The 144,179-nt window shown below is 45.2% G+C and overlaps 1 protein-coding gene across 2 annotated transcripts; it reads left to right on the top strand.

The window, feature by feature from the left end:
* The first annotated feature begins 3,459 nt into the window (after positions 1–3,459).
* On the top strand, positions 3,460–121,636 carry RBM42 (RNA binding motif protein 42). Of its 2 annotated transcripts, none has more exons than XM_069201149.1 (10): positions 3,460–3,625; positions 16,785–17,151; positions 17,557–17,638; positions 54,317–54,442; positions 54,968–55,431; positions 56,020–56,163; positions 56,285–56,392; positions 110,898–111,018; positions 119,621–119,815; positions 119,989–121,636. In XM_069201149.1, exons 1-10 carry the CDS (start codon positions 3,570–3,572, stop codon positions 120,099–120,101), a joined length of 1,776 nt encoding a protein of 591 aa, XP_069057250.1. In that variant the 5' UTR covers positions 3,460–3,569; the 3' UTR covers positions 120,102–121,636. The 2 variants fall into 2 exon arrangements, with proteins under 2 accessions (XP_069057250.1, XP_069057251.1); XM_069201150.1 differs by having other exon boundaries at positions 54,320–54,442.
* The last annotated feature ends 22,543 nt before the right edge of the window (positions 121,637–144,179 follow it).

Here is a 144,179-nt window from a genome sequence, read left to right on the forward strand (position 1 = left end):
TCAGGATGATATTTTAGTATTTTCAAAAAATGAAAATCGGCATGTACAACACATAACTGCAGTATGTAACAGGTTAGAGAGATATGGTTTGACTCTGAAAGCAACTAAATGTAAAATATTTAAAAAATCTGTAGAATATCTAGGGCACATTTTGTCAGGTGATGGTGTTATTCCTAAAATCTCAAATGTTGAAGCTATTATGAAAGCACCAGCACCTGTCAACAAAGAGCAATTACTATCATTTGCTGGCATGTGTGAGTACTACAGTAAATTTGTTTGAAATTTTGCTACAAAAATTGAACCTTTAAGAGAACTTTTGAGACAGAAAGCTGAATTTGTGTGGCTGGAAAAGCAACAGTCAGCTTTTGAAAACATAAAGAAAGAAATTGTAGATGCCCCTGCAGTCAAGCCATTTTGCATTGGTAAAGAATGCGTAATTACTGTAGATGCTAGCATGTATGGAGTACTGGGTGTATTATCACAGAGGTGTGGTAAAGAAGAATGGAATGTGGCATTTGCATGGCCAGAAAGAAGGTATGCAGTTATTGAAAAGATATTAGTGGCATGTGTTTGGACGATTGAACATTTTAGGAATTTTTTTGGGGTAGCAAATTTATTCTTAGGACAGACCACAAACCATTAGTCAATATTTTATCTCCAGGTGGGGGATGGATTTCCACAGCACGTATTGCTAGACGTACTTCGAGATTACAAGAATACACTTTCAATATTGAATTTGTACCAGGAAAGAAAAATATGACTGCTGATTTTTTATCCAGGTTACCTTGCCAATATAATGAGGAAAACTCAGTGAGAGAAGATGATGTGGGGGTCACCATCAAAGATTTAGGGCCGGATTACAACTTTGGAGGAGGTGTTAATCCGTCCCAAAAGTGACGGTAAAGTGACGGATATACCACCAGCCGTATTACGAGTCCATTATATCCTATGGAACTCGTAATACGGCTGGTGGTATATCCGTCACATTTGGGACGGATTAACACCTCCTCCAAAGTTGTAATCAGGCCCTTAGTGTCTGGCGTATTTGATGATATTTCAGAAAAATGTGGTTGAGGGGTGGCCTAAACGTAAGGAAATTGAGGCAGAATGTTCACATATGTTCAAAGTGGCAGGGGAGTTAGTTGTTGAAGGGGATTTGTTATGGAAGAGTGGGAAGTGTTTTCCTCCCAATGATGTACAAGAGAGGATTCTCAAATTGGCTCATAAGGAGCATCCAGGGATGTCAGCTATGAAGCGGTTAATTCGTAATTATTTTTGGTGGCCTGGAATGGACAGGATGATTGATAGGACTGTTAGGGAATGTGAAGTATGTGGTAGCAGCGAGAAGATGCTGAAAGTTTACACTCCTCCTCTTAGTCAGTGGAGTGGCCGGAGTTTCCTTGGCAAAAGGTGGCATCTTATATTTGTGGTCCACTTAACAATCTTCCAGTTGATTCTAGGTTTGCGTTGGTACTTATTGATTATCGATCGAAATGGGTGGAAGTGAAATTGGTCTCCCAAACATCAACTAACGTTATGATTGATTTTTTCAAAGAAATATTTACCAGAGAAGGTTGCCCCTGCATATTAATAACTGATAATGAGGTACAATTGAAATCTTCAGAGATGGAATCATTTCTTAAACATTGTGGAATCAAGCATGTGACCACAACGGTTTATGAACCACATGAGAATGGTCAGGTTGAGAGATGTAATCGTGTATTAAAAGGTTACATCACTGAGGCATGCAAGGAAGTGGGTGATTGGAAGAATTCCTTGAGGAAAAAACTATGGATGTACCGTATAAGTCCGCATATCACCACAGAAGTTAGTCCATTTAAATTGTTTAAGGGTAGGGATGTAGCTTCGCAGTTATGCCCTTGGTGGTTCTAAATTAAGTCTAATAAGAGGGAAAGGAAACCTAATGCACATGAAATAGCAGAAAGGGTGAGAAGGAGGCAAAGTAAAATCAAAGAATGGTATGATGCCAAATGGAAGGCTAAAAGTCATCAGATTAAAGTAGGGGATTGGGTTAGAAGTTGTAAACCAGGGCTGATAAAGAAGTGCTCATCTAAGTTTGGCAAAGCCATGAAAGTAGTAAAAAAATGTACAAATATTGTGGTGACACAGGATGGTAAAATTTTGAATGTAGGAAAAGTTGCCAACTAAACAGGACCTTTGCATGCAAATGTTGGAAATCAGGAAGAAAATGAAAATGGGGAAGGTGTTGTGAGGATTAATAAAAAAAAAAACGAATCCAGAAGTTCTGACCAGAATAAATAATGATATAGAAGATTTGCAAAATATCTCAAGAAATCTGTCAAAAGAGAATGAAATAACAGAAGAGACTGTAGCGTCTAGAGTTAAAGGTTCAGGCAGGTTCAGACAGCCTTCCACAAGATTTCTTAGAATTAGTAAAATGATCCTTTTTGCTTTTTATTTGTTCCTTAATATTCTATGTTTTGATATATTATTTTACATAGTTTTTATTATATTTTCTATTATTGTTTTCTTTTCATTTACGGGGAAAAGATGTGATATATTTGTTTTCTATTTCCATACTGGCCCATGCCTTTGTAATGTTTTGACTGTGTATACAATTCTGCATTCCATGGAATGTCCTGAAAGGAATTCTATAGTCGGTTGATGGCCTGTTATGCAAGTGGTCGTGCTGTGCTGTTGAGAATAAACTTATATGATTACAAATTGGAAGTCACTCTTTTCTACACCTGACCATACAAGATATTATTATATAATGCAACACGGACGAAGCTAATGATGAAAATCAACCCCATCCTTGTAATCAATTTGTAAAGATGAGACGTTCAATGAGGTTAGTCAAAACTTTTGTGGAGAGCAAGCCTGTGGCACCCTTCCACCACAGGTAACTCTTCCAACTCTCACCCCTCCGCTCCCTTCTTTCCCGTCAAATTCTGGAACTCCAGAACTTGGGGCATCTTGTTACCTAGACACAGGTAACCAGGGTACCTCACATAATAGCTCCTAAAACGTCACATAATAGTACCTCCTCAAACGTCGAACTCGTGCTAATCAGCTATCTGTGCTCCGATTCTGAAGAACTGATTGCCAACTCCAGCACTGCCACAAGGTAAGGTAAGTTGTTTACGCAATTTTTTGTCTTATATATAGATAAACAGATAGATATCTATATATTTAAATATATAGATATATATCTATATGCGCTTCAACGCCTCGTCAGTAGTAGTCAAAGCTATATATATGCAAATGAAACACAATTGGACTCTAAAACTTAGCAGTTGTATTCAGGCGTCTACTCTGCTACAAATGGCAATAAAACCGTCACCAATGAGTAACACACTTTAGAACGCCTCGCGTGCTCCTCCCGACTCTAATGTTTTGTCCCTCTTCTATGTCGTTGCCCTCTCACCAGCTTCCGGTTTGATCGTTGTGTCAACGCAGGGACCGGTATACGTCATCATTGTGCGGCGTAGAGCGGTGACGTGCGGCTCTGCGCCTGGTGTTGGTACCTGTCTGTGACCGGTGGTTTCGGTAAGGGTTCGGCTGCGGCCCTCGGTCCAGGAGCAGCCATGGCGACCAAAAGCGGCGAGGAGAAGCTCAAGGAGATGGAGGCTGAGATGGCGCTGTGAGTATGGAAGCAGCACTCTAATTACAACTCCCAGACCGCAGGCAAGAGAGGTCCAACCACCAGGGTTGCCACCTTTCCAAAAGTAAAATATCGACATTTGTTCATGTTTTGAGAGTCTACACAGGCACGGACGTGATACTTAAAGAGAACACGAAATAAAATATTTTAAATTAATTCAAAACATCACATTTATTTTTTTGTTTACTTGTCAGGGATCATTACTGAAGCTCTAGACATGTTTCAAAGTATTTTTTTTTCACATGCTGTTTGAAGTATGTGCTGGTGATGGGGAAAATGCAGGCTATTTGTGATTTTTTTTTTTTCTTCCCTCCATTAAAGTGCTGGTCATGCCGGTAGAAAACAGGCACAACTCTAGCTTCCAGTCCCACTGGACAACCTTCATTTAGAGACCGCTCCATATGCACAGCAAGGACGGAACACTCACTGAAAGTTTCCAAGAAACGCCCAAATTGTCCCTATTAATACTCATCCCCCTCACGAATCGCAAGACTCCCCAGATATACGATCTACTCTTGGCTTTACACCTGTACAGGGGAGTTCACTTATATCAGGACCGCTGCAATTAGGACCGGTGGACCAAATTATGTGGCAAGGTTGCCAAGCGGTAACAAAGACAAATTATGTAGTACATTTAGCGTTAGTATTATCTTATTATTTTGGAATTTTTGCACTTTAACACTATCTGGGCAAAGGTTCTACTTTATCAGTACCGCGTTGACATCCATATACAGAAATAAGCAAGTGAAAGGTGACCCATTAATCTTCTCCTAGGGTCTCCCCCCCCCGCCCCCCCCCCCGCAGCAATGTGTTTCAGATAATTTAATAACTTTTGATCCTTGTCAGCTAGAATTTTTGTTGGTGAACTTTACAGTAGAGGCTGCATTATGGGACAGATGCGGCAAATCCAGATGTATATTGAAAACGTAGCAGCCGCAAAATCACATTATTTCAGTATCCCCGCTTTTTATTGACTTCTTGCTCTACTTCTGTCTGCAGATCTCTGATGGCGTGGCCATTTAAAATATAGCACTCCTTCCATTTGATGCATTCATTTATAACTTAGGGTGGGCCAGGGATAGTTCCCTGGTCGTAAAGGCAAATTGGTATGGCTTCAGTTGAATGTGAAAGAAAGTTTTCTGGCTCCTGAAGTGTGCATGACTCTCCCTTAGAGTGACATCAGGTTGCTAGATGGCCCTTGAGTAAGCTGTGCAGCTCCAGATGGCCGCTTTTGGATGAGTGTTGGGTTTGCTGCCTTGGTCTCAGTGCCATGGTGTAGTAGTTTGGGGTAGTGTGGTGGACTGGGCACTGGTTAGTCAAGTGCAAACGTTTTTGTCCATAAAGTAGATATGCCTCTAAAGGTTCAGCTGGATATTGATAATAAAACCAAGAGATGCAGAGGACTCCACAATAGCTGATTTACAATCCAGTGGAGAGAAGGCTTTCATATACTATTGGAGCGGTACATTATAATTCTCCTGTGAGATTAGCAAAACTTTTTTTTATTTTTTAGTTGTGATAATTTTGTGATTGTGGTTTTCCAACCAATTGTGAACTTTGGCCAAAGTATTGAAGAATAATAGGAGGATGCCGTTCTGGTGAATCTAGGCATTATGTGCATACTGATAGTACTGATAGTTGCCAAGCATCTCTGAGTGATTTCAGGTAAATGTTGAGGGCACCCCTAGGCATAGGCGGACTTTGCTGGCAAAAGAGCTACGAAATCTAACTACTGGAGAGAGATTTGGCTGGCATGAGGAGATCTAGTGAAGGACGACCCCCTCAATGTCTATTCGTTCCTTCAAGATGTTATTCAAGACAAGGTAGTGGACTGTATCAGATGGAGATGGAGTAGTGGAAATAGGCATGAGTTTCAAGGATGTGAAGTTAATTTTAGCAGTGCTGTTTACACACAATGAGCTTAACCGAGTCACAGTTGAAAGGTATTAGGAGGTGGTTTGAATGTGAAGAAAGAGACATTTTAAGGCATGGGCAAACTGGGCTCTGTCCCAGGGCCCTAGACTTTCAGGGAACCACAAATAGATTCAGCTCTGTTCTCCACACAGTTCTGATGACCTTTAATGATTTTTAAATACAGATTTTTTTTCTCCATTCCATTTTCCTTTAATTTATGTTTCATAGGGGTAATGTGTGGGAGTCTATTACATACTTTTTGCAGAGAAATGTTGTGTCTGTTTTCCAACACCACACAATTTCTGAAAAACTGTTCATTTTAGATCAAAACAGGACCCCACATATAAGAAATGACAATGGGTCGAAGGGATTATTTGCAATAGTATTAATTAGCTGCTGCTACATTACAATATTTAAACTGCACATCAGCATCCTTGAATATTAGATGGAACACATTTGAAATTTGAAGAAGTCTGCCTGTGTAGTTTTAGTGCCCTGGCCAAAGAGGGCATGACAAAACTGATCATTGCATCATAAATTCAAAGCTGCTCGGAATAGGGGCCCAGAAAATATGTTTGGCCCAGGGCTCCCAATATCAGTAAGATGTCACTGCGTGAGAAGAAGGATAAGCAGCTACAAAGCTATTACCTTCCCTAAATTATTCAGATTGTGTTTTTTTTTTTTTAAGGAGTGGAGAGCCTTGACTGATTTTAAAATTTGTAAATTGTCGGGGGAAACACCTCGTTTAAGCGAGGAGTTCACAAGATTAGTCCATTAGATTAGACGTTGTTAAGCTATTTGCTAATAAATCTAGATATTGTGTCCGAGAGGTAATTGGATGACTTAACCTTAGTTGTAGCATCTAGGAGCACTTCCTCTGCGTTTGTGTCAAAGTGGATCGAGAACCCCTGAGCTTTGCTGATCAGCTGGAGGTCGTCTTAGTTGTAAAATATTTGAGTCCTGGCAACTAGATTTCCTAAAATTATATTAACAAAAAAATCCTTTTGGCTGGCAAAATCAAATTGCTGCACCCCATGCTTAGCTAAGTTACAAACCTGCTCATTCGTTTCACACCACGCTTAAGATGAGTAGCTGCCCAAAGCAACTCTGCAGGGATGTAAATCCAAATCACCACATTCTAATTGCCAGTGGTGCGAGGCCATGTAAGCAGCAATCATGCTAGGCTTTTAGTATTGCAGCAGGCTTTGTACTCGAATTGCACAACAGTAAATAGCAAATGAAGTGATCATACTTTGCCTACTCCAAAGTAAAAAAAAGGCTTGCTGGAGTAAGAAAGAGTGCATTGTATAATACTTTGTCTGACGCCCAAACTGACTCAGATTACAATTTCCACCTGCTTGCCCATGCACTAAACTCTGCAGTTTGAAAGTGACTTGTGTTGCATGACCTAGAAGAGATGGTGGTGGAGGAACACACGAATAGTTCACAGTAGTCCATGACTAATCTGTTCTACTAGATTTAGATACTAAAAATGTGCCCCTCTCTCATCCAGTTATTGTTGTGAATAATAACGACCTCAATTCACTTGGGGAGTGATTTAATACATTAGGGCAGCCTGTTGAGATTTGCTTTTTATCAGCCCCAAAAACGGAATGAACCAAAAATTGCAATAATGTTAGCCCGAAGATTCCCCCCAGTTGTCAGTAATTACAGACTCCTCTATGTCTGCAGCAGAAGTGAGATACTTGTGCTTTCCATTGTCAAATCATACAAGCCACTTTGGGGTCTCCTTCCAACAGGTAAAGTTAGTACCTGTAAAAAAAGACAAAAATAAACACTGGTAATTCAGGCGTTGCATTACTCCTTGATATTTCCTGTGCTTGTGAAATACTAAAGACCAAGTTACAGTTTAGATGCACTGAACATTCTGCAGCAGATTCTGGAGGTGTTGTCTAGGGAGGTCAAGTTATATACTTCTTTCCATTTCTTCTTTTCACAGCAAGGTATGTTTCCAGCCATAGCCTTGTAAAGTGCAACCCCTCAGCAGCAATCAAGCAAATTATATCGGAAATCACTATCTGCAGTGTTGGCATTGTGCCAAACACTATATACTAGAAAGATGTAAAAACAATCATCATACAAGATATTGAGTCCTGTACCCCTTTTCATTAACATTGGTTAGAATACAAGTTACTAATTGAGCCTGCACACTTTCAAAGCAAGTAGGAATTTTGATGAATAACTCTCATGGTATTACACTTACTTTGGTTCTTGTAGGCAATCGGGGTGATCCCTGTATAGTATACCTAAGTTCCCTAAAAAACACTTCAAAATGTAGTCAGTCATTTAATATTTTACCACACAGGGTACTCTCTCACAACATGGCATATGTTCTGTCCACCATTATGTGTAGCGTGGGGACTTTAATGTGCTTATCAATCAGCGAACAGAACACATACGACGTTCTGACGGCAGATAAGTGTTGAGCAGGCCATTAAGGAAGTCCATGCTTTCCTCAAGTAAAGGAACAAAAATTCAGCGGCTGCTCACCTAGTTAAGTAGTGGCCTATGGAAGATAGGTACCCATGCATAACCATTAAAAGGTTTACCTAACAGCAGCTTCACATCAGTACATTTTCCAGTACTTCACTTTTATATGATACAACGTAAAGCAAGTAGGAAAACACATGGCTGGCTGAAATCTGCACCGGGGACAGTAAACATGATTCTCCTGCCTCTTTCTCTGCTTAGAGCAGACTTTACAACAACATGGTCTAGCCTTTTTAAGTGTTTCAGGAATGCGGTCAGCAAAGTGTTGCTCCTGCCGCCTTGCCATGTCCCCCAGAAGTGTAGTCTGCTGCCTCTGCAGTAGTAAGACTTTCAATGACAGACAACTGAAAGTCAAGGAAAGACACGCGTCTTCTTGAGGTTTTCGTACGATAAACAACATGCACATTGTATGTTGCCATCTGGGTCAGGTGGGTAAACAGTTTCTTATACCAGGTGCAAATTTTAAGACTCTTCTCATCCACTCCGCTCATGTTATCAGGTATACATGAGGGATTGTGAAGTTCTGCCATCTAACACCACACCCTGATGGGGTAAGTGCTCTCATCATGAATTGTAGTGGGCACGTAAATCATGCCTACCCAAGAGCTTGACTGCATGCTGTTTGTGGGAATGCAACACAGTGCTCTGGGATTTCTGGAGCTTCATACAAACAAGCCTCTGCAGGAATCCTTTGCAGTGACAGCAAACTCTACCGTAAGCCACAGGGCCAGCTTTGTACAGCTCACTGAACAGCTCTACCACGTATAGAAATTGTACACATAAAGGTTATACAACCTTTATGAAGGAGTGGTTGGACAAACTCCTATACAGTCTTTCCTGTGACTCCTAGCGTTGGAGGGCAACCTACAGGGTTTTGAGTTGAGTCCTTCCCTGTATACACTCTCAAACTGTACATGCAGCCAGTAGAGCTTGTACAGCTTGATGCTGTAGCAAGCTCTTTTGCTCACAATGTACTGCCTGATAAGCAGACACCCTTTCTTACAGCTTCAAGGAATCATCAATGGCTGTATGCTTTCGAGGAGTATAACTCTCTGGAAACCTGACAGACAAATATTTCACGACAGGCCAAATTTTGAACATCCTGTCATGGTCTGGATGGTCCTGGGGCAAAGCAGGAGAATTGTCATTGAAATGCAGCTTGCGCTGCAATAGCAAAAAACAATCCCTGCTCATGCACAGTGCGAAGATGGGCATTACCCAGACTGTGCAAGTTGACCAGTAGGACTGCAGGGTTGGTTACTGCACTGACCCCATTTTGAGCAGGTGGCCTAAAAATATCTTTAACTTTTTAAGCGAAGTGGAAGTCACATGGTATGCCCTAAAACGAGGCCCCAGAGTGCCTCCATTCTCCCTCAGAAATTGTTCTTTCTCAAATTTATTTGCTGCACAGCTTGCTCAAGGAAGTCAGCATCCAAAATGAGACGGACATAGTCAATTGGCAAAAAGTTGGCCGTATCAACTTTGCATCCACTGTCCCCAGTGAAAGGTGGAATTTGGGGCAAAACTAAATTGGGAACTCCCAAGTGAGCACTCCATCTGTGCTTGCCGCTGCATGTACCTGCTCTCTTGTTTGGTGTAACCTGCTACGGTCACCCTGCTGCATAGATTGCGAAGGGACAGCACGGCTGCCCTCATTGTGTCCCTAAGAATCGCTGAAAGATTAGTCGTCTAATGGGGCTCAGCATACTGACCGAAAACTTCCAGAGTCTGCTCAATTTTCCTCTCAGATGCTGTCTCAGTCTCTGATCCTGCCTCACAGCTGTCCTATGTAACCTGAGTTAGGGCCTGGGCAGCAGTCATCCACTGAGATGTCGTCTCTGCTACTGGCTAAAACCGTCCTTCTAAAACACTGTTCTACGTAGAAGGCAGATTTGTTGTTTTAAAACAGTCTGTGGGTGTATGCATGTGTGATGTGTGCAACCTTAAATAAAGAGAAAGTGACCATGCCATATCTTTTTTTAGTAAATAAGCAGCTTCCCTAAAGACCTTAAAAAAGCAACAAAAAAAAGAACACAGTGTTATTTCACCTGGCCACATACCTGATATCACTGCAAACTTATCATTACTTACACAAAACTTTATTGTTGGGGGACCTGCTGGGCATTTGGCAATATAAAAGTAATTCCCTAAAGCCACAAATCTACCTTTGATGTCAAGATCAATATATATGCCCCCTTCCTTTATAGGGGGTCGACCCCCCTCCCTACATTCAGGGTCGGGTTTAGGGCAGTGTGACCGGTGCAGCTGCACTGGGTGCTTATCTGGAGGGGAGCACTGACCCCAGGTGGTAGACAGTGTTTAGCATAACTTACGATTTAAAAGCACCTGTTTCAGAGTTCCATGTGCATTCAACTTTTAGGCAGCAATAAAAATTTCAAGATCTCTCTTGTGATTAATGTTCCTGAGAGAGAGAATTTGTCTAGTGGCAGTTTTGACTTCACATAAAGTAGCACAGAGGGTTACTATGTCTGCATAGAACAGATCTGTATTTTATGTGGATAGCTGGGTGGATTTGTAAAGCCGTCCTTTACCAACACTTTCAAACAGATGAATTGAATGTGAGAGAAGGGCTATGGCGGGATCAGTGGCCCTTTGCTGGGTGCTAGTGAGGGAATCCAAAAAGTAGGTCAGGGGAAGAGAAAACTAAAAAGACTGTTGCACTAGGCGTTAAAACCAGCCTTTTACTTTGTGTTTTTTTTTTCTTCCTTTTGAAAATGTGTAGTTTCCCTTTCGGAAGGTCTAGGATGAGTCTGGCAGCTAGTTTTGGATGATTTGTAGATTTTTTAGTGCTTTGGTGAGTCCAGCATAGAGTGCATTGTCGTAGTCTAGGTGACTGGTTATAAGAGCTTGTGTGACAGAGCATCTTGTTTAGTGAGCCATTTGAAGTTTTTGCGGATCATGTAGAGGGTGAGGAAACAAGTGGAGATCGCATTGACCTGGCGATTCATGTTGAATTTGTTGTCTGTGATGATACCTAGGTTTCTGGTGTGGTTTGTGGGGGTGGGAGAGGGTCACAGCTCTGCTGCCCACCAAAAGTTGTCCCAAAGTGAGGTGATGTTACCGAACAATAGTACTTCCGACTTGTCGGTTCTGAATTTGAGGCATCTGACCTTCATCTATTTTGCGATGCTGTTAATGCAGTTGTGATTGTCAGATTTTGTCGTGGAGGTATTTTTTTTAGAGAGGATGAGCTGTATGTTGTCTGCATAGGCGATTATATTGAGTCCATGGTTTCTGATGACATTGGCCAGAGGGGTCATGGAGGTGTTGAAGAGGGTGGGGCTGAGTGATGATCCTTGGGGGAACGCCACAGTTGGGACCCTTGGGTTTCAAAGTGAAGGGCGGGAGGTGGACACTCTGAGGTTGTCCTGAGAGAAAAGAGGTGATCCATTTCACGGCTTTTCCCCTGATTCTGATTGGGTGAGGACCTTGTGAGCAGTGTGTGATGGAAGACTTTGTCAGAGGCTGCAGAGAGGTCGAGTAGGATGAGGGCAGCCGAGTTTACTTGGTTTTTGAAGAGTCTGATGACATCCATGGCTACGACAAGAGCAGATTCTGTGCTGTATTTAAAGCAGAAGCCATATTGTGAAGTATCCAGGAGATCATTGTTTTCTAGATAGGCTGTTGGTTTATAGTTTTCTCTAGTACTTTTTCTGGGAATGGGAGCATTGAGATCGCCTGGTAGTTTTTGGGTTGGTTGGGATCAGCAGCTGTTTTTTTGAGTAGTGGTTTGACTCTTGTATGTTTCCAGCCTTCCTGGTAGGTGGCTGAGCTTATAGAGGAATTGAGAATGTTGGTGAGTATGCTGGCGATGATGCTAAGGCCTAGGTTGAACATGTTGTAAGGGGAGGGGTCCATGGGTGATCCAGAGTGGATGGCTGTCATTAGGTCGCAGTGTCCTGCCTGGTAATAGGTTTCCAGTTGGTGGAGGTGATTGGGGGACCCAGGGAGTTGTTGGTGTCTGAGGGGCAGAGAAAATTGATGGTGTCTGCGGCGGGTGTATGAGGAGCAACGTTTGTATAGAAACTGGCTATTTTAACGTGTTTGAAGTTGGTGAGGGAGTTACATAGGTTCTGTGTATGGGTGGTGCAGTTCTCTGATGTTGATGGGTTGGAAAATTCTTGATCTTGAAAAGCTTTTTGCTGTGGTTGGAACTGGCTTTGAATGCGGATGGCTAGGGCTTATTTCCTGGCGTTACTGATGCATTTGTTGAGTTTGTTTTTGAAAGCAGATCGGTTGTTGGTGTCCTTTGAGGAGCCCCATCTTTTTTCGAGATGCTTGCACTTACATTTGGCAGTTTTAAATCCTTGTGAATACCGGCTGGTTTGCTTGCCATGGTTGTTGGGCTTGCCCGGTTTGGTGGGGGCGACAGTGTCTACACTGTTTGAGATCCATGTTGTGAAGTTTCTGGTAGCTGTGTCCATGTCTGTTGTAATGTCTGTGCGGTGGGTGTTGAGAGCATCACACCATTGGGTTTCGGAAACTTTGCCTCAGCTTCGATGGGAAGTGCAGGTCTGTCCTGGCTGGGTTGTGGTGGACTGATGCGGCGGTGAAGTGTACCATGGAGTGGTCATTCCAAGTAACCATTTTCAACAAGATTATGGGAAGCATGAAATTAAACAAGCACTGGCAAAGTCAACCGATTTAAAAAAAAAAAAATAAATAAAAAAAAAAAATGTGTCTCTTTTGGTTTTGTCAATGCGTGCCTTGTTTTGACATTGCTTTTGAAACACTTTATTGTTGTGGGAGCTGCCTGGCTCTCACAATTGTAACAAACACTGGCAAAGGGGGGAAGAAAAAAGATTTTGGTCTCAAAAAGCACACATTACAACCAGTGCTGTAAGAAAGGCCCAGCGGGCTCCCTCAGCACAGCACCTGCCCTGAGTGAGTCCTGATTGGGAGGTGGGGGGCCTCCATGTTCTTTGCAGGGGACCCCCTCCAGTTTTGTTACACCACTGATTGCCACAGTAGTTCCTCGCACAGAACAAAATGACTGTGTGCGCCAATATGCTCCTTGTTTAAGAGCAGAATGAGATCACTCACAGTAAAGCCAGCCGATGGAGAGAAAAATAGAAGTGTAATAAAAACAAAAATGTCTTTGTTAATGCCAGATCTAATCAGGGACCCAATTCTTAAAGAAAGTCACAAAAGTGCACCCATGGTATATGTCTTTGAGTTAGTGGCTTTCTTGAATTCACAAGAACTTACAGAAGTTGACCAGGAAACCATATTCCTAGAAAATATTTGTGAACTGTATTTTAACACGAGCAAATATGCATGTGTAGATTTGCTCATGTGAAAATCTATTGAGCGTTTACTAGTTCACTTTCCCTCCAACCACTTTTTTCCCCAAACCTGGAAGAACTTGTGCTTCTGCCACTGTCAGGAGTACATTTCCATCCTTTCTCGTTATGGGAAAAGGTTAGAGAAAAGCTGGTGGAAATCCTTAAAAGATGCAGGTTAGTAGGTTTGCAGACTCAAACGCATTCCAGCCCTGGAACCATTGCTTACTGCTTCCTCCAGGCCCAGTATGTAGATCTGCGGAAAGGTGGCCAAATAAGGAAATTGCTATACTAGGAATTGAAATTGCATGTATTCAAGCCCTACTATAGTAGTAGCCCTGGCATAATCAAAGAGGCTATTATCAGAGCTCGTACATAATGAGATTGCGGCCATAATTTGTCGCCACACTACATGGCACCAAAGGGACAAGTAGATTTTTTTCACAGTACAGGTAGATTTAAGAAGCAACCTGTCTCATGGACAAGTAGATATTTTGTTAAATTCCACACCCCTGGTGGAGGGCGGAGAGGAGTGTCAGCACAAATTGTTGGATGTTGAGCATGAGGATCTCACCTCTGGAGTAACGACAGTAGAGCCAGGGTTCTTAACGCTGGGGCGATGCAGGTGCTGATGGGCACAGACAGGCTTGCCTTTAACGCTGCCGCGCAGCAGCCTCCATGAATAGCGCTGGGAGGGTGGAGCGGCTGACAGGGATGCGGGCAGGCTGGGAGCGAGGAGTGCAGGTGAGAAAAACAGTGGAAGTGGGCAGGGGGAGGGATGGGAACCGACCTGAAAATAAACTGGACAGAAAATAAAGGTAAGTGTAAAAAAATACAATAAATCAAGACACAGTACCGGAGGCAAAAGAATGAAATAATCCAAATGCAGAGAAGCCCAAGTGAGAACTGCAGGATCAAACCTGTAGTCTCACAGTTCTTAGACGAGTGAAGACTCCTGAGCTTTGTGCTTTGTAATTCACATTGACACACAATTCCTCTTACTTTGAAGTTGGAGAAAGAAAATTAAACAAGCACCCTCTGAAGATAGTGCCTGGTATTTGGCCTCGGTCTTTGAATGTACAGCAAATGTGAAATTATAAGAACAAGATTACAGAAAGGGAGCAGTTGAAAAGATTCTGTAGATAAGATTTTGGCAAGGGCAGGATCGAATTCAAGCTGGCCAGCCTAAAACAGATAAAACCAACAAATGTAAATCAAGAAAAAGTGAGTTACAAAGCAAATGGCAAGCAATGGCAGAATGCATTCCAAGGTCAACTTTCTGAATGTCCCCAAAATGCCTTTGGCAAACAGATATCTGCGCTGTCAGGTAGGCTTCAGCCTAAAAATGAGTTGAAACCGCTGCCCAGTGCTTTCAAGCTTTGCTGTCTGCGGTGCAAGCTCTAACTTTGAGAAATGCCTGCACTTAAGAAAGAAATATTAAAAAGAAGTACAGCTGAACTCTGTGTGTGCAAGCTGGGAAAGGGGGGCTGGATATTCTCTAAAGCTATCCTCTGAAGACAGTGTTTTTTTGTTGTTGCTTACAAAGCGCCTCAAAAACGTTGAGGCTAAATCTTTCAGCGTTACAAAATCATTTCAAAATGATTTTATATGGTATGAAACAGAAAATCATTAAAAAGACACACCAATTCCGGGATTGAAACACATACAGGGAAGCTAACGGTTTAAAAGACAAACTGAGTAACAGCTACATCATAACTGCTTTTCAAACAAGAAGAGCATTACCATTTATATGACATCAGTTGCCATCTGTAATGAGAGAAAAAGATCTAAAGTAAGCAGCCAGTAGCAGCGTTTAGAGGAGCTGATGAGGTTCGCACCAAATACAAAAAACAGTTTTTCTCGTCTCTGTAGCAATTTGAACATGCCCATGCAACAAGCTATAATTTCCAAGCCAAATGAATAATGTGTGCAATTGCTCTTTCTTGTGCAAATGTGGTCAAGCTGATACTATTTATTAGAAGAAATACCAGCAGGTCGTATTTAGGTCGCAAAGCAGTCCGAAGTGAATAGCAGGAAGCAGCCTGTCTGCACCTACCAAGCTTTGCGCATAAAATACATTGGCAAAGTTAAAAATAGTAAAGAAAAACATAAATGAAAGGAGGCATTGTCTGAGGAGCCCTTCCTCGAAAGTTCACTACATTGCAGGTGAGTAAGCATATGTGCAGAGACAAAATTATATCACTAGCAGTGAGAAGATCCAATGGCCAAAGTAGACTGACCGATTGCCCATGCTATATTCTGCAGTGGGCAGAAGCAAAATGTGACTCCTAGGTGAACAGACCAATGGATAAGATCACTGACTGTCCCACACATACACGAGGATTAGGATGGCTCAGGGTTGTAAATACAATATTATTAAAGAGTAGGGGCGAAAGTTGGGAGCTGTATCCTTGAACTAAAATGTCCAGCTTAATTGCTTGTACCCTATTCTTTAGGTTGGAATTAAACCATCTCGGGACCTTTCCTCAATGCAGTGTTTAGTACACAAATATTTTTTAGGTTTCTCCCTAGTCAAAATGCAATCCATACATTTAGTGATAGAAACAGCCTAAGCCCATTTACCTAGGCAACAAGATGGCTCGAAGGGCAAAGCATCGCCTAGAAAATGGGCACGTTTTGACCCATTAGAGGCAGCCATGTGCTTGATTAAATTGGGATTGTTATATTGCTGCCCAGAATGAATTTTAAACAAAATCTTGAACTCCAATATAAATACTGTGCTCGGTAATCTATCCACTGTGTACTCATGGCTATACCTACTGTTTTTATTTTATTTTTGTTTCCATATTTCCGGACCTGCCGACTTTTGAAAAATATACATAGTGTGAGAAGGAGGAAGGGGGGTCTTGAAGGGAGTGGGGTTTAGTACAACTCACAGACCAAAGCACTTTAAATTCACTGCCCCCTTCATCGAACGCCAAAAAGCAAAATCTCTGAGGTTGCCACTGATGTCTGAGGACATCAACTATGCTGAACATCCAAGAAGTTATCTGGAACTTCCTGTCTGCAGGGCCTTTCAGTTGATTGTTTTCACAATATGTGATATCAGCACCTCACTTAGTGACTGTGTGATGAGAGCAGAGTTAAAATTGCTGCAAATGGAAACCCCTGTTTCTGTGCTCTTGTTGACTTGGCCATCTTCGTGGTCTGTTGGAATCCCATCTCCATGGTGGTTTTAGGCCACTACGATTAATGTGATGATGCTAAGCATTCTGGTTGCAGGTTTGCATCAGTCAGAAACTGTTTTTTCTTTTTGGTCGATTTTTTTTCTTTTTCTTTTTTTAAAATCTACTGGCACATATTTTCTTCTTGCTTTCTGTGACTGCTTTGGAATGTTGGTCTTTATTTCTGTAGTGTATTTTCATTTCTTTCATTTGCTCTTTCTACAGGTTCGAGCAGGAGGTATTGGGTGCTCCAGTTACTGCACCTCCGGCAGCACCAGCACTAGCAACTCCAGTGACACCCCCAACTGTAACTCCAGTTACAGAGGCAATTGCGCCTCAGGCTGCAGCTTCTGTAGCACCTCCGGTGGAAGCAACAGCGGCACCACCGGCTGCGACTCCAGTGGCACCGCAAGCAGAAGATGAAGTGGCACAACAGGACACTGCTCCGTCAGCTTCTACAACATCAATTGAAGGCGACGAGCCAGCAAGTGAATTGGCAGCTTCCCCACCAGAGGAGCCATTGCCAGTGGATCTTCCCGTGCCAGCTGTGCCAGTCAATAGGCCAATCATTTCAACCAACACCTATCAACAGGTAGGTTGGGCTTTGTTCCATCCCTGTTAATTGTGACTTTATGGTTATAGGGCCAAACGGTAGATGAAGCTTTTGTCAAAGGGCTTATCGATGTAAAACTTGAGTAATGTTTATAGACCTCTCCACCAAAGATATAGAAATGTACTCCAAGGAAACATAGCTGGAAGACTCTAGCCCTATTTTTAGGGTCTGCACACACTGTAGATATTCTTACAGAACTGACAGTGAGAAAGTGACCTTGTATGGTAAGGCATATGCCATCTTTGTGGAGCTCTCGCAGTGAATCTGATCAGAGTGGATCAGAAATGCGTTGTGACATCTGTGTGAATTTCCTCAGTTATGCAGTGTTTTTTTCTTTTCTCTACCAGTCTGGTGCGTGTTACATACCCTGACTTTGCGTTTTAGGTTCAACAGACTCTGGAGGCGAGGGCTGCAGCAGCAGTTGTGGGCCAGATTGTGGCTCCTCCCATACCATTTGTTGGCCCAGGTACAGTACATTAACCTAAATCATGAATTAATTGAGTTTTTATAAAAGTAGAACTTAATAGTGGTATCAAGATTGGTGGCCTGTGGGTAGTTGTGCTTTAGGATCAGTACTGGTCAAATGACATCATATGCTGTGTTGTTAATACACCTCGGTTTGCAGTGTCTACTTTTTTCAGAAGTAAAATATTTTTTTGCAGTGTCCAGCTAATTGTTATCTGCGCCTCTGTAAATGGACACTTTTTCTGCTGGTATCAGGTGTGGAATTTTGACATTCATGTGTAACAAAGACCCCTTAAATACAATTCACTGACATATTTGATTAAAAAGGATTGCTTGTTTTGACCAGAGAATTATTTTATACAGACATTTCTTTCAACAGTAGACCCTCTGTTGTTTCATAGAATGCAGCAGTTGTGTTTTTTTTGTGTTGATCGTTGTTGTGTACTGCTTAAGCGGTTTTGTCCAGGGGATTTAATACTAGCAGAATCTGGGTCAGAATGCTGGATTCTGCCTTGTCTAACTGTAGAATTGATCCTCCTTTTGCTGCTGCTCTGTGTGCTATATCTGTTTTGCGTGTGAAGGAAGCTTGCTCTACTGTTTATATCTGTACCTTGTTTGTGTGTAAAGGAAAGTGCAAAGACAGCATTGCTCAGTGGCATCTTACTATCATACCAGTACCCAATACACTCCCATGGCCTTGTAGGAGGCTGGACAGGCTTGTAGTGGGTACCAAGAGGTACTTACACCTTGCACCAGGCCCAGGTATCCCTTATTAGTGTAGAGGGGTGTCTAGCAGCATAGACTGATAGAAATGGTAGCTTAGCAGAGCAGCTTAGGCTGAACTAGGAGACGAGTGAAGCTCCTACAGTACCACTAGTGTCATATGCACAATATCATAAGAAAACACAATACACCGATATACTAAAAATAAAGGTACTTTATTTTTATGACAATATGCCAAAAGTATCTCAGTGAGTACCCTCAGTATGAGGATAGCAAATATACACAAGATATACGTACACAATACCAAAATATGCAGTAATAGTCTTAGAAAACAGTGCAAACAATGTATAGTTACAATAGTATGCAATGGGGACACATAGGGATAGGGGCAACACAAACCATATACTCCAAAAGTGGAATGCGACCCACGAATGGACCCCAAACCTATGTGACCTTGTAGAGGGTCGCTGGGACTGTAAGAAAACAGTTAGGGTTAGAAAAATAGCCCACCCCAAGACCCTGAAAAGTAAGTGCAAAGTGCACTAAAGTTCCCCAAAGGACATAGAAGTTGTGATAGGGGAATTCTGCAGGAAAGACCCAAATCAGCAATGCAACAACAATGGATTTCCAAACGAGGGTACCTGTGGAACAAGGGGACCAAGTCCAAATGTCACAAGCAAGTCGGAGATGGGCAGATGCCCAGGAAATGCCAGCTGTGGGTGCAAAGAAGCTGCTACTGGACAGTAGAAGCTGAAGATTCTGCAGGAACGACAAGGGCTAGGAACTTCCTCTTTGGAGGACGGATCCCTCACGCCGTGGAGAGTCGTGCAGAAGTGTTTTCCTGAAGAAAGACCGCCAACAAGCCTTGCTAGCTGCAAATCGTGCGGTTAGGGTTTTTGGATGCTGCTGTGGCCCAGGAGGGACCAGGATGTCGCCAATTGCGTCTGGGGACAGAAGGCGTGTCGAGCAAGACAAGAAGCCCTCTCAGAAGCAGGCAGCACCCGCAGAAGTGCCGGAACAGGCACTACAAAGTGGAGTGAAACGGTGCTCACCCGAAGTCGCACAAAGGAGTCCCACGTCGCCGGAGGACAACTTAGGAGGTCGTGCAATGCAGGTTAGAGTGCCGTGAACCCAGGCTGCACTGTGCACAAAGGATTTCCGCCGGAAGTGCACAGATGCCGGAGTAGCTGCAAAAGTCGCGGTTCCCAGCAATGCAGTCTGGCGTGGGGAGGCAAGGACTTACCTCCACCAAACTTGGACTGAAGAGTCACTGGACTGTGGGAGTCACTTGGACAGAGTTGCTGGATTCAAGGGACCTCGCTCGTCGTGCTGAGAGGAGACCCAGGGTACCAGTGATGCAGTTCTTTGGTGCCTGCGGTTTGCAGGGGGACGATTCCGTCGACCCACGGGAGATTTCTTCTGAGCTTCTAGTGCAGAGAGGAGGCAGACTACCCCCACAGCATGCACCACCAGGAAAGCAGTCGAGAAGGCGGCAGGATCAGCGTTACAAGGTCGCAGTAGTCGTCTTTGCTACTTTGTTGCAGTTTTGCAGGCTTCCTGTGCGGTCAGCAGTCGATTCCTTGGCAGAAGGTGAAGAGAGAGATGCAGAGGAACTCTGATGAGCTCTTGCATTCGTTATCTAAAGAATTCCCCAAAGCAGAGACCCTAAATAGCCAGAAAAGGAGGTTTGGCTACCTAGGAGAGAGGATAGGCTAGCAACACCTGGAGGAGCCTATCAGAAGGAGTCTCTGACGTCACCTGCTGGCACTGGCCACTCAGAGCAGTCCAGTGTGCCAGCAGCACCTCTGTTTCCAAGATGGCAGAGGTCTGGAGCACACTGGAGGAGCTCTGGGCACCTCCCAGGGGAGGTGCAGGTCAGGGGAGAGGTCACTCCCCTTTCCTTTGTCCAGTTTCGCGCCAGAGCAGGGCTGAGGGATCCCTGAACCGGTGTAGACAGGCTTATGCAGAGATGGGCACCATCTGTGCCCATCAAAGCATTTCCAGAGGCTGGGGGAGGCTACTCCTCCCCAGCCCTGACACCTTTTTCCAAAGGGAGAGGGTGTAACACCCTCTCTCTGAGGAATTCCTTTGTTCTGCCTTCCTGGGCCAAGCCTGGCTGGACCCCAGGAGGGCAGAAACCTGCCTGAGGGGTTGGCAGCAGCAGCAGCTGCAGTGAAACCCCGGGAAAGGTAGTTTGGCAGTACCCGGGTCTGAGCTAGAGACTCTGGGATCATTGGGGTGTAAATTCCATGATCTTAGACATGTTACATGGCCATGTTCGAAGTTATCATTGTGACGCTATACATATGTTGTGACATATGTATAGTGCACGCGTGTGATGGTGTCCCCGCACTCACAAAGTCCGGGGAATTTGCCCTGAACAATGTGGGAGCACCTTGGCTAGTGCCAGGGTGCCCACACACTAAGTAACTTAGCACCCAACCTTTACCAGGTAAAGGTTAGACATATAGGTGACTTATAAGTTACTTAAGTGCAATGGTAAATGGCTGTGAAATAACGTGGACGTTATTTCACTCAGGCTGCACTGGCAGGCCTGTGTAAGAATTGTCAGATCTCCCTATGGGTGGCACAAGAACTGCTGCAGCCCATAGGGATCTCCTGGAACCCCAATACCCTGGGTACCTCAGTACCATATACTAGGGAATTATAAGGGTGTTCCAGTATGCCAATGTAAATTGGTGAAATTGGTCACTAGCCTGTTAGTGACTATTTGGAAAGAAAATGAGAGAGCATAACCACTGAGGTTCTGGATAGCAGAGCCTCAGTGAGACAGTTAGTCATAACACAGGTAACACATACAGGGCACACTTATGAGCACTGGGGCCCTGGCTGGCAGGGTCCCAGTGACACATACCCCCATATTTCACTGTATATATGTTGTTTTAGTTGTAACATGCCAGGCAAGATGGTACTTTCCTACAGGCCTTATATATGAAGTAAAAAAAGTGTCTATATTTTGAGTATTTTTTTTCTGATGATAGAGAAACGTTGGTTCATGGTGTATCTGAATACCTCAGTTACCTACTGCATTAAAGCACATTTTTATTGAATACCTATTTTAAACGTTCTGTATATTTGGTGCATAGTATTTACATTTATTTCCAAGTAAATATTGTGTGCCATATCCACAACTGATCACAGCACCATAAGAATCAAAAAGTCACATTGTATATCCTAGTACTAATCGCTTTCCCGATGTATGTCTTGCAGTTTGATAAGACCAGATTGATATTAGGACAAGTACAGAAAAGTTATCATATTATTCAGCTTGCCTGGTTTTAACAGTAGATTGCTACATTAATCTATAATAAGATACACATCTTTTAGGACATCCCAAAGCTGGTTGATGTGTTAACTTGATGAAACACTTTTTAAACAGTTGAAGTTGTACGCCTTATGAATTCTGGCATCCTTGTGTGCCTCCAGTGGGAACTTGCGACTGTGTTGGGCTTAGGCCCAAATGTACGTTGATTTCAGAGGTTCTATCTTGTTGGGGAGTCTCACAATATCTTTTGAGAGTGGTTCTTTCCTTTTGTTTTGCGTGCAGAGGCTGCATGCGACTTCAGGGAGTCCAGGAGGGGGTGAAACAACAATGGACTACTCTGGACAGATTGGGGGCCTCGTTTGCACTGGTGGTCCACTCCCCCTCGGGTTGGTGATGGTGGGTGCAGTGGTGTCTTCAGGTGTCGGGTCTTTGCTATCCTGGAGGCTGCAGAGTCTTTTCTGTAAAGTTGGTTGGGGAGCAAGTCCACTGCTCACAGGAGAGACTTGAGTTTTTTTCAAAAGCCGGCAGTCCTTCCAGGTTTCTGGAGCTTGAGCTGCAGGACAAGGCGTCTTCTGGTGCAGAGTCTGTCGAGGAGTGCATGCAGGGTTGGTACCAGGTCAGCTGCTTCTTCTTCTCCTCTTCTGCGGGTGCGTCTCTTCTTTGTCCTTTTCGTCTTAGGTCATCAGGCTCAAAGTTCTTTAGGATGACTACACCCTTATGACCTTTTACGTTGGGAAGTGGCATAACCCTGGCTCTAGTGGCCTAATTCCTTCCAAACCAAGATGGAGGAATTAAAAAGTGTCCACTTCAGCTCACCCACCTTAGGGGTGGGACTGGCATGAAGTGGGCCCACCTACTAATTTGACCAATTTTCCCGCCTGTCTTTCCACCGAAAGTGGGGTCAGGACAAGGGGGGGTTGGTCATCTATGCCATTTGGAGAGACCTTGATTGCATTACAAAGGCAGCTAGGCCTTTGAAGCTTCCAGCCCTGGAATGTCCATCCTGTATAGGTGAGGTGTCAATAACCCCCTCCCAGTGCAGGCTTTTGTCTCTGAACCCCAAGAGCGCTGGCTGTCATATTAGGGGGTGAGAAATATGGCTAAGGTGGCTGAACTGGGCAGGACTAGTTGGGTAATACACTATTAGCTGGTAGGTTTTCAGAGGGCACCTCTAAGGTGCCCCACAGGTGCAGGTATTGGTAAATCCAACACTGGCATCGGTGTGTGGGTTTCACCAATTCGAGATGTTTGATACCAAACATCCCTATCTTCAGTGAAGTCATCATGTAGCAGGGAAACTCATGGCTTCCCTGGTCGCTTACTTTGTCTGAGAATCGACAGAGTCATAGCAGGGGCATATCCGCTTGTGCAAATATGCCCTCACATGTAATTTAATGCACCCAGCCATAGGGCTGTAAGGCCTTCTAGAGGGGTGACTTGCATATATTATATGTTGTGTTATGGGACATGGCACACAACCTGTGTCATGTTGTGTTTTCACTTTTATCTGCACCTAGACACCCAGCCTGCAATGGCCGCAAGCTTGGTGAAGAGTTCCTTAAGGTGGCACAATTTGCTCTGTAGCTCTTAGGGACCCTCTTTAGTACCCCAGACCATAGGTACCAGAGGCACCATTTACTATGGGCTTACACAGGGGGCTAAAGGTTTTGCCAGTTGTGAAAACGACTGTGGAGTTTTAGGGGGAAAAGATCTGGCACTGAGGACCTGGTTAGCAGTAACCCAGTGCACTTTCAGTCGAAATCACATCAGATAGGCAAAAAGTGGGGGCTAACCATGCCAAAAAGGCTATTTTCTTACACCCTCACACATAGATAAAAAAAGAATGACTTAGATGTTGGTGAGGGTAATAAGTGGTTTGAGAAAAGCAGCGGGAGTGGGTGGGGGTGTGCAGGAGAGAGCAACAAGAGGTGAGGGAGAAGTGTACAAGGGGGACAGCAATACGAAGATGTGGGACAAGCACATTAGGGAAACAGTGCAGAGTACAGGTTGTATGTGGATGGTAGTACATAAGCGAGAGAGAGCAGCCACCAGAGTGAGAAAGGCCAAACACAGAGCAAGGTGGGGAATATATGGGGAGAATGTGAAATATGTGGGAGAAAGCTTGAAAACACTTGCATTTTATTTACCAAAAAAAAGTAATTCTTTAAAAGTGGGAAGTGGAAAGACAGGAGTCAGTGAGTGACCATGATATAAAAGAGGCAAAGCTCCAGGAGAGAGCAAACGCAAGCACAAGAGAAGCCATTGAATAAAAAGCAGACCAATGAGAGTGACAATAAAGCCAGCCAGTGGTAAGCATTAGGGGCTCTGTAAGTTCTTGATAAGCCCAAAATAGAACTTTCACAACTAGACAGATTTTGCTGTTTTGAAGATGCGACCTAAAAGACAGCCAAGACTGAAAGAAGACTGAAAGAAGACTCTGAGGCAAGGCAACACAGAGAGAAAAAGAGATGAGGAAAAGTGAAATGCAGATTGCCTAGAACATCATTTTATAAATAACTTCAAAACAAAATTTGTATGTAACACACAAACATTTCTTTACATTATTTCACACCATAAAATAATAAAATTGCCAATCCTTGAACACTGCATACCATATTCCTGGTATAATCCAGTCAGACTGCTTGAGTAGTTTTCTCATGTTGGTACAGTAGTCCATCTTCAAGGACTGTGCACCAGCAGTAGCCAAATACCGTGAACAATTTGGGATTAAAAGAGAAAAATGAGAATGGTTGAGTGAGAAATATACTATGGAAGAGGCAATCCCATACATTGGAAGTCATCTAAAACAGTGTGGTAAATTGCACAACATTTGAACTGCAAAGCCAATTTAAAATAGACTCAGATGGGTAGTGGGAGTGAAAGTGCTTATGCCGCTGGGTATTTCCACACTGCTGGCCTCCTTTCCCTGTGTGCATTCAAATGGATAACTTATTCCTCCTGGTTATTTTTTTAATATTGCTACAATTATTCATAAACTTTCTGCACTCCTGCCATGCAGTCACTTGTTACCAATTTATTTTTGAAGATTAGTGAAAAATACAGTGATCATCAACAGCCCCTATTAATTGTCTGTATTAAATGCAGACTCCCACTGCTTCACCACCCCCTCCCCCTCCCCCACCCCGCCCCCTATCCCAAATTAAACATTATTTTGAGATTTCTTTGTGTGGTGACACCTGCACCATTTTTTTTTCTTTTTTACTTTCAACAAGAATTTAACTTTGAAAAAAAGTTTTATATTCCATCACATCTCGGCATTACTGCCAGGAACATATGGTATAATTTGTTGTCGATTTTGTTTTCTTTCAGAGGCCCACAGGGTCATTGGCATGGAATGGTCACACTTCAAGCTTTGCTGTCTGATCTCATGGAGAATGACAATTTCAGACCACATAATGTGCCACTAATTGCCTTTGAATAATGAGCCTGTTTATTGCAACATTTTCCGAAAATCCTAACTGAACTCCTGTGACCCATCCAATGTTAGGACTGCCAAGAGTGTACTTGGGATGTGTCCCGTAGTAAATGCGAGCCTCTTCTTTGGAAGACTTCAGTATTGTACCAAGTGTTTTGCCCGCCTGTCCTGTATCTTTCATATTTGGGCAACATGCATCAGCTCTGAGATGAAGATCCTAGCACTTGCAAAAATTGCCATTCTGCATGGGCAAGAGTTTTGGATCGAAAGTTATCTTCTGCATAGTGAAGCAGTAAAATGTATGTCACCAATTGCAGTGTCTGACAATTGCACCCGCATTTCGGTCGAAATTGAAGGACAGGACCTTGAAGAGTTTCCTGCGTGCAGAATACTTTGGTGTCAAGATTGCAAAGTTGAAAAACGTTGCAAAACCAGGTGTTGCGGCGGCCTCAATTACAGGATCAGTACAGTTCTTCTAGTCTGTGTGCCTTCTGGACGCAACATGATTCTTGGACTTTTTCACCTGGACTATTTTGATGGTGCTAGGAAAGAAGCAATGCAAGACTTGCTTTACTATTATAGAGCTGATTCACACAGGCCATAGGATGAGGATGGTTCCATAATTATATCACCTTTCGGTGGAGGACATATTGTGAAGAAGCTCTCTAAACAAGGCTGCTGGTATAACTCCCCCAGTGGGCTGAAGCTGAGCAAGAACAACAGGATGACAGTGGAAAGTGTACCTTTTGCGCAGAGCTTGCATTTGAGACATCCTTGAAAATTGGAGCCCAGTCGTATGCGACAGCCCAATATTCAGTTAAGGAGCATTTATGAGCCACAGTTTGTGTTCTGTCTGGAAGCTAGGTAGAATATGTTACCCTTAAACATAATGCGAAGTCTGCATGTAAATAATGTTGCTGAAGATGTTTGTGTTGATGTGTCTGTAGATATTAGTATGGTTGTAAGTAAGAGAATTCTTTTAAAGTTTTATATGTTTACAACTGACTACATTTCCCCATTGGAGCGATATAAGGGTTTTCACCTTAGCTAATTTTCATTTTTGGTGCAAGGCTAAGGATGCCCATTGGTCTGTTTATAAAAATTTTAAAAAAAATACTTGGAATAAGAATGTACTAATCAGCAACAAACTTGAATTTTATATGAGAGTGATGCTTTACACAGCATCTATCTAGTGATGCTTTAGACAAGGTAATAGTCGAAGGAAGATATGATGCTATGGTAAGAATTTGAGCTTAATGAGTAAAAACTATGGCTTATCTATATCTATATGCCGATGCCTTTTCAAAAGAGTCGAAATTTGAGGCAAACAAAAGTCCACAATTTCACTCTTCATTTTTTAAATGGGAATTAAATTGTTTCTTAGGGAATAAAATAGTATTTTGCATTTCTGACTACAGTTAAAACCCCCAAATTATATCTTTATTTTCATAAATGGCTATTTTTGTTGTACTTTTATTTGTAAGACTCCTCTTCAAATCTGCAGTACAGCAACTACTTGTGGCATCTCAGTGATCATGCAGGGTTCTAAAAATCCACTCGATCACTCGCATAGGCGAGTCTTATTTGATCAAGTCGAGCTATTTTCATTCCTTGTCCCTTCTGGCGAGTTGACTCTGAGCAGGTGATCTGTTCAGTTGAATAGTGGAGGGGCAATAAAAGATGCCTTTAAATCTTGTTCTTATGTCACATTTGCTCTGTGTTCAGACAGAGGTCAAAAGTCAGTTTTTGTTTCACTTAATTCTCATTCTGACTGCAGAGTTCCAGGGCTTTGTAAGGTGAACTGTGTGACCTGCTGCTTAGAATGTAAAATAAAAGGATATAGGTTGTCCGGTTTTTCCTAACACACCTCATTTAAATGACTAAGTCAACTGTGCAAACATTTCGAAATATATTTCAGTAATTGTGAAAGCCCTTTCTTATATTTGTGTGATGAAAAAATATTTTAATAGGATGAAAACAAACCAGAATACTTTACATGTTGATGTACAAAAGATATGTTTTCTGAAACCCAATTTTCATTGATAAAACTATATAATGCATTAATTAGTGAAGCTGCAAGTTAGTGGAAAGTTTTGGGACATTTCTTGGAAAGTTTCTGTGTGTAGATGACAATATGTTACAACATCATGGTTTAGTAATATATTTATTAAAATTGAGTGTTTAAACAAACTGAGAAACACTTCTGCCCTGATGGCAATGTTTTTAGTAAACTAAAAGAATTCCTAGGTTTTGTGGGCTAGACCTCATGGGTATGTGGGCTAGATTCTTGTGATGCATGCAGCAAACTTTAGTCTACTCAATGTAACAAAAGAGTTTGTTTGTAGTGCAGAAATGCCGAGCTCACATATTTGAAGGTGCAATCATATGTGAGAATTAAGAAAAAGGTGACACTGTAAACTATTTGCTGAGGATCACACAATTTGAGACCCGTTTATGGGTCAAGTACATTACTGTTGGGTCGAGTAGATTATTTAAGTTACTGGACCTGCAGGTCTAGTAACATTTTAATGATTTTTCGAGCCCTGCTAAGGTCAGTGTGAGAGAGGGCTGTGTATTCATTACCCTGCATTTCTTTCTGTTTGAAGTATTGGCGTAGTCTTTTGTAGTCTTTGTTAGGATGTTACCCATAAAGCCCTACTATATTTTGGTTTGCTTGTAATATTTTATATTTCACATGTTATTAGGTCCAACTGCATTCCGATCGTGTCTGTATTTCTGTGGAAGCTTTATGCTATAATGCCAGCACAGCCAAGTTAAGATTGTCTGCTTGCTATTTTGGATCAAAATATTTTATGTTTTAATATAGCTTTAGTTTGCCCCTTTTTTTTTTTTTAAACTGTTTAAACCGTGGTTTGACGGAGGAATCCGTAAACAGGGAAGCAAACCTCTGGGAAACTAAAAAAAAGGAATATATTGGTTTATACACTGAGTCACAAAGTCACTGAACTAATTCTTTTAATTGCTGAAATGGGTATGGCACATGAATGGTTGCAGGTTCCAATCCACCGTTCATGTTTCAACCTTTCATGTTTCAGAGGTCACTATGAGTGTTATTGATGGATAATCAGGATGCCTATTATTTTGATTCTTTGAAACGTATGTTAAATACTGCATAGACAGTACGTTATTTTTTAGATGATTATTTTATTATTCTTAATACTACTCATGACAGTCACCTACATTCCATACCTGTGTTGTGTGACTTTGTGCTTGGGATTTGTGTGCTAACATGCCTTTATCAGTGAACGTTCGCTGTTTCAGAATAATCATTTTCAGACTTTATTGACGGATTTAATTGTTACTTTTGATAGCTATCTCTGGTTCTTCTATCCCCAGCTTATTGTGTTTTGGAAGGTTACCAAGCACGTACATTTGCTTGAAGTAAGCACAAACAGCCCGGACCTTATTTGTTTTTGCCTAAAGAGTCAGAATTCCTGCGGGTGGGTCATTCTAACATTTTACCTTTGCTTTCACCTGACCAGACAAATAGGTTTATCGCTTATACCGTTTCAAAAGATTCACTGTCTTGGGGTCATCTTTATCAGTGTCACCTTATATAAACTAATTTACTAAATATTCCTTATATTATATGTGATTGGTTTTGGTTATAACCCTTTAACCAGTTCCCTCAAAATAGTGTGGTGGCTCCTACTGTTGTTATTCCATCTGGATTACTATAACCACATTTTCACTGTCCTCCTTAAGTTACAGCTAGACAAACTACAAGAGTTGACATACAGATACCAGTAAGCGTTGCTGCGGATTAATGGAGCTCCCATCTCTCTGAAGTGAGAACCCTAAAATACTTCTGAAATAAAATTAAGCAGTGCACAGGGTAACCGCTTTGCTATTGGGAGTGCTTCAGGTTGAGACTTGTAAGAGTCATGGTGCAGCTGATAAGTCTCCTGGTCCATATTCAATATGAGACTAGAGACTAGTCCATTGGAATGAACCTGCACAACTTGATATCCTGGAAAAACGTATGAACTTACCTGGTAACCCCAAGTTATGGGGCTGGCTGAGTCACGTCCCCAAATCTAAGAAGTCTCTATCTGAGCTTGCTGTAATGAGGAACATCTCAGCTGAAGTGCCACCTGAGCGGGGCAAAACTTGATGTGTCTGAGGACTGGGAGAAGTCAGGATGCAGGGTCTCGCGACAAGGGCTAGAAGTGGCTAATGCTGATCGGACAACAAGTGTGTGGGATGTATTGAGCACACCCACTTCCAGTCAGGCACTATTGATACTCTGGTGTGTGTGTGCATCGACGTACTGCCTTTATCATTACCATTGTACACATAGTGCCTCTCAGAATGTTAAGTACTGCCAGTTTAGAAAGGATAGTGAACTCCAAGTGAGACTTGAGACACACGAGTGTGTGAAGCTGCACAGTTCTTTTAAAGTTCTTTTAAGTTCTAGATTGAGGAGTCCAAGAAGTAGAACATAGTTGAGAAATGAGTATGGGCCTCCCCAGCAGTACTATCTAGACAAATACAACCCTTTAATAAATGAGCACAGTGAAGTTCCAGAAGATCCCTTGTGATAGGACATAATACATATTCTACCTCCTCTTTCCCGGAGACCTAACAATCACTGTTGACCACGGGTGGAGATTTTAGAAAGGATGTAGAACAGAAAGTAGGCTCCCTAAGCATAGAAGTAAATCTTCCAAGGCCATGTGAGGGAAAAAAACGGAAGGTCTATAGAAGAGTATTGCTGTTTGAATTGCAGCGCTGGGACACTTCATTTGAAGTAGCTATGAATTCTACAAGTTTAATTATTATTATAATTAATGGTAAGAGTACAGGACAAAGTGTTGAACTGTGTGTGGCAGAGGCGATAGGAAAGTGCCACTTTTTGACATGGTTGCCCCCACTTTTTTCCTGGTACCACATATGATTTTGACTTAAAGTGCACTGGGTTCCTGCCAACTAGTTCCCCAGGGCCAGATCTCTTTCCCAAAACTGCACAGTTGTTTCCCCAATTGGCAAAAGTGTTAGCACCCGCTGTAAGTCCAAAGTTAATGGTACCCTTGGTACCTATGGTACTAAAGATGGTCCCTAAGGGCTGCAACATGAATTGTGCCACCCTAAGGGACCCCTCACCAAGCACATGACAAACTGCCATTGCAGGCTCTGTGTGGTGCAAAACTGAAAACACATGGCTCACAGCCTGTGCTCCATGTCCCCTAACACTGCATGAAATATATGTATGTCACCCCCTAGCAGGCCTTACAACCCTAAGGCAGAGTGCATTATATTACATTTGAGGACATATCTGCTTGTGCAGATATGCACCTGCTAGGTCTTTGTCATTCTCAGACATTGTAAGTGACCAGGAAAGCTATTTTTAATGCATTTGCTGGACACTGGTCAGTACGTGTTCCCCAGCTACACAATAGCGTCACTGAAGATATTGGCGAACCCACACTGATGCCAGTGGTGGATTTACCAATACATGCACCCAGAGGGCACCTTAGAGGAGCCCCCTAAAACTCTTCCAGCCTCTGATGTGCGCTCTGACCAGTTTCTGCTAGCCTGACACCCTATAACAAACATAATAAAAGGACTAAAGCAAAATGTATGCATATCTGCCTGGAGAACGTGTCGGCCATATTGGAATGTCACTACTAAATACCATATAGCAATATGTCCGACACGTTCTCCGGGCAGATACGCATACATTTTGCTTTAGTCCTTTTATTATGTTTGTTATAGGTCGAATTAGAATAAGAATGGTTAACGGACTTCTAATGTATTCTTATTAGTTGTACTAGTGATCAAGGAGCTTTCGCTCTGAAACACGTAGAGATTTTTCTGTCATTTGGTGTGGATCTCCTTCTAGAGTGGTGTTTCTCATTTATTGACTATTATGTTTGTGTAGATATCTTGCACTCCTCTGTGCTAAGCCCAACAGTGCTCGACCACACTACCCCTAAATAGAGCACTTTGGGATTGCATAGCAAGCCCTGTCCACTCAGTGTGGAACCACTCTGCCATTTTCATGATATTCACATACACATAAAGGGGCCAGCTTCCTACAGTTGTCCTCATTTTTCTTACTGAAAAGTCCCATGGGTAGTGGCCAAGATAGACAGTGAGAAACTAAGGAGAATTAAATGCAATGTTTGCATGCAGCATCATCTGTCTAAACTCAATTTCACAAAGGGCTTCTTATTAATCCCGCACTTGGGCACATTAAACTTGGCCTCCATCTGTGTCCATCAACTCTATATAAAAGCATCAACATGAGCTAAATTTACTGCAACCTTCCAGGACAGATGGTGAATAACTGGGACTATCTTGACTAATTCGAACACCTGATCACCCAACCAATAAGGCTCTGGTGCCCCATTTCCCAACTGGCCACACAGATGTTCATCATAGCTCCCCTACTTGCAACAGGGATGATGTTTGTCAGGTGGCTGTACAATAGTTCTTCATCAAGTATGCTGGAGTTGGCTACTCCCAGGCTTCACTCTAGTAGGACAGCAGAAAATGCTATGTTTCAATGCAGTTAAAAACTCCCCTTCTGTGCACCAGTTCACTCGCTCTGCGTTTTGGTCTCCTCTTCCCATAACTGATCAAGCTTTTGTAATTTGCATTATCTGCCTTACTCTAGCCACTCCTTTCGACTTTCCCACTGTGCCAGTGTGCACATTGTGACTTTATAGGTCTAGCTATTGCTGATTACTTCCATTTTTCACAAAGACATGCTGGTCTGCAATAACACAGTTTCAATTGTATTATCCCTATTGTTCTCATTCATAGCTTGCTTAATTCAGTGGCGTGCCACCTATATAACAGCTATATGAATATAGGACAGTTTTGAATTATCCTGGTCTACTTGAATCGACTTCATTTTTCTTTTAGAATTTCGACTGAGATTATTTTTCCCCACTGGAAAAGCTTTCTTTTGTATTCATTATCTCTTTGGAGTTTGTGACATTTACTCCAGTGTATGCTCAGTGTGCATTGTTTTTGTCCTGATCAAAACCTGTTGAAGTACTTGTGGGTTTAAATGCTGTTGACACCATAACTGTTACAAAGATGTTTTCTAGAAACCCGTTTTGAAGCAGAGTACAACTTAAATTAATATATAGGCTTTATTTACATTACTGTACTCTGTTTAGATTGCATATCTATATAGCCTGTTGCCATATTTTCTTTTTGATCACTTTGTTCAGGCTGATTTTCACTTACCAGAACAGTGTGTTCACTTTGTCACATTGAGTTTGTGATATATTGAGTATATAGCCCCTCAGTCTTCTTTATTTTTCTGGTTTTTAATAATACCTAGTTGGCCATTGTTTGCTATAATGAATTTATAGCATTGCATTTCATGTTGCTTGAGCATGCGTGGCACACAACAGATGTGAGGAGTGGCTCAAAATGGTCACAGCAGCAGAGCCCGAAATAAAACTGAAGCAAAAGAGAAGGTGCAGAGGTGTAAATAATGGCGCGTTGCAGGATGGACTAAAAAGCAACAAACCAGATTTTTATACAGGATGGACTGTGCTAGGGTCGTGCTTCCTTTTGGAATACTGGAAAAAGGAACAGCTTTAATTTCCTGGATAGAGTGAAGAACGTGTCTGATACAGTGAATGAAGCAAAGCTTGTTTTAGGTGTCCACCTCCGCAGCCATTCAACATACTTTGGAACCTGGTAGAACTGATAACGATGCAGAAATTTCTCGAGTTGTAAATGATATGTTTAAAAATTGCTCAGTAGGATGCCTTATTGAAAAGCTTTCATCTCCAGGCTGAGTGGACAAGTGGATACGCAAAGCGTGAAAATCAGGTTCCATTTCAGTAACAAGATCACCACAATCCTAGTTTGTAATGACAAGCACATGGGAGAGTTTTGTCACAGGAAGAATACATAGCTTCCTCACAAGTAGTGTAACCAGCTACTACTCGGGATTAGTTACATTGCATCATGCTTGGTTGACAGGCACTGTATTCAGTGGGGGAAATAGTTTTGAGCCCATAGTTTGAATACGTAGAATGGGAGGAAGTTGAACTTTTGTCTCTTACTGATCTTTTGCTTAGATATAGTAATATAGTCCACAATGCAAACCACATGGGCACACAAGAAATGAGTAGGAGAGAGAAGTGGGCTCTCTAAAAATGGCAAGAGTGACGTGTTTGAAGCTTATGATGTGAAATGTTAATAGGAATCAAATGAGCAGCGGGGGTGGGGGTCTTTACAACAGATGTTGGCAAGGCATGGTCCTGATGTGGTTCTTATACAGCAGAGATGCCTAACAGGCAATAAGTACCAGTTGCTAAGTTGAGGTAAATTCCAACTGCTTCCACAGTCCCCTTATCTTGTAAAAGAGTGATGACAGGTAGTGCTATTTTATAGTGCTGGACATCTGGGAGGGTGAAAAGATTATATTGGTAAATGTATACATTCCCCTAGGTACCCGATTGTAAGCCTTTGAGGGGCCTCCTTGACAAAAGTTGCAGACTGAAACAGCCAGCTTTTCCCAAAATGTGGGTCAGAAGCCGATTTTTGGTGGGTCACGGTAGTCAGGTATATCTAAGTAATTAGATTGAGCCCACCAGTACTTTGTTCAGCTTCTGTTACAGACATTAAGGGATATTTTCATAAAAGATGGGGAGATGTGAAGACGCAAGGCATGTCAGTGGTTATTCCTCTGTAACATGATTTAAATAGGTCAATTCCGGAAAAACAATCATCATTGTAGTATTTTGATGATTAGAACTGGATGTAGGGATCTGGACTTCTTTGCAGAGCCCCGTGTCCAACTATTGCACCCTTTAGAGCTACTAGATGCTGATTTTCAACTCTGACAGTGCATTGAGGCCTGCTAATCAGACCTCAGTGCCAGTGCTCTTTCCTTTAAAACCAGGTAAGTCTGATTGTTTCACAATTGGCAAAGGTAAGTAAGAATGGCTTTATTTCAGTTAAAAAAAACATAAAAGCACAAATACAAAATTCAGTAATAAATATGATTAAAAACAATGCATATTACACAGTCCATGATGCAAAGATACAAAAATATATTCTTTTTGGCCAAATAAAATCTGACTCCTAAAAAATCAAATTAGAAAATCCTAATTTTACAAAGTCACAGGTCACAAGGCATAAAATCATAATATTCGCCAGGGAACATCTCAAATATGGTAGCATCCTTACTTATCTCATCTAAAACGTCAGAGGCACTTAAAATGTTACTAAAGTGCATCACTGGTTCTGTGCTTTTTACAGATTATCTAGGCTGATGGCAACCACCTCACGCTTTCCAGCTTTTAGCAACCTAATGGCCAGTCCAGGGGTACTTACACTGAGGAACTTCCTCCTTGGATTCCTATAAGCCTCACAGAAAAAGACAAAGTGCTCAACACTTTCAGGGGCACGGCCACAAGCTGGACAAACATTACTTAGTGCACTATTACCACTCCACCTTGACAGAAACTCTAGCTTAGAAAAGATCCCATATCAGAATTTCAGGTATGACTGTCTCAGAATGGAGGCCTGAGTGACATCTAAAGCAGACTCCAATGCTGGTACAATCTTGGGGCGAAAAATTGATTAGATACATTTCCCTATTTGAAATTCTAAGTATTTCATACCACAGAAAGTCCCTGCAATGCTCCTTGATTAACTGCCTCAAGATTGTGTGGGAGTCTTCCAGCTATCCCACAGAACCCCAAGGGCAAGTTATTTCTATGTTCTCTTTATATAAGAAAGCCATACAATCCTTAAATGGCCAACTATACTCAGGAACTCTCTAAGGGGTGATGTTATCTCTAGGATTTAAGCTCTGGCTTGATCCACAATCTATGCAGAATTAGTAAGGGTCTCATATGTGCTGTTAGAGCAATTGGGTACAGGCCCAAGTCAAGCAGCAGGGGAAAGGTTGGAGTGCTGAATGGAAGGTTAATTAAATGCTTGACAAACTTATTCTCAACTTCTGTAAGCTCATTAGTGGCCAAATGGCCCCAAAGTTCGGCCTCATACATGGCTGAGCTTTTTGCCTCAACCCTGTATAACTTTAACACAGGCAGTAGACCAATGGACTTCATTTTCTTCACTAGCTTTAATATTGCTTGCTCTTATATATTTTCTGAACCTCTGGGATTCTGCTCTGATCACCCGCCTTAATATAACCCAAAAGCAACACTTTCGCAGTCCTGCAATTATCATTATACCATACAGACTTTTTTGGACCACACCTTGCCGGGTTCCATACTTTCCTTGAGTATAAATCTCTCAAACCGGCAAATACACCCTCTTGAATATTCGTAATAAGACTTTGGGCTGCACCTTCATCCAATAGCTTTTTTTAAATCCGTGCCAGAGCACATACTCCCATTTAAGGGCCTTCTTGTTATTTGAAAGGACAAACTCCCTTAAGATATTAGACTTCCAGCAGCTGGATGGGGACAAGCAAGCCCTATATTTCTAACTTCAAGGCGTTATGGTCCATGTCCCCCATCTGCAATGCAGACGTCACTCAAGTAGGCCCAAAGATTCAATTATAAAAATATATAATCAATCTTACTTGGGCAATTCAAGTGGTTATATGTGATGACACTGCCTTGATTAGACACAGCCCTCCTGTTACAAGCCCTAAGGCCCACTCTCGGAGTGATACCCAGCAACTACAGTGCCAAGGCCGAGGACTTCTTTCCCTTCTGGATGACTAATTTTGAGATTCCCCCTGACGCATAATATCTGCAGCATATCTTTTGCCACCCTAAGGGAACCACTCATAAATTGCACACTGCCTGTCATTGCTGACTGCGTGTCAGGATGCAAGTCCTGAGTGTAAACACATCATGGCACACTCAATAGGTGCCATGTCAAAGTCTCTGCATGTTATGTTAGTCACCCCTATAACAGGCCTTAAGAGCGCTTAGGCAGGGTGCATTAAAATATGTGAGGACATGTCTGCAGGAGCAGATATGCCCCTGTAATGTCTAGTACTATTGCTAGGTATTACAAGTGACCGGGTAGCCATCGTAGAACATGTACTGGACACTGATCACGACGAGTGAACCAGCTACATGCAGGCTGCATGGAAAATAATGGGGTTTGCTATAAAACACTCATCCCAATAAATCAATACCGATAGATTTATTGTGACATGCACCCAGAGGCTACCTTAGAGATGCCCACTGAATCCTACTAGTTCTTTATTGTACTGGCTGACTGGTTTTGACCAACCTGCCACCACAGACAATTTTCTGACCCTTGGTGGGTGAGAGCCCCGCTCTCAGAGGCCTGAAACAGTGTCTGGTCTGGCAGGAGGTGTTATCAGCTCAACCAGAAGGGTGGCTTGTAAATCTGCATCTCAGGGACTTCAAAGTCCCTGCCGCCTTTGGCACCAGACCAGGTGGGAAGTTAGATAGTTGGGTGGACTACCTGAAGTAAACACGAAAATAGGAATGCCACCATCTTGTGTGTGGTGGAATTAGGCACTCTGGGACAGGATTATGCTCACTTCCGACAGGTAGTGGTCATATAGGGGGGTGTAGTGACCACATGGGTAAGTAGTCTATTGGCTACTACTCTTCACTCCTCTTAATACCTCTAAATTCAGTATTTATGTGGCCCCCTGACACCAGGAACTTGGGCCAAAGAAGGACGGACACCGAATAGGCACGAAAAGAAAGAACTGAGGAGCAGCTACTGACTTGGCACTAACTGTGCCTGCCTGCCTGTTGTGCTCAACAATTGTTCCAAAGTCATCTCGTCCAGCAGCTGCTCTGACTCCAAAAGCCCGGAAGGACTGCCAATACTTAAAGGAACCACAAGCAACTCCTGTGGAGTAGCAGGCACCCCACCCAGGTCCCCTCCAGCCTGAGCCAAGGTGGACCAACGGTGCCAACGAGGTCCTGAGACCCTCCAAGGCTGAAACCCACCTAGGGTTTGGCCAGATTGATCCTCCAGTCACCCCCTGCAGCCTCTTCTGTGTAGAACCAAGAATCTTAGAGTTTACACAACACGACCCCCCTGAACAAAGATCCACTGCACGGGGACCATAGAAGCAAACTACATCCATAAAAGCTAAGTGTGGTCGCTAAAGTTTGTCCTAAAAATTAGGTCGTGGTTATAAAAACATTAAGCACTGAATTAAACAGGCTCGCCAGCTGACGTCTGAGTAACGTTTAAAATGTAAAATGCATTGGTTTCACATGAGCAGCAGGACTGAAAGATATTAATGGCAAGCAAGGCCACTTTTTTTTTTAGGTGTATATATATATTTTTTAAATCTTTTTCACTGCTGGTTATGCCCTAAATTCTTTCGGATTGGCTGATTTCCTTTTAAGGGAAATATTTGACCACTTCTCCCTGACTCATGAAATTAAGCATGGATATGTAAGAGGTGTGTGCCCTATAAGCAATAGAAGAGATGAAGTGAGCAGCTAACTTTGTTGACCATACAGAATTTGTAGCCTCTGATAAGATACTGTGGGTGACCTGAAAATCTGTCTCAGGGAAGCATATATTTTCCAGAATTGTGAGCAGAAGGCGTTGGGAGAAAAAACATAGACCCTTGTTGCACTTCACCCTTTTTACAGGGTGATCACAAATCTTTTTGCCTCCTTCCTCCTAACTTTTCTGACCAGTTTTTGTTAGTTTTAGGACTCTGGGCACTTTACCACTGCTAAACAATGCTGAAGTGCATATGCTCTCTGTAAATTGTACTGTTGATCTGTTTATCCATAATTGGCATATTTGATTTACGGGTACGCTCCTGGTAAAGTGCACCAGCGGTGCCAAGGGCCTGCAAATCAAATGCTACTAGTGGGCCTGCTGCACTGGTTGTGCCACCCACATTAGTAGCCCTGTAAACATGGCTCAGACCTGCCACTGCATTGTCTGTGTGCAGTTTTAAACTGCCAATTCGACTTGGCAAGTGTACCCACTTGCCAGCCCTAAACCTTCCCTTTTACTACATGTCAGGCACCCCTAAGGTAGGCACTAGTTACCCCCAGGGGCAGAGTGCAGTGTATGTTTAAGGTAGGCCATATACCAGTGTGTTTTATATGTCCTAACAGGGAAATACTGCCAAACTCGGTTTTCTCTGTGCAAGGCCTATCTCTCTCCTAGGTTAACGTGGGGGCTGCCTTTAAATATCCTTAAAGCGCAGATTCCCCTTGAGAGCAGATAAAAATGTGGAATTTAGGGTCTCTGACCTCACAATTTTAAAATACATCTTCTATTAAATTTAGTTTTTAAATTGTCTGTTTGAAAATGCCACTTTTAGAAAGTAGGCATTTTCTTGCTTAAACCATTCTGTGACTCTGTCTGTTTGTGGATTGTCTGTCTGGGTCAGTTTAACAGTTAGACAGTGACACAAAAGTGGGCGGGGGTGCAGTCTGCATATGCTGATGAACCATCTGAGCTAGAGGGGAGGGATGAGTTGTTATTCACACCTGAAAGGACTGTGCCTGCCCTAACATAATGCAGTCTCTGACCCCCTGGTGTGTATCTGGGGCCTGGCCTGGACAAGGAAGGATCTGTCAAACACTTGAGACTTTGTTTTGAAGTTTGCCAACTTCAAAGTTAGAAAGGGGTATAAAAGCAAGACTCAAAACCCCAGACTTTCAGAATCTTTCTGGAATCCAGAGGAATCTCTGCAAGGGGAAGAGCTGGAGGAGGAGTACTGTCCCTTTGCTGTGTTGCTTTGCTGGACTGGCCTTCAGCTGCTGCTTCTGCCTGAAAAGAGTGCAAAGGGTGAACTTTGCCGTGTGTCATGATTGAGAAAGTTCTCCAAGGGCTTGGAGTAGAGCTTGCCTCCTGTTGGAAGTCTCAGGGACGCCAAAGACTTCAGTTTCCTCGACCTGCAGCACTGGGAGCTGTGTGTTTTGTGCTGTTCAAGAGGAGAAACCACAGTGATGCCGCCAATGATGCCGCTGGCCTACACCGTGACCTGTTGAAGTTGCATTGCCCCGTTTCACACCGCGATCCTGGTCTCACCAATGCGGTCATCGGATGACTTAACGGAGCCGCTGCTCGCACTGCAACCTCTGGCCCCCGCACTCCGGCATCTCCTGCTCACACCGCAGCTTGGGCATCCCCGACGCCGCCGCTCTTGCTGGCGACGACAACGCTCCTGCCTGCACCTTGGCCTGTGGACACTGCTCGTGAGGAACACGAAGCATAGTCCTGAACCGCACTGCTGGCTTGGGCCTACCAATGACATGGCTTCAGCAACGACGACGCCTCTGCCTGCACCGTGACCTGTGGGCACAGCACGTCGCATCACCCACTTCGCACCGCAGCCCTGACGACATCCACGCCAGTGCTCCTGACTTCATCAGCACAGAGTTCGATCTACAACGCATGCGACTTAAAGGGCCCGATGACTCCCACACCAACTCCGGAATCGACACCGCGATGCCAGCGACGCCGCTCTCCAGAGCTCACCGTGAGGATCACGACACCCTGCAAATCCAAAGGTACTGTTTGCGGGTCTTTCCAACACCGTAGCTGTCCTGCGACACTGCGGCCGGCCTGAACTGTTGGTTTTGTTGATCACGATGCCGTGATAGCCCCAGGTGGAGCTATCGACTTCAAGGAACTGTATTTTTAAGATAAATCTTACAAAATTCATCTCTTTACTACTGTATTTTGGAATTTTATCATTTTGGTCTTGTTTTAAATAAATATTGGCTAAATATTTCTAAAACTGGTGTGGTGTCCTTTTGTAGTGTTTTCACTGTATTACTGTGTGTTATGTGCAAATGCGTTACACATTGCTTCTGAGATAAGCCTGACTGCTTGTGCCAAGCTACCAATGGGGGAGAGCAGGGGTTATCTGAGCGGGTATCTCCCTTATCCTGACTAGAGTGAGGGTCCCTACTTGGACAGGGTGCAACCGACTGCCACCTAGAGACCCCATTTCTAACAACCCTGTAGAAGGTTATCATTAACCTTGCATGTCATGATATTGTGCCACCAGAGATAAACCTTTATAGGACCAAAGGGAGGACTATAGAACCCTGGTTAGTAATGAGCCCAGGGTGATGTATTTCAGTACTCAAAGAAGTTTGAGAAAGCATAATGATGGTGTAGGAAGCTGGCTCTTCATGTAGTATACCAAAAAGAAGTATACTATGCAAGGAGTTCAGGTACCCCTTATAAGTGGACAGGGGCTTACTCTATCCCGAGGCGCTCTCTTATGGAGTAGTGTGGTTGAGCAGCCTTAGGCTTATCCGAGAGGAGTATTAGACATTTGCTACATACACAAAGTCAATGTTTTTTCACAACTCAATAAGGAGTTCCACACCAATTTACAACAATAACACTTATCTTTATGTAAATTTGGGCACTAAAATCATAATGATGAGGTAATTATGTTTTGAATTAGAAATTCCTACATGTTTGAAAAGTGCCGTTTCTGAAGTGGTAATCTTAAGCTAGGGAGGAAAAGCAACATATACTGCATACAGGTACTTCACAGTGACTTACCTTAAATCAGGAAGATTGGTCCTAGCTGGACAGGGTCGAGGGGGTAGGGTTGGTAGGGGGGGAGGAAGAGGGGAAGTCTGATTGAACCAACAAGGGGGCCCAGGTGTCAAGATGCTCGGCGAAGGGGGCCAGCTTTGGTCCTCTTTTCCCAGGGCCATGGTGGCTGGAGTGCAGAGGTGTCCCGAGACATTGGGTGTCTGTCACCGGAGACACTCACAGTAGAGGGTGGCCTGCACAGAGTTTGCATTCTGTGGGTCCAGTCTGGCTTAACCAACAAGTGGGCGCCAGTCTCGCTAGGCTCAGGGATGTGGGGACACCGTCGATCCTCTTCTCCTTGGGCCGGGTCGGACAGGTGTCATCGTCTCCCCTGCTGTATACAGGGGCCTGCACAAAGAGGCTGCAGTCGATGTTGGGAAGTCCACTATTGGTGGCCCCAAGTTGGGTGTTGGGTGTCATCTCTGGAGGGTCTGGGGACCAAGCTTGCACCATTGGCCCACTTCAACGCAGGCTAGGGGACACTTGTGCAGTGGTGCTTTCCAGTGTCAAGTTTTGACGGTCTGAAGTCCTCGCAGTTCTTCTGGGGTTCCTGCAGAGGAGCAGCTCCTCTACTCCACAGCAGTTCCTGGGTCTTGGGTGAAGGCTGGCAGCCCTCCCATGCTTTTGACGGTACAGATAGCTGCATGGCGAGTCATCTTAGGTACAGTTGTCGAGGATAGCAGGCAGGGTTGGGGCCAAGTCAGCTGCTGGTCTTCTGTTCTTGGGACTCTTCAGCGTCCATCTTTCAGGTCAGCAGGAACTGTTTTTCTTGTGCCATAGGCTCTCCTTAATACTAGATTTAGGGGCGGTAGGGGAGTGTAGGGTAAATACCCCTAGGTTCACTATGGCTCCTATATGACCACTTTCTGTGGGAAGTGGGCTTAAGCCTGTCCCAGAGATCCTAATTCTGCCATCACGAAGACGGCAGACTTACATTTTGTGTCCACATCATGTAGCCCACCTTGGGGGATGGAACTAGCCTGAAGGTAGACACACCTCTCTGACTACTAATTTTCCTGCCTGCCCTGGTGCCAAATGGGACCTGGTCAGGAGGGTCTGCATCCACTCACCTCCGAGGGAAGCCAAATGCGCATACCAAAGGCAATAGGTTCTGTGAAGCTCCCTACCTTGAAATGCTATTTTACAGGGCATCCTGATGGAAGAGGCATGTAACACCCTCTGCCAGAGCAGGCTTTGTTCCTGACTGCCCGAGAGTGTGGGCTCTCAGCCCTGGGGGTCATAAACTTGTTTGTAGTGTCAGGCTGGTTGAAACTAGTCAGTCAGCACACTTGTGGTTGATTTGTTTTCAGGGGGCACTTCTATGGTGCTCTCTGGGTGCATGTATTAATACATTCAGCACTGGAATCAGTGTGGGTTTACTAATACAAGCTGTTTGATACCAAACATCCTGGGTTTCAGTGGAGCCATTATGTAGCTGGGAACTCATTTTGACCAGTGTCCAGTATTTCTATATTAAAGGGCTTCCCTGGTCACTTACTATGTGTTAAGATTCAACAAAGATTCTTAGCAAGGGCATATCTGCTCTTGCAGATATGTCCACACATGTAATATAATGCACCCTGCCTCAAGACTGTAGGGCCTTCTATAGTGGTGACTTACATATATATATATTGCTTGCAGTGCTAGTGGGCATGGCACACCAGTTGCGTGCCATGTTGTGTTTTCACTTCTAGCTGCACCAAGACATGCAGCCTGCAATAGCAGTCTGCATGAGCTAGTTGAGGGGGTACCTTGAGGTAGCACAATGCGTGCTGCAGCCCTTAGCTCTTTGGTACCCATGTCCTAGGTAACTGGGGTACCATTTACTAGGGACCTGCAGGAGTGCCAAAGGTGTTGTCAATTGGGGGAGCAATTGTACAGTTTAGAGAGAGAAATCTGGGATTGGGGACCTGGAGAGCAGGTACCCAGTGCACTTTCTGTCAAAATTGCATCAGTTACCAAAAGGTAATGGTGACCATGTGAAAAAGGGTCCCTTTCCTACAGATGGCATAACCCAAATATTTCTAAATTAAATGCAGGATGGTACATGGGTACCAGGAGATGATGCTTCGGCTGAAGTCCCTGTTTTTTTTCTCCAGTTTTTTTTCCAGGGTTTCTTTGCATCCAAAGAGAAGGGACTCGAGGCTGACTTGCTGTGTTTTTATATTTGTGTGTAGAATGCCATTGCTGGAACTGGGGTCCAAATTGAATTCAATGGCTAGAGATTGCCCCTGTGGAGATGTTATACTAAGCCCTGGTGCTTGCTCATTTAGGGTTAGCTTTGGTAAGGCTTATTTCTAATGAAGGGTTAGGCAACCCTCAAGTTCCTCATGCCATCCTATTTTGCTGTCAAATTCGGAAACCGCAATTACTGGCAAAAGAACTGGCAACTAGATTAATTGTAATCATTGTGGACCTGATCCACATGCCCAATACAGCTAATAAACCTTTGCCGACTGTATGACAGTTTTGCATTGTAGGAAGCTGGAATTTTGTTGCAGTTGCCACCCATGCCCCCCACCTCCCCTCCACCCTTCACCTTTTCCCCCTGTAGAACTACTAGCTGCTGGTTTTCAACTCTAACACTGCACTGAGGCCAGCTAATCAAACCTCAGTGACAGTGGGGATCGCCAGGAAGTCCACGGCAAGATACTAGCTGAGAGGCTGGTAGCGGAGCTGCTGGACCCGGAGGCACGCCCTTAACTGTGAGACTGCCTCGAGATGCCGCGGCCCTTGCAGGCGCTTACCCCGCTGCCAGCCTAAGGGTCCCCAAGAGGCTTGACAGAGGCAATAATAGATAATACTAATGCTCTATTTGTGGTAGTGGGGTCGAGCAGTTAGGCTTATCAGAGGGTAGTGTTAAGAATTTGTTTTACACACACAGTCAATAAATGAGAACACACACTCAATGACCTAACTCCAGGCCAATAGGTTTTTTTTTTCTTAATTTATTTCAGAACCACAAGAGTCAAATTGCAGGTAAGTACATTAAATGTAAGGGACTTTGCATAGGTATAGATAGAACTTTGAATCAAAACAGTAATGTACACAGATTGGCATAAAAGTGCATTAAGCTATTCTAAAAGTGGACACTGGAAAATTCAACAGTTCCTGGGGGAGGTAAGTACAGGTTAGTTTTTGAGGTAAGTAACGCATTTACAAGTTAAGTCTCTGGGGCATAGGCAGCCCACTGTTGGGGGTTCAAGTCAACCCGAAACACCCAGCACCAGCAACACAGGGCCGGTCAGGTGCAGAGGTCATTGAGGGGCCCAAATAACAGGCGCCTATGGAGATGGGGTGGGGGGGGGGTCACTCAGACATTGCGAGCAGGGCACCAGGGGGCTTCTCGGGCCAGCCACCAACTGGGCAAGGGCGAGGGCCGTCTGCTGGTCACTGCTGCACCAGTGGTTGGTTCTTCGGTGGCCTGGGGGCTGCAGGTGCTGTGCTTCTTCCAGGCGTCGGGTTTCTTTTCACCAGCAGTCGCGGTCAGGGGGTCTCCGGGATTCCCTCTGCAGGCATCGTCGTGGGGGTGCAGAGAGGTCAGCCCAGCGTGAACACATCGTCGGAGTCGCCTGGTGTCCTCTCTGGGTCGTTGGTTTCTCTGGACACGGGCGAGGGGCGTCGGGTGCAGAATGGTGAGGACTCACGTTTCTGGAGTGAGGTGAGAGTCCCTTTTAAAGATGGTTTTTTCTTGTTGGTTTAGACAGGGCCGCTGTCCACAGAAGTTTCTTGGTCCTTTGTAGTTGCAGAGCAGTCCTCTGAGTCGGCAGATGTTGCTAGGCCCGCAGGATGCTTCCCTGTTGCAGGTTCTTTGAATCAGGAGACCGGCCAGTAGGGCTGGGGCCAAAGCAGTTGTTGTCTTCCTTCTTCTCTGTGGGGTTTTCAGGTCAGCTGCCCTTCTTCTTTGTAGGTCGCCAGGAATCTGATTTCCTGGGTTCATGGTCGCCCCTAAATTCTAAATTTAGGGGTGTGTTTAGGGCTGGAGAGCAGTAGCCAGTGGATAATGTCCCTGAGGGTGGCTATACCCTCCTTGTGCCTCCTCCCTTTGGGGAGGGGGGCACATCCCTATTCATATTGGGCTAAATCCTCCAAAGCAAAATGGAGGATTTTCTAAGGAGGGGGGTCACATTAGCTCTGGTCACCTTAGGGGTGGACCTGGCTAAGGGGGTGACTCCTCCTTGTTTTTCTCATTATCTCCCCCCCCCCCCCCCCCCCCGGACTTGCTGCCATAAGTGGGGTCTGTGTCCGGGGGGCAGGCATCTCCACTAGCTGGAGTGCCCTGGGGCATTGTACCACCAGGCTTGAGCTTTTGAGGCTCACCGCCAGGTGTTACAGTTCCTGCAGGGGGGAGATGTGAAGCACCTCCACCCAGGACAGGCTTTGTTCCTGGTCACAGAGTGCACAAAGGCACTCCCTCCATGTGGCCAGAAACTAGTCTGGAAGTGGCAGGCTGGCAGAGACTGGTAAGCCTAGCGCTAGCAGTTGGGCTGGCATGGAGGGGCATCTCTAAGATGCCCTCTGTGTGCATTTCTCAATAAATCCCACACTGGCATCAGTGTGGATTTATTGGGCTGAGAAGTTTGATACCAAACTTCCCAGTATTCATTGTAGCCGTTATGGAACTGTGGAGTTTGTATCTGACAAACTCCCAGACCATATACTCTTTATGGCTACCCTGCACTTAAAATGTCCAAGAATTGGCTTAGACACTGTAGGGGCATAGTGCTCATGCAGCTATGCCCTCACCTGTGGTATAGTGCACCCTGCCTTAGGGCTGTAAGGCCTGCTAGAGGGGTGACTTACCTGTTCCACAGGCAGTGGGTTGTGGGCATGGCACTGAGGGGTGTGCCATGTCGACTTAGTCTTTTTCTCCCACCAGCACACACAAGCTGTGAGGCAGTGTGCATGTGCTGAGTGTGGGGTCCCCGCGGTGGCATAATACATGCTGCATTCCCTTAGAGACCTTCCCTGGCCACAGGGCCCTTGGTACCAGGGGTACCTTTTGCAAGGGGCTTATCTTTGTGCCAGAGCTGTGCCAATTGTGGAGACAAATGTACAGTTTTAGGGAAAGAACACTGGCGCTGGGGCCTGGTTAGTAGGGTCCCAGCACACTTTCAATCAAAGCTGGCATCAACAAAAGGCAAAAAGGTAGGGGGTAACCATGCCAACAGTGGCATTTTCCTACAGTGTGCATGTCACTGCACCTGAACACTGCTGCGGCCTAGATGAACACCACTATTCAATCTGTCATATTTGCTTACTTACTCATCACCAGCAGTGGACTAGAAGTCCTGTACTACTGTATTGGGAGGCGAGACAAAGCCCTTAGCACCAGGGAACAATCCGACCTTAGTGGCCTAATTGGATTGTGATCATGCAGGGCAGCTAAAAACTCACTTGACAGACAAAAGCAAATGCCGCTAAGCGTTGTAAAACTCTAGGCTATGCATGTCTACCGGACAGTGATAACTGTGGCTGCTGCGGGTGCCTGCATTGGCATGAGGGAGCCAAATTGCAAGGTGATGCAATAGATCTACTGGGGGTCAGCTTAGGTTGACCTAGATGCCTTTTTCAGTAGAGGGCAGCTAGTGGCGGACATTGACTGAGGTGCAATACAGTGACTTGAATGGACATCGACATTGCTTGCACTGGCCTATTGGGTGTTGCTGGTTGGCGACCCACCTTACGGGGTGTGAAGACTCAGTGAGACCGAGTTTTCCTTGGCTGCAGCAACCTCCCGATCACTGACATAGAACTTCTTGGGACTTCCATACGCTCCAACCCTCCTCTCCCCCAAGGTGAAGAACAGTGACGGACGCACCAGACAAAATGGGGAAAGCAGTCCTGTCTCATGTTCGAAGCTAGGCCTGCCTCTAAGCCACAGCACCCTACACTCTTGGACTTTGAGCAGGTAGCACAACCACAAGATGCTGCACCTCTTGTGACTACACTACTAACTATGCAGCAGACCCTATAATCTATTGATAGCAAGATAGACACGCTTACCTTGAGGATGGATCACCTGGCTGCAAAACTTGATAAACCGGCACCACAAAAGAGCTGCGAATATCAATTGTGTAGGATGAATCTTGAACAGTTGCCGACAAATACTTAAATATGGAAAGGGTGCTGGAGGTGATCCAAGCCAAAAATGAAGATCTGGAAGCACGCTTGTGGCAGAATAACCTTCAAATTATAGGGGTTCCAGAATACATTAATATGGGCTGTCTTGAGATCTATGTAAAAACCCTGCTGAAAGATATTTTTGGACCAGAGCAGCTGTCAACGGTTTGATAGTGGAAAGGGCGCATTATAGCCAAGTTGTTGAACTACTGTGATCGAGATGCCGTTCTCTGCCTCTCTAGGGAGAAGCAGAACATTAAACATCAGGGCTATGATGTGGTCTTCTTCTCTGAGTTTACTGTTGCGGTGCAGGCCATGTGCAGGGAATGCACCAAGGTGAAGAAAAAATTGCAAGCTGCTAACATACCCTATGCTATGCTGTATCCTGTCTGCCTCCGAATTGAGCAAGGCAGGAAATAGAGGATCTTTGGCACACTGAGAGCGGTCATAGACTTTATTAAAGCTATACAATGCCCCCAGGAAAACCTGCCACGATCTCTTGCTTCGACTCCAGATACTAAGTGACTGCGGCTGCTAAACAAGATAAACTGTAATTACGTGGCCCTGTAAAGACAGCATGTATATGAAAATTATACCTTCCGATGTACGAATGGGCTTGCTTGCAGAATCCTGACCAGGCCATGTGAACTACAGGAGAAAACATTCTTATTGGTATTTGGTTACCCTACTGTAACCCTACTTCTGTCTAGTACTGATTCATAGTGACGCATACAATGCAGCTTGCCCCTTAGTGCCTCTAACTTGATTTCCACAGGTCGACAAGAGTTCCCGGCCACCCCCCTCTATCAGGTGGGAATGATGGCCTCTAGCTGCCCCACGAGGGTACACCCCAAATGGTATCATACCATGGTACTGAGTTACTAGGATGACTGTTATTATTTGTTTGTTCTTATCTCAGGGTTCTGTATGGGATGGCTTTGGCATGATTGGGATGTTGTTGGGGGTGGGGAAAGGTTTTGTCTGCTCATGCAGTCACTGCAACTCACCATAATGGGAAATTCTAAGATGTTGCATACTGCCTGACATGATACAAACACACATTCTAATACCATGATACACACAGGGTCATATCAGGCTACTAACTTGGAATGTCCGTGGGCTCAGTAATCCCAAAAAGATAAGGCAGGTGCTTGCTTACATGGATCGCCACCAGGTACAAATAGTATTAGTGCAAGAAACGCATCTCACACATTCTGCTGACTTGCATGTGGGATATAGATGAGCTGCAGTCAGTGGCCTCATCATATTCATCGTACTCTAGTCCTCATCTTAGTTAAAAAGTCTTCAGTTTACTCTCACACACTCTGAAATAGATGATCAAGGACGCTACTTAATAATATACGGTAACTTGTGCGGCACAGCAGTGACAATTATCAATACATACGGGCCTAACATAGATAACCCTGAATTTTATAACCACCTCGGAGGCCACCTCTATGACATATACAACCTACAGTGCTCCTATCAGGAGGGGATCTCATCACATACATAGACCCCATGCAGGACAGATTTGCCTCAGCAGACTGGTGAGACAAACACTCAGCACAGGTTATACGTGACACTATGAAGGAATACAGGTTTATAAACGTCTGGACGGTGATGCATCCAGATGCTAGAGAAGGGACATACACCTCCTCAGTACACATAACATGGTCTAGGTTGGACTACCTGCTGGTGTCGCAGGAGGTGAGCACATGGACAATAGACATTTTTCACTTACCCATAACACTTTCAGATTACTCACCTGTCCTGCGGTAAATAGCACTCCTCAATCCTAGACCTGCACAATTTCAATGGAGGCTGCAAGCCTCATCGCTACTAGACCCAGTATTCCACGATGGAGTGAGAAGCGATTATACACTATTTGTAAGAGAACAGGGGCTCTGTAGATGGTGCAGATATGCTGAGGGACGCATTTAAATCCACACTTAAGTGGGTATGTATGTGACTACAAGCAGGAGTACTACGGGCCCTTCGCTTCCGGATGCAGACCATAGAGGGTACTCTAAAGGGCCTGCAATAGCAGTATGCGGATGAGCACAAGTAGAAATCCGATAGCTTGTTGCTGAACACAATGATGCAGCTGTGCAAGAGATTTGACATATGTCTAGACGTTGGGTGGCGAGGTCCTACGTAGAGGGTAGGCGACCAGTTGCAGTCTAGCCACTAAAATAAAAGAGCAACATACTCAAGCCCACAAAGTGGGAATAGACACCCGGGATGGTGAGATGTGCCTTGCCGCTCCTGCGATTCTAGCGCAATTTGTGAATTTCTACTCCTGGCTGCATGGGCTATGGGAGGCAGCGACGGTAACTGAAACGGCCACACACCTTGACCCTGACGTGGCTCTTCCTGGGGCGAAGAGAATTTCTAGTGCAGCCAATCATGCTAGAGGAGATGCAGGAGGCTCGCTACTGAATGGGAAGGGGTCAGGCAATGTCTGACTCCTTAGTAGAACTGTAATTTCTTTATAGAATTCACTAACACTGCATTTACACACAATGTACGTGGGGGCCTATGAAAAATGTATATTGCCCCTGACCCTTCGCAAAGCCCTCATAATAACCCTGTTAAAGCCGGGCAAGGCGCCAGAGACGTGTGAATCATATTGACCGCTATCACTAATAAGCATGGATACCAAAATACTGGCCAAAATCACAGCTGCTCGGCTTCAGCTGCTGATCCCGGAATTGGTACCACCAACTCATTCCGGTTTTGTCCCTGACTGGTCCACCTTGCATAATCTGCTCACACTGTTTGCAGTTCTACACCAATTAGACCCCGTGCTCAAGCCGGAGCCATACTCTGACGTCGCCAAGTCATTGGTTCTGTACAGTGGAACTACATGTTCACTGTGCTGCTTCGTATGGGCATGCCCCAGGCTTTCACACGCTGGATACGCTTGTTATACACAGATCCAACAGCACAAGTGTGCACCAATGGCAATGTATCACGCTTAATAAAGATATGTAGCGGTACGCAGCAGGGACCTCTACGCGGATGGCATGGTATTATTTGTCCGAAACCCAGATCCGCAACTAGCACCCCTCATACGTTGATATATTTGTTATGAGAAATACTCGGACCGGAGCATAAACTGGGAAAAATCAACCATTTTCCCTCTAACGTAGTGTACTGAACCCCATGCACTGATGTCCCCCTTGAATGGTGTACAGAACCAATCAAATACCTAGGAGTGTGGGTACATAGGAATTCTGAAATTATTATCCGTCAGAACTTTGGACAAGCGGACTCCAAATTAGAAGATCCGATACTCCACTGGATAAGACTCCCCCTGTCATTGGTTGGCAGGGTGGCAATCATGAAGATGGTCATCTTGCCCAGATCCTTATATTGATTCACTAATATCCCTGTCATTTTGACGAAAGCTTTTTTAGAATACTAAGATCCTGTCTGATAACGCAAGCTTGGGCTGGGAAGCAACCCAGATGTAGCTGGGAAACACTTCTTAAACCTTACGAGCGGAGGGATTTGGCGCCCCAGATAGGTACCTTTATTACTTATGCGCACAGGCACAATTTGCACACTACTGGTACTTTTCTGTTACATTCCTACCATACTTAGGGATAGAAAGCGATGATGCACATCCTATACCTGTTAAGGCCATCCTACCATATGTACTTAAGGATATCACTTAATTGGAACTCAACACAGTATACAGTACCACAAAAGCCTGGCAGAAATTGAGTGCAAGAGCCACAAAATCTCCATTGTATGCTCCAGCACTACCACTAATACACCATCCGGCCATATTGATCACCCAAGAATCCAGGGCGCCTTCCATGCTGTTGGACGCTGGGCTGGTGATGATGGGGGAAATCTACTCAAGTGGTAGGTTCATCTCACTGGAGACCATTTCACAGATACAAAGTAGAACCCCGCTGCTCATGTTTATTTATCACCACCTCCGGGAAGCATTGAAAGCACTATACCCACACTTTGCAGATGCACATCCCACATTAGAAACATTGCAGGTGATGCTTACCTGTAACTCACGCAAAAGACTCACAACAAAGTTATGCAATGCTGCACAAAGCGAGATCCCCACTGACCAAGTCAAACAGCTAGATAAACAGTCAAACAGCTAAACACTGGGTTAGATCCACCAATGACTCGGGAAGACTGGGGGTTCTGCTGTGCACTTATGGTCCGACTTACAGCTAAGCGCAATTTATATTTCAAATACTTACAGAAACTGTATTATACTGCACTTCAACTGCACAGATATGGGCTTCGTGCTGACGCCCAGTGTGCTCGTTGTGGCACTGCTGATGTGAATTTTATACATCTGGCATAGCCATGCGACCTCATTAACCGCTTTTGGGTACGGGTAACCTAGGCTTTATTTGAGATGGCTCTGGAGAGGGTAGCCTGCACTCCACTCTTCTAGGTCTTGCCAAATACCTGCAGCCACCTAGTCGCTAACTAGTAGCAATAGCTTTGTTTGCAAAAAGGAGGGTGAAAACGCACTGGGAGACAAAAGTAGTCCCCAAATTTGATCAATGGTTGATTGATGTGACATACTGCAGAGGTCAATTAGACTTGTGTGAAGAACTACCAGAAGCATCGAGACCCAAAATTATATGGGCGCTGTTTACAGCATATCTCCAGTCGATAACAGCTGAGGACTAACCAACGATAACTGCTCTGATCTATGTTGGGACTAGAATCTAACTTTTCATCTGAATAATCAAATACGTTGTATTAGGGCCTATAGGACGAATATTGCATGTGATGCTATGAATGTACTTTGATTGCATTGTTCAACAGCATGTTCTGATAAAAAAAGAAATTACATTTTTAAAAAAACACCCTCAGTGACCGTGCTCTTCCTTCTCCCCCAAAACATGTAAAGTCTAATTGTAATCCAGTTGGCAAGGACTTTAGCACTCCTGTAAGTCCCTAGTAAATGGTACCCCTGGTATGTAGGGATGGGTGCAAAAGCGGATCCCCAAGGGCTGCAGCATATCTTATGCCACTCTAAGGGATGTCCACACAAATTACACATAGGCTATAATTTCAGACTGCGTGACATTGTGCAAACATGATTGAAAACGTGCCATGTCAAAGACACTCCGTGGGCTATATGTAAGTCACCCCTACAGCAGGGCTTGGAGCCCTAAGGTAGGGTGCATTGTAGCACATATGAGGACATATCTGGCTGAGCACTTATGCCCCTGTAATGTCTAGTACAATTCCTAGAATATTACAAGTGTGCACGGAAGCCATCTCAATGCCTGTGCTGGTCACTGGTCAGAACTAGTTACCCAGCTACTTAATGCCTTCACTGAAAATTATAGTGTTTGGTATCAAATGCCAGTACTAGATTTATTATGAAATGCACCCACGGGGAACTTTAGAGGTGCCCCCTGAAACTTTACTAATCCTGTAGTGTACTGTCCAAGTGGTCTCTTCCAGGTTTTATCCCAGGCACATTTCTGACCACCTGCAGATGTGAGCCCACGCTTTCAGGAGGTCATGAACAATACCTGGTCTGGCAGAAGGTGTTATCACCTCCTCCTGCAGGAAGGTTAGTAAATATTCATATCAGGGACTTAAAAAACTCTGCCACCTTTGATATGCGACCCTCGCTTCTCCCAGACCTGGAAGAAGCCAGCCCCTGTCTGGTCCATTTGACACCAGGACAGGCGGTAAATTAGATATGCAGGGAGGCGTGGTGCACTACCAGGCCACTCACTTCCCTCATGTGGGCTGCCTGATGTGTCCCAAGAAAGAAGGTTTCCAGCATCTTTATTTTTTGGGGGAATTAGGAACTCTGGGACACGGTTATGCCCACTCCCCACAGGAAGTGGTTGTATATGGAGTGTGGTGACCCCAAGGGTAAGTAGCCCATTGGCTACTACTCTTCACTCCCATATCAAGTCAAGACTTTGACAACTAGGAACAGAGGAAGAAAGAAGGACCAAGAGAGGGAGAACTGAAGACCTGCACCACAGATTGGTGCCAAACCCTGCCAGGCTGCTTGCACTTTCACAGCCGCTGGGACCAGCTTCACAAAGAGCTGGACAACCTCCCCAAACCCTTGAACTGCCCAGCACCTCAACACCACGGGAAATATCTCCCTTGGAGCAGAGGAGCTGCTTCCCTGCATCTGCAGGCACTGCTTGCAAAGACTGGAACTCTGTCACAATGGCCATACGGCCGACCAAGGGAACAGCGAGCCAGGAGAAGATTGATTGAAGCTCAGGAGGACAGCTCTGCCACTTCACTAAAGTCCTGAGATGCTGACACTTCAGGCCAGCTTTGAGTGTGACCCTGCTGCCCTGTTTTCCCCTCCCCACCAGGTCACCAATACAGAAAGTGAGCCTCTGACTACTGCAACCAGACACCGAAAAGCACCACTGCACACAAGCCACAAAACCTGAGTCCTAGTGAACCAACAGTGCCAACGGGGTCCAGAGACTCTCTAAAGCCAAGCCCCTCTCTGTGTTCGGCAGGCCGGGTCCCCAAGCCCCCACCTGCAGCTTCTTTCTGTAGGAAAATAAGAACCGCAAGAGCCTCCTGCAGTGCGACCCCCGCCAGAAAAAGCACCACTGCACACAAACCCCCAGCCCAAGTACCAGTGAACAGACTGTGTCCCTCAGTGCTAGAGACCCTCGAGACCTAATCTCCCCGTGGGTTCACTCAGACTGGCCCGCAAGTCCCTGCTTTCAGCCTCTTTTCGTCAGGACTGTTTCCCATTTCCTTGAATAGGGTACCTGATGCCGAAACACCCCTCTGCACCGGACACCCGAGAGCTAACTGAAGTGACCTGTTGGAGTTGCCTTGAACCTTGACCACCACTTACCTTTAGTCCAAGAGGACAGTCCTGTAGGTCGTTGACAAGTGACCGTTTCAGTAAATGTTTTTCTCCATAGGATTACATTACCGCAGTACTGTGAGTTTTTCTGAATTTGTTGTGAGTTTCTTTTTGAGTGTGTGTCCTATTTATTGAACAAATGCGTACCTTCCAGTGAGGGTTGCCTGTACTATTTGCATAGTGTAACCTACATTGGTACACTACATAAATAGCCAGGTTCCTACATGCGTGTGCAGAGAAAATGGCTTGCAATAATATATTTATTTTTCTAGATTTCTGTTATCATTGAATGTCAAGCAGGCTTTTGCCTCTGTGTGATTTCTTTTTCTGTTTTTGAAATTGGAAATGATGGGCTTTGGTCCAGACTTTTTTGTGTGTATCAGACTAAACTGCCTAGTGAGCAGAATAAGATTAAATGCCACTTCAATGCATTCATTAATACTTGAATGGATATCTAGACCGGGTTGCCCACCCTAGTCTCACAATTCTGTCTGGATTGTCTCAATGGAAGCAGGACCATTTCTGTGAGGGGATACAGTACTGGCTTTCTTTTGGCCTTTGCACAGTGGCTTCAGGACTGTAAATGAATAGCTCATGTTCTTGTTTGTGGTCTAAATCAAAGTGTTGTATGCACATGGTCTTCTGTATATTATCCTGATACACAACCCTTCCAAGGGAAGTATGGTCTCCTTTCTGGGAATGTGTGTAAGTAGTAATGGAACAATTTATGTTTTCTTTGCAGCAGGCCCGCCACCAAGGCCTCCCAGTCTCAGACCTTCCTTTGTCCCACATGTTTTGCAGCGACCTGTAGAGCAGCAGTCTCCAATCATGAGGCCTTCTTTTGTGCCACATGTCCTCCAGCGATCAGGTTACTTTACATTTGTCTTCTTCTGTCCTTAATTGATTGTGGTTTTGAACCTATCCTCTTCAGTGCTCCCTTTCCTAATCAACATCTGTTCATTCCTCAGTTGAGTTAAAACGTTTTTAGGTTTCTCTCTTTCCTCCCACCTTTTCTCTACATGCGTCCTTCCACTCCTCATCTCTTTATCCACTTCCATCATTTCTATTTGAACTCTTTCGCTCATAGCACAGTTTCTCTCCCGAACAGACCCTCCACCACCACCACGTCCATGTCCCTTTCTTATCCTCCACTATAAAGTGGTTAGTGAAAATGTATTTCTAATGACGCCATTTGTTCCCGACTGTCTTTGTAGTTCTCACTAGCTTTTGACTCCTCTTTAAATTTTCCATTATGATGTATATGATAGTTGGAGTTTATTGTCTGGTTTGAAGTGCGTTCTCTGTTCTGTTTCGGCCTTTTCGTCTCTGTCGCTCTTGTCAGTGTTTCACAGAAAACATTTGCATTAATGCTTCTCTTTATCTACTATTATAGCTGGACCCCGGCATCCCGGAATGCGTCATCCTATTCCTCATCCACACCAATTACAACATCAACACCCTCTTCCTCCACCCCCACACCAGCTTCCCCAACATCCTCATCCACACCAGCACATGCATCCTCATCAGAACCCTTATCCTCCACAGCATGCAATGGGACATCCAATGCAACATCCGATGCAGCTCTCAATGCAGCATCCTTTGCAACATCCCCACCAGCTTCCCCAACAGCATCCACATCAACTCCCTCCCCAGCATCTCCATCAGCTAACTCACCAGCTCCCTCACCAGCAACATCCACATCAACTTCCCCATCCACAACCTCTGATGTCCCATGCAATACCAGGCCCACCACCACCCCCACCACCACCGCCTCCTCCACTGATGATGACCCATCCAATGCCCAGGCCTCCTGGCCCACAAATGGGTCCCATGGGCCCCATGCGACCAGTCCCACCAGTAAGTAGAAATTCATTTCACTCTCCTTTGCACTATAAATTGTACCAGCAGCTATGGAAGTGTTTCTGTGTTATCTCTTGAAAAGATGCTTTATATATGTTGTCCCAACAATCTAGCCAGTGCAAAAGCCTGCTCGGCACATCCTAAAGCATGAGGTCAGCGTAAGTGGCTGAGTGTGTCTAGATTCTCCCAGCAATAAGGCACTATGAAAATTGGGGCGGAAGGTGGACTAGCTATGCACACGTATTGAGCAGAGGTAGAATTGGAGAGATGCATAAGTTCTCATTAGTTTTGTGGCAGTCAAAAAGTTAGGCGTATTGCCATATTATCCATAGGAACAAGTGAGAGCATAGTGTGCTTGGGATGACCTTAGCACAGATGAGAGGATGGACATTCTTAAATCTAAGAGCAACAACAAGAGTATTGGAAAAGGAGAGTTTGTCAGTCTCTTAGCTCTAATTATAGAGTGTCAGTTAATGAGATCTGTGCCTTGGAAACCTCCTGGACTGACCAAGCAAAGAGTGAGGCCTTTCGTATGTGAAAATGCCTTGGTTTGACTACTTGCTTTTGGTATTTTAACTTTCATAGGTTGCTCCTGGCAGTACGGTTGGTCCGGTTGCTCCAATGGTTCCGCCTTCAAGGGCTGTAATCCAAGCAGCACCAAAAATGAACCAGACCGTGATTCAGGCCGCTCCCACTGTGTATTCTGCACCTGTGGTGAAAAAGTTGGAGGTAAAGCTTTTGGTTGTTTTCATTCCCGTCATGAAGATTATTGTAAGATGTAAAACATTGGCCCTAAACATTTTTAAAATGTTCATGCTAATATATGTAAATCTTTTCCTCCCTTTTAAAGGAAGAAATTCCAGAGCCCATGCCTATTCCAGAAGAAAAGGAAATCCCTCTCATAGAAGAGATGGTGATTGGGCCCATTCTGCCAGAAGTGGACCCTGTACAGCCCGAGGTAAGAACCCAGGTACCCAGGTCAAGAGGAGGATCTGGCTGTCTCCTTAGTGATGGATAGAAAAGATTTAGATGAAGAAATGTCTTCTTGCTTGTTTAAGCATGTCCTTTTTGTCTCGGTTGAACCTGAGTTTTTTGGCATGTTTGTGAATTTGGCCTTCCTTTTGCTTTTTATTTAATGTAGATGTCCTTGAGCTTTGAAATCTGCTGTGACTGTTCATCTGTTTTTCCAATCCTTGTACTAAATGGATCTAAGTAGCATCTCATAAAATAAAATAAATGTGATACTCTATCACAGCCTGTATTCTTCAAGAACATTACCCTCAAAAGCCCACCTTTAGGCAACACGACTGTGTTTGTTTTTACCAGAGTTTCAGAGTGGCCAGATGAGGCGAGGGTTTAAGGGAGGGTACTGTAGGTAGGGAGATCTTGAACGAGAGCTGAGATGAACCTTAGTAACCCTGTGGCATAACTCATAGATATGTAGCCTGTACTCTGAATTGTGTAAGTTAACTAAACATATCTGTGTGGGGTCGGGGGGGGGGAGGGAAGGGGATTAGAAATTACACAGACATTCATGAACTTTGAAGAAATCTGTTTTCCCAGAAGATTCTGGAAAAACGTTTCCTTTCAGAATCGCATGGATAGCCTTCTCCATACGATTATATAGCACACCTGACAGTGCTGTTCAAGATGGAAGGCAAGAGGGAGGGCAGGAGGATGAAGCCAACCCCAAAGGGGAATACATTGGTGCTGAAGAAGAGGCCCACAGCAGTTGATACTGATGCTAAAAAGAGACCACTCAGCATCAAGAAGAAAAAACTGCATTTCAAAGCTGAAATGGCACCTTTTATCTAGAGGAAGATGGAGTACCAAGAGTTCAAGGCCAGACCTTCAGACAATTGGCAGAATATCAATGTGGACTCGGCTGAGGAGGATGTTGAATCCTACCCCTCTGGGCCCTCACTGGTGGATGACGCATCAGAGTACAACACAGTGGTAAAGTGTGCAACAAACTCCTGCGGCTTCAAATTGGAAGAACAAGGAGAATCATATTTTCTATTGGAAACCATACTTCCTTCTCAACAAAGGAACCAGTTCCTTCTGTTGTTGCCTAATATTCTGCTTACAGGTAAGGACGCTTTAAAAGATCCAGCAAGTGCAAAGGCGGTTACTCCACACTTCTGAAAAAATGTGGTCACTCCACAATCGACCCTACCTACGTCAGGGGGGTCAGTAGCTGCAGAAGCCATTATCCTCTCCACAGCTCGCAAGAGAGCCAACTCACCAACATTGGTGGGTCCACCACCCGAGAGGGAGAGTAAGCATGTGGACATGAAGGTGGGACAGTCAGCTGCAGTGTAATGGAAAACAGGAAATTCTAACACCCTCCTCAACAGGTGTGTCCAACAACAGTGCCAGGAAATTGAGTCTCCTTGAGCACCTCCCCGTGCAGGACCATAAAAGAGGAAGGACACTAGTCCAGGAGGGTAAGACAATAAGAGAAACACCTATCTAAAGTCAGCCTTGGATGCTGCAGCCACCACCAGCAGGCAGCTGTAAACAGGAGCTATGCTCAGGAGTCACGTCTGGCTGGGGTTGTCTAGTGTTAAGCAGGTACAAACTGCAGTGGCCAGTGTGACTGTCACAGGGACCTAGTGTTTGGGATAGTAGTGGATGACTCCCTCCAGAGGATGAAAAAAGACCTCAACGCTGCAAAATCCATTGACGCCCTACAGTTCAGGAACCACTTCAGAGGAGGAGCCATCCCTTGCACAGGAGTATCTCTGCAAGGGGGTTCACATCCAACAACATCCCTCCTGCTGTGTAGCAACCATGCCACAGAGCTTCAGCACAGTTGCAGTACACAGGAAAACAAAGGCAGCTCTTTTGTGGTCAAGAACGCAGAAGCGTTGTATCAAGAAGAGCTGCTGATGCCATCAAGTGGCTCCGTGGCATACCTCCCCTACACACAACACCTGTAGGGGGCAGAGTCAGAGGATTCTGCTGGAAAGGGAAGCACATCTCCTCTGACAAATGATTACTCCACATCGTCCAACACTGATATTACATAGCTCTCATAAAAATGCCACCCAATGTAAAAACCTGCATTGGTTTTAAAACTAGAGGTTATAAAGCAAGAAGTGAGGCACCAAAACTGAAAGGGTATTCTGCACCAAAAGAAGGAAGTGGCAGACCTATTAAAAAAGAAGGCGATACGTATAGTACCACCAACAGAAAGAGGCCATGGAGTCTACTCGGTGAACTTCCTAGTAACTAAGGCAGACTTGTCACTAAAAACCATCGTGGACCTCAGGCCTTGAATAGGTGCATAAAAAACACGTTTCAAAAGACATTGCTGCAGGAGGTCCTGAACCTTCTCAGGAAGGAAGATTATATGACTAAATAGACCTCAAGGAGGCATACCTACACATGACAATGAACAAGAGACACAAAATGTTACATTTTCGTAGAAGTCAAGGCTAGAAATTCACGGTGCTGCCTTTCAGGATAAAGCCACTGCCTAGCTGCGGTCACAGCAATACCTGCGAAGAACAGGGATCACGTCTACCTCTACTTGGACGCAAGATCATATCACCGGTGCAAGGTAAACACCCACTCAGTAATACAAACACTGCTCAAAGTCAGATTTTCTCTGTCTAGAAAAATTATCTACAAATCCAGAAAGGAAAAAAAAAACCTTCTTTGGTGCAACACTACGGAAAAGCCGTTCTAGTATAAAAGTGTGCAGTCGCTAATGGAGCCAGAAATCCTCTATCCTCAATCTTGTGTTTGCAGCAGAAAGAGTACTCAAATACAATAGTAGAACAGCAAGGACCACGCAGGAGGCAGCCCTTTCAGACAATAATCTCTCACCTTGACCCTTATTATGGATGCATCCCACACAGGATGGGGATCGCACACAGATATACTCAACATCAGCGGCCTGTGGAGCCAGGAAGATGTGGTGCAACACTTAAACACCCTGGAACTCAAGACAGTGGGAATCCACCTACTAGGAGTTGGCCATACAGAAGCAAATATTCTTAACAGGCAGAACATCATATCCCATGAGTAGGAGCTAAACCAACAGTGTAGGAAGTTCGCTCTTTATATAGTGGACCAAAATAAGGTATACTGTGCAAAGAGTCCAAGCAAACCCAAGAGGTGTCAGAGGCACAAATGACATCCCAGATGCTCTCTTTTGGATTAGTGTGGTCAAGAGGTTAGGCATATCAGAGGGTAGTGTTTAGCATGTGAGGCACACACTCATACAGTTAGTGAGACACACACTCAAAGAAATTTGGCACCAATTTATAAAAGTAACACCTACTTTGATACCAAGAGCACTGAAATCTGGTGAGTACTTTTCAAGATATGAATTTTTACAGTTTTGTTTTAAAAGTTTACACTTGCAATTTTTGGGTGTGGTAATGTTACCCTAAGGGGAAAAACATGTACTTCATCTCCCCGCACGCCCTAGCCTCGCCGGACTACATCCTCCTCGGAGACCTCAACTTCCATCTGGAGCAGAACAACGACCCCAACACCACCACCCTGCTCGACAACCTCGCCAACCTCGGTCTCAAGCAACTGGTGAACACCCCCACCCACATCGCCGGACACACGCTCGACCCCATCTTCTCCGCCAGCAACCACGTATCATTCAGCCACTCCTCCATAATACACTGGACCGACCACAGATGTGTCCACTTCACCTTCAGACGCAAGACTCTCCACCTCCGCACACAACTCATCCCACGCAGACTTTGGAACAAAATCTCCACGGAACAGCTACTCTCTACTCTCAGCCACAACCAACCTACCATCTCCACCGACGCCAACAACGCAGCCCTCAGCCTCACACATTGGATCTCCAACTGCGCGGACAACCTTGTGCCCCTCAGACGCCTCCCAACTCAGAGCAACGCCAGGAAACCTCAATGGTTCACAGACACCCTCAAGGAATCCCAAAAAACCTGCCGTACCCTCGAGAAAGCCTGGCGCAAAGACCACACCGTAGAAAACCCTCAAAAACGCCACCCGCGAACACCATCAGCTGATCTGCACCACCAAGAGAACATCCTTCAAAGACAGACTGGACAAGAACACTCACAACAGCAAAAAACTCTTCAACATCGTCAAAGAGCTCTCCAATCCTAACGCCAACTCCAACTCCATCACGCCCTCACAAGATCTCTGCAACTCCCTCGCTACCTTCTTCCATCGAAAGATCACCGACCTTCACAACAGCTTCGGTCCCCAGACCCAGCCAACCACCCCAGAACCCACCGCCCCAGCCATCACCCTCAACGCCTGGACCCACATCAGCGCGGAAGAGACCAAAACTACCATGAACACCATCCACTCCGGCGCCCCCTCGCACCCCTGCCCCCACTTCATCTTCAACAAAGCCGACGACATCATCGCCCCCACCTCCAGACCATCATCAACCGCTCATTTACATCTGCCACCTTCCCTGAGAGCTGGAAACACGCGGAAGTCAACGCTCTCCTGAAGAAACCTACGGCGGACCCCAACGACCTGAAGAACTTCCGCCCCATCTGGCTCCACCCCTTCCCTGCCAAAGTCATCGAGAAGACAGTCAACAAGCAAGTGACCAAATTCCTTGAAGACAACAACCTACTTGACCCCTCCCAGTCCGGATTCCGAGCCAACCACAGCACAGAAACCGCCCTCATCGCAGTCACCGATGACATCAGAACTCTGATGGACAACGGAGAAACAGCCGCCCTCATCCTCCTCGACCTCTCGGCTGCCTTCGACACCGTCTGCCACCGAACCCTAATATCCCGCCTCCGCTCCACCGGTATCCAAGGACAGGCCCTGGACTGGATCACCTCTTTCCTCTCTAACCGCTCCCAAAGAGTCTACCTCCCGCCGTTCCGCTCAGACCCCACCAAGATCATCTGCGGTGTCCCACAGGGCTCCTCGCTCAGCCCGACTCTTTTCAATGTCTACATGAGCCCCCTCGCCAACATCGCACGCAAACACAACATCAACATCATCTCCTACGCCGACGACACCCTCACCCTCACCAAGGACCCTACCATCGCCAAAACCAACCTGCAGGATGGAATGAAAGACGTTGCAGAATGGATGAAACTCAGCCGTCTGAAACTGAACTCAGACAAAACGGAAGTCCTCATCCTCGGAAACACCCCGGCCACCTGGGACAACTCTTGGTGGCCCCCGGCCCTAGGCACGCACCACTCCTACCCCCTCAGACCACGCACGCAACCTCGGATTCATCCTGGACCCGCTTCTCACCATGACCAAACAAGTCAATGCCGTCTCATCTTCCTGCTTCCTCACTCTCCGCATGCTCTGTAAGATCTTCCGCTGGATCCCCGCCGACACCAGAAAAACTGTGACCCACGCCCTCGTCACAAGCCGCCTGGACTACGGAAACACCCTATACGCAGGAACCACCACAAAACTCCAGAAACGTCTTCAGCGAATACAGAACGCCTCCGCTCGCCTCATCCTCGACTTACCCCGCAGCAGCCACATCTCCGCCCACCTAAGACATCTGCACTGGCTACCCGTCAATAAGAGGATCACCTTCAGGCTCCTCACCCACGCACCCAAAGCCCTCCACAACAAGGGACCCGAATACCTCAACCGTCGCCTCAGTTACTACACGCCCACCCATCAACTTCGCTCCGCCAACCTCGCCGCCGTCCCTCGCATCCGCCGCACAACGGCAGGTGGGAAATCCTTCTCCTACCTTGCGGCCAAGACATGGAAGTCCCTCCCCGCCAACCTCAGGACCACCTCGCATTCCAGAGGCAGCTCAAGACCTGGCTCTTCGAGCAGCAGTAACCCCCTCCCCTAGCGCCTTGAGACCCATGAGTAGCGCGCTTTATAAATATTATTGATTGACTGTATTTGGACACTTGACTTATGGGACTGTTCTCCCGGATTTAAGGTCCATGGCTATACCAGAAGGTCACCTCTGGAGGCTCTGGGACATCCAGATGCAGAGGTGTTACAGCATTAGGTGTCCTGCTCACTTTAATGGGAAACAGTCCTGTCGGGAAGTTGCTGCAAGCTTGGACTGGAAGGTCAATCCGGGGGAACCCACAGGAGGGCTTGACCCTTGAGGTCCTTGGGAAAGTGGGGACAGCGTTGGTCCACTCCTATTTGGGCTGTGTTGCTCAGGTGCAGTGGTGTCTTCTGGCATCGGGTCCGGTTCTAGAGTTACTCGCGGTTACGGGGAGGGAGGGCCCAGCAACAGTTTGCAGGTGTAGACTGGGGGGTCCAGTCTTACCAAGCCAGCAAGTAGGATGAGGAATCACAAGGCGGGGACTTGTGGGGACACCCTTGGTTCTCTTATCCACTATCGAGGGCAGACGGGCGCTGAGGTGTTCTGAGGCGTCAGGCTTCTGTACCCTGGCACGCTGTCATTCGCGGTTGCCGGAGGGTCTGCAGAAACAGGCTGCAGATGCCGTTGTGAAGTCCACAGTGGGTGAACTGAAGGTGGGCTTTGTCTCTGGCATGCCTGGGGAACACGTTTACTCCGTTAGCCCACTCCAGCTCAGGCTAGGTGGCTCGGGTGCAGTGGTGATATCCGGCATCTGATTTTTTTCGGTCAGGTCCTCACATTTCTTTCTTGGGTTGCCTGCAGATGAAGGGGAAGCAGCTCCTCTGCTCCAAGGGAGTTCTTTTTGGCGTCTGGAAAAGCACTGGCAGCTCTCACGGTTTTCTTGGAGACTGCAGTGGCAGGACATGTCAGCTGCTCCTCATGTGCAGCAGGCAGGCTAGCAGGGTTTGCGCCAAGTAAGTTGTGCTCCTCTGTTCTCATGTTCAGCTGGCTTCTTGTCCACTTTTGTGTCCAGTGAAGATCTGAAGTCCCGGGTTCAGGGGTCCCCTAAATAGGGCATTAAGGTTGTAGTGAAGGTTAGAAGCCAATGGCTATTTACCCTTGGGGTCTCTTCACCCCCTAGATGACCATTTCCTATGGGGAATGGCATCACCCTGTCCAGAGTTCCTAAATTCCACCACACACAATATGTCAGAATTTCCTAGGCTGTGTCCACTTCAGGCTGGTCACCCTAGGGATGTGTCCAGCCTGAAAATGCAGCACACCTCCTTAATAGCTAGTTTTCCCTCATGTCCAGGTTCCAGATGGGCCCTGGGGCAGAGGGTTTGGCATCCTCCTTTGAGGGGAGCCAGTTCTGCATACCTAAAGGTGATGGGCTTCTTTGAAGTCCCCTGCCTTGGAATGCATATTTGTTGGTCATCCTGTTGGGAGGGGTGTGTAAACACCCCTGCCAGAGCAGTCTGTTTCTGACCTCCAAGGAGCAAAAACTCTCAGTCTTCGGGGTCAGATTCTCGCCTGTTGGTGGCAGACTGGCTAGAACTTGTCCCTGGACCCACCAGCAGTTGGTAGGTTTTCAGGGGGCACCGCTGAGGTGCCCTCTGGGTGTATGATGTATTAATAAATCCATCACTGGACTCAATAAGGGTTTATTAATATGAGACGTTTGATACCAAACATCCGTAGTTTCAGTGAAAACATAATGTAGCTGGGGAAGTCGTGTTGACCAGTGTCCAGCACATGTATTTAACATGGCTTCACTGCACACGCTATGTCTAAGAATCAACATAGACATAGCAGGAACATATCTGCCCTCGCAGATATGCCCACACATGCAATATACTGTACTCTGCCTTAGGGCTGAGGGAGCGCATTACAGATATTACATGCAGTGTTTAAGGGACATGGCACACAGGCTGTGTTCCATGTCATGTTTTCACTTTTGGGAGCACCTTGTCACGCAGCCTGCAATGGCAGTATGCATGAGGTTGGTGCTGGGTCACTTAGTGGCACAAGTTATCGTGGAGCTCTCAGTGACCCTCTTTAGTACTTAGTTCAAGGTACCAGAGGTAAGGTTCACTTAGGGACTTAACCGAGGTGCTAAAGGGGCCTGGCAACTTGGGGATCAGGTGCCCAGGTGTCTTGTTTTGGGGAAGGAACACTGGAACTGGGGACCTGATTAGCAGGAACCAAGTGCACTTCAGTCAAATTCCATCCAAAACCAGACAAAAAGTGGGGAGGTACTGCAACCAATACCCAGCTTCCTACAAAAAGGAACTGCAACAAATCTTTCAACCGGTGGGGAGCACTCTAGTGGTCCTGTTCATGCCATAGGCAAAAGCAACTTGCCAAGACTTATCATTCAAGAACTCAAAATGGCAGTTGCTTGGGAATGCCATATCGATGGAATGGTCAAGGAAATCTACAGGTGCTTTTCGACAGATCCCTTTAATTCACCTGACAGGTTCGTGAAAGCAAACCAAGACCCTCATACTCTGCAGTGGGCCAGACAACCATGGTTCTCCAAACTAGTAGAGTTAGCACATAGAAATGCGATGCCACTACCAACAAGAGGGGTCATTCTACCCAGAACCAAGGACACTCAGCTTGGCAGCATGGCTCCTGGGGAAATAGAATCTGGTTTCTTACAACTGCTGAAAAGAACAGTGGAAGTGATCAAAAAAGTTAGACGGCGGACAACACAAAAGTGTTGTTCCAGGAAATGGAAGAGGTTTTGAAAGTTATGTGCCAGCAACGAGGGTGGGCAAGCAATACCAGAACACCACACTATGAAATGCCTCATGTTTCTGCTGGATGAAGGACACTGATACGCCAGGTTGAAACGTAGGCCTAGCAGCCGTAGTAGCATATACAGCAGGCATAATAGGAAGACGTTTCTTTCCAACACATACGTTCGAACGATTTCTGGAAGAAGCAAAAAGGGTGACACTGCCCAGAGCAGCCCTCTCACCCCCACACGGAATCTTAACGTAGTACTTACTCTGTTTATTAAACCACTCTTTGAACCAATAGACAATCCTGGATTACAATGCCTAACTTGGAAGACTACCTTCCTTATTGCTATAACCTACTATGCAGATTGAGCAAGCTACAGGCTTTAACTCTGCAGGAACCATACATCCAAATCCACAGGGACAGAATAATTATGGGAACTTACCCAAAATTCCTACCTGAGGTTGTACCACACTACCACGCTAAACAAACAATACAGCTAACAAGTTTCTTCCAGCATGCAAAATCAGGACAGAATGCACCCTGCATATGCTGGATGGCCGAAGAGTGGTGATGTATTACATACAGGAAACCAAAACAATCAGAAGGACCAACTAGTTTTTCATCTCTTTTGCTCAAGCAACAAAGAAGGTAGCAGTGACAAAGGAAACTATTGTAAGATGGCTAGTTCAGACAATACAAAGTTGCTACACAGAAGCAGGCAGGAGTGACGCTTGAAGAAAAGGCCAGGGGCGTACTACACGAGGAAGGACGCAACACTTGCCTCCTTAGAGGATGCGTTAGTCAGTGGCGTCTACAAGACAGCTGCATTGTCTTCTATATATGCCTTCATGAAACATTACTACATGGACATCTAAGCAAACCAGAAAGCACAGGTGGGACAAACTATTTAACCTGTTTGCAAACACAAACTCATTCTCTGCCTATCATTCCAAACGACAAGGGAACACCTCTACTTAATAAATGCACAACATGTGAATTCGGGAAGATTCATGCTGCAAAACAAAATGGTTACCTGTAGGAGTAGTTTTACAGCTTCAGAGTCTTCTAGATTCACATGCAATGCTCCCATCACTGCCAAAAAAACTAAAGAAAATATACAGTTGGGAGGGCAGGATCTTTTATAACCGCGCAGAGAAAGGGAGTATTGTATGGGCATACCAGTGGGGCAAGTCCTGCCAGGCTAAGCTCATTGAGTACATATAGCAGCTGTTAGACTTTTCATCCTTGGCGTCGTCTCCCTTGACTTTTTGCCTCTGTTTCCCAGGTTGTTGATGTGTGCTGGACTCTGATTTTGCTGTTTTTGTTACTCTGCGCACTTTGCCACTGCTAACCAGTGCTAAAGTGCAAGTGCTCCTTTACAAAATGTGTATGTAATTGGCTTATCCATGATTGGCATATTTGATTTACTAGTAAGCCCCTAGTAAAGTGCACTAGAGGTGCCAGGGCCTGTAAATCAAATGCTACTAGTGGGCCTGGAGCACTGGTCGTGCCACCGACATAAGTAGCTCTGTAATCATGTCTCAGACCTGCCACTGCAGTGTCTGTGTGTGCAGTTCTAACTGTAAATTCGACTTGGCAAGTGTACCCACTTGCCAGACCTAAACCTTCCCTTTTCTTACATGTAAGACACCCCTAAGGTATATCCTAGGTAGCCCCAAAGGCAGGGTGCAGTGTATGGTTAAGGTAGGACATATAGTAATGTGTTTTATATGTCCTGACAGTGAAATATTGCAAAATTCGTTTTTCACTGTTGCAAGGCCTGTCCCTCTCATAGGTTAACATGGGGGCTACCTTTAAATCTGATTAAAGTGTAGATTCCCTTTGGGAGCAGATGGACATGTGGAGTTTGGGGTCTCTGAGCTCACAATTTAAAAATACATCTTTTAGTAAAGTTGGTTTTAAGATTGTGTGTTTGAAAATGCCACTTTTAGAAAGTGAGCATTTTCTTGCTTATATCATTTCTGTCACTCTGCCTGTTTGTGGATTCCCTGTCTGGGTCAGTTTGACAGTTGGGCTGGTTGCACCTCACACTAGACAGTGACACAAAGAAAGCTGGGGTGTAGTCTGCATTTCCTGATGAGCCATCTGTGCTAGGAGGGAATGGAGAAGTGGTCACTTACACCTGAAAGGGCTGTGCCTGTCCTCACACAATGCAGTCTCCAACCCCCTGGTGAGTGACTGGGGCCTGGCCTGGGCAACGTAGGATCTCACATTCAAAAGAGACTTTACTTTGAAGTAGGCCTACTTCAAAGGAGAAATTGGGTTTAAGAAGGGCACCCAAAACCACCGACTTTAGAACACTTCTGGAAACCAAGAGGAATCTCTGCCTGGAGAAGAGCTGAATAGCTGCCCTTCCTGTGGCTGTGCTTTGTGGAGCTATCCTGCAGTTGCTGCTTCTGCCAGAGTAAGAGGGCAAAGACTGGACTTTGTGTTCTTTCCATCTTGAGAAGAACTCTCCAAGGGCTTGATTTAGAGCTTGCCTCCTGTTGTTTGAAGTCTCAGGGACAGCAAAGACTTCTTTCTGCCAGCACCTGGAGTCTCTGGAGAGACTCCTGCTCTGCCCTGTGGTGCGCACCCAGTTCCTGGGACCCTGAAAGTAGAAGCTGGCAGCCTAAGAGGAGTAAATTCACGCACAGAACGCCGTGCGGGGAAAAGATCGATGCAACTCCGATCTGCGGCTGAAGCAACGACGCGCCGCCGGCTCCATGGCTGGAAGTCGACGCTCGCCAGAAACATGACCGAACAATCGATGCACGTAGCTGGAGAAATGACGCTCAGCATCGCCTACAGAGGCTGGGTGATCGCAACCCGCTCTGCGTGTTTTTCGGATCATCGTGCGGCTGGATTTCCAACTCAAGCACCGCTGGACGTGAAAAAAAAACACAAGGCCTTCCTGGACTCGAGAGTGCTGACTGGATCGACGCATCGCTCTCCTGTGGAGAGAATAAACGACGCGCCCAACGAAAGGAGAAACAACGCAAGGTCTCGCTCGTGAATGAAATCGACGCATCGCAAGCCCTTTTTGGCTCACACTCACCTGTGCGGGGTTATTTTTGACGCACCCAAGGTACATTTTCACGCTGACAGTGTTAGTGTGTGTTTTAAACTACATAAAGACTCTCTTTTTGCTTTTTAATTGATAACTTGACTTGTGTATTGTGGATTTTTGTCGTTTTGGTCTTGTTTTGTTTATATAAATATTTCCTATTTTTCTAAACCTCTGTTGTGTCATTTTGTAGTGTTTTCATTAAGTTACTGTGTGCGTTGGTACAAATACTTTACACCTAGCACTCTGAAGTTAAGCCTACTGCTCGTGCCAAGCTAACAAGGGGGTAAGAAGGGGTTAGCTGAGGGTGATTCTCTTTTACCCTGACTAGAGTGAGGGTCCTTGCTTGGACAGGGGGTAACCTGACTGCCAACCAAAGACCCCATTTTTAACAGCAGCACAGAGATCATTAGTGGGACCTGGAGAGCCTCATGTCTCGTTGTGTTTTACCATGGACATAGGTTTATTTTTTTTGTATCGCTTTATGAAACGCCTAAATATATGTTGGCTTATTTTTAATCTCCTACAAAATATTTTGCTATAAAAGCCTAGTAGTCTCATAATATCTACATTCTCAATACACACCTTATTTCAAATTGACATGGGTTTGGTTCACTCCTTCTCTAGATTTTACCATTCATTACCTATTATAAATTTTTAAAACTTGCTTATTTGGCTGATTTTAATTAAGATTTGTTTAAATGTTTGTGAACATATAAGATGTGGCTATCCGCCTCTATCACTTGTGTGTTTTTCTGATAGATTCATCTTCCCCCTCATGAATTATCCTTCCCTGCTTTTCCTCACCGATATTGCTCTATTGCCCCAGAGTGCACCATACAACTTCAGCCACTAACAGAGTATGTTAGGTTCCTGTTTTTCTCTGCCTCATTGCTGCTGGTCTGGAGTTCACTGTTTAACTGCCGTAATTCCTCAGCTTTTCAACAGCGACTGCAACAGTTTTTTCCTCAAAAACTGGCAGATTTTTTTAAACATGTTGGTGGCATGAGATGTCTTTAATGAACATTCACAACCCTTTCCGATGGGTACTTCTAACTACAAATGCTTCACCTTCTAAACATCCCAGGCTCCAGTCTGGATCTGGAAATGCTTCAATAGCTCGGGGGGCGTTAGGGAACAGAATGCCCACTTCACTACGAAACTTTTATCTGGCAATCTTGTGATGTCACTGGGGCCATCATCACCCCATCTGCATGCTAAAATCAGTTCCCTTTTTTCTGCATTATAGACTCAGTCTGGAGCGCTCTTTCCCCTCATGAATTTTCAACATCAACGATTTAAAAAAAACTTCTTCAGGTGCAGCAAAATGTCTCCACCAATACAGCCAAGGCTTAAGCCATCTAGGGCCTGTGATGGGCATATGTCCATTATAGACCCCCATGAGATCTGCCTTTGGTGTTTGGGTTCTGGACACGACGTGAACACCTGCAAGACTTGTCGGAAGATGTGTCCCAAGGCCACATAGGAATGGGGAGGAAAACCAAGATGTTCATAGCCAGGGTGCGGGATGAACATGGAGGGCACCCTAAGTTCAGCCCATGGTCAAAATCGCTGCCTTTGTTAAAGAAGAAATATAAGAGGTAGCATGAATCTGGAGGCCATCACTCTTCGAAAAGCAAGTTAAGCCTTGTCTCACCACGGCTATTGGCATCGGTCCTGGAACAGATGCAAGAAGTCATGGAGTATCTGGAGCCTGTGCCCCCATCTGATACGACACGATTCCGAGATGCTGCCTCCTGCTGCGCTGATGCCAAGGACCCAGCCTGGTCTGCCCTATCCGGAGTTTCAGACTCCTGGGAGAAATTCAGTAATGTTACTAAAGACCATGTATAAAATTTTCTGTGGTCTCCCCCCGAAGCGCCGACTGGCCCATGGGTACGATGGCTTTTACTTTTTGAAATTTGCTGACGCACATAACGCCATTCCTGACTTTGCCTCCTGTTACACGGGCTGTGACTCTGACACTGGTGCCACCCCAATTAGGGTCTACGCCACAACTGATTCCACCTCTGTTAACCATGCCGTTAGCGTCACCTTTGGCGCCATCGTTGCCGCTGCTGGTGCTGGTGCCGCTACTGACGCTGACACAGCACTTCCCTTGTCCCTTACTCCTAAATCAGCTCCACCCTTCTCTCCCGGAATCACTGCCTTTTTTATAGAACTTTCACATCACTGTTTAAGGTGAAAAACTCAATGGCTGTTAGAGGGTTTTTCTTCAGTTACTCTGATACTCGGGAAGACCCTTGTATGACGTATGATAGGGGAGGTCACTCAGTCCTGGACCCTGATTTTGCAGGCCTCAATGATGACCGGAGCAAAGTGTACAGCTTCTGCGCTGGTGATGGGGATATTAGTAGCAGACATCTCCAAGGCGGTGACCGGAGATTCAGGTAAATCGTGTGTCCAGTTTTTCTTTTCATTAATACATCCGAAGATCATCAGGGAAAGGGGTAAAGTCCATAAGGGAAGGGGGTTAAGTTATTTTTTTTACTGTAGCCTGCAGGGATATGCCAAAGTGATCCTGCCCCCTCACCTCCAGGTTGCTTGAACAAGTTATTTCATTGGCGAGTGAGAGGCTTTGTCCCTTCTAAGTCTCATCTTTCTGATGTCCTGAGAGCCATGCCATGCTGTCCCTTGCACAGCATGATCTGGAAGTAGCTGCTGTTAACAGTTATCTGTTTGTCCTCTGCCTTTATGTGTCTTAAGCGACTGTTTCTGTTTTGATTATCATTATTGGCTCATTTTCAGAAAGGTTTGTTTTGCTATACTTGGTATTGAGCCTTGTGCTAACTTTCTTAAAGGCATTTCCTTTTGATTTGATGTGCAGTTGCCCGGCTTGACTTAACACTTGAAGACAGTTACTGAAGGGAAGAACTTCTGATTATTCTTTTCAAGCCTGTTACCCTTTCCTCTTTCTTCCTTCCTTCACATTCAACCAAGGAAGAGGAGCTGGCACATAAGCTTGACCCAAACTTGCATCAACCACATGTGCCAGGTCTAGTTTTTTGTGGCCTTTGCTGGAGACAAGTGATGACTATATGCACCATTTCTTATTAGGTCAGCCTTTGAACCAAGATCTGCTACCCCTTGCTAAAACTGATCCTTCAGAGGACATTTGTGCCCTATCTGCTAGGGTCATGATGCCTATCTGACTGACCCTCTCCATTGGTTTCGCAGTTACCAACTACTGCTAGGTGGCTACAAGATCATACTTGCATAATTTGCTCATCTCTGGCATGCAGTGACAGGTACTTTGCCCAAGTTATATTGCATGACTTGCTTTGTTACCCGCACTACTCAATTGCTTCTCCCAGACGTTATTGCTTTGGGGCTGATTCATGAGGTGAAGAATCTGGAGGAAGATGTATCCATCAGAAGATCAAGCTTGGTAGTGATATTTGTGGTGGATACATACTCATCCCGTATATTCCTCACTGCCACCCATCCTCCCCATTGAATTAGTGTTGCGATTAATAATTTCCTGTGGTCATTTGCACTCACTCTCTCTCGGTTCCCCTCAGAGTGACAGGATGGGGCACGGAAAAGATTTCTGGAACTGATACTGACTCGCTGGTGGAACCTAATTTACTCTAATGTTGTCTCATCCATTGGTAGTCACGGTTGAACCTGCGTGGTACCATCTGGTAGTGCAGGAGACGCATTGCTGGGAAATCTTTTTCAAGGAGCAGCCTGAAGCCTAGTATGATGATTATTTAGGTGAGGAATCTGTGGGGGATATATGGGCCCTATTTACAATTGTAAGCTTTCACATGTAGATCTACTCTTACACCTGAGTGTAAATGTTCATGTTTTTTTTTCTATTCATCATTTCTTCATGGGGATTTATACCTAGACGTAAACTTAAGTCTCCATCCCCTTAAATGAGGGCAGTGAGACTCCTATGACCGAATTTACAAGGATGAAGTATTAGTTTGTGCATATGTTGTTTTGGCTTAATCAGTGATGGCTTGCACACAGCCAGGGGATAGGTTCACACTGAGATGTACATATGCGGTACAAACATATAATAACGATTCCTGAGTAATTGTGGTCAGTATGAGTATACAAGGTGTTTTTTTTCCCCCAAGAATAGATTTTAGTTAGCACTGTTGACTTCTCTTGTTTATCTGGTAGTGGCATTTTGGACTTTATTGTTTTTAATTTTTAATCTAAATGATTAGCAAAACCGAAAACCTCTAAGCGTTGCAGAAAATTCATGCTTATCACTATGATAACCTTTGCATGCTGAGTGGAGTTAAGTTGTTTGCTCTTACATTTCGATTAAGCGGGGAAGACTTGACTGGAACCTGGGTTATTTGAGGCCGCAGTGTTGGTGTTGTCATAGTTTGACTCTTGCTCTGGGCAAGACTGCTGGTTTAAGGATGACAGTACTTATGTTTGTGGGTGACTGGGCTAATCCTACAAGTCGCAACTGTTGTCCCAAACCTCTCTGCTCACAAGCAGTACCTCACAAAAAACCCAAACAGTAAAAGATGATTTGTGGCAGCCTTTTTGCATGTACTCAAGAGTGCGACATCTCAAAGAGGTCATGGTTAAACGGAGATTTCCCCTTTCTCACATGAACAACATGTCTCAATCAAACACAGGCAATGAAGTAGATGCAGTAAAGTTTTCCATGGGTTTTATTAACAATTGCAATCTACTATAAATTGCATAGGCTGCAATCAATGATAAGGATAATGAACAATGCAAGAAACAGAATGGTAAAAATAAGAGTCCTACCAAGACATCCACCATCTTGTAATAACATGAAATGTAAAGCAGGTGTGGTGTAGACCCTAATACCCTAGCATGATGAACCTAATCTTAAACCTAAAGAGAGCTAGGTGTGTTAAACCTAATCTGCCAGTGCCATGTGCATGAGAAGAGGCTTCTAACCCTCTTCACCTTGGAATGAGGTCTCTAGATCAGACTCCTTGGTGACCCGAAGACTAGGTCAGCATCAAGGCGACGTGTAGCATAGATAGTGTCAATGGCATCTGATCGGAATCCCTCTGATTACCCTGTCTGTGCGAGATGTATTTATACAGATCTGGTAGGACCCCTGATGCAGATATGTTCCCAAACAATAGATAAGAAGGCATGCTTGGGGTGGCAATTATATAAACAATTCTCCAAAAAGGTACATTATGTTCTCCAGTATTGTAATCTTTCATAGATTCACATGCTTGAATCATTCCCCGTCGTTGAGATGGGATTCCCCGGTACCATAAAAAGTAGTGTACATTATACTAATAGGCCTAAAAATGAATAACAAATTCAGTTTAACAGCTTATCCATATTCTTTAAGAAAAGAACCAAAGCTATGCACTGACCAATCAGGTGACAGCACCCTCTAGAACCCTCATCACAGAGGCTCCAGTTCCTCAGATTTTGTACTGCATGTCAGGTGATAAGAGTCTCCCTGAGCTCTGCTCAGTTGTCTCTTCAGAACAGCTAATTTCAACTGAATACTTCTCAGGTCAGCTTTAAATTGTATTTTATTACAGTCTGGGACTCTCTGTCAGGATCTCCAAGATAAGCTTTTTTTAAGCCATGTAACACCTGTGGCAAAAGAGACTTTTCTCAGAAGACCTTCATAGAGAGTGTATTTATTGTCTCTATCCAGGACATAAGATTGTGGACTGCAAAATCTATAGAACCTTTTCACAGAAAACCTCGAGACAGAGAAGGAAGACTCTTCTTGTGGTTACAAAAATGTAAATCAAAGGAGCATACACTCTCTGGGGAAGATTGTGATGACTCTTCACAAAATGAGAAATCCCACAAGAGAGAATGATCTTTGCAAGCGGAGCCTTCAGAGCCCAACAAAAAAGCGCTTTAAAAAGTCTCATAGAAAAGAGATAATGCCACATAAGAAATCCTCCTGAAGAGTCTCTTCTGAGCCTTCAACACCAGCTACCAGAGAAAGTTCTGTCAAGAAAATTTCGAAATCAATTCCTTCTACTTTAAAAATGATTTTTGAGAAAAAATCATAAATCACCGTCGACGATATCTACTACCGTCGACGATATCACCGTCGACGATATCTACTACCATAGCACCGACTTTCACAACAGAGGCATCACCTATGATAATGTCCATGTTTCCATTGTCGTCGACGACCATTGTATCCTCCCTGATTACAAGGCCTTCGACTACTAAAAAAAAAAAAAAGTAAAGTGCTAGAGTCGACGAGCTCAGCGCTGACAGCTACAATGACATCCTTACCGTTGACGATTCTATCGTCAATGAGGATTATTGCAAGGACATCTCCGTTGACGACACTACCCTCAAGGATGACATCGTCGACAAGACCACCATTGACGACCTCATCGTCGGCGATACTATTATCGTCACCATCGACGAGGTTACCTATAACAGCCACGCTGTGTTCAACACCCTTGTTACCTGTTGCTTGTCTGTCCCCTGCAGACCAGCTATTACTTCCAGAGCACAACTCACCAAGTAAAGTCACACCATTTCGACTGCATCATCTATTAGACGACGAATCAGAGGATGAAGGACCTTTTGGAGTAGCGCACAGCCCCTCCGAGTTGTAAGTTAAATACCAGGATGATGAACAAGATGACCAGTACTATCATTCCAACGTTTACATGACTGGGAACGTACAACATGGCTACCAGCCCATTTCACCACATAATATTCAGGATCAAACAATCCAAATGCCGCAGGATTTGATATTTAAACCTACAAGCAATGCTGCAGGACTACTATAAGCGCTTTCCCGTACCTGCACAATCTGCACCTCCTTCGCAGCTTCAAACACCGGCGGGATCACCTCGGCAAATGCCGCCTACTCATCCTACTACGCTATCCTTTTCAGGGATTCCGCTATCTACAATACCATTAGTGGATCCACTGTCAGATGACAAACATACATTGCAGGATAAACAGGAGGAAGAAGGAGGATTAAGAGATCAAGCCTCTTCGTCTTCAGAGTGGGACAACTACATCATACAACCACCACAACAGCCGCTTCCTGTGGACTCTCCACCAGACAACATTGGTGGTTTTCATAACATAATGGAGCGTGCAGCGAGAAGGTTCCAGTTGCCTCTAACCTCTAAACAGACAGACTGTTTCCTGTATGATTTTAAGGAACCCAGAGAGAAATCAGTGAAAGCAATACCCATAATAGATTTTAAATGGAAAGAGGGTATTCGTACTATGAAGAATCCAGCCACCATTTCAGCAGTCATGCCCAGACTGGATAAGAAATATAAAGTACCAGACAATGTGCCAGCTTGTTTAATCGGACATCAGAGGCCAGATTCTGTTATAAGCCAAGCTGCCCAGAGGCGTTCTAAAAATCCATCAGCACACATCAGAACACCACCTGATAGGGATGGGCGCCTCTTTAACTCTGTTGGAAAACGATTCTAGAGTATGGCAGGGCTTACACTTCGTGCAGCCAATTCTTTTACGATTCTGGCAAGGTATGACAGACAGATCTGGTCGGACATTTCGCAGTTCATAGATCTCCTTCCAAAAGATTCTAGAGAGGAAGCCAGAAAGAGTCTCCTAGAAGGCCAGAAAGGTTCCGCAGGGATAACAGACTGCGCAATTGATATCTCCGCAACAGGTTTTAGGCAGCTGGCAGGAGCAGCCGTGCTTAGAAGACAAGCCTGGCTTAAAACCACATCCTTTAGGCCTGAGGTGCAGAGCAAAATTTTGGACATGCCTTATGATGGCGAATCATTATTCAGGAAGCACATAGACTACACCTTACAAGCTATTAAAACGGATACCGATACAGCCAGGTCCTTGGGTATCGAAATGGCAACCGTTTCGAGGAGCCAGAGGCAGAAGTACCTTCTCCTTTCGGGGGTTTTCAGCCTTATAGGTTGCAGTATCTGCCCTAGAAAGGAGAGTACCGTTCTCAATACTCTCAGGAATATAGACAACCACATACTGCAGCCTACAAGCTACCAACTAGGGTTGAAACAACCCACCAGAGGTCAATATTGTTCAAGGAAACAATGACCTAACACCAGCCAGGCTACCCTGCATTCCAAATTGCCACACAGATTAGGAGGTTGAATCTCCCAATTTTTACACCAATGGGCTACTATAACAACGGACAGATGGGTCCTAGATGTCATGTCTCGAGGGCACTCCCTCAAATTTATCAACAAACCGCCTAATCACCTGCCCAAGGGTCTACCCCCTCCACGTCTAAAACAGCTACTAAAAGAAATTTCCTTCATGATAACAAAAGGAGCAATAGAAAGAGTTCTGTATGCTCAAAAGGGAATGGGATTTTATTTGTTTCTTTTTGATAAAGAAAAATTCAGGAGATTGGTGTCCAATATTAGACCTTTGCAAACTGAACAAATATCTCAAAAACCAATCCTTTCGGATGGTACCTTACAGGACATTTTGCACCTTCTAAACCATGGAGACTATCTATCGACCTCAAAGATGCATATTTCCACATACCCATTGAAGTCATCGAAAATATTTGCGATTCCAGGTAGCCGGCGCTCATTTTTAGTTTAAGGTGCTCCCCTTTGGTTTAAAACCAGCCCCCTCAAATATTTACAAAGATGCTAGCCCCAGTGGTGATCAAAGCACCATCACAACAATCAACCACAGAGCACACAAGCATGTGCTTCAAATTGTTTGACAAGCTGGGTCTCACAACAAACCTTCAAAAGTCCTCTCTCATTCTGAAGACAGAGGTAACCGTCCTAGGTGCAGTTATAAACACCAATACAGACAAGGCGACTGCCTTGTTGGACAGACAGATAAAAATGCAACAGTTGGCCCACAAACATACAAATCATTCCTAGGAATGCTCTCTTCTTCCATCCCTTGAATCCAGAACTGCAGACGTCACATGAGACCACTTCAAAAAGAGTTAGGCAGGCAGTGGAAACAATCTCGGGGATCCTTCGACGACATCATACAAATAGCAGTAGCGATGAGATCCTCCATACAATGGTGGATGCAGAGGAACAACTTGGCAGAAGGTCTGACATTTCTGTCCCCAGTAACAGACTACTTAATACCAACAGATGCGTCCCTACAGGGCTGGTGTGATCACTTGCAGGACCTTTCCATCAGTTGAAAATGGGACAATCTCGACAAGAAATCCCAACAATCAACTATCTCAAGCTCAAAGCCATAGCTCTGGCGCTCCGTTCGTTCCTTCCCAGAATTGCAAAATCATCCGTGCTCATCAGAACGGACAGCACCACATGCATGCACTACTTAAGCAGGGGAGAACGAGATCACCAGCATTGTCGCATCAAGCACAAGAGATTTGGCAGTGGGCAATACACAACAAGATATCCCTCAGAGCGGAACATTTACCAGGAGCATCAAATGTGCTGGCAGACACACTGAGCAGATTATCATCAACCTGCCACGAATGGGAAACTCGACCATCAAATATTGCAGAACATTCATCCGATGGGGCATGCCGAAGTTGGACCTCTTCGCCACTAGGAACAACCGCAACTGCCAGTACTACGCAAGGTGGTGTCACCAAAAAGGCTCATTGGGAGATGCATTTTTGATCAGATGGTCTAAGATTTTTGCTTATGCTTTCCCCCAATTCCTCTAATCCCTTGAACACTTTGCAAACTCAAGAGAGAACCATGTAGGATCATTCTCATAGCTCTCAAATGGCCCAGACAGTTCTGGTACACTGAACTTCTCCTGCTATCGGAAAGTCCACACATACAGTTAATGCCCAGTCATACATTGCTAACAATGAACAACGACTAGATCCTACTTCCCAATCTGAAGCATCTACACTTGATGGCTTGACTCCTGAACAACATGAATTTTGAAACCTAGGCATCCCGTCTGATTGTTGAGAAATTCTAGCTTAAGGCAAGACCAGATTCAACAAATAGATCACTTGAATTAAAATGGAAGTGTTTTTGTTATTGGTGCCAGCGGAACAACTTGCTCCTGTTTTCTTCAAATCCTTAACAGAGTTTACCATACCTTCTACAGCTAGCAAAATCTGGACTCACACACTCATCCATAAGAGTTCATTTAGCAGCAATATCCTGTTTTAAAAGAGAAGACAGAACGCCTTCTCTCTGGCCCTTACGAACTATCATACAGTTTATGAAAGGGCTTTTCATAGTTTTTCCCCCCAGAAAAAAACACCACCACCTAGGTGGCATCTTAACATTGTCTTGACCCAGTTGAGGAAAGCCCCATTGGAGCCTGTACATAAAGCATAAAGCAGCTACTAGCGAAGACTGAGTGAAATACAAGCCTTTATAATAAAAGAACCCTTCATGCAGTTCAAAAAGGACAGTATTCTCCTTAGAACAAACCCTAATTTTATACCAAAAATCCCATCGGATTTTCATCGAAACAAACCCATCTTTATAAGAAATTTTTTTCTAAACCCCCTGTCGCCTGCCGAACAAACACTTCATACCTTAGATGTGAAAAGGTGTATAAGATTCTATTACGTAGAACACAGCAATTTCATAACTCAAACCAGTTAATTATCACTTTTTTTATTTTAAAAAAGGCTTTCCACCAACCAAGGCCACAATAGGAAGATGGATTGCTGAAACCATTAAATTATGCCATGCTAGGGCAGGGAAACCATTAACTGAGTAAAATCTCACTCTACAAGAGCTGTATCTACGTCAAGAGCACTATTTGCGGGTGTGTCGATCCAACAGATCTGCAGAGCAGCAACATAGTCTAGCAGACACACCTTCATGCAACACTATAGCCTGGCTATAGCTGACAAATCGGATGCAGCAGTGGGGCAAGCAGTTTTATGCCATCTGTTCCAATAAGGTGAGCCATGCTATATTTTACTTACCCACCATTCACTTCAGATGTATATGCATGTATTTGAAAATTGTAGACTGCTGACTACTCTGATTCAAGCATGTGAATCTATGAAAGATTCAATACTGGAGAAGAAAATAAGTTACTTACCTGTAACTGTAGTTCTCCAGTATTTTAATCTTTCATAGATTCACATACGACCCACCCTCCTCCCAAGAGAGGCTCCTCTGTATTGTATTTACAGTATAACTCACCTTTGTGCGTGAAAATCTGAGGAACTGGAGCCTCTGTGATGAGAGTGCTCTTGCCTGATTGGTCAGTGAATAGCTTTGGTTCTTTTCTTAACAAAGAATATGGATAGGCTGATAAATTAAATTTGACATTGCTTTTTCGGCCTATTAGTATAATGTAAACTACTTGTTATGGTACTGGGGACTCATCTCGACGACGGGGAATGATTCAAGCAAGTGAATCTATGCAAGATTGCAATACTGGAGAACTACAGTTACAGGTAAGTATCTTATTCTCTTACTGGCACACGAAAGTGGGAAAGTACATAATGTGGATACCTACGTATCTCATTTATCTTTGACGCTGATAGTGACGCCTTTACAGAATGGCACTGATAATGTGAAACTGAAACATCTTCCTAACTATAAACATGACAGCCATCTTTAAAGAAATAATTAAATAAATGTGCGAAAACAGAGCAAGTTAAGTTGGTTAAAAGTCACTGGGTGACAGGGGCAAAGGCCTGCAAGCCAGAAGACTAAGCTAACTCCTGATTCCCATTAAAACTAAATAGGAGCCACAACAGTGTGTAGCCTGTAGGTTATTTGCCTGAATGTTACTGAGGCTAGCTCTACACGCAGGTGTGTGGAATGTATTCAAATATCTACTTGTCCAGGGGACAGGTTGCTTCTCAAATCTACTTGTCCTGTAAAAAGATCTACTTGTCCGTTTGGTGCCATGTAGTGTGGCGACAAATTATGGCAGCAATCTCATTATGTAAGAGCTCTGATAATAGCCTCTCTGATTATTCCAAGGCTACTACCATAGTAGGGCTTAAATACTTGCAGTTTCAATCCCTACTGTAGCAATTTCCTTATTTTGCCACCTTTCTGCTGATCTGCATACTGGGGCTGGAGGAAGCAGTAAGCAATAGTTCCAGGGCTGGAATGCCTTTGAGTCTGCAAACCTACTAACCTGCATGTTTTAAAGATTTTCACCAGCTTCTCTCTAATATTTTCCTATAATAAGAAAGGTTGGACATTTACTCCTGGCAATGGCAGAATTAGAACTTCTTCCAGGGTTGGGAAGAAAGTGGCCGGAGGGAAAATGAACTTGCAAATGCTCAATAGCTTTTCACATGAGCAAATCTACACATGCGTATTTACCCATGCTAAAATACAGTTCACAAATATTTTATAGGGGTACGACATATACCATGGGTGCACTTTTGTGACTTTCTTTAATAATTTGGGGCCACATGTAGGTAGGTTCAGATTTGCGACCCGCAAATTGCGAGTCAGAGTGACTCGCAATTTACGAGTCGCAAATCCGAATGTAGGGTGGTGTCCCTGACACCATCTGTGATTCGCAAGCGCTTCGCAAATGCCCACCTAGTGAATAATCATGAGGTGGGTCGCAATTTGCGACCCCCTTGCGAATAGCGGCCCTTACAGGGATGGTGGCCTTAAAGGAAAACGAGATGCATTACAAAAACGAAAAATTAAACGTTTTCGTTTCATTTTTTCAGAGCAGGCAGTGGTCCTGCTCTGATTTTTTTTTTACAGTGACATTCTCAATGGGGAAGTGCGAAAGTGTTAGCACCCATTTGAAATGGGTGCAAACTGCGATTGGCTTGCGCCCGCGTTCGCGGTCACAAAACAATCCGACATTGCACTGCGAGTTGCAATTAAGAAGGGAACACCCCTTCCTAATTGCGAGTCGCAAACCCGTTTTGCGATTCGGTAACCAGGTTACTGAATCGCAAAACTGGGTTTGTGCATCGCAATGTGCTTTTTGCACGTCGCAAGCAGCGAAAGTCGCTCTGTTTGCGACATGCAAAAAGCTACCTACTTGTGGGTCTTGGTCCCTAATTAGGTCTGGTGTTAACAAAGACATTTTGTTTTTATTAAACTTCTATGTCTCTCTCTTTCGGCTGGCTTTACTGTGAGTGATCGCATTCTGCTCTTCCACAAGGAACATATTGGCACACAAAGTAGTTTTGTTCAGTGTCAGGAACTACAGTGGCAATCAGTGACGTAACAAAACTGGAGGGTGCCTCTTTGCAAAGAACATGGAGGAGCCCCCTCTCCAGACTCACTCAGGGCAGATGCTGTGCTGAAGGGGCCCCCTGGAGGGCGGCTGCGGGGCCTTTGTTATGCCACTGGTAGCAACGTGTGCTTTTAGAGTTCAAAAACTTTTTGGGGGGTTTTTGCCAGTGTTTGTTACAATGTTGAGGGCCTGGTAGCTCCCAAAACAATAAAGTGTTACAAAAGCCATGTCAAAACAAGACACGCATTGATGAAACTAAAAGACTTATAAAAATATGTCAGACCAGTTGGCTTTGTCAGTGTTTGTTTATTTTCATGCTTCCCATATTCGTGTTGAAAATGGTTACACTGATTTTCCATTAGAAATGTTTTTGGGAAATACTAGCATGCATCAACACATTTTACTAAATGACACTTAATTTGCATCTAATCAGAGAGCATTCTGGGAGCATTATACTTAGCCTCATAGCCTAAACTTTTCAAACATGTGTATACACTTTTTTTTTTGTACTGGAACCAACGTCCGTAGTGAAGTGTGACCTTAAAACATTTATGTTCGATGGCATCTGTCGCTGTAGATACGCTTGTTTTGCAATAGCTCGCCATCTGGTGTTGGGCCGGAGTGTTACAAGTTGTTTTTCTTCGAAGAAGTCTTTCGAGTCACGGGACCGAGTGACTCCTCCTTTTGTCTCCATTGCGCATGGGCGTCGACTCCATCTTCGATTGTTTTTTTTTCCGCCATCGGGTTCGGACGTGTTCCTGTCGCTCCGAGTTTCGGAACGGAAAATTAGCTAATTTCGGAAGATTTTCGTCGGTATTGTTGCGTTCGGGATCGGCGTACTTAGATTCAACACCGCATCGAAGATCGAAGAGCTCCGGTGCCCTTCGGGGTAGTTTTTCGATCCCCCGTCGGGGCCTGGTCGGCCCGACCGCGTGCTGAAGAACGCCGATGGAACGGACCCCGTTCCGTTTCTATCCCAAATGCCACAATAAATACCCCTATACAGACCAACACTTGGTCTGTAACCTGTGCCTGTCACCTGAGCACAGTGAAGACACCTGTGAGGCCTGTCGTGCGTTCCGGTCCCGAAAGACACTCCGAGACCGTCGAGCCAGAAGACTTCAGATGGCGTCCGCGCCGACAGCCCACCGAGAGTTCGAGGAGCAGGAAGAGGAAGGTACCTTCTCGATCCAAGAATCGGACTCCGAAGGATTCGACGATACACAAACCGTGAGTAAGACGTCGAAAACCACACAGAGGAAAATTTACAAGGCCCAGGGGACGCCACTGCCATCAGGCCATGGCTCCACCCATAAATTCGTTGACCGACCGTCGGCACCGAAAAAGGCCCAAACAGTGCCGAGATCGTCCGACTCCGGTCGAGACACTGGCACGCAGCCTTCTCGGGACCGAGAAAGTGCTGGAGACAAGCCTCGACACCGAGATGCCGGTGTGGACACGGCTCGACGCCGAGACACCGGCACCGAAGAAGATCGACGCCGAGAGGTTTCGGCCCCGAAAAAGAAAAAAGTCACCTCGGAGCCGAAAAAACACGCAGACAAGGTTTCGGTGCCGAAACAAACTGCAAGCGACCCAGCTTCAGGCTCTTATACAGAAGAGCACTCGCTAACCTCCCAAATGCAAAAGCATAGGTTTGAGGAAGAGCTACAATCAACTGATGTGGACCATACGCAAAAGCGTATCTTCATACAGCAGGGGACAGGAAAAATAAGCACCCTTCCCCCCATTAGAAGAAAGAGAAGGTTGGAGTTCCAAACTGAACAGACACCACAACCAAAAGTGGTGAAAAGAGTTACCCCACCACCCTCTCCTCCGCCCGTGCTTAACGTCTCACCAGCACGAACTCCATCACACTCCCCAGCTCACACCACCATAAGCCAGGGTGACCAAGATCAAGACGCATGGGACCTATACGACGCCCCAGTGTCAGATAACAGTCCGGAGGCATACCCTACGAAGCCATCTCCACCAGAAGACAGCACCGCGTATTCTCAAGTGGTGGCTAGAGCAGCACAATTTCACAACGTAAGCCTCCACTCAGAACAGGTCGAGGATGATTTTTTATTCAACACACTCTCCTCCACCCACAGCTCATACCAAAGCCTGCCTATGCTCCCTGGTATGCTCCGGCACGCGAAAGAAATCTTTAAGGAGCCTGTCAAAAGTAGGGCAATCACACCAAGGGTGGAAAAAAAGTATAAGGCGCCTCCTACAGACCCGGTTTTCATCACTACACAGCTGCCACCAGACTCTGTCGTTGTAGGAGCAGCTAGGAAAAGGGCCAACTCTCACACATCTGGAGATGCACCACCCCCAGATAAAGAAAGCCGCAAGTTCGATGCAGCTGGTAAAAGAGTCGCAGCACAAGCTGCAAACCAGTGGCGCATTGCGAACTCCCAGGCACTACTTGCGCGCTATGACAGAGCCCACTGGGACGAGATGCAACATCTCATTGAACATCTGCCCAAGGACTTACAAAATAGGGCAAAACAAGTGGTTGAGGAGGGACAGACCATTTCCAACAACCAGATCCGCTCCTCCATGGACAGATACAGCTGCACGGACAATTAATACATCTGTAACTATCAGAAGGCATGCATGGCTCCGAACGTCTGGATTTAAACCAGAGATTCAACAAGCAGTTCTCAATATGCCTTTTAATGAAAAAGAACTGTTCGGTCCAGAAGTGGACACAGCGATTGAGAAACTCAAAAAAGATACGGACACTGCCAAAGCCATGGGCGCACTCTACTCCCCGCAGAGCAGAGGGAATTACAGCACATTCCGTAAAACACCCTTTCGAGGAGGTTTTCGGGGTCAGAGCACACAAGCCAGCACCTCACAAGCAACACCGTCCAGTTACCAGGGACAGTATAGAGGAGGTTTTCGGGGACAATATAGAGGAGGGCAATTCCCTAGAAATAGAGGAAGATTTCAGAGCCCCAAAACCCCTACTACTAAACAGTGACTCACATGTCACTCACCCCCTCCACACAACACCAGTGGGGGGAAGAATAAGTCATTATTACAAAGCATGGGAGGAAATCACTACAGACACTTGGGTTCTAGCAATTATCCAACATGGTTATTGCATAGAATTTCTACAATTCCCTCCAAACATACCACCAAAAGCACAAAATTTGACAACACACCATTCCAATCTCCTGGAGATAGAAGTGCAGGCACTATTGCAAAAGAATGCAATCGAATTAGTGCCAAACACACAAATAAACACAGGAGTTTACTCACTGTACTTTCTGATACCAAAGAAGGACAAAACGCTGAGACCAATCCTAGACCTCAGAGTAGTGAACACTTTCATCAAATCAGACCACTTTCACATGGTCACACTACAAGAAGTATTGCCATTGCTAAAACTACACGACTACATGGCAACTTTAGACCTCAAGGATGCTTATTTCCATATACCAATACACCCATCGCACAGGAAATACCTAAGGTTTGTATTCAAGGGAATACATTACCAATTCAAGGTACTGCCTTTCGGATTAACTACCGCACCAAGAGTCTTTACCAAGTGTCTAGCGGTAGTCGCTGCACACATAAGAAGGCAGCAAATACATGTGTTCCCATATCTAGACGACTGGCTAATCAAAGCCCATTCGTTAATACAGTGCTCAAATCACACAAATCATATCATACAAACCCTCTTCAAACTAGGGTTCACCGTCAATTTCACAAAATCCAAAATTCTGCCGCGCAAGGTACAACAATACCTAGGAGCCATAATAGACACATCAAAAGGAGTAGCCACTCCAAGTCCACAAATAATTCGAAATTTCAACACCATCATACAACGCATGTATCCAACACAAAGAATACACGCAAAGATGGTACTACAACTCCTAGGCATGATGTCTTCATGCATAGCCATTGTCCCAAACGCAAGACTGCACATGAGGCCCTTACAACAGTGCCTAGCATCACAATGGTCACAAGCACAGGGTCACCTTCTAGATCTGGTGTTAATAGACCGCCAAACTTACCTCTCGCTTCTGTGGTGGAACAACATAAATTTAAACAAAGGGCGGCCTTTCCAAGACCCAGTGCCACAATACGTAATAACAGATGCTTCCATGACAGGGTGGGGAGCACACCTCGATCAACACAGCATACAAGGACAATGGAACATACATCAAACAAAACTGCATATAAATCACCTAGAACTTCTAGCAGTTTTTCAAGCACTAAAAGCTTTGCAACCAATCATAGTTCACAAATACATTCTCGTCAAAACAGACAACATGACAACAATGTATTATCTAAACAAGCAAGGGGGGACGCACTCCACGCAATTAAGCCTGCTAGCACAAAAGATTTGGCGTTGGGCAATTCACAACCAAATTCGCCTAATAGCACAATTTATACCAGGGATCCAAAATCAACTCGCAGACAATCTCTCTCGAGATCACCAACAGGTCCACGAATGGGAAATTCACCCCCAAATCCTGAACACTTATTTCAAACTCTGGGGAACACCTCAGATAGACTTGTTTGCGACAAGGGAGAACGCAAAATGCCAACACTTCGCATCCAGATACCCACACAAACAGTCCCAAGGCAATGCCCTATGGATGAACTGGTCAGGGATATTTGCTTACGCTTTTCCTCCTCTCCCTCTCCTTCCTTACCTGGTAAACAAACTCAGTCAAAACAAACTCAAACTCATATTGATAGCACCAACTTGGGCAAGGCAACCCTGGTACACAACGCTGCTAGACCTATCAGTAGTACCCTGCATCAAATTGCCCAACAGGCCAGATCTGTTGACACAGCACAACCAAAAGATCAGACACCCAGATCCAGCATCGCTGAATCTAGCAATCTGGCTCCTGAAATCCTAGAATTCGGGCACTTACAACTTACCCAAGAATGTATGGAAGTCATAAAACAAGCCAGAAGGCCATCCACCAGGCACTGCTATGCAAGTAAATGGAAGAGGTTTGTTTGCTACTGCCATATTAATCAAATACAACCATTACACACAACTCCAGAACATGTAGTGGGTTACTTGCTTCACTTACAAAAATCTAACCTGGCTTTCTCTTCCATTAAAATACACCTTGCAGCAATATCTGCATACCTGCAGACTACCTATTCAACTTCCCTATATAAGATACCAGTCATTAAAGCATTCATGGAGGGCCTTAGGAGAATTATACCACCAAGAACACCTCCTGTTCCTTCATGGAACCTAAATGTTGTCCTAACTAGACTTATGGGTCCACCTTTTGAACCCATGCACTCCTGCGACATACAGTTCCTAACCTGGAAGGTGGCATTTGTCATCGCCATTACTTCCCTAAGAAGAGTAAGCGAGATTCAAGCGTTTACAATACAGGAACCTTTTATACAACTACACAAGAATAAGGTCGTCCTAAGGACCAATCCTAAATTTTTGCCAAAGGTTATTTCACCGTTCCATCTAAATCAAACAGTGGAACTTCCAGTGTTCTTTCCACAGCCAGATACCGTAGCTGAAAGGGCACTACATACATTAGATGTCAAAAGAGCATTGATGTATTACATTGACAGAACAAAAAACATCAGAAAGACTAAACAACTATTTATTGCATTTCAAAAACCTCATGCAGGAAACCCAATATCAAAACAAGGTATAGCCAGATGGATAGTTAAATGCATCCAAATCTGCTACCTTAAAGCTAAACGACAGCTGCCCATTACACCAAGGGCACACTCAACCAGAAAGAAAGGTGCTACCATGGCCTTTCTAGGAAACATCCCAATGCAAGAAATATGTAAGGCAGCCACATGGTCTACGCCTCACACATTCACCAAGCACTACTGTGTAGACGTGTTATCCGCACAACAAGCCACAGTAGGTCAAGCCGTACTAAGAACATTATTTCAGACTACTTCCACTCCTACAGGCTGATCCACCGCTTTTGGGGAGATAACTGCTTACTAGTCTATGCAAAACATGCGTATCTACAGCGACAGATGCCATCGAACTGAAAATGTCACTTACCCAGTGTACATCTGTTCGTGGCATCAGTCGCAGTAGATTCGCATGTGCCCACCCGCCTCCCCGGGAGCCTGTAGCAGTTTGGAAGTTACCTTCAATTATTTATATATGTATCATCTCAACCTTAAATAGGTGCATACTTAGTCACTCCATTGCATGGGCACTATTACTACAATTCAACTCCTACCTCACCTCTGCGGGGAAAAACAATCGAAGATGGAGTCGACGGCCATGCGCAATGGAGACAAAAGGAGGAGTCACTCGGTCCCGTGACTTGAAAGACTTCTTCGAAGAAAAACAACTTGTAACACTCCGGCCCAACACCAGATGGCGAGCTATTGCAAAACATGCGAATCTACTGCGACTGATGCCACGAACAGATGTACACTGGGTAAGTGACATTTTCATTACAGCACTCACCCTAATAATGAAGGCTTTCAAATAATGAACCATAAATACAAGTTCGAACAGCATTATCTTTTGGAAATACATTACCTCAACTGCAGAGAGTTCCACTCTCTGTAAACAGGCAGCCAAAGGGTTTGTGCTGCAGAGGGTTGGGCCTACTTGTCCCAAGGACAAAGTAAAGATAAAACCTTGTTGCCCTTGACCCCAAACAAGATGTCCCGGGCGTCGGGCAATAGGAATTCAACAATACTTTCAAGGCTGACACCATAGTTGCCAACTTTACTAGATAACATATTCTTTCTTTTGTGAAAGTAGCACTAACCAAACGTTTAAATATGTATTTTTTAAAATGTCAGTGTGCAGTACCCTACTGTTTCATTGACCAAAGTGCTTAGCTAGCTTCATGTGTTAAGCACATGAAATCTGTGTCCTGCAGCCTTAGACTCTCACCATAACACAACCAGCAAAGCTTTTCATGCTTCTGTGGCTGATAAATAGAGTGCATGAGTTTGGTATTATGAGCGCCTGCAGCAAGCTGACAAATATGGAATTAAGCTATATAAAATACTTTAATCACAAAGATTACTGGAGCACAGGGGACTTCACTGCGTCAAACAAAGTTACTTTTTCCATCCTTATGATGCAGGTCTGAAAGTATATTCTAATTATATGGAAGTGCTCCTTTTTAACAAGGTCACCCCCACTTTTGCCTGGTATTCAATGCAGTTTTGACTGAAAGTGCATGAAGTTCCTGCTAACCAGGGCCCCACTTCTTTCTCTAAAACTGTGCAATTGTTCCCCAATTGGCAATATCTTTGGCTCCCCTCTAAGTCCCTAGTATATGGTACCCTGGGTACCTAGGGCATGGATAACAAAGAGGGTCCCCAAGGACTGCGTCATGTTTGTGCCAATCTCAGAGACCCCTCACACTGCCATTGCAGGATGGGTGTCTTGGTGCGGCTAAAAGTGAAAACACAACATACCACACCGCCTGTGTGCCATGTCCCTTAATACTGCGTACAATATATGGAAGACACCCCTGCGGCAGGCCTTTCAGCCCCAAGGCAGGGTGTGTCATGCATGAGCAGATATGCCCCTGCTATGTCTTTGTCGATTCTTAGACATAGTGAATAAACAGAGAAGCCATTTTAAGTACATGTGCCTGACTCTGGTCACTATGAGTTCCCCAGCTACATGATGGCTTCACTGAAAATGGGGATATTTGGTATTAAAAATCTCATATTAATAAACCCTCACAAATGCTGGTGACGGATTTATTAATACATGCACCCAGAGTGCACTTTAGATGTACCCCCTGAAAACCTACCATCTACCTGTGTGCGGACTGATCAGTTTCAGCCAGCCTGCCACCACCAAACACAAGTCTAACCCCCCTAAGGGTGAGAGCCTTTGCTCTCTGGAGGGGCATAAACTTCAAAGAGACCCACCACTCTTGGTATACAGATCTGGCTTCACTCACAGGAGAGATGCCGACCCCCTGCCTAAGGGGCCATCTAGCACCGGGACACGTGGGAAATTTCAAATTCAGGGAGGTGTCCATCCAACTCCTCAGCCCCTTCAGGTCATTCCCACCCCCAATGTGCACTGTCTGATGTGGACACAACTTTTAGAAATCTCCTATCTTGGTGTTGGCAGATTTATGAACTCTGGGACAGAGTTATGTCCACTTTCCATAGGAAGTGGTCAAAATGGGGGTGTAGTGACCCCAGGGGTAAGTAGCCCATTCGCTACTACCCTACACTTCCAGAAATGCCCCTAAATTCAATATTTAGGGGACCCCTGGCACCAGAAAAAGTGGGTTCCTTCTGACCTACGAAGGGCACTCAGGAGCCGCAAAAGCAAAGAAGCACCTGACTTTGCCAAGCCCTGCCGCCCTGTCTGCTGTTCCCGCCGATTTGTGCTAAACTCCACTCGTCCCACAACCTGCTGTGCCACCAAAAGCCCGGGATCTCTGTCTGCCTTCAATAAAGACTTGAAAGCTCCCGTGGAGCAGCAGAGCTGATTCCCTGCACCCTGCACGCCCCCCAAGACAACTGTGAGGATTCCAGACAAACAGAAAACCTGACACCTAAAAGCATCACCTCACCCGTGCCGCCAGCCCGAGTTAAAGTGGACCGACAATGCCAACGTGGTCCCACAGCCCTCCAAAGACAAAACCCACCGTGGACTTGTCCATTGTAGAGTTGCAGATGCAGCCTCTGTCCACAGGCCCCCTCGACCGGTAGTACTCTGGTGGAGAAAACCCAATACCTCAGGACACCTGTAGGAAGTTGGCTCTGTATGTGCTATTTCAAAGTAAGGAATAGCATGCACAGTGTCCAAGGGTTCCCCTTAGAGGTAAAATAGTGGTAGAAAGAGATAATACTAATGCTCTATTTTGTGGTAGTGTGGTCGAGCAGTAGGCTTATCCAAGGAGTAGTGTTAAGCATTTGTTGTACATACACATAGACAATAAATGAGGTACACACACTCAGAGACAAATCCAGCCAATAGGTTTTGTTATAGAAAAATATCTTTTCTTAGTTTATTTTAAGAACCACAGGTTCAAATTTAACATGTAATATCTTGTTTGAAAGGTATTGCAGGTAAGTACATTAGGAACTTTGAATCATTTCAATTGCATGTATACTTTTCAAGTTATTCACAAATAGCTATTTCAAAAGTGGATACTTAGTGCAATTTTCACAGTTCCTGGGGGAGGTAAGTTTTTGTTAGTTTTACCAGGTAAGTAAGACACTTACAGGGTTCAGTTCTTGGTCCAAGGTAGCCCACCGTTGGGGGTTCAGAGCAACCCCAAAGTTACCACACCAGCAGCTCAGGGCCGGTCAGGTGCAGAGTTCAAAGTGGTGCCCAAAACGCATAGGCTATAATGGAGTGAAGGGGGTGCCCCGGTTCCGGTCTGCTTGCAGGTAAGTACCCACGTCTTCGGAGGGCAGACCAGGGGGGTTTTGTAGGGCACCGGGGGGGACACAAGCCCACACAGAAATTTCACCCTCAGCGGCGCGGGGGCGGCCGGGTGCAGTGTTAGAACAAGCGTCGGGTTCGCAATGGAAGTCAATGAGAGATCAAGGTATCTCTTCAGCGCTGCAGGCAGGCAAGGGGGGGCTTCCTCGGGGAAACCTCCACTTGGGCAAGGGAGAGGGACTCCTGGGGGTCACTTATGCAGTGAAAGTCCGGTCCTTCAGGTCCTGGGGGCTGCGGGTGCAGGGTCTTTTCCAGGCGTCGGGACTTAGGTTTCAGAGAGTCGCGTCAGGGGAAGCCTCGGGATTCCCTCTGCAGGCGGCGCTGTGGGGGCTCAGGGGGGACAGGTTTTGGTACTCACAGTCGTAGAGTAGTCCGGGGGTCCTCCCTGAGGTGTTGGTTCTCCACCAGCCGAGTCGGGGTCGCCGGGTGCAGTGTTGCAAGTCTCACGCTTCTTGCGGGGAGTTGCAGGGTTCTTTAAAGCTGCTTCTTGAAACAAAGTTGCAGTCTTTTTGGAGCAGGTCCGCTGTCCTCGGGAGTTTCTTGTCGTCGTCGAAGCAGGGCAGTCCTCAGAGGATTCAGAGGTCGCTGGTCCCTTTGGAAGGCGTCGCTGGAGCAGAGTTCTTGGGAAGGCAGGAGACAGGCCGGTGAGTTTCTGGAGCCAAGGCAGTTGTTGTCTTCTGGTCTTCCTCTGCAGGGGTTTTCAGCTGGGCAGTCCTTCTTCTTGTTGTTGCAGGAATCTAATTTTCTAGGGTTCAGGGTAGCCCTTAAATACTAAATTTAAGGGCGTGTTTAGGTCTGGGGGGTTAGTAGCCAATGGCTACTAGCCCTGAGGGTGGGTACACCCTCTTTGTGCCTCCTCCCAAGGGGAGGGGGTCACAATCCTAACCCTATTGGGGGAATCCTCCATCTGCAAGATGGAGGATTTCTAAAAGTTAGAGTCACCTCAGCTCAGGACACCTTAGGGGCTGTCCTGACTGGCCAGTGGCTCCTCCTTGTTGCTTTCTTTGTTCCCTCCAGCCTTGCCGCCAAAAGTGGGGGCCGTGGCCGGAGGGGGCGGGCAACTCCACTAAGCTGGAGTGCCCTGCTGGGCTGTGACAAAGGGGTGAGCCTTTGAGGCTCACCGCCAGGTGTTACAGCTCCTGCCTGGGGGAGGTGTTAGCATCTCCACCCAGTGCAGGCTTTGTTACTGGCCTCAGAGTGACAAAGGCACTCTCCCCATGGGGCCAGCAACATGTCTCTAGTGTGGCAGGCTGCTGGAACCAGTCAGCCTACACAGACAGTCGGTTAAGTTTCAGGGGGCACCTCTAAGGTGCCCTCTGGGGTGTATTTTGCAATAAAGTGTACACTGGCATCAGTGTGCATTTATTGTGCTGAGAAGTTTGATACCAAACTTCCCAGTTTTCAGTGTAGCCATTATGGTGCTGTGGAGTTCGTGTTTGACAAACTCCCAGACCATATACTCTTATGGCTACCCTGCACTTACAATGTCTAAGGTTTTGTTTAGACACTGTAGGGGTACCATGCTCATGCACTGGTACCCTCACCTATGGTATAGTGCACCCTGCCTTAGGGCTGTAAGGCCTGCTAGAGGGGTGACTGACCTATACTTGCATAGGCAGTGAGAGGCTGGCATGGCACCCTGAGGGGAGTGCCATGTCGACTTACTCGTTTTGTTCTCACTAGCACACACAAGCTGGCAAGCAGGGTGTCTGTGCTGAGTGAGAGGTCTCCAGGGTGGCATAAGACATGCTGCAGCCCTTAGAGACCTTCCTTGGCATCAGGGCCCTTGGTACTAGAAGTACCAGTTACAAGGGACTTATCTGGATGCCAGGGTCTGCCAATTGTGGATACAAAAGTACAGGTTAGGGAAAGAACACTGGTGCTGGGGCCTGGTTAGCAGGCCTCAGCACACTTTCAATTGTAAACATAGCATCAGCAAAGGCAAAAAGTCAGGGGGCAACCATGCCAAGGAGGCATTTCCTTACAACACCCCAGCGGCTGACACCCCTGGCCCATGGAGAAGAGAACTGAAGGTTTCCCCAGACATCTCAAGATTGGAACCCACTTGTTGGTTCCTCCCAACTGGATCCCTAGTCCTCACCTACATCACCTTTTGTCACCAGACCGATCCCTATTGACTAACATAGGGCACCCAATGCTGTACTATACCTCTGCACCCGGCCACCCCAGTGCCGCCCAGTGTGACATGTTGGTGAGGTCCCGACCCTTGCTCAATACTTACCTTAAGTCCAAGAGATTGGTCCCGTAAGTCGCTGTATATCTGAATGCAGTACTTGTTTTTTCTCTTCATAGGATAACATTTGAGATTTCAGAAATTGCACCATGTCGACATTTCAAAACTCTAAAGATTTTTCTTGGAAAACATAGTCACCTGATCGTATTGATTCTGGTGCAACAACATATATAAAGATATTTGCTATTTTTGTACGTGTGGATCACCTTCTTAAGTAGTGTCTCATTTATTCAGTGTGTGTGCATTTGCAGATGTCTCATACTCCTCTCTGCTAAGCTTAGGGCTGCTCGACCACACTCTCCCTCCCCCCCCCCCCCCCCCCCCCAAAAAGAGTACCTTGGGATTGCTAGAGCAAGCCCCTGTCTAGACTCTTTCATGATACATCTTATTTTGATCTGTTGTATAAAGAGCCAGCTTCCTACACTAATATAATGTTTTAGTGTTTTTCTGTATGAAGGTGCCCCTTTTGGACATGGTCACCCCCACATTTTGCCCGGAACGGAACTGCAGCAACACCTCGAGTACCTGGCAACGTGCAGCTACCAACATTTATTTGAGTCGAGACTGGACTCCAGCGCAGCAACCAGAGACGTCGGCAGTGCAGAGGCCATCTCCGAGAGTGGACCGGCTGCCTTGTTTTTGTCCCCTCTTTGTACGTCCACCCAAGAATTGTGGGTGCCTTGACGCAGGAGCACCCGATGCCCAAAACCCTCTGCACCCGAACCCCACTGCCTGGGTCCACAACAACAGACTGTTCCCTTGCTCCCAGGACCCGCACTGACGAGCCCTCTATTGGGAGCTCACTGACTTGTCCCCAAGTCCCCCTATGCAGCTTGTTTCTGGGTGCCCCCAAATACACCCCTCCCCCCCACCTTCGCCAACGGTGCAGAGTGCAAGGCACCTGAATCGTCCAACACAACTGCACCCAAATTCCCATGGGCAGGTAAAACTGTGCTACTGGTGTTTTAAGTAAGCTTGCTCCCTTAGCACCCTACAACCAACAGGTGACACTCGAACTGTCTGGAAGGACCCCATTGCAGTAAAAGTACTTTTAAGTTTTACCACGTAAAAGCGTATTTGAGTAAAACTGCTGCTTACTTGGAAATCAATGTGCATCAACAGTCTTTGAAGATTTTCTGGAGTCGAAACATAATATAAAAAAGTATCTATATTTTTCTAAACATTGGTCTCAAGTTTCTTCTTGAGTGTGTGTCTCATTTATTGACACTCTGTTCAACAAATGATTAGCACTACCCTCTGATAAGCCAAAACTGTTTGTCCACGGTACCACAAAAGAGAGAATTTGGGATTAGTATCCTTAACCCCTGTTAACCAATAAGGGCCGTGTGGACTATCTGCATAGTGTCCTCTTACATTGGTGCACTACAAAGATAGCCAGCTTCCTACATTTTGCAATAGTATATTATAACTAGCAGGGGTGCTGGTTTTAATGGGTCCAAGGGGCATCGCCCTGTCACCCTGAGGGGAAATGCACGAAAAGAAGAAAGAAACTTCAAGCAATAGGAAAGAAATTACTATTTGCAGCTCTCTTATTTTTATTGGGCCAGCTGTGATGAACTTTGCAGACGTCATGCTGCTCTTGTGCCAGCTGGACGAGGTCATCTTCAACCTGCAGGAACATTTTATAGCAGTGACATCATGGAAGAGGGGGTGGCGAATTAGACTGGCATGGATAAAGTTGCTTTTTGGGTGCTTACATAATGGCCCTGAGAGGATTTAAGAGAACTTAAACGAGCATTTTCAATGCAAGGGGTCTCGCATTTGCTCGTGTTAGAGCTATTAGCAATGTAAAGAAGAAAAAAAAACGCAGCACGATCGCACTATGTAAAATGCAGTGCGATCGCGCTGCATGGAAAATAAACAGATAAAGTAGTCTGGACCCCAGGCTCAAAACATCGAGCCTCGTATGTTTCTAGTAGTTTACCGGTGCTGTGTAGGTGGGCTAAACACCGGGAAAGGCATGACGTATGCATGCCTTTCACAAATGAAAGCAAGCAGATTTTAAAAGGCAAGCCCATGAACCAATGTAAGTGACTGACGTGACATGGGCGTGGTTTGAAGCCCAAAGAGATTAACACCTTTTCGGGGCTCATTTCGCAAACCTCAATTTAGAGGAGGGTGTAAGCCACAAACTTCAGAGGCCTCTGCATCCCAACAAAAACAGGGACAACAACATAATCCCTGGGGATCTTTCAGGGGCTCTTATAGAGGACACAATTTCAGATCCAGAAGTAAATCCCCTACTGCAAAAGGTACCTCCACCTTATCAAAGCAGTGACATTCCCTGCACCTCAAAACAGCATACATTTCCTGTGGGAGGAAGACTGCTATATTTCCATCCTCATTGGCAGCAAATTACAATAAATCAATGGGTACTGTCAATTATCCGTAAGGGTTATTGCCTAGAACTTATCTCCACTCCACCAAGTATTCCACCCTGTTCAAACAGGCTTTCTCTCGAACACATTGCTCTGTTAAAACAAGAGGTAGAATCTCTTCTACTCAAGGTGCAATAGAAATGGTTCCCATCAGTGAGCAAGGGAGAGGAGTATATTCTCTCTATTTCCTTATTCCAAAAAAGGATAGCACTCTCAGACCAATTCTTGATCTCAGACCTCTAAATCAGTATATCCTGTCAGTGCATTTTCACATGGTCACTCTGCAGGATGTCATTCCCTTGTTACAAAAACAAGATTACATGACAGCATTAGACCTAAAGGACACTTACTTCCATATCCCTATACATCCAACACAGCGTAAATATGAAAGATTTGTGATAGCAAGCAAGCACTGTCAATTCAAAGTATAACTCTTTGGATTAACAACATCGCCAAGGGTATTCACAAAATGCCTAGCAGTAGTTGCGGCATACTTCAGAAGACATGTCTTCCCTTATCTGGACGACTGGTTAATAAAAGCCAGCACCATTCAAAACTGTCAACAGCACACACAATACCCAATAGCTACATAGAGGTTTCGCAAACCTCAATCTCACTTAATGTGTGAACCTACCACCTCTCCACAATACGGCGCAAATAATAAAAACACTAATTTCAATCTCCAAAGTAGTTTACAAAAAGGGAGAACACACAAGACAGTAGATATATTCTCTTCTTGTGTTGCTGATCTGTTGTCACCATAACCAATAATATTTTGTGTTTAATTAGTATAACCATTCACCATATTCGAGACGAGAGTGAATGAATGAATGTCACTTGCCCAGTGTACATCTGTTCGCGGCTGTATTGCTGTGCATATATCGGCATGTAGTGTTGGGCTCGGAGTGTTACAAGCTGTTTTTCTTCGAAGAAGTTTTTTTTTCGAGTCACAGGATCGAGTGACTCCTCCTCTCGGTGATAGTGCGCATGGGCATCGACTCCTTTGTTATATTGTTTTTCCGCAGCAGGGTGAAGAATGGTATATGTATATGTTTAGAAAGTAAAGTTGATGTCCATGCAATGTGTATACATACTTACTTACTTAATAAAGTACTGCAACGGCTACAGGCTTCCGGGGAGGATGGAGGGCATATGTTGGGGTAAGTGACATTTTCCGTTCAATGGCATGTGTAGCTGCAGATAGACATGCTGTGCACAGACTGAAAATCAGTCCCTCTCACAAGTAAGCGATAGTTAGCCTGTAGGAGTTGAAGTAGTTTGAAATAGTGTTTTAAACTCTGCTTGGCCAACATTTGCTTGTTGGTGAGATAAAACATCAACACAGTAGTTTTAGTAAATGTGTATGGTGTGGACCATGTGGCTGCTTTGCATATGTTTGCCATTGGTATATTTCCAAAGAATGCCATTGAAGCTCCTTTCTTTCTAGTTGAATGTGCTTTAGAAGTTACAAATCGTTGCCCTTTTTTGCTTTAAGATAGCAAGTTTGAATACACTTTGCAGTCCATCTGAACAATCCTTGTTTGGAAATGGGATTACCCTTACGAGGTTGTTGAAAAACCACAAAAAGCTGTTGAGATATTCTAAAGTCTTTTGTTCTGTCTGTATAATACATGAGAGCTCTTTCAAGATCAAGAGTGTGGAGAGCACTTTCAGCAACTGAATCTGGCTGTGGAAAGAAGCCTGGCAATTCCACTGACTGATTAATGTGAAATGGTGAAACCACTTTGGGTAAAAATGTGGAAATGTCCTCATTACTATTTTTGTATTTGTGTACTTGGAAGAAGGGTTCCTCTAAAGTGAATGCTTAAATTTCACTTGCTCTTCTTAAGGCAGTAACTGCTACTAGGAAAGCAACCTTCTATGAGAGAAACTGAAGAGCACAAGAATGCTTGGGTTCAAAAGGTGGACCCATAAGTCTTGTGAGCGCAATGTTAAGATTCCAGGCAGGAGCTGGTGGAACTGTATGTGGAATAACTCTTTTAAGACCTTCTATAAAAGCTTTTATGACAGGAATTCTAAACAGAGAGGTAGTCTGTTTTGGAGATAGGCTGATATTGCTGTTAAATGAATATTAATAGATGAATATGCAAGCTTTGCTTTCTATAAATGAAGCAAATAACATGCAGTATCCTGTACTGATGCTTTAAGTGGATCAGTGTTTCTAGGTTGGCAGTAATATACAAAATGTTTCCATTTATTTGCGTAGCACTGTCTGGTTGTAGGTTTACATGCTTGTTTTAGGATGTCCATACATTCTGGTGGAAGCTGTAGATAACCAAATTCTATGACCTCAGGAGCCAAATCGCCAGGTTGAGCATACTCTGATTGGAATGCCTGATCTGACCGTTGTTTTGAGTCAGTAGGTCTGGTCTGTTTGGGAGATTGTGATGTGGTACTACCGAAAGACCCAGTAGGGATGTGTCCCAATGTTGACATGCCCACCTGGGGAGCTATGAGTAGCATAGTGAGGGAAGTGTGACAGATTTTGTTGACCAGAACCAGAATCACTGGGAAAAGGGGGAAAAGTGTAAGCAAATATCCCTGACCAATTGATCCGCAGAGCATTGCCCTTGGATTGAGGGTGTGGGTATCTAGACGCAAGGTTTTGGCATTTTGCGTTTTCGCTTATTGCGAAAAGGTCTATGTTTGGTGTTCCCCACATCTGAAAGTAATATTGAATTACTTGTGGGTGAATCTCCCATTCGTGTATTTGTTGCTGCTTCCTGCTTAAACGGTCTGCTATCTGGTTGTGTATCCCTGGGATGTATTCCGCTAGCAGGTGAATGTGATTGTGAATTGCCTGTTTCCAAATTGTTTGTGCTAGAAGTGACAATTGGGATAAATGTGTTTCCCCCCCGCTATTGTTTTTGCAGATAATACATTGTTGTCTGTAAGACTGTTTTTGTATAATCTGTGGTTGCAATGCTTTGATGGCTAAGAACACTGCCAGCAATTCCAAGTGGTTTATGTGGTAAGTTAGCTGGATTGAGTCCCAGTCTCCATGTATTGTAAGATTGTTGAGATGGGCTCCCCAACATTTCATTGATGCATTTGTGGTGATTATGGTCTGTGGCACAGGGTCCTAAAATAGCTGCCTTTTTGATAAGTTGGTGTGATTCCACCATTTGCAGAGATTGTTACTTTTGGCGGTCCAACAACACTAGATTCTGTAATTGACCCTGTGCCTGAGGTAGGGTTTCCTACTTACAGCGAAGTGTATGTGGAGCTCATCAAGAGGCAGCCACCATTCTTGAGTTGCCACTTCAAAGACTACAGCATTAAAGGCTTATTAACTGGAGAACACCTACCAAGACAACACAAGAATTGCAGTATTTCAATATTTCAATCCCATAGCATGACATTTGAATTTGACACCTCTTGTTCGACCTAGATGAAATATGTAATTAAATGTGTATTTGCATCACAGCTGTAAAGAAATGGCTCCCTGTTGCAGTTACCCCCCACTTTTTGCCTGATACTGATGCTGACTTGACTGAGAAGAGTGCTGGGACCCTGCTAACCAGGCCCCAGCACCAGTGTTCCTTCACCTAAAATGTACCATTGTATCCACAATTGGCACACCCTGGCATTCAGATAAGTCCCTTGTAACTGGTACTTCTAGTACCAAGGGCCCTGATGCCAAGGAAGGTCTCTAAGGGCTGCAGCATGTCTTATGCCACCCTAGAGACCCCTCACTCAGCACAGACACACTGCTTACAAGCCTGTGTGTGCTAGTGAGAACAAAATGAGTAAGTCGACATGGCACTCCCCTCAGGGTGCCATGCCAGCCTCTCACTGCCTATGCAGTATAGGTAAGACACCCCTCTAGCAGGCCTTACAGCCCTAAGGCAGGGTGCACTATACCATAGGTGAGGGTACCAGTGCATGAGCACTGTGCCCCTACAGTGTCTAAACAAAACCTTAGACATTGTAAGTGCAGGGTAGCCATAAGAGTATATGGTCTGGGAGTCTGTCAAACACGAACTCCACAGCACCATAATGGCTACACTGAAAACTGGGAAGTTTGGTATCAAACTTCTCAGCACAATAAATGCACACTAATGCCAGTGTACATTTTATTGCAAAACACACCCCAGAGGGCACCTTAGAGGTGCCCCCTGAAACTTAACCGACTGTCTGTGTAGGCTGACTAGTTCCAGCAGCCTGCCACACCAGAGACATGTTGCTGGCCCCATGGGGAGAGTGCCTTTGTCACTCTGAGGCCAGTAACAAAGCCTGCACTGGGTGGAGATGCGAACACCTCCCCCAGGCAGGAGCTGTAACACCTGGCGGTGAGCCTCAAAGGCTCACCCCTTTGTCACAGCCCAGCAGGGCACTGCAGCTTAGTGGAGTTGCCCGCCCCCTCCGGCCACGGCCCCCACTTTTGGCGGCAAGGCTGGAGGGAACAAAGAAAGCAACAAGGAGGAGTCACTGGCCAGTCAGGACAGCCCCTAAGGTGTCCTGAGCTGAAGTGACTCCAACTTTTAGAAATCCTCCATCTTGCAGATGGAGGATTCCCCCAATAGGGTTAGGACTGTGACCCCCTCCCCTTGGGAGGAGGCACAAAGAGGGTGTATCCACCCTCAGGGCTAGTAGCCATTGGCTACTAACCCCCCAGACCTAAACACGCCCTTAAATTTAGTATTTAAGGGCTACCCTGAACCCTAGAAAATTAGATTCCTGCAACAAGAAGAAGGACTGCCCAGCTGAAAACCCCTGCAGCGGAAGACCAGAAGACGACAACTGCCTTGGCTCCAGAAACTCACCGGCCTGTCTCCTGCCTTCCAAAGATCCTGCTCCAGCGACGCCTTCCGAAGGGACCAGCGACCTCGACATCCTCTGAGGACTGCCCCTGCTTCGAAAAGACGAGAAACTCCCGAGGACAGCGGACCTGCTCCAAGAAAAGCTGCAACTTTGTTTCCAGCAGCTTTAAAGAACCCTGCAAGCTCCCCGCAAGAAGCGTGAGACTTGCAACACTGCACCCGGCGACCCCGACTCGGCTGGTGGAGATCCGACACCTCAGGAGGGACCCCAGGACTACTCTGATACTGTGAGTACCAAAACCTGTCCCCCCTGAGCCCCCACAGCGCCGCCTGCAGAGGGAATCCCGAGGCTTCCCCTGACCGCGACTCTCTGAAACCTAAGTCCCGACACCTGGGAGAGACCCTGCACCCGCAGCCCCCAGGACCTGAAGGACCGGACTTTCACTGGAGGAGTGACCCCCAGGAGTCCCTCTCCCTTGCCCAAGTGGAGGTTTCCCCGAGGAACCCCCCCCTTGCCTGCCTGCAGCGCTGAAGAGATCCCGAGATCTCTCATAGACTAACATTGCGAACCCGACGCTTGGTTCTACACTGCACCCGGCCGCCCCCGTGCCGCTGAGGGTGAAATTTCTGTGTGGACTTGTGTCCCCCCCGGTGCCCTACAAAACCCCCCTGGTCTGCCCTCCGAAGACGCGGGTACTTACCTGCAAGCAGACCGGAACCGGGGCACCCCCTTCTATCCATTCTAGCCTATGTGTTTTGGGCACCACTTTGAACTCTGCACCTGACCGGCCCTGAGCTGCTGGTGTGGTGACTTTGGGGTTGCTCTGAACCCCCAACGGTGGGCTACCTTGGACCAAGAACTGAACCCTGTAAGTGTCTTACTTACCTGGTAAAACTAACAAATACTTACCTCCCCTAGGAACTGTGAAAATTGCACTAAGTGTCCACTTTTAAAACAGCTATTTGTCAATAACTTGAAAAGTATACATGCAATTTTGATGACTTGAAGTTCCTAAAGTACTTACCTGCAATACCTTTCGAATGAGCTATTACATGTAGAATTTGAACCTGTGGTTCTTAAAATAAACTAAGAAAAGATATTTTTCTATATAAAAACCTATTGGCTGGATTTGTCTCTGAGTGTGTGTACCTCATTTATTGTCTGTGTATGTACAACAAATGCTTAACACTACTCCTTAGATAAGCCTACTGCTCGACCACACTACCACAAAATAGAGCATTAGTATTATCTCTTTTTACCACTATTTTACCTCTAAGGGGAACCCTTGGACTCTGTGCATGCTATTCCTTACTTTGAAATAGCACATACAGAGCCAACTTCCTACATTGGTGGATCAGCGGTGGGGTACAAGACTTTGCATTTGCTGGACTACTCAGCCAATACCTGATCACACGACAAATTCCAAAATTGTCATTAGAAATTGATTTTTGCAATTTGAAAAGTTTTCTAAATTCTTAAAAGTCCTGCTAGGGCCTTGTGTGTTAAGTCCCTGTTTAGCATTTCTTTTAGAGTTTAAAAGTTTTTAAAAAGTTTGAATTAGATTCTAGAACCAGTTGTAGATTCTTAAAAAGTATTCCAACTTTTAGAAGCAAAATGTCTAGCACAGATGTGACTGTGGTGGAACTCGACACCACACCTTACCTCCATCTTAAGATGAGGGAGCTAAGGTCACTCTGTAAAATAAAGAAAATAACAATGGGCCCCAAACCTACCAAAATACAGCTCCAGGAGCTTTTGGCAGAGTTTGAAAAGGCCAACCCCTCTGAGGGTGGCAACTCAGAGGAAGAGGATAGTGACTTGGAGGAAAATTCCCCCCTACCAGTCCTATCTAGGGAGAACAGGGTCCCTCAAACCCTGACTCCAAAAATAATAGTCAGAGATGCTGGTTCCCTCACAGGAGAGACCAACACCTCTGAAATCACTGAGGATAACTCCAGTGAAGATGACCCCCTGTTAGCCAGGATGGTCAAAAGATTGGCTTTGGAAAAGCAGCTCCTAGCCATAGAAAGGGAAAGAAAAGAGATGGGCCTAGGTCCCATCGATGGTGGCAGCAACTTAAATAGGGTCAGAGATTCTCCTGACATCCTAAAAATTCCCAAAGGGATTGTAACAAAATATGAAGATGGTGATGACATCACCAAATGGTTCACAGCTTTTGAGAGGGCTTGTGTAACCAGAAAAGTAAACAGATCTCACTGGGGTGCTCTCCTTTGGGAAATGTTCACTGGAAAGTGTAGGGATAGACTCCTCACACTCTCTGGAAAAGATGCAGAATCTTATGACCTCATGAAGGGTACCCTGATTGAGGGCTTTGGATTCTCCACTGAGGAGTATAGAATTAGATTCAGGGGGGCTCAAAAATCCTCGAGCCAGACCTGGGTTGATTTTGTAGACTACTCAGTAAAAACACTAGATGGTTGGTTAACTGGAAATGAAGTGTGTGACTATGTTGGGCTTTATAATTTGTTTATGAAAGAACACATTTTAAGTAACTGCTTCAATGAAAAGTTGCATCAGTATCTGGTAGACCTAGGTCCAATTTCTCCCCAAGAATTGGGAAAGAAGGCAGACCACTGGGTCAAGACTAGGGTAACCAAAACTTCCACTGGGGGTGACCAAAAGAAAGGGGTTACAAAAACTCCCCAGGAGAAAGTGGGTGACACTAGAAACAAAGAAAAAGAGTCCTCTGTAGGCCCCCAAAAACCAGAACAGGTGGGTGGGCCCCAAGACACAACCCAAAACAAAGGTGGGTACCAGGGTAAGAACTGGGATGCCACTAAGGCCTGGTGCCACAACTGTAAACAGTCTGGGCACCACACCAAGGACACTTCTTGTCCCAAAAACAAACCCCAGAACAAAATTCCAGGGGTAACCAGTGTAGCCATGGGAGATGACTCCTCAGATGAGGAGGTCTTCATAGCCTTCAACTGGAAACAGGGCCCAACAGGTGAGTTGGAGATTCCAGAGGGAAGTAGACACTTCCACCACCTACTGGTGAATGGAATCCCAACCACTGCCCTGAGAGACACTTGTGCCAGTCACACTATTGTGCATGACAGGCTGGTGCTCTCAAACCAGTACATCCCAGGTGAGACTGCCAGGGTAAGAGTTAGCCTAGACAGGGTCACTAAGAGGCCTGTGGCTTTAGTACCCATAGAAGTGGGTGGCACTCTTAGCTGGAGAAGGGTAGTAGTCAGTACAGACCTCCCCCTTGATTGTCTCCTTGGAAATGACTACCCAGAGGTTAGTCAGAGCCCAAGAGAGGAACTGGTCCAGTGCCAGTCCTCTCCCAAGGATTCTGGAAGTCCTGCCTCTGCAGTAAATGCAAGCAGGCCCCAGAAGAAGAAGAAAAGAAAACAGAGTAGGAAGGGTGGACAACCTTTAGCCAAGGTTACAGCAAGCCAAGGAGATTCTGCTCCAGTAGGGGAGAACTCCAAAAATGGCCCTGATAAAGTCCAACCTGACCCACAAGAAGTCCTGGCTAGTCAGGCAACTGTTAAACCTGAGTGGGTGGCTCCTCAGCTAACAGAAGAAAGAGTGGAAGAAGGGTGTTTACTACAAGATGTGGTAACCCCCCACTCTAATACAGCAGACAGGCAACCTGAACCCAAAGAGGCCTGTAACTTAGCCCCTTCCCTTTTAGGTGAAGAGCTAAAGGTGTGGTTCTGGGCACTGACAGCTGTCAGTGGCCTCTGCTGGGTGTTAGCCTTTATGGCTGCACTATCCTTAGCATGGTGGTCTGACCCCATGCCAAATAGCAAGTTAGGCCCCCTGACCCTATTAGTCATGGTGGGGTTACTCCAGCTCTGGGTAACCTCTCTGGGTAAGCTAGGGGTAACCCTGGCCAAGATAAGGTTAGCAGAGGTGGATACCTCTAAGACCAAAATAGAAAGAATGGGTGGAGACATTGAAGAGGCAGACAAGAGGCAATTCAGACTAGGTCCTATCACTGTGGAAGTAGGTCAGTTCCCCAAAGGGAATGACCTGAACAGAAGGATGTAAGGCAGAGTAGGCCCTGCAACTAACCAGCCTATTTCTCCTACTCTTCCTCGCCTGACAGACTAGGAAGACTCTCCCAGCTTGGGCTGAGTCTCCTGGCCTGTGGGCTGGGGGGGGCTTGTGTAAAGAAATGGCTCCCTGTTGCAGTTACCCCCCACTTTTTGCCTGATACTGATGCTGACTTGACTGAGAAGAGTGCTGGGACCCTGCTAACCAGGCCCCAGCACCAGTGTTCCTTCACCTAAAATGTACCATTGTATCCACAATTGGCACACCCTGGCATTCAGATAAGTCCCTTGTAACTGGTACTTCTAGTACCAAGGGCCCTGATGCCAAGGAAGGTCTCTAAGGGCTGCAGCATGTCTTATGCCACCCTAGAGACCCCTCACTCAGCACAGACACACTGCTTACAAGCCTGTGTGTGCTAGTGAGAACAAAATGAGTAAGTCGACATGGCACTCCCCTCAGGGTGCCATGCCAGCCTCTCACTGCCTATGCAGTATAGGTAAGACACCCCTCTAGCAGGCCTTACAGCCCTAAGGCAGGGTGCACTATACCATAGGTGAGGGTACCAGTGCATGAGCACTGTGCCCCTACAGTGTCTAAACAAAACCTTAGACATTGTAAGTGCAGGGTAGCCATAAGAGTATATGGTCTGGGAGTCTGTCAAACACGAACTCCACAGCACCATAATGGCTACACTGAAAACTGGGAAGTTTGGTATCAAACTTCTCAGCACAATAAATGCACACTAATGCCAGTGTACATTTTATTGCAAAACACACCCCAGAGGGCACCTTAGAGGTGCCCCCTGAAACTTAACCGACTGTCTGTGTAGGCTGACTAGTTCCAGCAGCCTGCCACACCAGAGACATGTTGCTGGCCCCATGGGGAGAGTGCCTTTGTCACTCTGAGGCCAGTAACAAAGCCTGCACTGGGTGGAGATGCGAACACCTCCCCCAGGCAGGAGCTGTAACACCTGGCGGTGAGCCTCAAAGGCTCACCCCTTTGTCACAGCCCAGCAGGGCACTGCAGCTTAGTGGAGTTGCCCGCCCCCTCCGGCCACGGCCCCCACTTTTGGCGGCAAGGCTGGAGGGAACAAAGAAAGCAACAAGGAGGAGTCACTGGCCAGTCAGGACAGCCCCTAAGGTGTCCTGAGCTGAAGTGACTCCAACTTTTAGAAATCCTCCATCTTGCAGATGGAGGATTCCCCCAATAGGGTTAGGACTGTGACCCCCTCCCCTTGGGAGGAGGCACAAAGAGGGTGTATCCACCCTCAGGGCTAGTAGCCATTGGCTACTAACCCCCCAGACCTAAACACGCCCTTAAATTTAGTATTTAAGGGCTACCCTGAACCCTAGAAAATTAGATTCCTGCAACAAGAAGAAGGACTGCCCAGCTGAAAACCCCTGCAGCGGAAGACCAGAAGACGACAACTGCCTTGGCTCCAGAAACTCACCGGCCTGTCTCCTGCCTTCCAAAGATCCTGCTCCAGCGACGCCTTCCGAAGGGACCAGCGACCTCGACATCCTCTGAGGACTGCCCCTGCTTCGAAAAGACGAGAAACTCCCGAGGACAGCGGACCTGCTCCAAGAAAAGCTGCAACTTTGTTTCCAGCAGCTTTAAAGAACCCTGCAAGCTCCCCGCAAGAAGCGTGAGACTTGCAACACTGCACCCGGCGACCCCGACTCGGCTGGTGGAGATCCGACACCTCAGGAGGGACCCCAGGACTACTCTGATACTGTGAGTACCAAAACCTGTCCCCCCTGAGCCCCCACAGCGCCGCCTGCAGAGGGAATCCCGAGGCTTCCCCTGACCGCGACTCTCTGAAACCTAAGTCCCGACACCTGGGAGAGACCCTGCACCCGCAGCCCCCAGGACCTGAAGGACCGGACTTTCACTGGAGGAGTGACCCCCAGGAGTCCCTCTCCCTTGCCCAAGTGGAGGTTTCCCCGAGGAACCCCCCCCTTGCCTGCCTGCAGCGCTGAAGAGATCCCGAGATCTCTCATAGACTAACATTGCGAACCCGACGCTTGGTTCTACACTGCACCCGGCCGCCCCCGTGCCGCTGAGGGTGAAATTTCTGTGTGGACTTGTGTCCCCCCCGGTGCCCTACAAAACCCCCCTGGTCTGCCCTCCGAAGACGCGGGTACTTACCTGCAAGCAGACCGGAACCGGGGCACCCCCTTCTATCCATTCTAGCCTATGTGTTTTGGGCACCACTTTGAACTCTGCACCTGACCGGCCCTGAGCTGCTGGTGTGGTGACTTTGGGGTTGCTCTGAACCCCCAACGGTGGGCTACCTTGGACCAAGAACTGAACCCTGTAAGTGTCTTACTTACCTGGTAAAACTAACAAATACTTACCTCCCCTAGGAACTGTGAAAATTGCACTAAGTGTCCACTTTTAAAACAGCTATTTGTCAATAACTTGAAAAGTATACATGCAATTTTGATGACTTGAAGTTCCTAAAGTACTTACCTGCAATACCTTTCGAATGAGCTATTACATGTAGAATTTGAACCTGTGGTTCTTAAAATAAACTAAGAAAAGATATTTTTCTATATAAAAACCTATTGGCTGGATTTGTCTCTGAGTGTGTGTACCTCATTTATTGTCTATGTGTATGTACAACAAATGCTTAACACTACTCCTTAGATAAGCCTACTGCTCGACCACACTACCACAAAATAGAGCATTAGTATTATCTCTTTTTACCACTATTTTACCTCTAAGGGGAACCCTTGGACTCTGTGCATGCTATTCCTTAAGCAGCCTATCATTCAAAGGCTGAGAAATTGGTAAAGCATACCATAGCAAGCTTTAGCAAAGGAATGCGAAGAGGCATGGCACAGAAGGCAGCGCAGGCATGCTTGTGAAAAGGGCAACCTTGAGTTGTCATTTTCAATAGGCATGGTGAATGTACTGGATAAGACCAATATGTATTTGATAAGACCACTCTAATCAGGTGGCAGTAGTATTTGTTATTAATTTTGGTCTGATTAAAGACTAGTTTCTCATTTCCAAAATAATCTCAGTAGCAACAGGGCTAAAAAGAAATTACTTGACCACTTGCTATGGTGAGTTTTATTTTAGGAGGTCGAGCTATTTTTAGATTCCACTCGACCCTTCTGGCCAGTGGACAAAGAACAGGTCTTCTGTTCAGTCAGAAACTGAATTAGCAATTAAGATGCCTTTAAATCTTATTTGTGTCACCTTTGCTCTGTGTTCAGAGACAGAGGTCAAAAGTCAGTTTGTCTTCTTGCAATGCAAATACTTTTCCTTGTGACTGCAGAGTTCCAGGATTTTGTAAGGTGAATTGTCTGTCCTATGTGAAATGAAAAGCTTTTGATATCAGGTGTGAAAACACAACATTTATATAACAGTCAACTTTACAATCATTTCAAAATATATTTCAGTAGCTGTGAAAGACCATTTTTTGTACTTCGGTGTGATGAAAAAAATATTATTATAGGATGGGGAAAAAAGTCAACACTTTACTTGTTAATGTGCAAATGATAAATGTTTTCTGAAACCCAATTTTCACAGATGATATTTAATACACTATATAGTTTTCAGTAAAGCTGCATGTTAGTGGGAAGGTTTTTGAACATTTCATGGAAATTTACTGTCTGTAAATGACAGTGCCCCTACCGCATCATGCTTTAGTAATATATTTATTAAAAGTGAACGTTTAAACATACACTGAGAAACACTCCTGCCCTGATGGCAAAGCTGTTAGTAAACTAAGAGGCAAGTCATGCGTGGATCATGTGCACCCTGTATGTGGTCTGGATTTATTATACATGGAGCAAAAGTTTAGTTTATTTAATCATACAAAAGAGGATTTTTTTTTACAGCAGAAATGCTGAACTTGCATATTTGAAGGTGCACTTGTATGTGAAAATGAAGAAAAAGGTGACTGTAAAATACAATATTTGCCTAGGATCACACACTTTGAGACCCGTTTCCGGATCAAGTACATTTGGGTTGAGTAGATTATTAAAGCTACTCGACCTGCAAGTCTAGTAAAATTTGTATGATTTTTTTTAGGCTTGAGCAAGATATGATTTAAGATGATTAGAAATTTGGCGTTCTCAGAAAGCAAAGCAACAACAACACTCAACACTTAGACCAGCAGGCTGCTCTAAATAGAGTTAAAGAAAGAAACCTTACAGACCCTTGCTCCCCACAAAATCTTTGCCAAGCCTTCCTTCGTTTTTCATTAAGGAGATAGAGATCAAAACTGTGAGGGCTGTGAATTAAATCTTAAATTGCTGTAAATGTGTTGTAATTATAAAGTGCTATATTTCTATTGTGTTGGTTGGTACACTGACATCAGATTTGCTAAAAACAAAATTACTCAGTCCATAAATCTGGTGTTCTAGGTTTTTGTTCTGAATGATCTACATATCAAAAATTATCTGGTTGTAGCATGTTTGAGTCAGTGATAAACCATATCTTGAGGCATTTTGAAAGTTTAAAATGCAGAACTTGTTGCAGAAGAAGATTGTAAAGTAGATTTGTTTTTTTAGCTCTGCCCCTACCTAGCACCAGGACGTATTTGTTAAATGTTGTTCCACTAAACTAAGTTTTTAGTAGGAACATCTTCCTTATGTGGCTGTCCGTTTCAGCCAGACAACAAGTATACATGATTTGTGGTCTTTGATCTTAGCTGTTATCATTGGAGTCTGAGGGTGTGGGGGTTGAATCTGTCTTCATTTCACATTCTGGTGTGCAGCATTACACAATCCTATATGCGTACAGAAACCTAAAGTAAAATTGGAGCACAACAGTTATACTGTGACAGTTATTTTGGTTTAACTGAAGAAAGGTTAATATGCAGTCAAGGCAAAAAAAAGACCATGGGAAGAAAATAATTATTGAAGTGTTAAACTCTCATATGGCGATTTGTGAACATAATCTTTTGGAAGATTAATTGACTTAAAAGGTTGTGTTCATAACTCTTGCTTTAATGTGATGGGCTGGGATGATAAATTCCACTGATGTGTTTGTCTTTTGTAGTCTGTTGTCCCCATCTGCAGTGTTTCTTGAATGTGTACAGCGTTTAAACAAGGAATGCTTTTGGTATCCTCTTCCTTGACAGTGGGAGTCATACTATTAAAAATCCATAAGCAGCGTGTTCTAGCAAATTGAAGATTGCATACTACTGCTACTTGTCACACTCATGCCATAATAGGTAGAACTTATTTGCAGGTGCAACAGCCTATTTCTATAGTACGCTAAATCCATGGTTTCTTCGCTGAGTTGCCAACATGGGAACCAGTTGTGAGGTATGCAGTTGCATGTCGGGAGTCAATCCTCCTCACACCCCGTAGATTTCTTTTAGTCCTGAGGCAACAGCGGGAATCATAAATTACCGTTCAGAGGAGGGAAAACTGACAACTCGTTAACCCGCGAATGTCTGCTGAACTAAACCAACAAAGGTTTGTTTGGACCATGACAGTAACACAACAGTACCTGTGAGAGAGACAGGATGTTATAAAGAAGGTGAGAAACCTTCACATTATCCCCTATTGTACACATACAAGAAAAGTAAAGCATAGTTTTTTAAGGCTATATTTGAAGACAATCCAATGCAAAGCATTTTGCAAAATTATTATGGTAGATTATAAAATGAGTGTCGGTGATAAACGTAAAGTAACTATTATAATTACTGACCACCATATTATGTGTGAAAATGGATCCCTTCTTAATAAGTCCAAGCATATCGGGATTAGCACTGAAAGGTTTGCTATTGCAAGGGTTACATACCTGAATGTTGAGGGCAAACCGCCTGGGGTTGCCTGCTGAGTTTGTTTCTGAGAAGATGGGGTGTTCAGTCTCTAGCCCTGCTTTTATATTGAGTTGTAGTCATGTGTGAGTACATAGCATCATCATTTGTGATGTAATGTGAGAAAACCTATGAGCGTTACTTCACCAATGTAATATAAAATCATTGCCCAAAATACAGCTTTGTGCATATGAACTAAAAGCACACCATTAAAATGTGTAATGCATATAAAACCTATTGCCATACAATAATATTCACAAATTCAGAAAACTAGATGACAATTATCAAATGGGAAGCAACCTACAAGAGCCCTCCACCTTATAACTATGATGGACAGGTGCACTATATAATGGTAATCAGTACAAAACACAGTGCTACAATACACAGACAGTATTTCTGTATTTGATTTGGTCACGCTGGATGTCTTTACCCAAAGCCTTCACTGACTGAATCCGCTGCTCAACTTTCCTCAAACTCTACTATCTCTGCATCCTGCTCCCAGACTCTGCTCCTTTCAACTGGCCATGGTCTACTCCTGTCCCAGTTATTACAACAAATACATGACATTCCTTTAACTAATCTAGGATGATGGTTTCCTGGCTTTCTACTACAATGTTCACAATCACAACAACGTGCAACGATGTGTTGATGCGATGACTGCCTGTTAAGAAATTTCTTTAGTGGAACTCTTTTTTTTGTTTGTTTTTGTTTTTTGTAACAGCTGTAAAAAGATCTAGCATTTTTCTTTTTAGTGCCCAAATACAGTTACTGTGCTGATTCTGCAAGCTTAACATTTTTATAGGTCCCATATGAGAGGCTGGAGGTTCACAGTGCTCCCTCGCATATTCTTGAAGTCTCTTATGAACTACCTACACAATATAAGCAATCCTGTTTTATTTTGTTTTTTAAGAAATCCGCCTTTTCCATACAAAAATCAGAGACCCTATTTTTCCATCACTGAGTATGCACCTTCTATACATTACAGTACAGCATGAATGCATGCGTAGCAGCATGCAGAGAGCAGAAATGTTCTTGACAATTGTAAGGAATGTTTCACTCATGTTGTTTGTTTCTCATGTTCTTTCAGCTGGTAGTTGAACCAGTATCAGAGGACAAAAAGAAAAATAAACAGGAGAAGTTGAAACGGTGTATACGCACGGCTGCTGGCACTAACTGGGAGGACCCAAGCTTGCTTGAGTGGGATTCAGGTTGGTGTCAGGATGCACTGTCAAACAACTCTCACCTTTATCATGTCGTGGTGTGGTTGACATGGGTATTGTCTGGTGGTGTGTTGTTTTTTTTGTTTTTTTTGGGATCAAACATCATGTTAAATCTACTAGCTAAATTCAGAGGCTGAACTGGGACATTAACATTTTTAAAGTTGTTTTGATACCTCTCAGTAATATTTCAATCTTATTTATACCAAGCCTTACCCAGGTAGTGCCCAACCAAGTTCTAATCAACCCTCTTGCTTGGCAGCCTTACAGGAAGTTCTCTCTACCTCAACAACCCTCATCAAAAAGATAATCTTTGTATCGCACAATATGTAAAAAGTCTGAAATAAATCATTAAATAAATACATCTACTTACCAGAGTTCTTCCAGACTTGCTCCTAGCGTTGTTTGGTTTCCAGCAGCCCACTGTCCTCAACCTCTGTATGAACAAGGCTCTCTTTTTTACATTTGAAAAGAGTGTCCAGCGGGCTACACTTGAGCCTTTCTCCCACTTAGGTCCTTCTTTCTCAAGGTCTCTGACGCGAGAACAGACTTTGTTTTACTCTTTCACAGAAAGAGGTAAAGGAACACTGAGTGAAGGACGTCTATGGTAGGGGTAGTATGGTTTGAACAAAATACTTACAGTTCCCTATCTGAAAACAATGATAAGAATAACACTGTGCGTTAAGACGTTTCAATTAGCAATGGTCACAGAAATATTAAGTTCGATGGCATCTGTCGCTGTAGATACGCATGTTTTGCAATAGCTCGCCATCTGGTGTTGGGCCGGAGTGTTACAAGTTGTTTTTCTTCGAAGAAGTCTTTCGAGTCACGGGACCGAGTGACTCCTCCTTTTGTCTCCATTGCGCATGGGCGTCGACTCCATCTTCGATTGTTTTTTTTCCGCCATCGGGTTCGGACGTGTTCCTGTCGCTCCGAGTTTCGGAATGGAAAAATAGCTAATTTCAGAAGATTTTCGTCGGTATTGTTGCGTTCGGGGTCGGCGTAGTTAGATTCAACACCGCGTCTAAGATCGAAGAGCTCCGGTGCCCTTCGGGGTAATTTTTTCGATCCCCCGTCGGGGCCTGGTCGGCCCGACCGCGTGCAGAAGAACGCCGATGGAACGGACCCCGTTCCGTTTCTGTCCCAAATGCCACAATAAATACCCCTATACAGACCAACACTTGGTCTGCAACCTGTGCCTGTCACCTGAGCACAGCGAAGACACCTGCGAGGCCTGTCGTGCGTTCCGGTCCCGAAAAACTCTCCGAGACCGTCGAGCCAGAAGACTTCAGATGGCGTCCGCGCCGACAGCCCACCGGGAGTTCGAGGAACAAGAAGAGGAGGGATCCTTTTCGATCCAAGAATCGGACTCCGAAGGATTCGACGATACACAAACCGTGAGTAGGACGTCGAAAACCACTCAAAAGAAGATTTACAAGGCCCAGGGGACGCCACTGCCATCAGGCCATGGCTCGACCCATAAATTCGGTGACCGACCGTCGGCACCGAAAAAGGCCTAAACAGTGCCGAGATCGTCGGACTCCGGTCGAGACACCGGCACGCAGCCTTCTCGGGACCGAGAAAGTGCTGGAGACAAGCATCGACACCGAGATACCGGTGTAGACACGGCTCGACGCCGAGACAGCGGCACCGAAGAAGATCGACGCCGAGAGGTTTCGGCCCTGAAAAAGAAAAAAGTCACCTCGGAGCCGAAAAAAGATGCAGACAGGGTTTCGGTGCCGAAACAAACTGCAACCGACCCAGTTTCAGGCTCTTATACAGAAGAGCACTCGCTAACCTCCCAAATGTAAAAGCATAGGTTTGAGGAAGAACTACACTCAACGGATGTAGACCATACGCAAAAGCGTATTTTCATACAGCAGGGGACAGGAAAAATAAGCACCCTTCCCCCTATTAGAAGAAAGAGAAGATTGGAGTTCCAAACTGAACAAACACCACAAACAAAAGTGGTGAAAAAAGTTACCCCACCACCCTCTCCTCCACCTGTGATTAACGTCTCACCAGCACAAACTCCATCACATTCCCCAGCTCACACCACCATGAGCCAGGGTGACCAAGATCAAGACGCATGGGACTTATATGACGCCCCAGTGTCAGATAACAGTCCGGAGGCATACCCTACGAAGCCATCTCCACTAGAGGACAGCACTGCGTATTCTCAAGTGGTGGCTAGAGCAGCACAATTTCACAATGTAAGCCTCCACTCAGAACAGGTCGAGGATGACTTTTTATTCAACACACTCTCCTCCACCCACAGCTCCTACCAAAGCCTGCCTATGCTCCCTGGTATGCTCCGGCACGCAAAAGAAATCTTTAAGGAGCCGGTCAAAAGTAGGGCAATCACACCAAGAGTGGAAAAAAAGTATAAGGCGCCTCCTACAGACCCGGCTTTCATCACTACACAGCTGCCACCGGACTCTGTCGTTGTAGGAGCAGCTAGAAAAAGGGCCAACTCCCACACATCTGGAAATGCACCACCCCCAGATAAAGAAAGCCGCAAGTTCGATGCAGCTGGTAAAAGAGTCGCAGCACAAGCTGCAAACCAGTGGCGCATAGCTAACTCCCAGGCACTACTTGCGCGCTATGACAGAGCCCATTGGGATGAGATGCAACATCTCATTGACCATCTGCCCAAGGACCTACAAAATAGGGCAAAACAAGTGGTTGAGGAGGGAGAGACCATTTCCAACAACCAAATCCGCTCCTCCATGGACGCTGCAGATACAGCTGCACGGACAATTAATACATCCGTAACTATCAGAAGGCATGCATGGCTCCGAACGTCTGGATTTAAACCAGAGATTCAGCAAGCAGTTCTCAATATGCCTTTTAACGAAAAAGAACTGTTCGGTCCAGAAGTGGACACAGCGATTGAGAAACTCAAAAAAGACACGGACACTGCTAAAGCCATGGGCGCACTCTACTCCCCGCAGAGCAGAGGGAATTACAGCACATTCCGTAAAACACCCTTTAGAGGGGGGTTTCGGGGTCAAAGCACACAAGCCAGCACCTCACAGGCAACACCGTCCAGTTACCAGGGACAGTACAGAGGAGGTTTTCGGGGACAATATAGAGGAGGGCAATTCCCTAGCAATAGAGGAAAATTTCAAAGCCCCAAAACCCCTACTACTAAGCAGTGACTCACATGTCACTCACCCCCTCCACACAACACCAGTGGGGGGAAGAATAAGTCATTATTACAAAGCATGGGAGGAAATCACTACAGACACTTGGGTTCTAGCAATTATCCAACATGGTTATTGCATAGAATTTCTACAATTCCCTCCAAACATACCACCAAAAGCACAAAATTTGACAAAACATCATTCCAATCTCCTGGAGATAGAAGTGCAGGCACTATTGCAAAAGAATGCAATCGAATTAGTGCCAAACACACAAATAAACACAGGAGTTTACTCACTGTACTTTCTGATACCAAAGAAGGACAAAACGCTGAGACCAATCCTAGACCTCAGAATAGTGAACACATTCATCAAATCAGACCACTTTCACATGGTCACACTACAAGAAGTATTACCATTGCTAAAACTACACGACTACATGTCAACTTTAGACCTCAAGGACGCGTATTTCCATATACCAATACACCCATCGCACAGGAAATATCTAAGGTTTGTATTCAAAGCAATACATTACCTATTCAAGGTACTGCCTTTCGGATTAACAACCGCACCAAGAGTCTTTACCAAATGTCTAGCGGTAGTCGCTGCACACATCAGAAGGCAGCAAATACATGTGTTCCCATATCTAGACGACTGGCTAATCAAGGCCCATTCGTTAATAGAGTGCTCAAATCACACAAATCAGATCATACAAACCCTCTTCAAACTAGGGTTCACCGTCAACTTCACGAAATCCAACATTCTGCCGTGCAAGGTACAACAATACCTAGGAGCCATAATAGACACAACAAAAGGAGTAGCCACTCCAAGTCCCCAAAGAATTCAAAATTTCAACACCATCATACAACGCATGTATCCAACACAAAAGATACAAGCAAAGATGATATTACAACTCCTAGGCATGATGTCTTCATGCATAGCCATTTTCCCAAACGCAAGACTGCACATGAGGCCCTTACAACAGGGCCTAGCATCACAGTGGTCTCGAGCACAGGGTCATTTTCTAGATCTGGTGTTAATAGACCGCCAAACTTACCTCTTGCTTCTGTGGTGGAACAACATAAATTTAAACAAGGGGCGGCCTTTCCAAGACCCAGTGCCACAATACGTAATAACAACAGATGCTTCCATGACAGGGTGGGGAGCACACCTCGATCAACACAGCATACAAGGACAATGGAACGTACATCAAACAAAACTGCATATAAATCACCTAGAACTACTAGCAGTTTTTCAAGCACTAAAAGCTTTCCAACCAATAATAGTTCACAAATACATTCTCGTCAAGACAGACAACATGACAACAATGTATTATCTAAACAAGCAAGGGGGGACACACTCCATGCAGTTAAGCCTGCTAGCACAAAAAAATTGGCGTTGGGCAATTCACAACCAAATTCGCCTAATAGCACAATTTATACCAGGGATCCAAAATCAACTCGCAGACAACCTCTCTCGAGATCACCAACAGGTCCACGAATGGGAAATTCACCCCCAAATTCTCAACACCTATTTCAAACTCTGGGGAACACCTCAAATAGACTTGTTTGCGACGAAGGAGAACGCAAAATGCCAAAACTTCGCATCCAGATACCCACACAAACAGTCCCTAGGCAATGCCCTATGGATGAACTGGTCAGGGATATTTGCTTACGCTTTTCCTCCTCTCCCTCTCCTTCCTTACCTGGTAAACAAACTCAGTCAAAACAAACTCAAACTCATATTGATAGCACCAACTTGGGCAAGGCAACCCTGGTACACAACGCTGCTAGACCTATCAGTAGTACCCTACATCAAATTGCCCAACAGGCCAGATCTGTTGACACAACACAACCAAAAGATCAGACACCCAGATCCAGCATCGCGGAATCTAGCAATCTGGCTCCTGAGATCCTAGAATTCGGGCACTTACAACTTACCCAAGAATGTATGGAAGTCATAAAGCAAGCCAGAAGGCCATCCACCAGGCACTGCTATGCAAGTAAATGGAAGAGGTTTGTTTGCTACTGCCATATTAATCAAATACAACCTTTCCACACAACTCCAGAACATGTAGTGGGCTACTTGCTTCACTTACAAAAATCTAACCTGGCTTTCTCTTCCATTAAAATACACCTTGCAGCAATATCTGCATACCTGCAGACTACCTATTCAACTTCCCTATATAAGATACCAGTCATTAAAGCATTCATGGAGGGCCTTAGGAGGAGCATTCATGGAGGGCCTTAGGAGGATTATACCACATGTTCCTTCATGGAACCTAAATGTTGTCCTAACTAGACTTATGGGTCCACCTTTTGAACCCATGCACTCCTGCGAAATACAGTTCCTAACCTGGAAGGTTGCATTTCTCATCGCCATTACTTCCCTAAGAAGAGTAAGCGAGATTCAGGCGTTTACAATACAAGAACCTTTTATACAACTACACAAGAATAAGGTCGTCCTAAGGACTAATCCTAAATTTTTGCCAAAGGTTATTTCACCGTTCCATCTAAATCAAACAGTGGAACTTCCAGTGTTCTTTCCACAGCCAGATACCGTAGCTGAAAGGGCACTACATACATTAGATGTCAAAAGAGCATTAATGTATTACATTGACAGAACAAAGAACATCAGAAAGACTAAACAACTATTTATTGCATTTCAAAAACCTCATGCAGGAAACCCAATATCAAAACAAGGTATAGCCAGATGGATAGTTAAATGCATCCAAATCTGCTACCTTAAAGCTAAACGACAGCTGCCCATTACACCAAGGGCACACTCAACCAGAAAGAAGGGTGCTACCATGGCCTTTCTAGGAAACATCCCAATGCAAGAAATATGTAAGGCAGCCACATGGTCTATGCCTCACACATTCACCAAGCACTACTGTGTAGATGTGTTATCCGCACAACAAGCCACAGTAGGTCAAGCCGTATTAAGAACATTATTTCAAACTACTTCCACTCCTACAGGCTGAGCCACCGCTTTTAGGGACGTAACTGCTTACTAGTCTATGCAAAACATGCGTATCTACAGCGACAGATGCCATCGAACTGAAAATGTCACTTACCCAGTGTACATCTGTTTGTGGCATCAGTCGCTGTAGATTCGCATGTGCCCACCCGCCTCCCCGGGAGCCTGTAGCAGTTTGGAAGTTAGCTTCAACTATTTGTATATGTATCATCTCAACCTTAAATAGGTACATACTTAGTCACTCCATTGCATGGGCACTATTACTACAATTCAACTCCTACCTCACCCTCTGCGGGGAAAAACAATCGAAGATGGAGTCGACGCCCATGCGCAATGGAGACAAAAGGAGGAGTCACTCGGTCCCGTGACTCGAAAGACTTCTTCGAAGAAAAACAACTTGTAACACTCCGGCCCAACACCAGATGGCGAGCTATTGCAAAACATGCGAATCTACATCGACTGATGCCACGAACAGATGTACACTGGGTAAGTGACATTTTCATTATAATGCAGCTCAATCAAAAATTAAATTATAAGAAAATCAATTTTGCCTTTTAATAAGGTACTGCGTGGTGACTATTAATGCTGTGTAGTCTGGGAGTCTGAGAGGGCAATTCTGAAGGCGTTCTTATAGTAGTCCTAGTGTGTCCCACTGAGACCAGTCCAAACTTTTGCTGATTCTCGTGTATAGGGATTCAAACAGATATTACTCTTCTGTTGCATCTGTGACAAGATTGCTGTGTTTGTCAATGTCCAGATCAGCTAAAGTTCAACTTTGCTTTATGCAGTGCAGAATCTGCCTTCTCCTCTACATTGTTTGAAAAGGTTATGTTTTGATTTTAATGTTTTTATGGTGCCCTCATGTTGGCAAGTATATTCTTATTGCTTCCTTCACCTTTGTCTTGGTGTCATTAAGCATTGCATTGTTCTTATTTAAGTAGCACAAACCTTTGAAAGTTGCAGAAACAACCATCTCAACCATGTCGGTGAATAACATGACATTTCCTGGTATCCCCTGTAATCCATGCTGTAGCCTGAGAGGGCAACTTTGCTAGAGTCAAGCAGGTGTTCATCAGTCAGACGTGTTCTAAATTTGGATTTTACAAAGTTCATAGCAGAGAAGGCTCGTTCACAAAGATAAGTTCAGCCAAAGAGGCGGAAAAAATCTTTCATTGTAGCTGTGTGGATTTTCTTCTACTTTTCAGCTTCCACATGATCCCAGAAATTAACTTCAGGTTGCCTTGCTTTCAATTCATTGTCATTTTGAAGAGTGACAATCTCCATCTTCATGTTAGCAGAGTCTAGGGTAAGCAGCACATTAATTTGTTCAGGAATGTCACTAATATCCACTTCTATAAAGTAATTTGAAATTAACATCACACAGGGCTACAGCTGCTAAAAGTCTCGAATATATAGTAGTTGAACTCTTAATTAAGGTGCATCAGGAGGCTACTGTATTTTTCAATGCCCGGAGCTCAGCCTCCACTTTGTTCCGAGACGATTTGGAGCGCAGATTCGTCTTTTTCTCAACATGCTATATGAAAAGGTCAAAATGTGATTTGAATGTTGTTTAGAACTTTTGTTATTCATTGTCCTGTCTTTTTTTCTTGTAATTTGCAGTTGATAATATTGAATTTTTCTGTCATATCTGTCATAAATGCGTAATTTAGTATTTTTTAAATACTAGAACGCATCAACACATTTTACTAAATGATGCTTTAAAAATTGGTACCTAAAGTTTCGGAGTAATAACTTTAGCAAAAAATGTTTCTAGTTGCATTCTTTATCTGAACATTTTATTTCGAAAGGAAATAGTAATCAATCTTGACTACAAGCTTCTGCAAACATTTGAATCTAATCAGAGAGCATTCTGGGAGCATTATAAGTAGCCTCATATTTTAACCTTTTCAAACGGTTTTGCATTTGTGACCCATAAACACAAGTTCAAACAGCATTAACACATAGACATAAATATTACCTCGACTGCAGGCAGGTCCCTTCCCTCTAAACTGGCAGCGAAAGGGTTTCTGTTGCAGTTGTTTGGGCCTTACTTGTCCCAAGGACAAAATAAATATGAAAACTTGTTGTCCTTGACTTTGAACAATATGTCCTGGGCGTCGGGCTGTAGGAATTCCTCTGCTCTTAGCTCTAACAGAAGAAGTATAAGTTGCTAATTGGAGTCACTTTATTATTGTGTATAGCTCTATCATTTATGTGAGAGTGTTACTATGCTCGCTGTCCTGGGTTGCTCTTGTGAACTGGCAGGATCCAGCATCTTTTTGTGATTGGTCCTCACTCTGGGACTGTTCCGTTGCTGAAAGTTTGCCATTTTGTTTGCTATAAAGGGTTGGTGTATGATGTATTGTGCACAGAATGTAGGTCTACAAACACTCTAGTAGGCCATCTTGCCCTGAGCGCTTTCATATCTTCCTTGTTGCATTTGTTTGTCATAACAAACATTTTTTCTTCAGATGATTTTCGGATCTTCTGTGGTGACCTTGGTAACGAAGTGAATGACGATATCCTGGCTCGAGCGTTCAGCCGCTATCCATCCTTCCTAAAGGCAAAAGTGATCCGAGATAAACGGACAGGAAAGACAAAGGGCTATGGTTTTGTCAGCTTCAAAGACCCCAATGACTACGTGAGAGCCATGAGGGAGATGAACGGTGAGTTTGCTGGACAGAGAAATGTGCATGCTGAATGGGAGATGGACAGCGCTGCTGCAGAGGGCACTTGAGGAAAAACATGCAGAGTGGGGAAATGCGAGCATGCCAAGGGGTTGCCATCAATGGCATTGTATATTCAACGCAATCCTGATCACCTGACTGTCTCTTTACAGGTAAATACGTTGGCTCCCGGCCCATCAAGCTGAGGAAAAGTATGTGGAAAGATCGCAATATTGATGTGGTGCGCAAGAAACAGAAAGAGAAGAAGAAACTGGGATTGAGATAGTGCTCGCAGGCTTACGTTTCCAAGGACGTGACCTGATATAGGCATGAGGGGGACCGGCCTTTGCCCACAAGGTCTCTCAGAACAACCCCATGACTGCATCCATACATAGGTGTTCAAAGGAGGGAATCCCCGTGATAATGGATGTGCATATTCTATCAGAATCTAGCTTACATTGGGGATCATGTTAAGACAAGGATTTGGACCGTGGGTTGAACTATTTACTTGCGAAACTTATATCAGTGTGTGTTTTGTGTGTGTTAATGATGAGTTTGTGTGCCTCCCCACTCAGTTTTTTGGGTGTGTACATATGTGCAGGCTACCATAGATGGATGAATGTGTCCAATGTGCTCTAGTGGATATCAGTAGCATAAAATAATGTGCCTGTTCCCTTGATACTGCTGGGGTGTGTGTGTGTGTGTGTGGTAAGAGGGTGCGCAAGGGTAAGTACGTATGTGCTCTCATAGGTGCATTCATGCAGGTTTACGTGGAACTGACCTATATTCAGGTTTGCTTCGATAAATTATACTTATTCAGTGAGTGTGGCTGTATGTGTGCATTTGGAATACGATTTCCCAGGATTTCGATGTGCAGAATAGTTTGTTCGCACAAGCTCCTACTTTGTTCATGTGTGCCAGTGACCATACAAGCGTTTGTGAGTGTTCTTCCACTTTCACTTCTGTGCAACTCTGTGTGGGTTTATCAGTATGTCTGAATACTGGTGCACTGAATAGTATGCATATGCTGTGCCTGTAGTGGTAGCGTAGAAGCGTTTGAGAGCCCGTATTTGCGTGTACTTCTGGGAGTTTATGTTGTCCTAATTTCCAGATGTGCAGGTTGCTGCTCCAGATCACCCACGTCTTCTGTCATCTGAACATACTTTGCTGTTACTAGCAGCTTTGTGAATTGTAGTGTTTTGCTGCCGTCACCCAGTTAGTTGTTCCCTAATGATCCTTGCTCCTGAACTCTGCTACCTAACTCCCACCTTTGGCATTATGGCGGCACTGAGCAAAACATTAATCCTCCTGTGTAATTTCCAGATGTGCATGCTCCATCTTTGTGTACAGTTTCTGGTTGTATCTAGATCTGCTTATATGTTCAAATATACAAGTCCCTTACAGTTTTCAAATGTTTTTTTCGGTACAAAATTAAGTGGGGTTGATAATTTGTTTTTTAGGGTAGCATAAAGCTTCCCATCCAAACCACTCACAGCCTGGGCATAATAGCAGTAATGTGCAGTTTTCCTTCAACATTGAAGAACTGCCTCCCTTACACCGTTCCCCCTTGAACAGGTGACTTGCAGGAACATATCATCTTGGACGTTTCATTGCTGTACAGACCCTAATGATGAACCCCATGACCTATTTTTGGCTAACAGTTACTCTCTAACACGAGTTCACTGAATTCCTGCATAATTCATTTCCTGCAGTTTGCCATGCAACAACTATCTCCATGTGATTGATTGTGGGAAGGGTTCTTTTAGAGCTCTTGTGTGTTTTGTATTTTGTAAATAAATATCCATGTATTTTAAAATCGTATTTCTATGTTTTGTTAACTGGTATTTTCCGCAGCACCCCATACCGCTGATGACTAGTTGCCGCTGATGATGATGATCTCACATAACTACTGTGTTCAGTGCTAGACAGTTGTGATTGTTAGAAAGTTAGAAAGTCATGATTTTGGTTTCTTGCAAAAGCCACCATGGATTTTTGTTGGACTGCAAGACTTGGGAGCAAAGTCTCTTCCCTTACCAGAAATCCCAAAATTCAAATGCCTCCAGTGGACCAGAATTCTGGAATTCCATCCTCCAAAACTTTTTGTAGCATGAATCCTTTTCTGGATTCACATGCTGTCCATTACTCTATCATCTCAACCACCATTTTGGTGGTATGTCTGTCCCATCAGCGGCATCAGACATGCACCCCAGCGGTTCCTGTGCAAGGTCGCCACCATGGTTATCTTTTTTCGGCTGTTGGGTCAAGTAGCAAGACAGAGAAGTTCCAAAAAAGTTAAGGAAAACAACCGATCATCAAGCAAAACACCGGAGAAAGGGATGGAAAGCACAGACAAAGACCGGAAGCCACACGTGCTGAAAAATAGACCTTTCTCAGCGCTGACAAGAGTACTTGTTGTACCGAGAACACATGTAGAGAGGTGAGGCAGCAAGGTGAAATGGAGACACATCCATTTTGCCTTCTTATAATCTTTCGAAAGGGACTTTAAAGCCCTTGTATTCCTACAAGACTTCAAAATGGGGTCATCTACCTGATGGACTGAACCGAAACATTTCACCTAATGTAAAAAGTATGCAAATTTTAGAGCCCATTGCATGAGTACCTAGGGATCTTAATTCTTCGTCCCTCCCTAATCAGGGTTCCCCACAGTCTTTGAATTAATTATCTGAACCAAATATAGGACAAGATATTCAATGACTCCTCGAATGTGGTTCTTGATACTCTCCTTCTGGTTATTCACCTTTCCTTCCATCTTTTTTCAGGTATATACTTTTGACCCCATGTAAAGATGTTTGCTAACCTGGTGGGGACTGATTTGCACTGTAGAACACAAGGGCGAGTAGTGGAGGTAAACCATTGCACCCCCTGCACAGAAACTCTCAATCAACACAAGCAAGTGCAGTGGCTTGATGGTGCTGACCCGTTGTGTTCTTTGCCATGATAGTTGCCCAACTTGGGTACTGGGAAATGTGCATACAAGATATGAATCTTATTGGAAGAGGAGGCCTCACCCACTTTATGTGGCATGCTTCATCATAGACTATTTCTCCCCATCATGGTTGGATGATACCACCATTGCGGTTTTTACATCAAAAAAGGTAAGGGAGTCCTTAGATAAGGTTCCACTGGACAGAAAGTGAACCAAGAACTAATCATACATGATCGCTGTAGATACACATGCTCTACTTATTTCTGCCATCTAGTGTTGGGCCCGGAAGGTTGCTAGTTGTTTTTCTTCTAAAAGTCTTTGGATTAACAAGGTATAGTGACCCCTCCTTTTGCTGGTAATGCACATGGGCATCAACACCATTTTCAGATTGTTTTCTTCCACCGTTGGGTCCGGTTGTGTTTTCACCGAGTTCGGTTTGAGATCATCCTGGGCTTCTTCCATTTGGGAAACTTTACAAATTTGTTGATTTGTTCATCACATGTTGTATTCTATTCAATTGTGTTCCGGGGCTGAAGAAAATGTTAATCTAACTAGCACACTTCGGTTTAGGCCCTCAGGGTTGTGCCCTTTGGGCCTCCATTTTTTTCCATTCCAAACCTTGGAGAATCAAATCCTAAAAGAACAGATGCCTTTACGTTCTATCCGAAATGTCACTCGAAGTTTCTGTGGACCGATCAGTATCAGGTCTACAACCTGTGCATGTCACCGGAACATAAAGAAGTAGTTTTCGAGGCCTGCCAGTTTTTCCGGTCGATAAGGACACTGCTAGATCAGAGAGCCTGCCGCCAAGAAATGTAGACCGAGAAATGCAGAGACAAGAAGTCAAGGAAACACCAGACATTTTCGGACTTCAGGACACCATGTCAGACACTGAATAAGAGCAGGAACTTCACAAGGCTTCAGCTGATGAAGAGAAGGCTTTTTCCATTCACGATTCAGACACAGACACTGACGTAACTCCATATGCAGGAAATTCTTCCAGGTTAACCAGCAGTGAGTACAAGTTTCACTGCTCTGACCAAAAAAGTCCACAAGCATTGAAGGGAAGGCTAATGAGCTGCCACTGCCCTCAGGCCATGGAGGCATTGAAAACTCACTCAAAACCTAAACAAAAGCCTTCCTCTTTGATACCAAGCCGAACGCCATCAGCATCCTGACCAAAAGCTTCCACTTCCCATTCGGCACCAACTGTTTTGGCACCTAAAAAATTGCCTGCTTCGGATCAGGCAACTTCGGCATAGTGTCAAGAGCACCTCTGTACTGAAGAGGCTGAGCGTACCTACAGACTTGAAGTCGAGAACATCCACCAAGTCTATCCTTCATAAGATGAAACATCAACTCCACACCAAGTAGTCACAGCTGTATATCCTGCCGTAAACAGGGAGAGTTTTGGTCAAAGCTGTTGTTAGTGCTATTCCCAAACAACAACTTTCTTTTGAAGTGGCTCTTGAACCATCTACGCCTCCAGCCAAACAAAGAAGAATGAAGAAAGACTTGTTTGAGATTCATCCACCTCTACCTACTTGATCACCAGTCATTCTTGCACCACCATCTACTCCTTCTCCTCCACAATATCAAGATGAGCCCCTTGATATCTCCCCGTGGGGCTCACCTCAGTCTCATTTCATGACACCCAGGACATGACAATGTGCCTTTTTATTCAGACACACACCCTTGCTCTTAGTGTGATGTATACACTTATATAGACACTGACGTCTACCCAGCTAGACCATCCCCCACCGGACGATACATCTTCTTTTCAAGAACTTATTGAGAGGGCAGCCACATACTATCAGGTACCCCTTCACAAAGAACACATTTAAGACGATTTTCATTTTGAAACACTACACCACATAACATCTACCCATGCTTAAATGCATGTTGAAGCATGCAGAAGATATTTTTCAAGATGCGGCTAGAGCATGCATTATCTCAATATAAGGCTTTACCATCTGACCCAAATATTAGCAAAGGTCAGATACCTGCGGCCTCTTTAGTTGTATCTAATGCCAGGAAAAGAGCCAATTCACCAGCTGTTCATGATGCTCCGACTCCTGATAAGGAGAGCAAACTCATTGAAGCTTCTAGCAAACGTGTTGCTGCTCCGGCAGCCAATCACAGGCGTATTGCCAATACACAAGGACTACTCGCCAGGTACGTTTGTGCCCACTGGGATGAAATAGAGGAGCTTCTCTAGTACCTCCCAGAGGAGCACAGGAAAAGAGACCAGGAAATTGTCAGTGAGGGGCAATTAATATCCAACAATTCAATCCGTTGACCTTTAGACTCAGCGAGAGGGATAAACACAAGTGTCCTGTTACACCGGAATGCATGACTACGCATTTTTGGTTTTAAGCAAGGAGGTACAGCAGACAATCTTGAGTGTACCGTTTGACAAGGAACATCTTTTCGGCCCACAAGTAGATCAGGCGCTAGAGAAGATGAAAAAGGACAATGAATTGGCAAACTCCATGGGGGTGCTCCAACTCCCTGCCTCGTATGGTGCTTTTCGTAAACCTCAATATAAGACAGCCAGAAACTTGGCTGTCATTCAGTAATGGTCAATCCCATGCATTCTCTCAGATGATTTTACAAAGATTCCTATAGAGGAACCAACTACAGAGTTAGGGGAAAAACACCCTCCCCTCGAACCTCTTCCACTGCCTCCAAGCAGTGACTCACTCCCCTTTAGCTCCGCTTACCAAACGCCTGTGGAGGATGCCTTCAGCTCTTTCTCCAAAATTGGCAGAAAATCACAACATATCAATGGGTGTTGGATGTTATCCAACATTATTATTTTCTGGAGCTCAATTCCACACCTCCAAATGTTCCTCCTCTCACTCTCAAACTTTCACAGGCTCATTTCACTCTCCTCAAACAGGAAGTGCAGGCATTACTAGCCAAAGGAGCAATAGAACCAGTTCTTCTACAAACTCAAGGAACTGGGGTTTATTCACTATACTTTCTTATACCCAAAAAAGGATGACTCCTTAAAACCTATCCTAGATCTCAGGCCTTTAAATCATTACATCATATCAGAGCCTTTTCATGTGGTCACACTTCAAGATGTGATCCCATTGCTGCAACAGGATGACTTTTTATCAGCAGTGGATTTAAAAGATACCTATTTTTACGTTCTGATATAAACAGCACATCACAAATATCCCAGATTTGTGATAGCAGGACAACACTACCAATTCAAAGTGCTCCCCTTTCTAGTCACAACAGCATTAAGTATGTTCAAAAAATGCCTTGCAGTTGTAGCAGCTCACCTACGCAAACATATAATTCATTTATAGCCATACCTAGAAGATTGGCTCAGCAAAGCCAGCACTCTCAAACCACAGTAGACTTGCTTCACCAACTAGGTTTCACAATCAATTTCGAAAAGTGACACCTAAATCCACTTCAGATACAACCCTATCTAGGGGCTATTCTCATCACACAGTTGGGAATAGCCTACCCAAATGCAGCAAGGATACAGAATTTTCAAACACAGCTCTCACTTTTGCCCCAATTACGTAGTCACAGTAAAATCAGTCATGAAACTTTCAGGAATGATGGCTTCCTACATTGTAATTGTGCCACGTTCAAGTCTTCACATGCGCCTGTTGCAGGAATGTCTCACGTCACTGGTCTCAGGCACAGGGTCGCTTAGAGGATCTATTGTTTGTAGACAGCCCTACTTTTCACTTTCTGCAGGTATTTCTCATACACACAAACATGACAACCATGTATTATCTTCAAAAAGGCGGGGTATGAGATGGAGTACACACTACAGTTCTCTCGCCTTGCACAGACAATTTGGCATTGCGCCATTCGTCACAACATCTACCTATTTTGCCAGCCTCCTCAGCAGGATGCGGCAGCAAGTCGACGAGTGGGTCCTTCTATCCTACTTTCAAAAGTGGGGAGTTCCAGACATAGACTTATTACCAACTAAAGAAAATGCAGAATGCCCAAACTTCGCCTCCAGGTTCCCACACCATCAGTCCAAGGGCAATGCTGCATGGATGACCTGGTCAGGGATATTTGCCTATGCTTTTCCACCTCTCTTTCTTTCCGTTTCTGATTCGGAAACTTGGGCAAACCTCTCTTGCACCGATTCTAGTGGCACCCACATGGGTCAGGCAACCATGGTTCATCACTTTATTACCTATCAGTACTGCCACACGAGAAGCTTCCCATCGACCCGGACCTTCTCACGCAAACCCACGGTCAAAATAGACTCCCAAATCCCAAGGAGTTGGATCTTGCAATTTGGCTGCTGAAGTCATAGAATTCAGGTATTTAAACCTACCTCAAGAATGTGTGGATATTCTGAAGGAGGCACGTAGACCAACTACTAGAGCATGTTATGCAGCAAAATAAAAATGTTTTGTGCACTATTGCATTTCTCAAAATTGGGATCCCTTACAGGTGTCACTGCAAAATATCCTTTTGTATCTTCTTCATTTACAAAAGGCAAAATTAGCATGCACTTTCAGAAGGTTACACTTGGCAGCTATAGCTGCTTACCTTCAGAACAGACAACATTCTACTATTTTCAAAATCCCCGTTCTTAAATCTTTAATGGAAAGGCTTAAAAGACTAATACAGCCAAGACTTCCCCCAGTACCTTCTTGGAACCTTAATGTGGCCCACACTAGACTCATGGGCCCACCATTTGAACTGCTACATCCATGTCCTTTACCGTTTCTGTCATGGAAATCAGCTTTTTTTAGTTGCAATAACTTCCCTGAGATGTGTCCGTGAGCTGCAGCATTAACCTTACAAGAACCGTTTTTTCCAAATACAAGGATAAAGTGGTAATCCAAAATGTTTACCAAAAGTGGTATCTCAGTTTCAGCTCAAATGATTCAATTGCCAGTCTTTTTTTAAACAACCTGATTCTGTTGCTGAAAGAACCCTCCACATGTTAGATGGAAAAAGAGCGCTTACGTTCTACATTGATAGGACCAAAACCTTTAGGAAAACAAAACCATGTTTTATTGCCTTTTTCCACCACACAAAGGCATTCCTGTTACTAAATCTACCACTAAATGTACTATTACTAAAGATGGATTGTCAAATTTATCCAAACGTGCTATGCGAAAGCCAAAAGACCACGACCTATTCCTTTAGAGCACACTCAACTCGTAAGAAAAGAGGCATCTACGACCTTTTTAGGCAACATTTCCATGGCTGACATATGCAAAGCAGCTGCATGGGCTACACCACACACTTTCACTAAACATTACTGTGTGGATGTTTTAGCACGCCAACAATCTAATGTAGGTCAGGTAGTGCTATGTACTCTGTTCTGAAATACTACTACACCCACAGGTTAGCCACTGCTTTTTGGGAGGCACTGCTTTACTGTTGATGTGAAACTTGTATCTACAGCCACAGATTCCATAAAACGAGAATGTTACTTACCCAGTATGCATCTGTTTGTGGCATGTAGTGCTGTCGATTCACGTGTGCCCACCCGCCTCCCTGGCCACCTGCGACTTTGGTAGTCGTTTTTACACATTTAAACGCATGAACATTTGATCTACATTACCTTATACTACACTCCATTCATAACCGCCTGCGGAAAAGCAATCTGATAATGGGGTCGTAGCACATGCAGATTACCAGCAAGAGGGGAAGAGTCACTATACCTTGTGACTCGAAAGACTTTTCAAAGAAAAACAACTTGCAACCTTCCAGACCCAACACTAGATGGCAGAAGTATGCAGAGCATATGAATCTACAGCATGCCACAAATAGATGCTTGCTGGGTAAGTAATATTTTCCTCACCTCCATGGTAGTACTCCCCTTGTTACTACTAATTTGCATTGCACTTTCTGATGGATACAACTACCTGTGGATGCCTCACCTCATGAATACTCCCATGGCGCCAGCATTCATGCTGGCGCCATGGGAGTATTCATGAGGTGAGGAATCCACAGGTAGCTAATGTATCCACCAGAAAAGTCGTTACCGAAGGTAAGTAACTCGTTCTTCTGATGGATACAACTACCTGTGGATTCCTCACCTCATGAATACTCCCATGGCGCCAGCATGAATGCTGGCGCCATGGGAGTATTCATGAGGTGAGGAATCCACAGGTAGCTAATGTATCCACCAGAAAAGTCGTTACCGAAGGTAAGTAACTCGTTCTTCTGACTTTAGGTGGGTCAGTGATTAGGGATCCCTTAGCCCTGTAGAGTGCCCATGACCTGAATTGGCTAAACATTGTGCATAAACATGTTGATGTAATTTGAATGGATTTGGCATTTAAGCCTGCACTGCATTCCAGTATTGTTTTTTTTTTTTATTGTTTTTTTTTATTGTTTTTTTTTTTTAATGTACCAGGGGGTCCTACTATTAAAGATGATAGCCAGGTTTTACCACTACATATTTGTAGTTATCTGTATTTTAAAACGTAAGAGTGCTTTATTCGGATGATTTAATAAACAATTTGCTCGACACAGTTGGGGGTCATTCACCTACTCTTTACTGAATGCTTTGATACTGTAGGAGTGGTCATCTCTGCTAGCAGCATGGTACCTTGTAAAACCTTTAACATTTTGAATTACATCTGATTAATTTGTGCCTACATTCTAAGGCACCTGAAACTTTATGCATGATTGCCACTGCTTGTCTGCATTCTTTGCCTAGCTACATTAAGGTGGTGCTTCTGATGTATGTACATTCATAGTTGCTAAATGATCCCATGACATATGTCTCACTTTAAGTCAGTGCTGACCTTTTAACATACATCACATTATATTCTGGGATTTTAAATTTTGCTGTTAATGTTGTAACTATGGACTCAAAAAGCTGAGCTGTAAAGTGCAGTTTGGTAAAAAGCCAGGATTGACTTAAGGTATAACATAAAAATGAGACACCTTGCAGCAATTCATTTTGTTGGTATGTGGAAAGTCTGGTCATGTTTTAACCACTATCCCATGTGCATGGTGACGGCACTTTTTTTTTTTTACACTTGCCTGGCGCTACATTTTGTATTTAATGTTTTAAGCCTGCTGAGTTTGACAGGTGACCTGCTATCAATATTGACTTGTTAGAAAATGGGGCTGATGTATCAAAGAGTTTTACCCCCACCCTGTGTCTTTGGGTCAATGTGGTAGTACATATTGGCCAAGATTCTTATGTGCAAGCCATTTCACTAATCACTGAACGAAATAAACATTGGCACAAGATCACATATTATGTTAATATTCCCAGGTTCTCTACAGTGTATTAAATAACCATATCTGACATAAAACACGGTTCTATAGTACACACATGTATTCTAAATGCACAGAAATAGAGAAAACAAATGGAAGAAGAAACAACATGTTCGATGGCATCTGTCGCTGTAGATACGCATGTTTTGCAATAGCTCGCCATCTGGTGTTGGGCCGGAGTGTTACAAGTTGTTTTTCTTCGAAGAAGTCTTTCGAGTCACTGGACCGAGTGACTCCTCCTTTTGTCTCCATTGCGCATGGGCGTCGACTCCATCTTCGATTGTTTTTTTTCCGCCATCGGGTTCGGACGTGTTCCTGTCGCTCCGAGTTTCGGAACGGAAAATTAGCTAATTTCGGAAGATTTTACACGCTGACAGGGTTTCGATGCCGAAACAAACTGAAAGCGACCCAGCTTCAGGCTCTTATACAGAAGAGCACTCGCTAACCTCCCAAATGCAAAAACATAGGTTTGAGGAAGAGCTACAAGCAACTGATGTGGACCATACGCAAAAGCGTATCTTCATACAGCAGGGGACAGGAAAAATAAGCACCCTTCCCCCCATTAGGAGAAAGAGAAGGTTGGAGTTCCAGACTGAACAGACACCACAACCAAAAGTGGTGAAAAGAGTTACCCCACCAACCTCTCCTCTGCCCGTGATTAACGTCTCACCAGCACGAACTCCATCACACTCCCCAGCTCACACCACCATAAGCCAGGGTGACCAAGATCAAGACGCATGGGACCTATACGACGCCCCAGTGTCAGATAACAGTCCGGAGGCATACCCTACGAAGCCATCTCCACCAGAAGACAGCACCGCGTATTCTCAAGTGGTGGCTAGAGCAGCACAATTTCACAACGTAAGCCTCCACTCAGAACAGGTCGAGGATGATTTTTTATTCAACACACTCTCCTCCACCCACAGCTCATACCAAAGCCTGCCTATGCTCCCTGGTATGCTCCGGCACGCGAAAGAAATCTTTAAGGAGCAGGTCAAAAGTAGGGCAATCACACCAAGGGTGGAAAAAAAGTATAAGGCGCCTCCTACAGACCCGGTTTTCATCACTACACAGCTGCCACCAGACTCTGTCGTTGTAGGAGCAGCTAGGAAAAGGGCCAACTCTCACACATCTGGAGATGCACCACCCCCAGATAAAAGAAAGCTGCAAGTTCGATGCAGCTGGTAAAAGAGTCGCAGCACAAGCTGCAAACCAGTGGCGCATCGCGAACTCCCAGGCACTACTTGCGCGCTATGACAGAGCCCACTGGGACGAGATGCAACATCTCATTGAACATCTGCCCAAGGACTTACAAAATAGGGCAAAACAAGTGGTTGAGGAGGGACAGACCATTTCCAACAACCAGATCCGCTCCTCCATGGACGCTGCAGATACAGCTGCACGGACAATTAATACATCTGTAACTATCAGAAGGCATGCATGGCTCCGAACGTCTGGATTTAAACCAGAGATTCAACAAGCAGTTCTCAATATGCCTTTTAATGAAAAAGAACTGTTCGGTCCAGAAGTGGACACAGCGATTGAGAAACTCAAAAAAGATACGGACACTGCCAAAGCCATGGGCGCACTCTACTCCCCGCAGAGCAGAGGGAATTACAGCACATTCCGTAAAACGCCCTTTCGAGGGGGGTTTCGGGGTCAGAGCACACAAGCCAGCACCTCACAAGCAACACCGTCCAGTTACCAGGGACAGTATAGAGGAGGTTTTCGGGGACAATATAGAGGAGGGCAATTCCCTAGAAATAGAGGAAGATTTCAGAGCCCCAAAACCCCTACTACTAAACAGTGACTCACCCCCTCCACACAACACCAGTGGGGGGAAGAATAAGTCATTATTACAAAGCATGGGAGGAAATCACTACAGACACTTGGGTTCTAGCAATTATCCAACATGGTTATTGCATAGAATTTCTACAATTCCCTCCAAACATACCACCAAAAGCACAAAATTTGACAACACACCATTCCAATCTCCTGGAGATAGAAGTGCAGGCACTATTGCAAAAGAATGCAATCGAATTAGTGCCAAACACACAAATAAACACAGGAGTTTACTCACTGTACTTTCTGATACCAAAGAAGGACAAAACGCTGAGACCAATCCTAGACCTCAGAGTAGTGAACACTTTCATCAAATCAGACCACTTTCACATGGTCACACTACAAGAAGTATTGCCATTCCTAAAACTACACGACTACATGGCAACTTTAGACCTCAAGGATGCTTATTTCCGTATACCAATACACCCATCGCACAGGAAATACCTAAGGTTTGTATTCAAAGGAATACATTACCAATTCAAGGTACTGCCTTTCGGATTAACAACCGCACCAAGAGTCTTTACCAAATGCCTAGCGGTAGTCGCTGCACACATAAGAAGGCAGCAAATACATGTGTTCCCATATCTAGACGACTGGCTAATCAAGGCCCATTCGTTAATACAGTGCTCAAATCACACAAATCATATCATACAAACCCTCTTCAAACTAGGGTTCACCGTCAATTTCACAAAATCCTGCCGCGCAAGGTACAACAATACCTGGGAGCCATAATAGACACATCAAAAGGAGTAGCCACTCCAAGTCCACAAAGAATTCGAAATTTCAACACCATCATACAACGCATGTATCCAACACAAAGGATACACGCAAATATGGTACTACAACTCCTAGGCATGATGTCTTCATGCATAGCCATTGTCCCAAACGCAAGACTGCACACGAGGCCCTTACAACAGTGCCTAGCATCACAATGGTCACAAGCACAGGGTCACCTTCTAGATCTGGTGTTAATAGACCGCCAAACTTACCTCTCGCTTCTATGGTGGAACAACATAAATTTAAACAAAGGGCGGCCTTTCCAAGACCCAGTGCCACAATACGTAATAACAACAGATGCTTCCATGACAGGGTGGGGAGCACACCTCGATCAACACAGCATACAAGGACAATGGAACGTACATCAAACAAAACTGCATATAAATCACCTAGAACTTCTAGCAGTTTTTCAAGCACTAAAAGCTTTCCAACCAATAATAGTTCACAAATACATTCTCGTCAAAACAGACAACATGACAACAATGTATTATCTAAACAAGCAGGGGGGGACGCACTCCACGCAGTTAAGCCTGCTAGCACAAAAGATTTGGCGTTGGGCAATTCACAACCAAATTCGCCTGATAGCACAATTTATACCAGGGATCCAAAATCAACTCGCAGACAATCTCTCTCGAGATCACCAACAGGTCCACGAATGGAAAATTCACCCCCAAATTCTGAACACTTATTTCAAACTCTGGGGAACACCTCAGATAGACTTGTTTGCGACAAGGGAGAACGCAAAATACCAAAACTTCGCATCCAGATACCCACACGAACAATCCCAAGGCAATGCCCTATGGATGAACTGGTCAGGGATATTTGCTTACGCTTTTCCTCCTCTCCCTCTCCTTCCTTACCTGGTAAACAAACTCAGTCAAAGCAAACTCAAACTCATATTGATAGCACCAACTTGGGCAAGGCAACCCTGGTACACAACGCTGCTAGACCTATCAGTAGTACCCTGCATCAAATTGCCCAACAGGCCAGATCTGTTGACACAGCACAACCAAAAGTTCAGACACCCAGATCCAGCATCGCTGAATCTAGCAATCTGGCTCCTGAAATCCTAGAATTCGGGCACTTACAACTTACCCAAGAATGTATGGAAGTCATAAAACAAGCCAGAAGGCCATCCACCAGGCACTGCTAGGCAAGTAAATGGAAGAGGTTTGTTTGCTACTGCCATATTAATCAAATACAACCATTACACACAACTCCAGAACATGTAGTGGGTTACTTGCTTCACTTACAAAAATCTAACCTGGCTTTCTCTTCCATTAAAATACACCTTGCAGCAATATCTGCATACCTGCAGACTACCTATTCAACTTCCCTATATAAGATACCAGTCATTAAAGCATTCATGGAGGGCCTTAGGAGAATTATACCACCAAGAACACCACCTGTTCCTTCATGGAACCTAAATGTTGTCCTAACTAGACTTATGGGTCCACCTTTTGAACCCATGCACTCCTGCGACATACAGTTCCTAACCTGGAAGGTGGCATTTCTCATCGCCATTACTTCCCTAAGAAGAGTAAGCGAGATTCAGGCGTTTACAATACAGGAACCTTTTATACAACTACACAAGAATAAGGTCGTCCTAAGGACCAATCCTAAATTTTTGCCAAAGGTTATTTCACCGTTCCATCTAAATCAAACAGTGGAACTTCCAGTGTTCTTTCCACAGCCAGATACCGTAGCTGAAAGGGCACTACATACATTAGATGTCAAAAGAGCATTGATGTATTACATTGACAGAACAAAAAACATCAGAAAGACTAAACAACTATTTATTGCATTTCAAAAACCTCATGCAGGAAACCCAATATCAAAACAAGGTATAGCCAGATGGATAGTTAAATGCATCCAAATCTGCTACCTTAAAGCTAAACGACAGCTGCCCATTACACCAAGGGCACACTCAACCAGAAAGAAAGGTGCTACCATGGCCTTTCTAGAAAACATCCCAATGCAAGAAATATGTAAGGCAGCCACATGGTCTACGCCTCACACATTCACCAAGCACTACTGTGTAGACGTGTTATCCGCACAACAAGTCACAGTAGGTCAAGCCGTATTAAGAACATTATTTCAGACTACTTCCACTCCTACAGGCTGATCCACCGCTTTTGGGGAGATAACTGCTTACTAGTCTATGCAAAACATGCGTATCTACAGCGACAGATGCCATCGAACTGAAAATGTCACTTACCCAGTGTACATCTGTTCGTGGCATCAGTCGCAGTAGATTCGCATGTGCCCACCCGCCTCCCCGGGAGCCTGTAGCAGTTTGGAAGTTACCTTCAATTATTTATATATGTATCATCTCAACCTTAAATAGGTGCATACTTAGTCACTCCATTGCATGGGCACTATTACTACAATTCAACTCCTACCTCACCCTCTGCGGGGAAAAACAATCGAAGATGGAGTCGACGCCCATGCGCAATGGAGACAAAAGGAGGAGTCACTCAGTCCCGTGACTCGAAAGACTTCTTCGAAGAAAAACAACTTGTAACACTCCGGCCCAACACCAGATGGCGAGCTATTGCAAAACATGCGAATCTACTGCGACTGATGCCACGAACAGATGTACACTGGGTAAGTGACATTTTCATTTAGAGACATCTTTAAACAGATAAACTCAAGTAGGACAATCTTATACCAGCCTTTCTTACTGCTACCATGTATAACAAAGTTATAGTGTGTTGGCCCCTTCACAAAGAAATAAAAGTGACTCATTCTATCTTTACTTTCTTTGAATAACATTTTAGTTTGTGGTTATGCAGGTGTTTATTAATGGTAATATATTTGCACTGATGAGGGCTGTTTCTGTCTTGGTGGGGGTTTATCAGTTATTATAGGATTAAAACTAAAACTGGATAGCCTATATATCCTTAAGAAATGTTAGCGAGCTGTCAGCACTCACTTTAGAAGAGCCTTTTTTTAAAGTTCATTACGCAAGGTTGTCCTCTGGATATTAACTCTCATTTTCTTCCAAAGGTAGTGTTCCCCGCCCTTCCACCTCAACTAGATCGTAGAGCTCTCTGTCTTTTTCCCTCGGCCACACTTAGTAGCAGAGAAGACCCTTCATAACTTGGATTTCAGGCGTGCTGTCATGTACTACATTATCTGATAGAGACTTCTAGTTGCGGATTCCTTACCTTAGAATTTCCCCAGGTGCAAGTCTAGATCCGGAGATTTTTCTCGCTGTACCTCTGCGAGCCATCATGTGGCATTGGTTGGCTCTGCATCCGTTGTCTGCATCATGCGCGCCAGATATGAGACACACACACACACACACACACACACACACACACACACACACACACACACACACACACACACACACACACACACACACACACACACACACACACACACACACACACACACACACACACACACACACACACACACACACACACACACACACACACACACACACACACACACACACACACACACACACACACACACACACACACACACACACACACACACACACACACACACACACACACACACACACACACACACACGCGCGCTGTAGGAAGCTGGCTCTGTATATACTAAATCAAAATGAGATATAGTGTGCACTGAGTCCAGGGGTTCCCCAAGAGGCTTGATAGAGGCGATAATACTAATGCTGTATTTGTGGTAGTGTGGTTGAGCAGTTAGGCTTATCAGAGGGTAGTGTTAAGCATTTGTTGTACACACAAGCAATAAGTGAAGACACACATTCAATGACTTAACTCCAGGCCAATAGGTTTTTATATAGAAAAATATTCTTTTGTTAATTTATTTCTAGAACCATAAGATTCATTTAGCAGGTAAATGAAAGATACTTTGCATAGTAATATTTAAAACTTGGAATAGATAAAAAATTGTCCACAGTTTTCATTAAAATGGCAAAAACCTATTTTGGAGGGGCCCCGAGTAGGCACAAAAACCACACCCTCAACGGCATGGGGCCGGCAGGGTGCCAGCAGGGCATCTGGTTCTCAATAGAACTCTGTGGAGGGACCCGGGGGTCACTTGTGCGCTGCAGGCAGGGCACAGGGGGGCATCTCGGGCAAGCCACCACTGGGCAAGGGTGAGGGCTGCCTGCTGGTCATTGCTGCACCAGTGGTCAGTTTCTCACAGGCCTGGGGGCTGCGGGTGCAGTGCTTCTCTAGGCGTCGCACATCTTCGTCCCGGGCAGTCGGGATTCGGCATGTCCGTCAGCTGACACAACAAGGGAAAAGGAGCATCATCGTTCCAGGCCTCCATCCTCGGAGCCTGCGTCTCCGTGCCTCCCTGAGTTTCTTGGAGCCAGAGCAACACCTGCTCAACTCCATGAGTTTTTTGAGGCCATATGCCTCATATTTGGTCAGTTTGACTTTGCCAGAGTGCCTTGGTACCCTGCAGTGTCAGCAGGGGCCCCCTCAGGTTCTGCGGCTTTGGCCTTGGCTCCAGAGGGAGAACCCATGGATCCATTCCTGGAACCGAACCGGCGTCAGTCATACCCCCTCAATCTTCTCCAACAGTTCTGACATCGACACTCCTGATGCCACCCATGCCCACGATTGGAGTCTAACCCATCCTCATTGCCGACTCCGATACAGAGGCGGACCTGCAACATCGATTCCGACTTTATCAGGGACCTTGCTCTCTATGTTGGATCTTGACCCTTATTCTCTTGGGTTGGGATACAGAGAGGATTGGGAGGGGTTGCTGGACCCTTTGGAATACCAGCTAGGAGATCCTATGGACTGGGGAACAGACTTGGGTGAGGCCAGTGGTCTGGACACTTCCCATGACACTGTGGCATGGTTCCCCCCCACCGTGGCTGCGGAGGAGGGTGCATCCCACTCAGTGGTGGTGGAGAGAGTGGCTGAATCCTGGGCCTAGAGTCTGCCTTCAGTGACAGTCAGGACTAACGTCCTGACAGAGGTGCTTCAGCTTAGAGTTTTTACTTCTGAAACACGTTTGCCCTTTAATGAAGCCCTCACTGATATCCTGCTGGGGGATCTGGTCCAAACCGAGCATAGGGGCTCCTGTGAAGGGCGGCCCTTTCACAACGCTGTTCCTCAGATCACTCTCACAACAGATGCACCATAGATGAGTTGGGGAGCTCACCTCAACAACCTCACCGTACAGGAGAAATGGGATCCCATTCAACAGACTTATCACATTAGCTATTTGGAGTTGGTAGCAGTCTTTCTAGCACTCAAAGCATTCCTTACGCAAATCTCACACACAGTTGTGTTAGTCTGTACAGACAATATGACAACAATGTATTATCTGCAAAAACGGGGGGGAAGGGGACTCATCTCAATTGTCCCTTCTAGCTCAGACAATTTGGAAGTGGGTGATTCACAATCATGTTCAATTACTTGCAGAATATCTCCCAGGAATGGACAATGAGCTAGCAGACCTATTAAGCAGGATGCAGCAACAAGTCCATGAATGGGAAATCCACCACAAGTACTTCACCAATACTTTCACCTACGGGAACACCAGAAATAGATCTCTTCGCCCCCACAGAAAACTCAAAATGCCAAAACTTCGCACCCAGATACGCACACCCTCAGTACAAGGGCAATGCTCTATGGATGAATTGGTCAGGGATATTTGCTTGCTCTTTTCTGCCTCCCCAACTCATTCCATTTATAGTACGCAAATTGAAACAAACATCACTCACCATTATTTTATTTTTTTGGTGTTGTAACATGCCAAGCCGATAACAATGTGACATATTACAACCTTACAAGGCAAAAAGAATAGTTAGTCCACGTGAATTAAATTATAAAACAACGATTCAAGAATAACATGTTCTAAGGGGAGCGAAGAGGTGTCGTCTAAGATACATCTATTGATACATGGCACACGGATCAATGATTGTGGATCTTAACATTTATTGGGGGGAAGAAGAAAGGAAGAAGAAAGAGAAAGAAAAGAGGAAAGGGGAGGATAGAAAGATAACAGTAGAGACCAGCAAGAAAGGGTAGTGAATAATCACAATAATGGTGATGGCAAAAATGATACTCCTAATAACAATGACATCAGAGGCAATCGTCAAAGATCAACAAATCAGACGGTATCAACACGTACTAAGAGCGGGGGGAGTGGGAAAATTGGGGGATGGGAAGTGATGGGGGGTGGTAGGGATGGGCAAGGAATGTAGACCTTCCAGGTGTCTGCTGATAAAAAGGCGAGCGGAAAGGGGGATGGGGTAGAGAGAGTCAACTGACGGTTTTGGACAATTTTCCGGCGTTTGTTTGTCCGCCCCTTTTGAATCCAGCACCTCCTTTTATCGTCTTCTCCCTAACTTGATTGGATTAGGGAAATAGGTTTGCATCCGTCATAGTCGTGATTTTTCTGGTAGTAGCGGGGGCTGTCAGAGGCTACTCAAGTGAGAATAATAGAAGCTGTTCCCTATTAATCGGGTATTGCAATGGTAAGGGGTGCGGTGGCAAGGATGGTATGAGAGTGCATGTTCATGTCTTAAAGTGTTAAACTAGGAGTAGGAAGAGAAGGGAGGGAGGGGAGAGAATATAAGAGACGATACAAAGAAAAAAGCAGGAAGAGAGGAGAAAGGAGGAAAGGGAGAGGAGGAGAGAGATGAGAAAAGAAAACGACGAGAAGAAGAGGGCAAAAAGAGAGAGGGAGAAGAAAAAGAAAAGGAGAGGGACTGGATGAGTGGGGGGCAAACCTGGTGTCGGAGAGGGGGGAGAGAGGGGGAATGAGGGACAACAAAGAAGCGATAGGTAGACAGGAGGGAGGGGATAGAGAGGGGGTGTGGGAGGTGGTGTGAAATCCAATCAGGTGTATTGATCCCAGGGCTAGGAAAACCAAGGAAGGGGGGAAATGTGAGATGATAGAAAATAGGAGAATAGGAAGGGGGGGTGTGGGTGGGAGAAGAAGGGAGGGGAGGGTAACAGGGGAAAGAGAAAGGGAGCAGAAGGTATATGCATGGGGCCGGCTGGTGAGCAGCAGCACTGACACTGCTGTCGATAAGACATCGGGGAGGAAGGGGGACCATATCTGAGCAAAGATGGCAGCCTGATCTTGAAGGTTATAGATGTCTCTCTCATGCGCGACAATGTTAAACATAGCCACAGTCCATTCCTCGGGCATGGGTGGCGTCGCAGACCCAGTGTCGCAGGATGCATATTTTTGCCAGGGCTGTGTGTAAGAGTCTTTTTTTGTGGTCGTGATAAGGCCGGGAGAGGGGTCATATCATGTAGCATGAGCAACACAGGGGGTAAGGGGGTTGGGAGCAGCATTGAGTCTGCCAGGGCATGCTCCACCGCCTTCCATAAGGGTTGCACCGATGGGCAGCTGCCGAGCATGTGAAGCAGATCACAACGCGGTTCCATACAACGCCAGCACGACACATGCAGGAGGAGGCCGGCCTTATGTAACTTCATCGGGCTCCAGTACCAATCATGTAGAATCTTGAAAAGGCAGAACTTTAGGCGAGCCTTTCGGGTCCCTCTGTCCAACGCTTCTCCCGTGTCTGCCCAGTCCTCCTCCTCAAAGGTCAGCTGGAGAGGGGTTTGCCAGACGTAACCTGTCCAAGACAGGTCGAGAGAATAGGTGGCTGACAAGCACTTCATACAGGCCAGCCATGACGCCCTTCTGTTTCCCCCATGTCTTCAGGTAGGCTATTATGGGTGAGGGTTGCAGTCCCCAATGGATAGTGTCAGGATTTTGACGTATATAATTCTGGAGTTGTAAATATTTCCACTTCTGCGTGGGGTGGAGATGGAATTCCTCTACCAGACTAGTGAATGGTTTGAGGCTGTTGGTCTCCAATATCTGGTCTAGGCTAGTTATACCGGCGTCTCTTCAATGCGACCAATTCAGGGCCGCACCCCCCACGTGTATACAATTGTTATGGCATAGGGGAGCCTGGGCATGGAGGGAGGGGTGAACCCCTAAAAGACGATGGGCCGTCTTCCATGCTATGCCCGTCGCCTTCAGGATCGGGTTCGGGTCGTCGTGGGGGACAGTGGTCCTGCGGTACAGTCCATTAAGTCCTCCCCTGTGGGAGAGCAATTCCCTCTCCACTGACACCCATTGGGGCGATTCTGCAGAACTATTCAGAGTGGTAGCGATTGGTGATAGATGCAGGGCTAGAGTGTAGTGTTCCACCGAAGGGAGTCCCATTCCGCCATGTGACCTGCATGCTATGAGCTTGGCCGATGCTAAGCGGTGGCGTGTAGTTCCCCATACAAAGGCCCTGATGGCAGTGTCCACCGACCTCCACGTGGATAGAGGTATCCGAAGAGGGAGAAGACCCATTACGTATGTGAAACACGGGACTGTGACCACCTGCAGCCTGCCCCACATGGAGAGGCCAAGCTGTGTTCATTTATCAAAGGCGAGACTCATTCGGGCCATGAGAGGGCCTAGGTTGTCCGGCGTCATGCGTTCCAGGCCGCGATTGACCAGGGTCCCCAGGTATTTAAGACGCTTCGGGGTCCAGTGGAAGGGGAAGCCCAAAATGGCTGATTTTATCATATCTCACGACAGGGAGGGCTTCGCTCTTATCCCAGTTTACCCGATATCCCGAGAGGGGAGCGAAGTCCTCTATGATTGCCATAAGGTCAGGCAGTGAGCTATCCAGATCAGTTAAGGTAAGCAGGATGTAGTAAGCATACAGGTAGAGTTTAGAGGTGACGTCGCCCGGCAGTGGGATGCCCGCTATCCCAGGGGATATGCGAATTGTAGCCGCCAGCAGTTCAAGTGCCAGTAGAAACAAAAGGGGGGGGAGAGCGGGCAGCCTTGCCTTGTTCCTCTGCTGACAGGGAAAGGGTCTGAGGAAGCCTCCATAATTGACCTGTGCAGTGGGTTGGTCGTACAATAGACGTACTTTGGAAATAAATTGATCGACCAGACCGAATTTTGTTAACGTTGCAAAAAGGTATGGCTATTCTATACGGTCAAATGCTTTTTTTTACATTGAGGGACAGTGCTAAGGCGGCCTCAGGCATATTCCGGACCCCCCATAGGGCATGGCACAATGTATGAAGGTGATTCCGTGAGCTGCGGCCCGGCACAAAGCCGACCTGCGACTGGTGTATAAGGGACGGAATGACCCTGCGCAAACGGGTCGCTAAGACGCTGGCCAATATTTTAATATCACCGTTCAAGAGGGATATTGGCCGGTAGCTGCTGCAGAGCAGAGGGTCCCGGCCCGGTTTTGGTATAACAGCAGTGACGGTGGAGTTGGATATCGCACCCAGCGAGTTAGTCTGACAGGCTTCGTCCAGCGCTCCGTGCAGAACATCAAGCGCCTCCTCTCCTCCCCATTTATGGAATTCCGCAGGGAATCCATCTTCACCCGGTGATTTGTGATATGGGAGACCGGAGACAACCTGTAGAATTTCTTGGCGGGTGATGTCGCCACCCACCCCTCACCCTCCCCCCACCAAGCAGTTCTCGACCTTCATCGGAGAGGGAGGGCAAGGTGACTGTACTAAGAAAAGCCTCTATGTGGGCGGAGAGGACTGTAATTCCGAGGTATAGAGGGGGCAATAGAAGGTTGTGAATTTGTCCACTATATTCTGCGGGTGCGTGAGGATCTCTCCCGACTGAGCCCGGATAGCCGGTATGGCAGGGGCGATGCTCTTTGATGAAGTTGTGCGGCCAGGAGGCGGCCGACCTTCTCCCCTTGCTCATAATGACGTCCCTGTAGGCGCTGCAGCGCATATTCCACCTGAGAAGTAAAGAGTAGTTCAGAGCCATACAGGCCCTCTCCAGGTCTCTGCGGGTGGAAAGGAAGGGGTGGGTTGTATAGCGTTGCGTCAGGCGTGTAATATCGGTCTCTAAGATAGTTTGTCGCGCCACCCTTTCTTTATTTGCCAGTGCGGCGTTGCGCATCATCTGACCCCGTATCGTTGATTTGGCTGCGGCCCAGAGTATCTTTTTGGATGTCACTGACCCAAGGTTGTCCCGGATATATGTGGATGTGTGTGCTTTCAGCTTTGCCTTCCCCTGAGGGGTTCGGTAGCATTGGGTAGCGAAGCGCCACGGTTTGTGGCCTGGGGACACTATGCCCAACTGAAGGGCTAGTAAGATTGGGGAATGGTCTGACAGACCCCCACTCAGTATGCGAGAATCCTGGGTTTGTGCAACGAGGTTGTGTGAAACAAGTCCAGTCGGGACTGGGTGCCATGGACCGGGGATAAAAAGGTATACTCTCTATCACTACGGTGCATCAGCCTCCACGGTTCCACCAGGCCGTTGTCATGCATTACGTCGGACTGCAAGGCCCTGTCTCTGTTATTGATAGTGTCCAAAGGCCCTGTCCTGTCTAGTACGCCATCTCGGGTTAGGTTCAAGTCCCCGCCAATGATGTACCGGGCTGCTCCGATCTCTGTTAGGAGATGGTTGATGCGTAGGAGAAATTGTCTCTTGGGGCCTATTGGTGCATAGACTGATCCCATGCATAGCGAGGCGCCTCCCAGCTTTAGTTTGGCAAATACGTATCGTCCCTCCGAATCGGTCCATGATTTGGTAATTGTGAAGGACAGGCTTCTTCGCAGTAATATTATAGTCTCACATTTCCTTGGCACTGTGCTCTGATCCTCCAGCGGGGGGTGCTACAGCTGGATAGCACGGTCCCTACCCAGTCCCTTCGTAGTTTATCAGATTTGAGTTTAGTCAGGTGAGTTTCCTGGAGGAGGGCTATGTCCACTCGTTTGGTGTTAAGGTACGAAAGTATTTTCTTCCGTTTAATTAAGTGGGTAAGACCATTGACTTTCCAAGAGACAATCCGTAACGGGGCAGACAGGGTATGCGTACGTCCAGCCATGGGAGGAAGCTATGAGGGGCGGAAGAGCGATGGGTATATAGAGACAGAGTAGGAGGGCAAGGGGTGAAGTAGGAACGGCGTGGGATGTTGTAGAATTTAGGGTTAAGTGGCGTATAAGTGGGTCGGTGGAATATGGAGGGGATAGTGGAACGCGAGAAGGAAGAAATAGGGGGGGGAGACACCGGGGAGGGAAGGAGGTGGAACGAGCAGGAGGCAGGAGTTAAGGATGTAGAAGAAATGTGTGAAGGGGAGGGGAAAAAAAGCAAAAATAGGAAATAGGAAATAAAAAATAAAAAGGGGAAGGGAAGATAAAGATAAAAGAGAAAGAAGAAAGGAAGGGGGGAGGAAGGAGGAGGAGAGTGGAGCATACCAAAGCCCCAGAAAACCTAAACTTTAATCTGCGGGTCTATACCCGGATCGTACCAGTCCAAGCGCAAGGCAAGGCCGGCTGGACCGCTGTCAGGGGTGGAGGCGCAGCACAGGACCACTTTGTCCATTGGTACCAGTTTCCCATAGTCCCGGTGTCTGGTTCCAGGGGGGGGGGGGAGGGAATGGGGGGTGTCACAAGAAGGTATAATTTGACTTGATGTACCCTAATGAGGGTGGTGGGGGGGGAGACAACGCAGTGCCGCACCGCTGGAAGGTAGGCCCACCGCGGGGGGAGTGGCGGGGTGAGACACAAGTAACTATGCCTAAATTTAAAGGTAGAGAAGAAGTGAAGAACAGCACAGGGGCTGTAAAAAAAC

The sequence above is a fragment of the Pleurodeles waltl genome, chromosome 7 (assembly GCF_031143425.1).
Source record: "Pleurodeles waltl isolate 20211129_DDA chromosome 7, aPleWal1.hap1.20221129, whole genome shotgun sequence".
Taxonomy (NCBI): Eukaryota; Metazoa; Chordata; class Amphibia; order Caudata; family Salamandridae; genus Pleurodeles; species Pleurodeles waltl.

What these genes read in the sequence shown, in the direction of transcription:
- RBM42 (XM_069201149.1), top strand. Translation starts at nt 3,570, where the DNA reads ATGGCGACCAAAAGCGGCGAGGAGAAGCTCAAGGAGATGGAGGCTGAG. An exon ending in CTGTGGTGAAAAAGTTGGAG is followed by an intron (nt 56,164 to 56,284) that starts GTAAAGCTTTTG and finishes TCCCTTTTAAAG; the next exon opens with GAAGAAATTCCAGAGCCCAT. An exon ending in CTTGCTTGAGTGGGATTCAG is followed by an intron (nt 111,019 to 119,620) that starts GTTGGTGTCAGG and finishes TTTTTTCTTCAG; the next exon opens with ATGATTTTCGGATCTTCTGT.